The 108,294-nt window shown below is 39.4% G+C and overlaps 8 protein-coding genes across 9 annotated transcripts; 3 read left to right on the top strand and 5 right to left on the bottom strand.

Moving 5' to 3' along the window:
• Positions 1-11,338: 11,338 nt before the first annotated feature.
• On the top strand, positions 11,339-19,901 carry gfi1aa (growth factor independent 1A transcription repressor a). The gene is made up of 6 exons (XM_072440428.1): positions 11,339-11,556; positions 12,973-13,107; positions 15,365-15,642; positions 17,675-17,812; positions 18,714-18,879; positions 19,617-19,901. The coding sequence occupies exons 1-6, from the start codon at positions 11,445-11,447 to the stop codon at positions 19,793-19,795; spliced, it is 1,008 nt and encodes a 335-aa protein (XP_072296529.1). The 5' UTR covers positions 11,339-11,444; the 3' UTR covers positions 19,796-19,901.
• A 2,359-nt stretch (positions 19,902-22,260) lies between these two features.
• On the bottom strand, positions 22,261-35,997 carry rpap2 (RNA polymerase II associated protein 2). Its single transcript, XM_072441816.1, has 11 exons — positions 35,912-35,997; positions 33,542-33,587; positions 33,337-33,451; positions 33,085-33,249; positions 32,928-33,016; positions 31,889-31,924; positions 30,968-31,811; positions 29,855-29,958; positions 29,660-29,740; positions 28,538-28,606; positions 22,261-22,496 (listed from the first exon to the last, which is right to left on the bottom strand). Exons 1-11 carry the CDS (start codon positions 35,964-35,966, stop codon positions 22,346-22,348), a joined length of 1,755 nt encoding a protein of 584 aa, XP_072297917.1. The 5' UTR covers positions 35,967-35,997; the 3' UTR covers positions 22,261-22,345.
• A 176-nt stretch (positions 35,998-36,173) lies between these two features.
• Positions 36,174-45,999, top strand: glmna (glomulin, FKBP associated protein a). The gene is made up of 18 exons (XM_072441815.1): positions 36,174-36,421; positions 37,616-37,741; positions 37,815-37,928; positions 38,001-38,109; positions 39,097-39,388; positions 40,423-40,522; positions 41,371-41,552; positions 41,637-41,690; positions 42,662-42,692; positions 42,804-42,893; positions 42,975-43,016; positions 43,096-43,169; positions 43,241-43,325; positions 43,564-43,673; positions 44,184-44,247; positions 44,989-45,124; positions 45,225-45,292; positions 45,844-45,999. Exons 1-18 carry the CDS (start codon positions 36,383-36,385, stop codon positions 45,931-45,933), a joined length of 1,806 nt encoding a protein of 601 aa, XP_072297916.1. The 5' UTR covers positions 36,174-36,382; the 3' UTR covers positions 45,934-45,999.
• Positions 46,000-46,775: 776 nt separating this feature from the next.
• Positions 46,776-56,074, bottom strand: cdc7 (cell division cycle 7 homolog (S. cerevisiae)). 2 transcript variants are annotated; one of them, XM_072441813.1, is made up of 12 exons: positions 55,916-56,074; positions 55,682-55,772; positions 55,509-55,595; positions 54,917-55,052; positions 54,420-54,513; positions 54,200-54,342; positions 50,081-50,399; positions 48,754-48,861; positions 48,527-48,681; positions 48,176-48,258; positions 47,952-48,101; positions 46,776-47,270 (listed from the first exon to the last, which is right to left on the bottom strand). In XM_072441813.1, the coding sequence occupies exons 2-12, from the start codon at positions 55,770-55,772 to the stop codon at positions 46,885-46,887; spliced, it is 1,752 nt and encodes a 583-aa protein (XP_072297914.1). In that variant the 5' UTR covers positions 55,916-56,074; the 3' UTR covers positions 46,776-46,884. The 2 variants fall into 2 exon arrangements, with proteins under 2 accessions (XP_072297914.1, XP_072297915.1); XM_072441814.1 differs by having other exon boundaries at positions 46,778-47,270; positions 50,336-50,399.
• A 506-nt stretch (positions 56,075-56,580) lies between these two features.
• hfm1 (helicase for meiosis 1) lies at positions 56,581-70,318 on the bottom strand. The gene is made up of 36 exons (XM_072441812.1): positions 70,048-70,318; positions 69,179-69,214; positions 69,021-69,088; positions 68,812-68,944; positions 68,508-68,659; positions 67,539-67,616; positions 67,086-67,241; positions 66,451-66,651; positions 65,790-65,878; positions 65,674-65,717; positions 65,502-65,603; positions 65,125-65,270; positions 64,461-64,555; positions 64,248-64,381; positions 64,092-64,139; positions 63,739-63,819; positions 63,567-63,658; positions 63,320-63,426; positions 63,157-63,204; positions 62,973-63,070; positions 62,088-62,222; positions 61,622-61,707; positions 61,302-61,385; positions 61,065-61,222; positions 60,888-60,991; positions 59,910-60,062; positions 59,779-59,844; positions 59,520-59,638; positions 59,355-59,440; positions 59,189-59,280; positions 58,322-58,387; positions 57,741-57,950; positions 57,605-57,656; positions 57,074-57,176; positions 56,855-57,000; positions 56,581-56,771 (listed from the first exon to the last, which is right to left on the bottom strand). The coding sequence occupies exons 1-36, from the start codon at positions 70,304-70,306 to the stop codon at positions 56,717-56,719; spliced, it is 3,882 nt and encodes a 1,293-aa protein (XP_072297913.1). The 5' UTR covers positions 70,307-70,318; the 3' UTR covers positions 56,581-56,716.
• A 3,028-nt stretch (positions 70,319-73,346) lies between these two features.
• znf644a (zinc finger protein 644a) lies at positions 73,347-89,085 on the top strand. Its single transcript, XM_072441810.1, has 6 exons — positions 73,347-73,646; positions 79,236-81,528; positions 82,155-82,649; positions 84,051-84,176; positions 84,429-84,531; positions 88,335-89,085. The coding sequence occupies exons 2-6, from the start codon at positions 79,239-79,241 to the stop codon at positions 88,519-88,521; spliced, it is 3,201 nt and encodes a 1,066-aa protein (XP_072297911.1). The 5' UTR covers positions 73,347-73,646; positions 79,236-79,238; the 3' UTR covers positions 88,522-89,085.
• Positions 88,987-96,224, bottom strand: LOC140356669 (uncharacterized). Its single transcript, XM_072441811.1, has 9 exons — positions 96,082-96,224; positions 94,790-95,024; positions 92,706-92,799; positions 92,564-92,615; positions 91,816-91,963; positions 90,169-90,232; positions 89,910-90,040; positions 89,745-89,831; positions 88,987-89,536 (listed from the first exon to the last, which is right to left on the bottom strand). The coding sequence occupies exons 1-9, from the start codon at positions 96,144-96,146 to the stop codon at positions 89,492-89,494; spliced, it is 921 nt and encodes a 306-aa protein (XP_072297912.1). The 5' UTR covers positions 96,147-96,224; the 3' UTR covers positions 88,987-89,491.
• Positions 96,225-98,701: 2,477 nt separating this feature from the next.
• lrrc8da (leucine rich repeat containing 8 VRAC subunit Da) lies at positions 98,702-106,345 on the bottom strand. The gene is made up of 2 exons (XM_072441806.1): positions 106,078-106,345; positions 98,702-101,585 (listed from the first exon to the last, which is right to left on the bottom strand). Coding segments are annotated over exons 1-2 (2,538 nt in total). The 5' UTR covers positions 106,079-106,345; the 3' UTR covers positions 98,702-99,048.
• Between the last annotated feature and the right edge of the window lie 1,949 nt (positions 106,346-108,294).

Raw genomic sequence — 108,294 nt, 5'->3', positions numbered from 1 at the left:
GGTTGGATATGGGCAGCAGATGTGACAGCACAGCAAATATGTCATAAAAATGCCAAAATCCTTTACTCAATAATTATGAGTTGACAAACAATAATACTTCATAACTCCTTTATTTTGATAAATGACCATACAGACCGGAGTGTCCATACTGTTTACACTGAGGGCCGCATTCTGAAAGGTAGTCCTATACGGAGGGCCACAGACAACATGAAAATTAAGTGAATCATTCAACATTTTGTGTTTTATAGTTTTGATGAGCCAACACAACTTTAATAAGGCTTCGGACAAAAATTGGGTGATTTAGAAATCTTCACCCTTTTTAGTGAAAAGTACTAATTCTGGTTGGGCCAATTCAGCAATAAGCCAGAGAGCCAACACAAATTGGTCTAAGGGCCATAGTTTGGACCCCCGTGGTCTAAACCGCCACAGTAAATTGTTGTCTCTTTTGGATGGATTGATGCTTATTGATGACATGAACTGAGGTTAACTCAGGTCTACTTCCTGTAATTTTGTGATCCTGCATCTATTTTAGGACAATGCACGGAATCACATACACAATAGTAATCACATACAATTCAGAATATATATAACGGTGCTGTACAGGCAGTAAGATGTTATAATAGTAAATATGAAAAATACAAATTTAATAACGTCAAAAAAGATAGAACTCAATTACAAGACAAGAAGATCTGATCTACACAGGATTCAAATCAAAAGCACAAGGACATGTTGAGGTCAGTTTTTACTCGTCCACACACTGAGCAGAGCGGACATGAAGGAGCTGTTCCACAGTTTAGGGGCTGAAAAGGCTCAACCTCCTCTGGACATAAGCCTGGACTTAGGAACAGTCAGGAGGAGCAGCAGACTTGAGGGCTCTGGAAGGAGAGAACAGCTGCAGCAGTTCTAACACATACAGTGGCACTAATGAATTCAAACATTTCAAAACAATCTGTCGAATCTCAAATTAGATTCTGAAAGCAACTGTGAGCCAGTGCAAAGCAGAGAGAAGAGGAGTGATCCTGTTTCCCGCTGCAGCATTCTGGACACCCTGCAGTCTATGCAGAAGGTTTTGATCCAGGTCAACATATGAGTTGCCGCAATCCAACTGAGATGTTTTAAAAGAATGGATAGCGCTCTCAAATTCTTTTTGTGGGAGATAGGTTTAAATTCAGGCAAAGAGTCTAAGTTGGAAGTAGCTTGCCTTTACAACGGTGCTTATCAAATGTAAAACATGAGTCAAAATCACCCCAAGATCTGTACCATGGGGGCGGCAACACAATGCAAGAGCAACCAAGAGCAACCAAACAAAACCACTTAAAACTCAAACCTAGTGGCAGCATATGCATTGAGAAAAGGACAGGGCCCAAAATAGAACCCTGGGGGACCCACAGCTGAGAGGAGCCACAGTGGAAGAGCACTGTTCCAGGTGCACAGAGAAATGAACGGAACCACTGGAGCACTGTCCCTTTCACACCCACACGGGACTCCAGGCGTGACAAAAGGATTTCATGATAAATTGTGTCAAACGCTGCTCTGAGCTCCAAAAGCAAAGGGATTGCAGCTTCCCCAGTGTCAACAGCTAAAATCAAATCATTACAAACTTTTAAAAGAGCTGTTTCTGTGCTATGCTGTGTCTTAAAACCAGACTGACATTTCTCGCCAATGCCATTAAGATCAAAGTAGGATTAAAGTTGATTAAAACACCTTTCTCTTCAATCTTAGATAAATTGAGCTTTGAAATTGGATCAAGATTTTGCAGCTGGGACCAAACCAGAATATTGTCCATGGCACTTGAAGAAGGTCTCAATTGTTTTACTCTAAAAGTCAAGCGACAGCGACTTATAGGTCAGTGATTCCCAACTAGGGGTGCAGGGACTCTTGTGGTACACAGGAGCGCTAAAATTAATCAAATTACAGAAACTACCAGTTAAATCCAAACTTTTTGTGATTTGGTGAAAGTATGTAAACTCTCATGCTTTTCATACCGTTTTATGGCTCAGAAACACCTTGAAAAGCATCCTCACTGAGAGCAGGCTTGCCTCTTCACAGATGACATGTAACTTAGCCTGGTGGCAGGCGCCAGGGTAGAGATATTACTCATTTGGAATTTTCCGCAGTATGACATAAAACTTGTTTTTATCCATGGAGTCATGCAAGATGTCTAACTAGAAAGTTACATGGTGGAGCTTTAAACAACAAAATATCTATTGCCGCCACATGCCACATTCCACCTCAAGGGGAATTCATTAAAAACAGAACCTGTGAGACAAGCACTTGATCCACAATGAGGCGGGGCTGGGAAGTGCAGTTTAGGAGGGGCACCTTTGTCCAGAATGTGCTCTCTGTGAAGGGCTGCACAAGCTCGGACACTTACAACGTAAAGAAGGGCTTATCAATTCTCAAAGACCGTTAGAGAGACACCTTTTATACTCCACAAGTCTGTGTGTGTGTGTATGTGTGTGTGTATATGTGTGTGTCTGTGTGTGTCTGTGTGTGTGTGTGTGTGTATATGTGTGTGTCTGTGTGTGTCTGTGTGTGTGTGTGTGTGTATATGTGTGTGTCTGTGTGTGTCTGTGTGTGTGTGTGTGTGTGTATATGTGTGTGTCTGTGTGTGTCTGTGTGTGTGTGTGTGTGTGTGTATATGTGTGTGTCTGTGTGTGTCTGTGTGTGTGTGTGTGTATATGTGTGTGTCTGTGTGTGTCTGTGTGTGTGTGTGTGTATATGTGTGTGTCTGTGTGTGTCTGTGTGTGTGTGTGTGTGTGTGTATATGTGTGTGTCTGTGTGTGTCTGTGTGTGTGTGTGTGTATATGTGTGTGTCTGTGTGTGTCTGTGTGTGTGTGTGTGTATATGTGTGTGTCTGTGTGTGTCTGTGTGTGTGTGTGTGTGTATATGTGTGTGTCTGTGTGTGTCTGTGTGTGTGTGTGTGTGTATATGTGTGTGTCTGTGTGTGTGTGTGTGTGTGTGTGTGTGTGAGTGTGTGTCTGTGTATGTGTGTGTGTGTGTGTGTGAGTGTGTGTCTGTGTATGTGTGTATGTGTGTGTGTGTGTGTGTGTGTGTGTGTGAGTGTGTGTGTGTGTGTATGTGTGTGTGAGCACAATCATAGGCACTTATGCTATTTCTTGTGTATTTTATCATGTCTAATTATGTCTGCTGTATCTGTTTTACTACGTTGTCATGTCTTAACCTGTGTGTGCTTTATACTGTTTGTTTACACTGTTGTATCTGCTTTTACCCCCTGTCCCACGGGACGACAGATGGAAATTAGCCTTGAGCTGAATCCAGTGTATTTACAGCATTAACTGTTCATTAATACATGCTGCCCCATTCAAATAAATACAATAACTGCAATTAGCTAACCTCCATTGACTCACTACAATCGTGTGTGTAACTGTTTCGGGTGTTTGTTCAAAGTGCTGAGTCAAGTGCAGTGTTTGGTTGTGAAATCAGTTCTGCAGACGCTCAGGAGGAGTGGTGCACCAGTGACTTTAAATGTTCTCATCGGACCCCTGAACATCTGCTGGAGTGACTGAGAAGGATTTTATCTGATCTGAGAGAAAAGCAGAAGACATGGTTCCTCTTTTCACTCACTAAAGATCCACATGAAGTTCCACTAATACACGATTGTGAGTGTTTACTGATCAGCAGTATTCAGACTGGAGGTAGAATAAAACACATTGAATATAGAGATTTAAAGGTGCACTATATAGAAGAAGATAGACACCAAAAAAGACTCATCCAAGAGTTATTCTCAATCTGCAGATCTGGTCTGAGAACTTGGATAGTTATCCTACTCTGGGCTGCAGATTCCTAGACTAGCAGCAGAACGAGACCAAAGGAATAACTATAGATGACATGTTTTGTTTTGGGAATGCCTTAAAGGTGCAAGTAACTGTTCTGGTGGGTGTAATTGTGTTTCCTGGAATGTTCTGTATTAGATTACACTTGCTTTTATTCAATTACAGATATTTTTGTTGCTCAAAAATATATTTTGTCTGACTTGTAACTCTGCATAGAGCAAGAGGAAGTGTCTGGGGAGGGGGAAATTTGGTTGTATTGTTGGCATCTGCGGATGGAACAGATGAGAGCAGAACAGTTGGATTAATGTTTAAGGAGACATATACTTGATTTCACTTTAATTCCCTGATGTTTAGATATAACATGTAAAGTAGGACATTCTCCACTAATTTAATAGAAAAATACAAATTGGAGTAAGTAAGTTGCTAACGTGAAAAGAATACTTAAAAATAATATTACTCAAGCAGTAGAACACAATTAGAAAAATAAATACAAAATTAACAAAAGACATTAAATCATGACAAATGTCTCGTCTTAAGACCCATTTTTATTCTCTGGCTTTTATCACCACGAAAAATGTAATTTGTTATTTTATGGTTTGCTTTAATTTGATTTGACTGGTTTTGTTGTTTTGCAGATTTTGATCTTTTATTTGTTTCTTTGGAAACGGTTTCTGTTTATGAAATGTGCTGTTGAAATAAAGTCGATTTGGTTTGACACTAATGTGTGACCTTTAAACTAGAACTACAGAACTGAAGCAAGTGGCTGACCTTTTAAGCCACGTATTTTAATGTCTGTTTAGGATTTGAAGCAAGAACAGACCTTTGTTGAATCTGAATTCTGCTAATTGTTGTTACCTTGATGAGGAACACCGCTCTATCTGACAACTGGTTTTACACAACCAAGTCGAAAACACTTTATAATGATTACACTTTTAAAAGCATTAAAGACTGCATTTATAATAAACAATAGTGATTATGGCTTAATCAACTAGTCTTTGTCCACGCTTTATTAAGGATAATTAAATAGCCAACATTCTTGCATGTAAATCTGTTTTGCCCCAGTACAGATATATTCTAAAAAAAATGTTTTAAATTAAACGGGAAACAGTAAAAATCAGGTACACCTTTAATAGTTTACACATGTTTTTTTCTATTTTTCCCCAGTTTGACAATTTTTTGGAAGTTTATAATATTACTTCCTGGTTGGACATGAGCAGCAGATGTGACATAGGTAGAGGTAATTCCACAAGTTACCTAGCAACCATACTGTAAACAAGGGCCATAATCCATATAAATCACACAATAGTTATGATTTGACAAATAATAATGCTTGAAAACGCCTTTATTTTCATATGCGTGTAAATTGTCCCTGCATTCCGGATGAGCGTCGCTTATTGATGACATAGACAGCGGGAGTTTGTTTCAGAATTCAGCGCTACTTCCTGTCATTTTCAACTTTTACTTTTCAATTTTTTCCTGACAAACTGCCTCTTGACTGATATGATGAATATTTACCACAGGTTTTATCTCTCCAAATGAAGTAATAATTGGAAATATAATATGAAAACCTGTCATGTGCACTTTAAAGTTGAGGTTTGGACAATCCATCATGGTCTATCGCCAACAATAAACTGTCTCATCATGTCATCTGCTCACTTGACAATAGTGGACTTAGCGTGTTCATTCATAATCATTTCCCTTTTCCTCATTAAAGTATATGCACTGACTCACAATGATACTTGACCTTCGACCTGTACCGTTGCTGGATCAGGCTTGGTGCACACAATGAGCAGGAAGCAGAGTGGTTTTGTGCACCGTGGGTCTAGATGAGGCTGGAGGAGTTCGGGACAGATTTACAACCAGAAACAGGCCCCAGTGCGCACACAGCTCGTAATTTATGGAGTGTTTACGGCACAAATCCAAGCATTTGTTTAGCCTCTATTTAGACCTTTAGACGGCTCTCAGAAGTGACGGCGGCCATCAATATAGCAGATGATGTAGCTTTAGTTTGAACTGAGGGTGAAGCTACAGGTTCACGAAACCTTCAACAAAGAATTGTATTTGTGGTAGGAAGAATTTCTAATGAATCTGCATTTATTCTATTTATCGTATCTGCTTCAACTACAGGCCGAGATTTAGTTTTGGCTGATCTGCTGCCTAAAGACAAAAGCTTTATTCGAACACTTTAGTGCAAAGGGCCGCAGCTCAGTTTTCTGATCAGAAGGCCGGCAGTTTGAATCTCGCTCTCGACATGAAACATCCTTGGAAGAGCGGTCACATCCACTGACCCACAGGTTTTTCGGTGTGTTTCTGTTGCTGTTGTGTCCTTGGGCAAGACACTTAACCCCCCAGTGTGCGTACACTGGTGCATGGATGTGTGTGTGTGGATGGGTGAGTGGTTCTTTAATGTAAAGCACTTTGAGATCGCACAGCTCTTTTATAGGTTTGTGTAAAACAGAGCTGTGGGGGAGTTTGTAAAGTTGGTTAAAATGATCAAAATCAGCCCCAAGAGAAACCGCAATGAGAAAAAAACACATAGCGGTCAATCTAATACAGTCTAAAACAATTCTGAATGTCTCTACCTGTCTGAAAATCATGAATATTGATTTATTACACTTCATTCATAGAGCAAAATAGGTCTAAATGCCTAGCCTGTACACAATTACCTCAATAGAAGTGTTTACTTGACGGCCACAGAAGTTCACAATATGAATCACTTGCCGTTAGCTTAACTGTGGACACTAATTGTGCTCTCACACTCCTGAACAATGGCTGAGTGGTTTGGGGACCCTCTCAGCGAAAGCAGAAGCCCTCAGTAAATCATTGGAAAGCATTGTTTGCTGGTTGAGATTGAAGTCGGGCGTCTGTGGTCAAAAGGAGCTGTTCAGATTGGGACTGGAGGTGGCAGGAGGGGTCGGGCCGAGCCAGCAGAACCATGAGGGGAGCAGGGCTGTCAGGCTGTGGTCGGGCGTCTGAGGAGGAACCTGTGAGGAGATGAGATAGAGCCGTGTGGTTTGTGCTGAAACGCCACACGCAGGAAACGGACAGTGTGAAGGCGCGAGACGAGAAGAACAAGGCCGTCCGTTTAGCCACAAGCAACTTTATGACTACTGGACAGGATTCAGTCTGAGATTTTATCTAGGCCTGTATAGAATACATGTTTATCTGAGGCCAAACAGCTGGGATTAATGAAAAATTATTCAATGGTGTCAGAGTTGAAGACTCTCCTTGGTAGTTTATCTTCTTTCCCCTAAAGTCTCCTGTTGTGTTTCTGGTTTGCTGAAACAAATTGACTTGGCATTTAGTCAATCAAGAACCAGAGAGGTACTATTAAAATCCCAGGCTCCAGGTAGAACAAGGTCTTTCTGTTTGAATGCTTTAAGTTTATTAGTTTTAAGAATGGCCCATTGAGAGAGCACAATGAGAAAGAATGAAAACTCACTGGTTCTTGTCCATTGTTCAGCAAACTCCAAAGAGACATTACGGCGATGAGGGAAGAGTGTGTGTAATGTTATGGAATTGTCAGACGACTTTTAAAGGTGTCCAAAGTTAGTTGGTTCCATTCTTGGACCGTGCGTAGAAAAAAGGGCTGGATACAGGACTCATACCAGTGGCGAACAGTAATTGACCAATAAACTAAAATTAGTGTGTCACAACTATGTATAAATTGTTCTGAAATAAATCCAAATTAGACAATTTTCCCCTCACTTCTGAAGCTTGGCTGAAGTCACAGTGTCTTGTGGTGGCCACTACAGGTCACTGAGCAGTACTGCACGGAAAGCATGATTCTCATTTTGCCTCAGCTGCTCAGTCTGTGGCCGTGTTCAGAGGCCCGCTCATGCTCCGCTCTCTAACATGAGCTTTTAGAACCAGAGCGGACAGCAGCTTCTTTTAGAGCTCTGCACGTGCTCTGAGGACCACACAGCCTCAAACCACGCTGAATAAACCTGTGTGGGAATCTTAGATGTTTGCAGATTTTGCCCTAACTGAGCATGTGCATTGGAGAAGTGAAGCAACAGCAACACCAGGTTTCAACAAAAAGACTTAAAAACTATCTTTTAGAGACAAGGCTTTGTAGCTAAGCCTCTGTTCACTTTTCTCATGATTAAACGTGAGTTAGGAATACAGGCATTTAACAACAACAAGAGCGCTAATTTGTGTAATGAATTAGTTGCTTGACTCGGAACCCAAAAATATATGACTAGACTTCAATCCAGTCAAGATCGTTCCAAGTATAATGTACAATGTGCCATGTCTCAATTGATGATCAATCAATATGTTTTTAGCCTACAGAAATAGCAATAGTTAGTGACTGAATAATGGGCTAATTGTAAATAGGGCCAGAGCTGGGCCACTTGTTTCTTGTCCGTTACTTTTAAAGAAATGGAGCTTGATTTAAGCAAACACGAAGCTGCTCTGTCACTTCTCATACATGTGGTGGGCTGCGTGAAACAATTTTAACTCAGTGGTTTTTCTGATTACTGAAGCCTGAGGTTTAGAGAACTATCTGACTTGACCGAACAAGGCTACATTTTGACTCTGGTCACTTTATATAAAAGATAAAGAAGCTGTAGGCTGAGAATGAAGGCCTCCGCTGTAGCATGGTTGTGTTTGGGGTTAGCTTCAGCTCTGTGTCTGCATCAGTGTGCATACGTTGTTTCCTGTTTGGACCCAGAGTTAATACTATTTACCCCAGTTACGTCAGCTAACTTTGTGAGAATCGGACTGCAATCCAAAGAGATGTTAGTCTTCTGAAAATCTGCTGGCTGTTGCAACTTAAATAACTTCATCATAGCTGTGAGCTGTTAGTGGATATAATGAAGAAAAAAGGAAAACGTTGGTCATGAGCTTCATGGTAATACTTGTACCATGAGAATTTGAATATGTTACCTTCAGGCCCGCCCTACTCTGTAAGCGAATAGCTGATTATGGCCCCAAAGCCACCAGAGGGCCCCTAAGAGCACCTTAAATTGTATTGCAAATGTCGAAAGCTCAGGCCCGCACTGGTTACATCTCAAAGTATTTAACTGGTCCAAAACACCAAATAGTTTACCGGTACATATATATTTTACTTTACTTCCATTCATTTTTATTTTCTATTCCTCAACTGTCCTAGGTCAGACTTGAAACGTGCCGGCTAGAGGCTGAAATCTCTGTGCAGACCTACATCTTCACGTAGCATAGTTTAGTTATAGGTTTAAACATCAGCAATAAAAGCACATTTCTCTCCATCCATCTATGTGCTGTACAGTGACAAAAGAAACTAACCAGACGGAGGAATCAGTGTTTTTGTTGGTCACAGCGCAGGAGTGTAACATGAGCGAGCACCGGACAGACCAGGCTCAGAAGAGGAGCCCGTGTGGGGTGACCGCTCGCTCTCGCCGACGCTCAAACTATTTCCGTGCTATCTGTGCTGCTGTTGAACGTGTCCAGCTGACTCAAACTCACTGCTTTCCCATGTCCACCTCGATCAATACCAACCGGCTTTACTTTGGCCTTGAACACTCTTAAATCTTTGTCTTGATTTGCACATTGGGGCCGGTCAGATTTGAAAACAAGTCCAAAAGTTCAGTTATTTTTGTAGAGCAGTTCTTAATATTAGAGAGAAGTCTAAACAGTATGTATTTTTTATACGTTCAGAAATAAATATATATACACTGGCTTGGAAAACATAAGAGTCTTTGATAAATGCTAATCCTTTTCTCAATCATGAATACTTTCTACTTATCTAAGTGTTTATTCAGTGTGACCTGATATAAATGATCAAGTCCAACATTTGTACACTTTAAAATCTTCTAAAAAAAAAAGTGTGGTTATTCTATTTACTACTTAGTTACAGTTACTTTTTGAAGAAATTATACTTTTTCACTTTTAGTTTTATTAACTTACCACTTTTCAGTCTAAAGTGACAAATACTTTATTATCATTCAATATTCAATACATCTTACCTTCAGACAGGTTTTATATATGCATTTTGTTGTATGTTTCTTTTATTCTTTGGAAATACCAACATTTGCACATTCATGTTTCATCTGCTGGCACCATTTTAATTAATACTTGAGAAATATCATTTAAAAGTAAAACAGTATCATATTTTAACCCTAACCCTTTGTTCCCTAATCAGAAAACCGTTTCTTAGAACACACTTTGAGTGCGTTCGCGGTGTACTTGTCCGTGCGCGTGTGATTGTGTGTGTTTGATGACGTTGTAAGACGGTGTAAGAGAAGCTGCTGTCCATCCACAGGCTGTTGTGTCCAGGATCCTCTTACACCTGCAGCCGACTCGGACCAGATCGTAATCAGCTGCACGTCTACTCACAACGGGAAATGGAACGAGCTAATGCTATAGAACCAACAAAAGAAAACATGCTAAACTATTTACATTTTCATCCTCATTTCACTTTTGTGTTTTGATTCTTGGCTTACCAGTTTAAATCGTTGTAAAGTTATGGGTTGGCCTTGATTTTACACATTTGTTTCATAAGCCTCACAGTTTACAGTGATTCTTTAAAATTAATCTTTTATTTATATATATATATATATATATATATATATATATATATATATATATATATATATATATATATATCTGAAATGAAGTTAAATTAATATAAAAATTGCATTAGAACTTGTTGCCTAATGTCTCTTCTCTCTCGCTGAAGTTGTCCTGTCTAAAAAAGAGCCAGAAAATCTCAAATAATAATCAACAAAAGCATGTGTTCTTACTGTGGGCAGGGTCGCCTCGCCATAGATCTGATCTGTAACTTGGCCTGATGGTGTCACCTGTTTTTCTCTAGTTTAATGCAACAGTGTGGAACATTCCAGGCAAATAAAAAAATTATACAAAGTGCACTTTTAATGTTGTCGTATTCGCTTTTTTGGAGTTTATCATTGGCCTTTTGAAATGTCTTAATCCTCATTTTGGTGGCATGGATTTATTTATAGGCAGGGGTGAAAAGTAACTTATCACAAATACTCACGTAACGTTACTGCAACTGTGTAGTGTTTGGGGTTTTTGTACTTTTTTCAGTAGATTTATTGTACTTTTTATTGTACTTTGTTCAGTAGATTTTTAAACACATCTGTAAGTATAATTCTAGCCATATAGGCCAATTGTAATAACATCATCATGGCCAAATTGCCCCATGCACGACTGTGTTTAAATACACATTAAACACTGAATCACCTGTTCTGATTGAGCTCAGAGAATACAGATTGCAGTTTATTACTACTGTCATTATTAAATTTAACTTTAAACTGATTAATGAAGGGTTAGTATATAAAAGCCTGCTCTAATGTGCTAATGAGACAGACACTGGCCTGACTGACTTAAAGACCAAACCCTAAAACCACTGCAGACTTCCTCTTTCTACCCGGGCCTCTTTTAACCGCTCTGTTACGGGACAGTCCTCCAGTCTCTCCCCTCTCTCCCCCCCTCGTGCCTTTACGCAGCGTCACGTCACCTGAGAACCAGACCGCGCGACACCTGTTCGGCGGCACGGCCCTTCTGCGCACGCGTAATAGCCAGTAGTAGTATAGTTGTAGTTGAAGTAGTGATAGCGCGTGCCATAAACCTGCCTCTGCCTGTGCGGGGCTGCTCATTACGCAGAGGAACGCACTCTCCAGCGGACGTACTGAAGTGCTGACCATGCCGAGGTCGTTCCTGGTCAAGAGCAAGCGCGCGCACAGCTACCACCGGCCGCGCGCGCTGGACGAGCCGTGTAACGGGCTGGACGCGATCCTGGCGCACGTCAAGCAGGGTAAGCTCGTGCGTAGGGTGGTCACTTCTGTGTTCGCTCTCTTCAAAAGGTGTGTGTTTTCAGGCTTGTTTAGTGGATACAAATGACGAGGAAAAAGTTAGGTCTAATTAAGTTAAAGCCCTAGGACGTAACTTTTTAGACAAAAAATAAAAATAGACAAAAACAAAAATCTTATTTATTTATTTATTAATTTTGGAAGTTTTTCTTGCACTTAATAATGAAGAGGGGGGAAAAGCATCTTTATTGTGAGTGGGATTGTGGCTCCACAAACTTGCCTCGTGCTTGTTTCCATGGAAATGTTGTTCCTTTGGATATCACATTCCACAGTATGGCATAAAACATATCTGTCTCCACGGAGAATGTTCCAAAGTATGGTTTTATTTTCTATTTCCATGGAACTGACATTCCACTTCCAGAAAGTACTGTGTAAAATGCATTATTAGCCCATTCAATTAAGATAAACCGTTGTTCTCATGATCTGAGGGAAATACACAATGTAAAAAATATAGGATATAATAAAGTAAATTTAAACACCAGCAGAAATAAGTCTGAATCAGAAAAAAGACATTTGTTGTTGGCAGTGAACGAAAAACCAAATTCAATTCAAAACATATAACAATGAATAGTAATAGTATAATATTAAAAATAACATGTCACATTTTGATTTGTAATAACCTTGAAATCCAGACGTGTCAGTATTTCACTTGTAGAGAGAATAGAAAACTGTGTAGAGTTTTTTACGTTTCTGACATTCATAGACATTTTGTGTGTTTTATCTTCTCAAAGTTGTATTTATTTAGACTCATTAATGAACTGATGTGCAAATAGGCCTATGGTACATGTCTCTGGACAGTTGTGTGCTGAAATCCAAAGGTGATTTGACACTAAGTAAATAAAGGTTGTTTATACAGGATGCTTACTTTATGATCACAATTGAGAGTTAAATTGTGCACAGTGAGCTAAATTTACAAAAAATGCAATAGTCTGGACTTTTATGTACTGAATTATGTAGCTAGATAAAAAAACAACAACATACATAAAACAACAACAATGATTACTCAAAGCTGTCGTCCTGGGATTTAAAGAATAGTGCTTCTCAAACCTTTCACTCCAAGTACCACCAGATCTAAATAAGGTCTAAAACAGGCCTATTTACATTTTATTTTTAAATTTGGACTCAAATGTAACTATGACATTGCTACTATAGTTCTAACCAAAATATAACTAAAAGGAGAAGAAAATTGTGGATTCAACTGGCTGAATTAGGCAAATAATTGAAAGAGCACAGTTATTATAATTAAGTGAGAGTGTTTTTATTATTGCTGTTGGCCCTCCAGAAGGTCTATGTTGTCAAATGTGCCCCCCCACCCCTGCTATAGAGGACAAAACCCCAATGTCCTGTCCTGTATTGTCCAGAGTCCAGGTGTCCTATGGGTGCCCTGCTGCACCAGACGCCGCTCACCCCAGGCTCAGTGTCCTGCAGCCCCCAGAGCTTTGAGCCGTCCCCTGACTGTGACTTGTGGAGACCCCCCTCACCCTCCTCATCCCCAGGTACTGCACACGCACACACACACCTACACACACCCACACACGCGCACACGCACACGCTCACAAACACACACACACACACACACACACGTGCACACGCACACACACACACACGCACGCACACACACACGTGCACACGCACACACACGTGCACACGCACGCACACGCACACACACACACACACACACACACATACACACTTTACACCATCATCTGGACACCCACCTTGCCTAGATTTGATGGACTTAGTTATATATTGTTATATTTATATGTATTACAAAATTTAACAGAATTGGTGAATGTTCTTTCTTAGATGGATGAAATGATTATGTTAATTTGAGACGCATAAACATAAAACACAAAGACAACCAATTCAAATGTACAAATGTACCATTCAATTGATTTTAAATTTATAGATGACTTTGGTTTGAGCCGTTATACTATACAGTATATAGTATTTATTCATTTATTAAGTTCCCAAAGGACCATTTGAATGCAGCATATGTTCATATGACTGATCTTTGAAGTATTTACTGTATTGAAATCCAAAGAGATTTAATTGTACAGGAAGTAGTACGTTTAATCTAGTTTCTATAAATCATTAAACCATATTTATTGCCTTTATTTATTTTGTTAAACATTGAAAACAAATGTCGGTGTAATCCCTCATTTGTCCAGGCGTGTTCCATAGTAGAAAAAGCTTCAGTTGTAGTCATCTGGACTCAGTCAGAAAAAACAGACGTTTCGACTCTCATCCAAGAGTCATTGTCAATAAAAGAATTTAGGTCGAGAACTCCGATATTTATACTATTCAGTGGTAAGTCCAGCCCATTCCAACCCAACTCCAAATAGAAGTATATAGGAAACCTACACACACGGACCAGTATCTGCTCTTTGTTTCCAACCACCCACTACAGCACAAGCTGGGTGTGATCAGAACCTTACAACACAGAGCTCAAGGTGTGCCCACCAGCTCAGAGGGCAAGAAGAAAGAGGAAAAACATGTCCGAAATGCCCTCTCAGCCTGTGGTTACCCCGCTTGGGCCCTCAACAGAGTGAAGAGAACCAAGAAGCAGGACAAAAGGGAAACTGAACAGAGAAGGAAGGGTGTTTCTATCCCTTATGTCTCTGGCCTGTCGGAAAAACTGCAGAGAATTTTTAGACAACACGAAGTCCCTGTTTATTTTAAACCAGGAAACACTTTAAGACAAAAACTGGTTCATCCTAAGGACAAGTTGCCGACTCAAAAACAGAGCAATGTAGTTTATTCGATCCAATGCAGTGAAGAAAGCTGTAAAGAACGTTACATAGGTGAGACGAAACAGCCTCTACACAAGAGGCTTTATCAGCACAGAAGAAATACTAGTTCAGGACCTCAGAGTGCCGTGCATCTCCATCTTGAAGCCTCTAATCACTCGTTGAAGACGGTGAGGTGAAGGTTTTAAGCAGGGAGAAAAGATGGTTTGAAAGAGGAGTCAAGGAAGCTATTTTTGTTAAAAAAGAAAAACCTTCTTTAAACAGAAACGGAGGGCTAAGATTCAATCTTCCTGTAGTGTACAATGGGATCCTGAACCCCTGGAGAGGTAGAGGACCAGTACCAGGACATTTAGATGCTAATCAGGTACTCAGGGTGGGTGAGCCAGGGTCTCACAAAGACAAAGGGGAGACTAATAGCCCATTAAAGGGTTGAATAGGCTCGGTAGATACCAAGAGGGTAAGTTTCTGTTGTAACAAACAACTCTTTCCTCTTCAGGAAGGCTCCTCCCAATGGGCTGGACTTACCACTGAATAGTATAAATATCGGAGTTCTCGACCTAAATTCTTTTATTGACAATGACTCTTGGATGAGAGTCGAAACGTCTATTTTAGTCCAGACGACTACAACTGAAGCTTTTTCTACTATTAAAAACAAATGATTTAATATTTTGTCAATTCCACGTTTTGAAGCTTACTTTCCAAAAACAATGCAAAATTATTATTATTATTTTGCACCTGGATTATGGTGAATATATTTGGGCCACATAATCTGGGTCCCATATGAAACAAAACTGGCACTAATCTTAATGTCTTTTCTGTCAGCTTTCATGAAAATATCGGTAAAACACACCGATTATTATTATCTGAACACACAGGCACAATCGTTAACAGTTAAATCACTTAAAATGTGCACTATGTATATGTTTTTTGGTTAAGAGCATTCAAATTTGCACATATAAACCACAACATTAAGATGAGACTTCTTCATATCTGACATTTCCAGACTCTGAAACGTGCTCTCCGCTGGCTGTGGATGAAGGCCCGTTCCCCTCCTCTCTGTACCCCTGCTCCTGGACATTCTCTGGGTCAAACCTCAGTCACTTCATGCGCGGCTCGTACCACCCGCGGTTCACGCAGGGGGGCGGCGTGGTGGACTATACCATAGAGAGGGGCCCGTACCAGGACTACGCACCCAGGAAGTTCCCATCGGAGATCAAAACAGAGCAAGAGTTCGCCGGCCCAGAATCCAGTGGGACGTACAAATGCCTCAAGTGTAGTAAGGTCAGTGCCGCAGTGGAAGTTAATAATACGTTCACTATAGGGCTGATTATTTTAGTACTCGACTAGTCAGCAATTACATGTTCGTTGTACATTGAGACTTTTTATCAACCAAATAAAGGTTAAAATTGGAGACAGGAGGCCTCTAGATAGATAATATTTACAAATTAGGAGTATTATTTATGAAAATCAAATATGTTTTATCCTTTTTGACATTTTGATACAATAATCACCTATAAAGCCACTATTTTTGTTATTTGAAGGTCTTTTTCATGTGTTTTAGAGTTTGCATAGGGCAGATAACAATTGTCAAAATACAATTACGATTATTTTTTATAGTCGGCTAGCAGAAGTGTGTGGACTCAAGTCACTATTTTAATGACTTGAGACTTGACTTGGAGCCCTGTGACTTGAAACCACTTGATGCTTCTCCTGGGACTTTTTTAAAAGTAGAACAATTTATAAAAAAAAAAACACAGAAATTGCAAAAATACGAGCTGTAAATGATAATGTGGTATAATGACTTGAAAGAACTTGAAACTGAAAACAGATGACTCGGACTTGACTTGTAGACTTGGGGCTTGACTTAGACTTGAGAATTGCAAAACAAGGTCTTGGTCCAACCTCGACTAGTCACGATGAGTTTATTAATCGTTGCAGCCCTACTTCATTACGAAATCTGTGACAGCACATTATTCTGGACATGACACAATATGAAAAATAATAGTAACAAAAGAAAACTCTCAACATTTTCTACTTCAATCAACCACTTTGTGAAGAGAAAGGCCAGAGGCACTCTGATATAATAATATCATATCGAAGTAATCTAGATACTATTACAACTAAATACTTTTTAGGGGCTCATAGGTAAGACCAGAGAACCCAAGCTATAGCATCCTCATACTGGGCACCCAGGGTGTATAATGCAGGGTTTGCCAATGTGCATGTTGTTTAAAACTGGCCAGTTCAATTGTGTAGGGGCACATTCACATATTACATTGCCGTTGTGCAGAAAACCACCTGTGTCAATGAGCAAAAATGAACAAATTAAATCACTGTATTTGTCCCGGAGTTGCAAATACAGCACATTCAGCAGTTATACAATATAATAATAATAATAATAATAATAATAATAATAATAATAATAATAATAATAATAATAATAATAATAATAATAATAATAATAATAATAATAATAATAATAGAAAAGCACAGAAAAATGTTTAAGTGCAGCTCAACATGAGGACTGGTCAGGTAGAGTCTGTAGATCCAGTCAGGGAGGTTTGAGGGAATAACAGCCCTCAGGACAAAAGAGTCCCCCGGAACTCTGGCATCACAGAGTCCAGGGGGAGCAGATAAACTCTGGAGACACAACAGGAAACTTTCTTCTAAGTCTATTTCCTGCCACAATGGAAGAAAAAACAAACAATAACCTTAAAAGTGCACTAGGTAACTTTTCTGGTGGGTGTTGCACGTCCATGTATAGTATTAAACATACATGAACATTTCGCGTTTATTCAGTTGTAGTTCTTTTTATTGCAAAAAATACCTTGAAAAAGACACATTCTTACCGTAATAAGGCGCATTTCTCCACAGATCTGACCTGTAACTTGGCTTAGTGTTGTAAAATGTATTGAAAATCAGACACTAATCGATTCTAAAACCAATATCAAAACTACACCAATCAAAACAAAAAAATGTCCCATAAACAGGTCAAAACGTGGCCTTTCCTGACGAGTGAATGAATGATCTTGAGCTAGATAGTGTTTAATAAAGAAAGTACAATTGTTAAGTTGTTGAATTGTCGAAAACTTTGACCTAAAAAAGAGCGTTATCATTTTTGCATCAAATTTGGTTTCAAATATATTGCTCAGCATCGAAATCAAGTTTGAAATGTTAGTATTGTGACAACAACAACGTGGCCCCAAATATGTTTAATGCCATACTGAGAAACATTCGAGGCAAAGCAATGCCATCTCCATGGAGACAAGCAGGTGGCAGACAGACCTAAAATGTGACATCTTGTTGTTTCCAGGTTTTCTCGACTCCTCACGGTCTGGAGGTGCATGTGCGGCGCTCTCACAGTGGCTCGCGCCCGTTTGAGTGCACCGTGTGTGGGAAGACGTTCGGACACGCAGTCAGTCTGGACCAACACAGAGCCGTGCACTCACAGGTAACCCGCCACCGCAATGCAACTCTATATCTGTGCTTGTGTTACCAGCAGGGTTATAAAAGCTCTGGAACTCATCCAACCGACTATGCAAACATTGAAGTTTTTATTTTTAATTTAATCCAATATAGTTTAATTCATCAACAAAATGTTCAAAGTGTCAAATTCCATCACATTTTCTTTTTGTGTAATTATGATTTTCTTTACAAAAACAAAATACAGAGATTGAAAACAAAATAAATACGCACACCAAAAGTCAGACGAACATTTCATTGTTAAAGGGATTTTCAACATTTTTTGACATCAATATTCATCCGAGTCCAGCCCTTCACAATTGGTTCATCCTGTGTCATCCATTTCTTTGTGATAGTCTTTTTTTGCTGCCACCAAAAGTACATTCTAGATATATCCATTCATTGTTTGGACTCGATATGAAAATTTAAAAAAAATGTGACAAACCTTGGACTAAATGTGCCAAATTGGACAAAATTTATGTAGGACAATGTGTGCTGTGATTGATCTCTCTGTGTGTGTTTTCAGTGTTCTATTCTGTATATTCCAAAATTAAATCAAATAAAAAATAAAAGAGAAGAATGCAGATAAAAAAATATATATATACATCAATTATTCATAGCACTTCAATAATCACAGCCCAATATTTCTGAACTGTAAGACTTCAAATATTGTAATAAAATAATCATGTTGCCTTTTGTGTCCAATTTTTTCCTGTTAAATATTCAATATCAATAACAGAGCAGATACAAATTGACGGATTGACAAAAATGTGTTATGTCTTGAATGTGTGGTGCATTAAAAGACTGAATTTGTCCATAAAACGTTGTTAAGAAGCATTGATTGTGTCTTTCTGTTTTTTTCTGACTGTACTGTGCTTGTGCCTTTGCAGGAGCGCACGTTCAGCTGTAAGATCTGTGGGAAGAGCTTCAAGCGCTCGTCCACCCTGTCCACACACCTGCTGATCCACTCGGACACGCGGCCCTACCCCTGCCAGTTCTGCGGCAAGAGGTTCCACCAGAAGTCCGACATGAAGAAGCACACCTTCATCCACACTGGTAAGACACCGGTGCCAACAGTCAACCCCAAAAACGTGATCGTGGTCACATCGAAGAGACTTTAAGCCTTAAGATGATTATTTTAACTTTGTGGCGCCAATCCCAAACTAACAATGATGGTTTATCCCCAGGACCCAGACATTTCCAAAGATTCAGCTTAGATTTCATTTAATTTAACGGTCTTAACTATCGTATAATTTTAATTTGCTTTTGCCAGTTACCATTAATAATTATTTCACTCAAAGTTGTAATGTATTTGAATTGATTCATGCATGTTTGAGTAATCTTGTATTGCCCTTCATTTGAGGCATGAGTGTGCAGAAAATTCATGTTGACGCCCTCTACCCCCTATCCCCGCCCACTACTTAGTACTTACTTGCAAGTATTCAAACTAATTCAGTTTACGAGACATACACATGTAAGGTTAAAAAGTGACAAGTAAATAAAAATCCCCCGCTTGCTATGCTGAAATAGCCAACCACTTTAAAGAGGCGGGGCTTTGAACAGGAAGTCAATGGATCTGTTTCTATAAATGAGCTGTTTTAGATCAATTTTCAGTTTATAACACAAACAAAATGTAAAATAATGATCTATGTGGGTAACAGTTTAATACTAAATACCTGAAAAAAGCATAATATGTCCCCTTTAATTTGATAGCCAACCCTCTGATGACGCATACTGTGTAATATCTGTACTGACCTGTATTTTCTGAACTGTGTTTTTGCTTGTTGCTGCAGGGGAGAAGCCTCACAAGTGCCAGGTGTGTGGGAAGGCCTTCAGTCAGAGCTCAAACCTCATCACTCACAGCAGGAAGCACACGGGATTCAAACCCTTCGGCTGTGACCTGTGCGGTAAAGGCTTCCAGCGTAAAGTGGACCTGAGGAGGCACAAGGAGACCCAGCACGCCCCCAAGTGACCCGCCTCAGACACAGGACACATGTTCAATGACTATGACCCATTCAGCTTGGATTTATTCTGATAAATTAATATTTAAGGAGTGTTGACACTTTTTTTGCACTAAGATGTTTGTATTCTAATAAATTAAACTAATTTAAGTTGAATGTGTGAAGGCTATTGAAAGTGAACAGTAATGCATTTGCACAGTGCTAAGGGTTTTAATAGGATTTTTCTGGCCTGAGGGCTTTATTTGAAGGGCAGTTATTGAAATATAATTGAAATGGGGAGAGAGATGGGATGGACATTCGGCAAATGGACTCACCCTTAACCACTGCACCAAATATCTGTCAAATAAAGTCTTCAGGGCAGAAAAATGCTTTAAAAGAAAAGAAAGGAGAACTATTCTAAGAAGTATGATTTTGTCAATGGCTACACAGTCCTCCCTGCTTCTGGCCTTCGCCCATCTCTTGTGACCGACCCGTGTCCAACTGTTGTGCACATGGAATCCTTCTCCACTTCGGCCTTAAATGTTCTCCTTCCAACCCTGCTCCCCCGTCACTGTGGTCACCATGGTAGGCACAGAAAGTACCATCGAAAGTTGATAGGGCACACATTCAATTGGGACGTCGTCAAAGCAAGTGGGGAGCCCCAAGAGGCCACTCTGCAGGGGTCCGGGCATTTGAACCGGCAAATAATGAGTTGAGGATCAAGCAATAAACCCACTGTGCCACTGGCTAAATAATAAACCACCAGGTAAATCTATGAATGGTGTTCAGTATAGAACATGTCAGAAATAGCACCATTAAAGGGGCACTACGTAACTGTTCTGGTGGAGGGTCTTCTACCTGCTTGTTTCCAAGATGTTAATGGTATACTAAGCATGGTCCACAGTACATCTATTTCCATGGAGACAGGTCAGATCTGTGGAAAGGAGACCCAGTTCAGAGTCAGAACTTTAAGCTATTTTTCAGCACTAAAATCACTGTAATGAAATAAATGCAAAATAGATTTGTTAAATGCAGTATAGCTCGGGATTGTCATCACATGTTAAATCAGTGGAGATTTTAAGATGCTAAATGCTAAACTTAGTGTGATTGTGTTGTTCCATTTGTTTACTTTTTCACATTGTTTTTGCTAATGTAATGTTGTGTGTTTAATGTCTATGGACGTTTGGGAGGGTTGTTAACCTTTGATGTGCGTTCGATCCTTAGCTTTATAGTAGAACATCTCCATGGACACAAGCAGCTGGCAGACACGACACTAGAAAAGTTACGCAATGCACCTTTAATTTAAAACAAAATAATTGTCAGTGCATTCTTTGAACCAATCTGGACCCATACGTCTGGTTCAGTCTGGAAAACGCAGTGAAGTCATCAATCACATCCCTGGTTGGACCCAACACAAAATGGTCTGCTTCTCTACAGTGTTTGGAGCCGTCCACCATCTGTTCACCGGCACAATCATTATCAGACGTGCCTGGTTATAAACGGCCATATTTGGGAAGTACTCTGAAATACTTGTACACTTTTATGATACTGCATAAACTCTGGGTGTGATTTATTTGGGCTATGGCTTTAAAACAGGGTGGATCTGATTTGGATAAGGCCTCACAGATTGTGTACACATGCCGGGCTCCCACATGTCACCACTTTAGAGTAGGAACATAACCAGCTCAAAGAGTGGAAAAACAAACCGGTTAATTATTGTTAACTTCAGTTTTTTAATACATTGAGGTAGAATTCATTTGGGTTTTTTTTTCTTGTACATATCTCCTTAATATTGCTAAAAGGTTTTGATTGGGTTTTTCCAACGTGCTTATTATGTAGATATGTTCATTTCTGATTCACTCAAGTTGTACCATTTCCTAATTTGAGCATCAAAACCAACCAAACTTTAATATTTTGAATCAATTGGCCGGTGATTTCTATGCTTTTAAGTATTAGGCCAAAATCCCAATATTGACGCTAAATTCGCAATCAATCTCAATTTACATACAAACAATAAATAAAATGCTATTTATTACTATTATGTTCTAGAGTTTGACTATGTCATAATTTCAAATGGAGGGCTATGTAATTCTATGGGAGATTCACCGTTTTAAAAATAAATATCAAAAAAATGTTTATTTGTTTGAAAATTACCATATTAATCATTCTGGATTGAATAATGGCACCACTTTTTGAGGCTATTTGCTGAAAGAAAACATTTTGTTTCAAGTCAACAAATCTGTAATCTGACAGACAGCAAATTCTACCAGAGAGTTCTGACCGGTTTCCCGCTAAATTTTAAACTTAGTCCTGTTGTGACTCGAGCATTCATGTAGTGCTGCTGGAAACGGTCGTCTTGCATCCTGTTCTTTAACCTGAACTGTATCCACCTTACATAGAGCAGTGTAGACTAGGAATGGTGGCATATCCCTCGTTACCTATGCTTGTTTTCATTATTTGTGTGCAATTGAGAAAAAACTCCACACACAACACAAGGTAAAAGAATACATTTGAATTTATTGTGATCAAAATCTGTGATCATATTGTGTTGTATAGTGTTGAAAAGCAGACGGACGGCCTCACTACGTTCTGTTGCTTTGGGGTTTGAACAGGAGCACTAAGCTGAGCAGATCCTCCTCCTTCAGGCGCAGCTCCTCCATCAGAGTGTTGAGATACTGCACAGTGGAAGGCTGCTCCAACGTCGCACGGATTAACGGGGAGACCTCAGACAACCTGCAACATGTACAACGGTGTTAAGGCGGTTTGGAGCTCAGCCTGAGCAAACAGAAGTCACAAAGTCAAGATGCAGTGAGCCCCTCGGCCCACACGGCCCTCTCCCCTCTGGACCTGGCCCTGGCCCTGTGTCCAGTGTCTGGTTCACCTGGGCTAGAGTTGCACAAGGGCCATGCATTATTGAGAGTCCACACAAAAGGAGGCCAGCGCTGCTCCAGCTGCCACCCGCCGACAGATAAGACGCCATGCTAATTATTAATGAGGAGGAGCTACAGAGCTAATGAATCAGAGGGAGAGGTTCAGACCGTCTAAAGTCAAATCTGACGCCAAATGGATTCTAAGGTAAATCTATATAACTATCTATATCTTTATCTATATACACAGTACACACTAAAGAAACATTTTCTATATCTGCCATTAGGTTCTTCAGTTTATGCTCGCTGCCATCACATGTTTACAAAGGCTTAAACGGTCAGTTCCAAATGAGTTTAGGTGCACATACACATCTACAGCGAAATGGTCAAGTAGGACTGCCATAATTAAACAATAATTGTCATATTATCTATTTGAACATTGTAAAGTATTATAAATACACATTCAAATACTTGCTTCCATTGCTCTGGTAAGATTCTGCATTTTACTCTTTACACTACTTGTACATGTGTGTGTTGAATCCAACCTCATCTAATTGAATGAACATGAACATTTATATTTATAAAATATTTATACATTTATAGATACTGTGAATGGGTCCACATCCTCTAGATTCTGTCAAGGTCCTGCTTCATTTGACAACAGATCAAGTAAGAATATATATAATAACCATACTTTCCAAAATAGTTTTTAAAAATGTGGTTATTATATATATTATATATTCTATATATAAAATATTGATTTTAATAGATTTTTTAAATAAAAAATAAAAACTCTACTATAAAAACTTGACTCTGTTTGCAGAGAAACATTCACTTCTAGACCAGACGACCACAGACGCTACAGGCCCCACAGACACTATAGACGCTACAGGCCCCACAGACACTATAGACGCTACAGGCCCCACAGACACTATAGACGCTACAGGCCCCACAGACACTATAGACGCTACAGGCCCCACAGACACTATAGACGCTACAGGCCCCACAGACACTATAGACGCTACAGGCCCCACAGACACTATAGACGCTACAGGCCCCACAGACACTATAGACGCTACAGGCCCCACAGACACTATAGACGCTACAGGCCCCACAGACACTATAGACGCTACAGGCCCCACAGACACTATAGACGCTACAGGCCCCACAGACACTATAGACGCTACAGGCCCCACAGACACTATAGACGCTACAGGCCCCACAGACACTATAGACGCTACAGGCCCCACAGACACTATAGATGCTACAGGCCCCACAGATACTACAGTCCCCCAAGACACTACAGGCCCCACAGATACTACAGTCCCCCCAAGACACTACAGTCCCCACAGACACTACAGGCCCCACAGACACTACAGGCCCCACAGACACTACAGGCCCCACACCCACAGAAGCTACAGGCCCCACAGACACAAAAATAGACACCAGAGCTACTTGTCCTCAAACAGAAGTACGTCATTCCAGAGCATGGTGCAGCTGTGGAAGAAAGATCTCTGTCCAAAGATGATCAGAACCCAGGTAAATCATAAGTTGGACTTTGCTTAGCTCGGGTGTGGATTTCCCACTGGACTGTGTGAAGTGTTGTGTGTGTGTGTGTGCACAGAGAGGCCTTTATAACAGGAACACGGATCTAGTCCTGCAGCAATCAGGACCCAGATAAGAGCCACGCTGACCTGAGCTCCAGTCCATATGGCAGCGCTCAGACAAAAGCGCCTCACTCCACTGTCGCGCTGAGAAAAAGGAAACCTACTTTATTTTTGGAGAAACAAAGCCAGTTCAGACTGAAAGCCAACTGTGATTGAGCCAGCGTGGTTTGTAACACGAGACCCACTGATGCTCATTTAAATTCTATTGAAGACATTGTGATTTGGGCTCAAACTAAACTTGATGCAGACGAAAGAGGTTAATATTTTATACTCAGGAAACAGAAGGGCATGATTTTGGCATATGTCAAATGTATAGTGCAAGTTACTTTTTGGTGAGGTCAAACCTGGAGACATGTTCAAAATAAGACCTGCCCAGGGATTGCAGATAGAAAGTAACAGCTTAATCTGGTACAAATCATCTTTTCTTTTGTAAAATGAATGAATTGGGAACGTGGTTCTTGTCAAATAATGATTAAACAAAATAAAAAAATCTAAATACTATTATTAATCACATACTTCTGCATCCTATCAATTTATTGAACCATGATAAACAAACACAGCACAAGGCAAAACTATTACTAGATATTAAGTGATTTTTAAGAGCCAAACCGGACATCTGTCTTGCTGTTGTGGCCGATAACTGATATTTGCTGATATCAACGTTCATATTTTGAAATCCATTGAAACAGGGGCGTGTCCAGACTTTTTCACTGGGGTGGCCAACGGGTGGCACCAGAGCCAGCCCAAGGGCCCAAGCCGGCCCAATATTTCATATATTTACGAATAACCAAGTTTGATGAATAGAAATTATGAATATGTTTAATTTATTTACTCTTTTTGTTCTTAATGCTGCATTAAAGATAAACAAAAAAATGTCATTTACCCTTATTATGTATTAGGGCGCTTATTGTCATGATACAGTCCAAAGTACATAGGGCCCGATACAATACTGAAATTTCAATATAATGCAATCCATGATATATTGTGATTCAATAAAAAGTATTTCAATATTATTAGGAAGTGCAATACTGAATTTAAATAGAATACATAGAAACTAACTTAAATCAAACTCTGGCATTTGTAAAAGTGCAAATGCACAGATCTCGATCTCGATCTCCAGACAGACAGACAGACAGATATCTATATTATATATATATATATATATATATATATATATATATATATATATATATATATATATATATATATATATATATATATATATATATATATATATATATATATATATATATATATATATATATATATATATATATATATATCTCTATATCTATATCTATATCTATATCTATATCTATATCTATATCTATATATATATATATATATATAGATAGATATCTATATATCTATATATATATATATATATAGATATATAGATATATAGATATATAGATATCTATATATATATAGATATCTATATATCTATATATCTATATCTATATCTATATATCTATATATCTATATATATATATATATATACAGATATATCTGTGCAAATGCAGATATATATTTGTCTATATATAGATATAGATGTCTATAGATGTCTATAGATATCTAGATCTAGAGAGATCTAGATCTATAGATCTATATCTATATCTATATAATATATATATATGATTTTATCCCAATTTGTATTGTGTGTTTTAAGGTATTTGTTAAATTCATTGATTGTTTTATTGGGTGTTTTATTTGAATTTTATCAGGATGTCATGTGTTCTTTCTTTGTTTTATTTTGTATTTGACAGGGGACCATCTCTCATTTGGATTTTCCCTGTATAAGGAGGAATAAAAAGTTTGTCCAGTTGCCACACGATTCCATCAGTGCCCCACGCTGTCTTCACATTCTAATCTTATTATCGGTGGCTTCAAAGTGACTCAAAGTGACGCACCGTGCCTAATTAAACTTTTATTTGGACACGTCTACCACCACTGTCATCAAAATGCATTGACATATACCTTTACCCAAACACTTGCTTTATAAGCAGCATGGAGCAAGCAGTCGTTCTCAGGGGTATTTTAAATGGCATTTAAGGGGAAACTGGTTTGGAGTATACAAACTCCTTATGTTAATTATAGGCTTACTTATATTTGTTCTTGCAGATTAGACTTGCAAAAAGCTGAGTAAAACTGAAAAACAGACTACAATACACTGAAATGATTGCTAATAATACAATTGCAAAATTTAAAATAATTTGGAACAACTGGGAGTGGCAGGTTGGGCAACAAAAATCTGAGAACACGTTCCTGCACTTAAGTGATCTTTGTGATACATGGTTTCACAAAGATACAAAAATTGTGTAATATATTGCAAAATCATATATTGTCCCAGCCTTACTATGGTAAGTATATTGGGCCACTTTGAAGGGTGGCCCGGTCAGATTTAAAATTTCTGTTTAAGTTTTTATGCCATAGCACAGGGGTGGCCAACCAGTCAAGAGATGAAGAGCCACATTTTTTACTGTGTTACCGCAAAGAGCCAAATCATACACAAGGGCACACATGAACATCACCCCATCCCTTCCTCTTACACACACACACCTCTGCTCAGCCAAATTATTATTATTATTAACAATATTGTGTCACACACAACCATGATAATGACAGAAATTGACTCCTACGACCACAAGCCAGTCATTTTCAACAACGAACATTGTGTCTCACACACACAAACTCTCAGTTCAACAAAGTCCAAAACCAAAAATAATTTACATACCATGTTGAAGTTCAATATTGCTGGTTTTCTTTTAGATGAGGGCCGTCTTCCCGTATTTTGGACGGGGTATTTTGAAACGTGGACAGGCATTTGAGTGCAAGGACGGAGTCATTTTTATTAATAAATCTCAGAAAAAGGGAATATTATCATTAAATCGGGCCGGGAAGCGTTTGTTTAAAGTCCGCCTCGGCCATGGCCTTGGCCCGCGCCATGACAGTTTACAAGTGAAAATTTGCATGCTGCTCGCTGATTGGCCGACAAAGTTTGTGTGCTTGGCTCTGATTGGCTGCCGAGCCGTGGTCCGGAGAATGCCGAAGCTCCATTTCCGTGCGGTTGAGCAGCGCACATACTCACCAAGTATTCTTCCTGTTCTAGTGGATATCATCGTGCGTGTTGGCCCAGTGGTTAGCGACACGGCTTTGCGTGCAGAGGTTCGAGATAGAAACCCAACATGAACTTTTAATCTTACATTTTTTTCCTCGTCTCCCAACTCATTTATTTCAATATCAAATTAGTTCAGGGGTTTTGGCAGAATTCCTCTCTAGTCCTCTTTTACTATGTAGTTAGGAGACGAGGTGAAAAAAATGCAAGATTAAGAGTTTATGTCGGGTATCGATCTTACGGACCTCCGCACACAAAGCCGTGTCGCTAACCACTAACACGCAGGCCGATTTCAGCACAGTGCCCGTGAGCAACAGCAACCTGCGGGCGCCTCCGCAAACGCAGAGCGCCGTCTGGTACAACACAAACACAAATGTTGATATGAACGTAAAAGAGCCGCATGAAACCAGGCAAAGAGCCGCATGCGGCTCGCGAGCCGCGGGTTCGCTACCCCTGCCATAGCAGATTTAAATTGTTTCTCTTTTTGACTTATTCATGGTTCATTGTTTTATGTTGCACCGAATCACCAAGACAAGTTCCTATGTTTGTGAATTATGTTCATTGACAATGTCAATAAACCCTTTCTGAAGTCATAAGTAATACAGGTCCCGCTCTAGTGTCATTGCCCTTCTATTTCCATGAGGATAAACATTTTAATAAATCACAAAAAAAAGAAAATAGCCAGTTTTACCATTATATGAAAACCTTCCCCATTATCTCCAATATACCAATATTAATAGATTACTCACCCATTAGCACAGATTATTCACCCATCCCTAACTAATACTAACATTTTTTTTTTTTTTTTGCAGCAGAAGCAGTAGAAGTGCAATTCAAACATCCTTAGCCCATGCCCAATGCTCAGTGAAACAACCAGTATAGTGTGCCCAATGCTCAGTGAAACAACCAGTATAGTGTCAGAATACAGGCTAACTGGAAATTCTATGGTGTGCGGTGACACAAATCCCTAGATCTAGCTATTTTAAGATTTATCTTTTTGTTGTTTATACCTAAACATGCTCTACAAATGCAAGGGAGTCTAATATTAGATCTGTTAATATTTAAAGTGTCACCATTAGGTCCACCATGAACAGAACGGACTCTTGTACATTATGTGCGACTTACAGATGGAGCAGCACCACGCCAATGAGGGTCCACTCTGGGGTCTTGTGGATGATGTTTTTGTTGGTGAACCTAACAACAAAACAACACAACAAAATGCTTAAGTCACTCGTAGCCGAAACAGTAGCTCAGAAACCACAACAATGGATCCTCGTTGCACAGGACGCTCGTAGGCCTGTTACATTATCTGTCCTGCGGCCTGTTGTTTATAGCACCTCAAAGACAATCCCAGGAAACACCGTGCCTCTCGAGTCCATCAGTGATTTAAGAACAGCCCCAAGGAAAATAGTCTCTACCAGTAAATAAGGGCACAAGCTAAAAAGGTACATAAAGTAGAAATGTGTGATACTGACAAAAAAGGATCTCAATATTTCTTTAGAGCGTCCTGATAAGGATAGTCAGACAGAAATGTGTTAAAACGTGTCTTTTGGGGTTTAATTATCAGTCAAAAGTGCAGAAATATCTCCTTATACTCTTATTTGAAAGTTTGCCACATAACTTTTCATTTTCATTTTAATAGTCATCTCTTTTTGTAGCATTTTTCACTCACAGTTTGCACATCTTCAAAATGATCTTCGGTATAATTTAAATTATACTGAGGATTGTTACCAAAATATATTGCCCAGCTCAAATTAAAAGTAGAAATATTTTTTATCAGAAATGATAATAATTGGGGGAAAAAAGGCTGTGTAGAACCTTGGCCTCTAGATGGCAGCATTCCACAGCAGTCATTTATCAGCTATAAGTGGAAATTACTGGATGCTAGTTTATTAAAAAAGGAGTCGTTGGGTACATTTACATGGCCAATAAAAATCAGATAACCCAGTAATTAGATTAGATTTTGGTGTGTGTGTTAATATGCACAAAAGAAATCTGATCATCAAAAACACATAAACGTTTTATTTGGAAGAGAAAATACAATGAATCTGAAGATAAATATTCAAACTAAATTCTCTCTTTCATTTTTGTCTTTGTCACATTAGTTTAAATAGTATTCCTGCACAGGTGTGTGTTCAGAAATAAATCAGATTACTCTCATTAGATGGAACTGTTTACATGACATTTCAATAATCTGATAACTCGAGAAATCCAATATTGATCAGATGAAGTGCAGTAGGGTCTCACCTGAACGTGCGGACCAGGTTGTTGAGGTCAGTGGAGATGTCGCTCATAGTGAGACCAAGAGGACAAACCACGTTCTTAAGGCTGAGGGAACAAATAACTGCAATTACTAAACATATTTAACAGAAAGAATACTTTTCATTCATATTTATAATGTTGTATGCACTCTGTGGCGTAACACAAATTAAATAATTTTACCAGCCGCTGAGTTTGTCCACAGTGATCTTTTTTTGGATCACGTGCTGCGCTTTAGAGTCCACCAGAGGAAGGATGGGCTCTTTATCCGACTCCTCAGTGGACACCTTTTACACACAGACAATTACAAGTTAGGAATACACAGACTGAGGATGGGGATTGCATAACAGGAATATAGAAGTAATTGTGTAATCAGAATTTGTCTTTTATCCCCGTTTACTTTTTGTTAAAGGAGATGCAGTGGGTACGGAAAGTATTCAGACCCCTTTAAATGTTTCCCTCTTTGTTTCATTGCAGCTAGGTAAGATCTTTTTCAAGTTCTTAGTATTGAACTATAAACATCAGTAGATCTAAAATGTATTAGAAATAGAATCAGGCTAATTAACTTCCTGTTCAAAACTGCAGATCTGAAAAGCCTCTTCACAGTGGCATTTGACTGTAACGAGCAGCAGATTGTCATTTACATGTTTTTATTGTTGAAAAGTGGCTATGTGAAATTTTAGAACTATAGATCTATACATGTCACTCTGAGTCTCATTTTTCAAATAATCACAGCCAAGTACAGGGATGTGGGCGGGGTTAGGGGGTAGGGGAAAACAGAAATTTTCTAAGCACTCGAGCTTCAGTTGTAGGACAATACAGGATAAACTCAAACATGCATGAATCAGACAAATTACGTTACCTAATGATGAGGAAACACTGTTGTAACAAGGTTAAAAGATAATTTATGCTAAAATAGCATAATATTTATTTCCCCTTTAATGTTTTGATATATATGATGTACATATGTAGATATGTACAAAACCAAAAGTCTCATCCATTTATTTATTTTTCTAATTCTACATTAGAGTAGTTTAGATTATTTTACTCAAAGTCGGTCCAAAATAAAAAAGGGCATATAATCCTGCTGTGGTCTTGGTTTAGTCCTGTTCTATCTAGATGTAGTACAGGTTTAGTCCCAGTTTTGATGCGCTGATTGTCTAAGTGTGAACGCACCAAAGACTGTATATTACACTCTTAAAGTCTGAACTTTTGAGTCTGTCAGAAAGATTGCCGATGATTTAAAGCTTTTTTCCATATTTCTTACCCCAAAATCCAGTGTAATTTAACCATTACCTGTGTTCCCTCCTCGTCTTCTTCAACTTCCAAGGTTCCTTTATAAAACTCCTTCACTCTCCGTTCCATCAGTTCCGCCTCCCTCTTCAGCGCCTCGTAGTCTGGAGGTGCGGCGGTCGCTTTGGCCTCCTCCTCCTCTTCTTCGAGATCATCCTCATCCAGCTCCTCTTCCTCCTGCCCTCCCTCCATTGCCCGTCCGATTGTCTCTCCCATTGACAACTCGGATCCGTACAAAAACAGCAACGTCTCGTCCGTGCCCCATTCCCCGAGAGTTTTCTTCAAACTTTCCAAAAGCCTTTGTCGAATAGAATCGGGCTTTGCTTCGTGTCGTTTTAGTAAGTTTTGTAATGCGTACGCTCCTTTTTTACTCATTCCAACTTGAGTTATATTATCAACGTCTGTATTGTCTGTCTTGTCTGTCTTTGGGGGCTGAACATCTTCTTTCTTGCCTTCGTTATTACTATTTTCTAGCTTGGAATGGCGTATTGATTCAGAAATATTCCCCGACAAGCTACACAAATTGAACTGCGCTGTAGCTTCATCTAGTGCCGCCTCATTGCTGTTTATTTCCTGTTTACAATTTGTTATTTTATCCTTGCGTGCCACGGTATTCGGGGCATTGTCTTCATTGCGTTTTGGCAGTTCACCCCAGTGCACTTTCGGACCCGTTTCCTTGGAGACAACACTTGAGACAAACTCCTGTTCATTGTCACTTTGGTCACAATCTTCATGTTTAAAACCAGATTTGTGAGGGTCTTCTTCTGTTTGGGTGGACGAAGGGTTCTCGATGTCCTGTTCTTGGAGACGTCTTTCCGTGAGCTTGATTTCTTCACCAGAACTTCCACTGGAGGCAAAATGGTTAAATTGTAAGATCTAACAAAAAATGCACATGTAAAAGAAGATGGAAAGAATAGTCCTTACCCATCTTCTTTCTTCAATAAAGTTATTTTTGGAGGGCTGTGGAAAAATTATATTTAATAGTTTCTCATTACATTCACCAATTGAATGTTTCTTGGCATTTCAAAGTACATATTAAATATATGAACCTACTCCAGTGCATTTTATGCAAACACCTTTTAAATTTAAGTGCACTACTAGCAGAGCCTTTGAAACTTTTTAAACAATTCATTCTGAACCCCAGAATTGAGGCAACTAGACCTGTACTGAGTCTGTCTATCTGCAAATGAATGTGCGTCAGCAACATAGAGGAAATGTAGTGTCCTTAGGCAAGAGACTTCATCCACATTGCCTAAATACAATGTAACAACAGTAATCCCCTGAGGTAGCTACGATCAAGCTACCATCCGGTGGGTCATTGGATCAAAAAGTGTCACACTGAAAAGTGCTCTGACAGTCACAACTGTCCTCTCTGCTGCATGGGCAGTGTGTGGGTCAGTATGTGTCCACAGCGGTGGGCTTTGTGCGGGTCATGTCCACAGAGTGGGTCAGCCTGTGCGCTCTGTGTCCAGATGCTGCAAAAGCGCAAACGTTCATGTTTTATGAGAAAGGCGTGTTTTACTTCATTCATTCTGCTATTAACTTCTTGTGTCAATATAGATCTTATTTGCCATTGAGCTCAACAGCCCTCTGTAAAATAATACATCCGGAAGGAGGATTACAAGGGATGGCAGCGTCCAGGGCACCCTCTGAAATAAGGGGAATACGATCGTGATTATGATTAACATTTCCCTATGTTTGAAGTCTGTTGCACTTTCCATCTCCATTGTTCTGATTGGTCACAGCTGGTGCTAACCCCGCCCCTGCTTTGTGAACCTTCATGGCTTCATTCAGAAAGTTATGGGTTGACACTGCTCTGTAGTACGGTTTATCTCAGACTGTCTGGGTCAGCCCATCCAGGTAAGAGAAACTTAATTCAAACGTCAACCATCTTCGTAGTACAAGCCCCTGAGCTTGGCAGGCAACACTTTTGAGTGAGTGTGTGTAAATCTTTTGGACTCACCTCTCATGTTGTCGCAGCCAAAGAGGCGTCTTTGATATTTGCACCTCAAACTGCTTGGACGCTTTATAGCAGAAATTACTGCAATACAACTGTGAAAAAAGATTGTATTTTCATACATGAAACAAAATAAATATTTATTTACAAAAGCAACCCTTACTTTGCGTTCTGTGATGTCATACACCTTATTTGTCTTGGTGGAGATCTTGAACTTTTGAGTGGGGATTTTTCCAAGTTGATTCGGACAAATAGGATAGCCACACAGTTTGGCAATTGACCGCTCCTCTATTGTGTCTTTATAATTTTCAATAGTAATGAAGCGTGCCTGAAAAATAAATAAAACAAAGTGAATTGATAAAATAGATAACCAAAAATGCTGGAGAATTCTATCAAATTGTTGTGATAAACATACACAATCTATAAGGAAGTCCTCCGCCACACTGTCCTCCAGGAGGCGCTCTACAATCTGCAGTGCCCTTTTATCAAGTTCAAACTTTGCATGCAGGGCTTCCTTTACCACCTCCCTCCTGGGACAAGCAGACACAAAACATTTCATTCACAAATATACAAACAGTATTACATGTTGGCACGTCATAATTATATTACTGAGTCATTACCTTCTTGCTTCCTCCTCGGCGCTCAATGCTTTGGACTTTTTTGCACCTGTGAAAAGAAATGCATTACAATACACCCATTATGCAATTACTACACAGTTACTCGATTTTGGTAAGCAGTAACAAGTAATCAGGGCACTCAAAATATGGATGTATGTGTTGTTTACACAATCAGCAATAAGCCATATCCCAGATAAATGTGTTATTATTTACTATAACTTAACATTTTTGGGCCTTGCTTTAGATTTTTAAATCTCAACACTAATATTGGCAAATATCCATTATCGGCCACAACAGCCAGACAGATTTTTATAATATTACTCAATTTTTTTGTTTTGGCTTATTTTCATGGACATTGTACCCTGTGGTAGGGGTACACACTAGTTAGAGCTGGGATCGAACCACCAACCTTTGGATTTCTCTACTACCTGAACCACTACTATAATGCATATTGTGTTATATAAAGACTTTTCAGGAGACAAAATTAATGAAATAGTGATTGTTTGCGTCCATCCATCCATCCATTTTCTACCGCTTGTTCCCTTTTGGGGTCGCGGGTGACTGGAGCCTATCCCAGTGACTTCGGGCCTTAGGCGGGGTACACCCTGGACAGTGGCCAACTTGTCGCAGGGTTAACACAGAGACATAGACATTACAGACAGTTCACTCTCACATTCATTCACTAGGGCCAATTTAGAGTCACCAATTTTGCCTAACACATGCATGTCTTTGGACGGTGGGAGGAAGCCGGAGAACCCGGAGAGAACCCACGGTAACACGGGGGAAACATGCAGACTCCACCCAGAGAGATCATGTGATGTTGGTCTGGTCCGGGAATCGAACCCATGATCTCCTTCTTGGGAGATCATGGGTTCGATTCCCGGACCAGACCAACAACTTAAATTTCTAATAGTCAAAGCTCATTCAGCTTGTTATTTTTAATGGAGAGGTCCACGGCCAATTCTCTTGTCAGTAAAAGCATGTGGTTAATTTATTAATTGTGAACAAAAATGTGTTGTGTCTTTTGCCACATTCACCAGCCATAATTGTATCCACTACATAGTCATAAAACAACCTAAAACTAATGTTTGTACACATTTAGCTGGTATACAACCCACAAACGTGTTAATTTAAATGTTAATGTTCTTTTATATCCAGCAGCTGCATCGTCATAGCATTAGCTGTCTGCGTAGACCCTCGGACGGTAGGTAGATTCCATAGCAAAAGAAAATGTAATTCTGTCGACTGGACAAAGGTTTTGAGTGAAGACGTTTCACCACTCATCTTAGTAGCGTCTTCAGTTCCTCTGACAGACAACTGGTAACTACGCTGACCTTGTTGTTTACAGTCAGGAGTAACTGTTGTTACTTAAGTTTTTTTAACGCCCCAAGATAAAACAGTCCCCCAAGTCATATTCAACATAATAATTCATGCCCCTAATGGGTCAACTAACTCTATTAGCATATTCTGATTAGCCTTATTATTTTGGTTTAGGCCTGAGGATGGAGTAGTAAATGGGTGATAAATTGTACCTTTGACCCCCCCATGCCTGTTTTTTTATTCAGAGATGGATTGTCGTTCCTGACAAATGTAGCCTCTTTGACTCCTGTCTCAAACCAAATATCTTCTTCTTTGCCAGGATCTGAACTTCACTGTCGTCAAGGGAGTAGATAGTTGTTTTGAGATGAAGATGCCATTTCCACTTAGGGTCGTTCAATAAACTTAACTAGTAACGACAGATACTCCTGATTGTAGGGTGTGTTAGTTTTATTGTAATTAGCTCCTCCTTTCAGACAGATATACGTCTGGCAGTGAGTCACCAGCTATCTGTAAGAACTGAAAAAGCTGGTTGGATAAGCAGTGAAACGTCTTCACTCTTTAAACGTTTGTCCAGTTGACAGAAATCTATTCTATTTTGCTACACATTTAGCTGACATATAATCCATAAACTCTGCTGAACAATATTGGAATTATCAATACTTTTGTGATATTTGAATCGTTTTTTATATTACTATATTAAAACAATAAATGTTCATGTCAAAATAAAAAACTAAACAAAGACATAACCAAGACAATCCAAGCCACTTCAGACTGAATACGTAAAATTAGAAGTAATATCCTTTAACGATAGTATAATATAATATTTATATATAATAGCCTTTTCAAGAATATTCCTTTTGAATATGTACAGATCTGTCAGATGTTATTATGATTTAGTTTGTTGCACATTGTTGTTGATTACTGTTTGCAATGGTTGTACAACCGTAACATGACGAAACGACCATGTGCAATTTTGAAACAAGATGTAACTTACACGTTAGATGATTAGACAAATACACAAATACAAGAAAAACTTTGTAAAGCCCATCGCACCCTTTTTAGAGGTTTTCAGGATGCCCGTGGCGCTGCTCTTCTCTGTTTCCGCCATGCTGTTTCTGTTTGGGAAGCGCTTCAACTTTGACCCGTGACGTTTTAACTACGGCAAACCAAAATGGACAATATTTTATACACCAGTAGAAACAGCGTGCTTATTTTCTCCGAAGGAAACTGTACAAGTATTTAGACTATTACACACATCTGATTTACGTTTCATTTTACATTTATTAATCCCCCAAAAACAATTGATGTATTCAGGAAAAAAGTTTTGGTTTGTGTTAAATGGAAAAGGCATATTTAGCTTAACTGCTAAGCTAATTTTAAACGCGAAGCTTTCGTTCGTTGTTTACGTTGCGTTTTTGTGTCAATGCATTAAATTTGCGAGTCTAATGTACACTTTATGACGCTATATATAAGTGTAGATCTGTTAGCAATAGGAGGGATTTGATTGTGTCAACAGTAGAAAAGATGGCTTTGGAGCAGCTCAGTGAAGTGGTCCTAAGATGTGTAAGTTATGACGTTTACCCTTACTTGTTCCATGGCTAGATCATTGATGTTGTTAATGTAGTGTTTAAAAACAATTACTAAAATGTATGATTTGGTATGCTATAAATATTATTTTAAGACAATGGATGTGATAAAAAATAAAATAACAAACCTGTCGTGCGCATGAAAACCACAACATTGACAAGAAGAGCTATCACATTAGCATGACAGTACAAAATAAATAAATACATTCGGATTAATTTGATAGCTAATAAATTATTCTTATAATCTAGTGTTTTGTCCTCACTAAACTTATTGAGCAAAAATAGGAGTTACACTGAATTGTTTTGACTTGGTTTATTATCACTTCTTTACACTGTAACTTTTCTTGTGGGTGGTCTGCCACCCGTTTGTCTCCAAGGAGATGTTATTGCTTTCCCTAGAATGTTCCACAGTACAACATTAAACATCTGTCTTATGCTTTTCTGTCTTACTGGGAGTGGGGTTGTTTCTCCACCTTTCACTTGTCCTGGTGGGGTCACCTGCTTGTCTCCATGGAGTTTAGCTGTGACACTGTGGAACATTTCAGGCAAAGAAATCAAATCTCCATTAGCACTGCAAGATATATTGAACCAAAATCACCGTATGATGTGTTGTAATTGGCCAATTGCAGAGACTGCAATTATTTAAATCTATTTAGAATGAGATAAGATCACTTTTATTTGTCCCAATGGGGAAATTTCAGTGTTGCAACGCAGATTAGGCACAGAAGTATAATTAAAACAAATAGACTTTCTAATTTAGAACATCTTTTTATATTATGTATAAAACTTACTAACCCAGTAGTTTAGACCTATGTAAAGATGTTCTAAAATGCACGAGATTCTTGAATTAGTTTAGCAGTTCATATTCCTCTCAAATGTTAATATTCCCGGACATGTTTAAAATATGCACTTTGAACAGAATCCAACGATTATAACATAATTTGAAAGTCTAATTGCAATTTAAATTTTTGTCAGAAATAGCTATTAGATATTTTGCCAAAAGTGTACTTTTAAAACAAAATTGTCAGTAGTTAGTTTTGTATTACCGTACATTTCTTATATCAGAGCTACTGTAACTAAATAAGCATTCAAATGTAGCTGCATCAACAAATAAGATATTATAAAAATGACTTTGCTACATTTAAAACTTTGTCTATTTTCTCAATTCCAGCAAACCGTCCCTGAAAACGCCTACACCACAGAGGACTACGATGTGTTCACTGTCGCAGGACGAACCTGTATCGAGGAGGGCAACAGCCTGCAGCTGCTCAGCATTGTGCTTGATGAAAAGAATCAGGTATGACTTCATATATTTAAATAAAGCTACTGTAATAGAATTTGTTCAACCATTTATTTTTGTTCTCTTTCAGGAAATGGTGCGTTGTATGGGCTGGAACCTGCTGCCGCCTCTGATTCAAGTTTTATTGAAGAAGGAAGACAAACATTTAGCTCACTGTCTGGCTATTTTCAACCACCTAATAGAGGTTTATCAAGCAAATGACAAAGTATGCATATGTTATCATGATTTTAGACTTACTTTTGTCATGTCTTTTCAGGTGTGCCAGCCTAAAGAGCTGTTGATCGGTTTGTTGGAACAGTTGGAACATGATGACCCGGACACCATCGCAAAGAGCCTCCTTCTGCTGCTTAACCCTCTGCAGAAATGTGATGCTTAACTTAAATAACCACTTTTATATGATAATGATATGGTTATTTCAGTCTTTTCTGATTAACGCTGCATTCTCACTTGTAAACATCAAATTTGGAATTAAACCCGACACTAAACCGGGACTAGAACAGGACCAAATCAAGTTAGGACTTTGTGTTATGATTATTGTGAGAAGAAACATCATAAACAACATAAAACAATATAATCATTTATTCAGTAAATTCAGCAATTGTGAAAAGCTTAATTTTCTCTCATTGTGCTGTCAAAATTTGTGTTCCCATTCCTGAAGTACATGATCAGCTTTCTGAAATATGACGTTCTAAAGGGAATATAAAAGTTAATCTGACTAAAACAGTCACATAAAAAGCTCTTTACATGTACGATTACGTTTTTGGAGAGTTGTTTTGCTTCTAAAATAATAATTATTTTTTAGTGTTTATGATTATATTGTGACTTGAACAAGTACTAATATAAATTATTGATTAACCAAATAATCCCGACAACAGGACTAAACCAGTATCAAACCTGGAAAACCAATCAGCCTTTTTTTAGATTGTTAATATTGAACTATAACACACAAGTAGATCATTTAAAACGTTGTTAATTCTAAAGGGTAATATTGATGTAAAATGGCTTAGTAAGTTAAACCGTTGCATTGACTTTCTGCTTAAAACTAAAGTGACATTTCATTGTGAGAAGCAGCGAAGGGACATTGACATGTTTTTATTTTTTAAAAGATCCTACCTGACATTAAAAAAACCTACATATATCACTCAAGATTCCCAAAGTACATGCGTGTGGGTGGAGATAGGGGGTAGGTGAAAACAGGAATTTTCTGAAACACTGTTATACCAAGGAAAAACTCACTCAAGTTGATTTTGCTTAACATTTCCCCTTTAAAAAAATGTTCAACTTAACTGTTTGCACTCTTCTATTTCATTTTGTATCTCGTCTCCTAAACACACATTTCTTCCACCCCACAGTGTTGCTGTGCCTGGGCGTGCGTAAGGCCTCCTCTCTGGGCATGGCTCTGTCCACGGTGTTGGAGCAGCTGTGTAAACTGCCCGTGCCGGCCACCAAAGAGCAGGAAGAGGACGACGTGTTCTCCCTGTGCCGCTGCTGCTCCGAGCTCTCCTCATTCATCCGGCCCTTTGTGGAGGAGGCCCGGCAGAACCGCAGCCGAGGGGAAAGCGGCGCGGGCGGACAGATGATGGGAGACATGGAGAGGGCGCTGCCGGAGAGCGAGGACGAGCTGAGGACTGAACTGCTCAAATTGTAAGTGTTCAAAAAAATGTCAGTGTTCGTATTGGACCTCTAGTTGAATTTACAAAGAGCAAAGCAAGGCAAAAATAGGACTAAGAAAAGAAGTTGCGGCTATAATCTTTCTCTTTTTTAAACGCATTTTTAAATAGTTGTTAACCAGTGTCAGATGTAGGAAATTCTCTTTGATATGAGCACCAATCTAAGTATCCATGGGTTTCAGAGTGATGAAAATCTAGCACCGTTGCCAAAATTACAAGTGAAAACCAAATATTATATCTTTTGATTAGGTAAAAGTCTATTAACAGGAAACTTAAACACTGTATTGCTAATATCACCTTAGCAATCATTTCACAGTACGGTGGGCCGCTCTAATTCATTGTCAGTAGTCGGGTCCCGTAATATCAATCAGTCAAACTTTATTTGTATAGCACTTTTCATATGTTTCAAACTATTCGCAGCAGACAAACCCTCATTGTTCTTTGGTTAGCATCTGGATGCAAGTAAAGGAATACATTTTTAAAAGATATGTAAAACTCTAAAGGATTATAGTAGGAATTAAATTTAGAATGTTAAAATAGACATAAAATAAGGTTGAAATGCATCAAGCAGTTTTTCAATTAAAAGATAAGCTAAAAACATACTTACTTTTAACTATATGAACACTTGCAGCTGAGCAATGTACTGTATCTGCTTTACACATGCAGAGCAACCACGTTTGGGAGTAATAGTTCTGTGACTGTTTTTCTGCATCAGCTGTACTGTTAATTGATGGTCTAATGTGATAGTAGCACAGTCCGTCAAGAACCTGCCTGTTGCCAGTTCAAACCCCACTAAGGGGCAAACTGGCATCTTTGGGGAAGATTTTTAACGCACATTGGCGAATCCAGTCCGAGTGTCCCAGCCTTTACCTACTTTACCGTTTCCATTGTTTACCTGTATGCGCCTGGTTGTGACAGAAAGCATCGAAACTACGCCAAAACGCTGTGCAACTGGTTGACTATATGGGAATGTGGCTTGTGTGTGAACATTGATGTCTCTGTGTGCAGTTGTATGCAGGTTCTGAGCCGGGTGCTGTTGGCGGTCCAGCTCAGGGATCAGGACACTTTACCAGAGTCTCCCCTCAGGGACTTTGCCTGCAGCATTCTGGTAAAAAAAAAAAAGCACCATCAATCCTTGTCATTATTTGGTCTTAACTTGAACCCATTTTGTTTAGTCTTGATCTATTACAGATTTAGTTTCAGGTTTAGTCCCAATTTTCATGAATGTGCAAGTATGAATGTTGTTTGTAGCAATAAATAAAATAGCTAGTTATTTTATCATTTTAAATTGGTAAATAAGATCACATACATAAGTCTATATAGCCTTCAATTCATGAGCTTGTTCTTATAAGACCTAGTCACATGTAACGTGTATGTATTAACCCCTTTTAGATCTACTTTTAGAGGAGAGTGGATGTTTGTCTGAAACGCATCAAAGACAATTTTCAGTTTTTTTAAACAGAAAATAAGCTTTTTTAATCCTTGACTCTTTTCTCCTATGACTTTCTGAAAAACTCAAACATGAGTTAATTTGTTCATGAACTTATTTCTTCATAATTGTTCATAAGTTTTGTTTTATTCTAAGGAAAAGGCTCAGTATACAATACTGATTATGATAAAACAATGATGATAAAATACAGTGTCATTTTCAACATAAAATAATAGTTGTTAATGTAATTTTACCAACATCAATTCGACTTTTTGCATCAATGAGTATCTGGTAGATTATCAAGAGTATCAAAAATCTAATACCAATTGATTCTAAAACTTCTCATTAAAACAAGTATCACATAAACAGGACTTAGAATGATCTTGAGCTTAATCAGAGCTAGTGTAAGACCACGTGGTAAAATATTATACTATTATACTATTATATTGTTTATGCAGTTTATGCATTTATGAGAACTCGCTTTTGCCCAAAATGCCACACACTTTAAATCCTCCCGTATATTTCAGCTGAGCCTGCGTTCCATCGGCGAGTCGCTCCCAGCTCTGGTCCACCGGCCACTGCTCCGGCACAGACAAATCCCAGGCTTCTTGGAGGAGGAGGTGCGCTATCCCAAAGAGTCTCTGGCCTGTGCGTCTCACCTGCTGTTCGTCCACCATCTGCTGGCGGACATGTTTCCCACCGTGTACAGGTACAACACCACCCAGAACGCTCAGCAAATCAACGCGTTTATATATTATACATGTAGAAATTGAATACATGTTTTGTGTGGCAGCCCTGTGTACTGTGTGCGGGCCAATATGGAGCACATCTGCCTCCTTCTGTCCAGGTAATCAAACTGCAGCACATTATCACTGATGCAGAGGAGAGTAAGGGAAAAAGGGTGGTATTGTTTATGAGGAGCAGATCAAATAAACATTAGTATTGTCCATATGCAAAATAAACCCCTAAAAGGATTAAGGTACTTGTATGTGACCAAGTAAAATAGTAGATAAGTGCATGAAATAAGTACATAGTACAGTCAGGTAAAATTCAACAAAAAAATTTAAATGACAACCTGTATCTTGAGTAAACCTTAAAACTGGAACTAATTCACTCTGGCAGTAGAGTTCCCCCTTCAGCTCCCATTTGAGAATACATAGTCATGTCTCACGTTTCTTTCTTTCTTTCTTTCTTTCTTTCTTTCATCATAATAATATAACAGTATAATCTCATACAACAACATTTTACATTGCCAATATAAAAAGAGCCAGAGTTTCTCAGGAGAGTTGGCAAATGTTGCAAGGCTGAGACGACGCTGGACGCATTAAACTCCCTGAAAATACATATTTAACCATAATTGAAATACTGCAATTTATTATTACAATATTTCCTCATACAATAAGTATAGATTTGAATGACATCCTGTAATTTACTAGTCAAACTGTGTTTCAACAAAACTTTAACACACAAAATCAAGTCTAGGCTTAGTTAAAAGTGCACTGCGTGACTTTTCTGGTGTAGAGCTCACCACTTGCTTGTCTCCATGGAGATTTATTGTTTTGCCTGCCAGGAATGTTCCACAGTGTAAACTCTTAAGACCAACAGATCACAGTAAGAATGTGTGTTTTCACTGTATTTTTGAGTAATAATCACACCAGTAATAAAAGTATTGCTTGCTATTATGCATACTGTATGTTTAATGTCACACCCTGGAACATTCCAGGCAAACATTATAAATAAAAACATTTGATATGGTAATTTTGCATTATTGAAATACATGTAAACTTCTTTCATATTATTTTGTATCTCTTCATTTAGACCTGAGGAGTCCAGAATACAAAAAGGACTGGTGAGTGGGACATAATTAATTTGACAAAGCGTGACGTGTGAATATTGAAGTTCCTCTTTTGTGCTCGTACGTGTGCTGGTGGTGAATACGCTGTTGTTGATCTGTCGTCAGGAGCTGTATGAGAAGACCCTGGTGCGAGTGGAAGACTGTGGTCTCTCTGTGGACCTGCTGGAGCTCAGGAGCTTCCTTTCTGTGCCTCAGGTCAGCAGCACTTCACCATGTCCTGACATCCACATTTATCCCGTTAAGCATGGTGTTCTCTGCCCTCTCATCTCGTTTCAGAACTTGGTAAAAGTCATGACGATATGCCCACATCAACATTTGGTGAGTCCTACTTCACACTAAAAACCTATTCTTGTTGTAACATGATATACTATTGATAATGATTGAATCCATGTCACAGAGAGGTAAAGGTCTAAAGGCTTTTCAACTGAGCATCAACAAGTTTAACACTGAAGCCAAATACAAGTTCTTCCAGTATGTGTTATATTTTATGTTATAATAGAAATGTTTTGTAAATGTCTAAAAAATATGACTTGAAATCATAGGTTGATGCTGAAGACCAGTAATCACTCTGGGGTGGAAGGATACGTCATCAAGAACATCAAGAATCAGATCGACTCTGCTCTGAAGGTAGTTTAATATAAAGTGAGATTATAAACCTCGTAGTTCTGGTCATTACACGTACGGCACACTATAAATGGTTAAAGAGTTTTAATTCACATTAAAGTGGACATATCCTACGTCAAATGGACTTTATAAGCTTTTAGTCTTGTAATAACAGTGTTTCCTCAGCATTTGTTGGCCTACAGTCCAACAAATCCTAACCAAACAAAACAGGACCACCCAAACTAAGTGTGTGCTTGTCCAGGTGGGGGGCAGTAACCCGTGGTTCGGGGGGCTGCACCTGCTCCCTCTGCTGCGCTCTGTGCTCAAGCTGCCGGACGGGCCAGAGACGGACCTGCTCCAGCACATGGACAGGTCAGGACACTTTTAAGCTCTTAAAATAAAAAAAAACTGTACTACCATTTTTCATTAAGATGCACCTTTTCTCCCTTACCTTTTTGGTGATATTCTGTTTGGCGAGGAATATTCTTGTGGTGTTTTAACAGAATAAAGTACAGAGCCCCCCGATGACACGGGTTACATGTGTCCTGAAATTACTATTGTAGTGGAATTCTTACCCACAAATTAGTGAAATTGTCCACACAAGTTAAGAGACTGAAAAACAACATGGCGCTTAACTAGGTTAGAATTTATTCAGCACTATGCAAATCAAGTTTCAACAATGTTATGTACTTTACAAGAGTCACTGATAATTGTTATTTGAGTCCACAACGTAGATGTGTTTCTTATGAACGTCGTCACGGAGGCTCGGTAACTAAGAACATGAGCTTTTACTAACATCTCTGCAAAAGTTCCCTTGCACCTCCCATAATAAATATTACATTAAACAATATTGCCTCTTGTTTTTCATATTATTTTTCCCAGAATAATGGAGGCACTTAATTTGCTGCGATACCTGGTCATCAGGGACAAAGTCACAGAGAACCAGGTGAGAACTCTTGCTCTGTCCACCAGGGGAAGTTTGTCATGATAAACGTGCAACCATTTTCTTCTTGGACGTCATCAAATATTGGATGGGAGTTTGCTTGTTCTTCCTGTGTCTCTGAATGAGTTCCCCCATCATCTTAAAACATGCAGAATAGAGCTGCTGCACCCACGTGATAAAAGTGACTGAGGACGAGAGAGAAAGTGGTCATGAATGGCAACGAGCTTGAAGTTTTGCTTTTGGAATATATCTTTGTCATTAATAAAGCTATAAATACAAAGACATTTTAAACTAATTGGATTAAACATTAGCATCCCTCACTGGCCACAGGTGGGCTTTTAAAGAGGATAGATCAGCCCTCAGAGGCAACTGTTGTTGTGATTTTGGGCCTTACAAAAATAAATTGATTTGATTTGATTTGATCGTGTATATATAATATCTTCAAACATGTCCCTGGAGATGTTTGTGAGACATACACTTAAAACCCTGTAATATAACATCTACTGTTCATTGACAATTAAAATGTGATCTTGCAGATGAATCCGCATCAAACAATGTAAATGTGCCCGAGTTAGCTGATATGAGCTCATTAGCATCGGCAGTCACTTTGTCAGAGGTCAAAAGGGCATTTGCTGCCAGTCAACATTTATAAGCTCTCAGTTATGCAACAGTGTTTTGTGAAAAGCTTACATTTGGGATTGTTTCTCTGCGAACTCTTATCTTCCTCTCTCTCTCCTTCCTCAGACGGGGATCTGGGCAGAGCTGTATAAGATTGAGGACACGTTCTTGAAGCCCCTGAGGGTGGGCATCAACATGTCCCGGGCGCACTACGAGAGAGAGCTGCTCATCACTAAAGAGGACAAGAAGAGCAAGGCCAAAGGTACAAGCAGCAGTTTAGATCCAAAGCTACTATTAATATCTGCGATGATATTTGCGTCTCTGGTTTTCTTACGTTTGAGTTCACGCGTTGTTTCCCACAGAGCCGTCCGTCTCCGTGTCAGTGGGAGATGAGAAGCTGCCCAGTATGACAACGGACACACACATCCAGGTTAGCAAGTTCAATGAGATGGACATGCTATAAAAACGATTTTTACCTGTACTTTTGAAGTAGATTTTTAACCAAATGAAAGTGGAAATATGGTGACAGAAGGCTTCTAGATAAAGTCTATTATTGATGAAAATCTGAAATTGTTTATTCCTTTTTTTGTAAATTCCAGTTAACGATGATCAAAACACAATTCTTTCTAACAGTTGGCTCACAGCTCCAGTGATGGAAAGTAATTTTTAGGAATCTATATAAGTTTAAGTACATTTTTACAGTGGTTACTTTTACTTGACTACATCTGAGAGCAGGTGTTTGTACTTTCTACTCGGTTTTATTTTATTCATTAATAAAAGGTGTTCAAATATTAGCTTTGAACAAAAGTAAATAAATAAGTCTAGAAATAGAGAAATTGATTAACAAAATAAAAATCAGGTCAGTTCTTTATCAAAATCACATTTCACTCTTTATTGAATTTTAATCTGCACAAATACTTCATGTACTTTTAAACATGTACTTCACCGTAGTAACGATGCCGTGTCCCTGGCTGATTTCAGGCTCTGCACTCGGCCCTTCACACGTTTGACATGATCGAGAGCGTCCTGGTCCGGATTGAAGAACTCATCGAAGTAAAAGAGAGTTCTTAAGTAAACGACAAGAGCATTTAAGTTCAACCAACTGTAAACCAATATTTTCTTTAGTCCTCTTTCTTTGTAAACTCTTTTCTATTAATATCAATCTGTTTTGAAAAAAAATGAATAAAAATTCAGTTCCAGCTTTGGCTTTTTATTATAAAACTCACATTTACAGAAATACAAAACAGAGGCTATGTTTATTTAAATGTGGCTAAAGGTTTTTCCAATTTGGCAGTTCATGAAGTTTCAGAAGTATTATAAATTAAGTGTGATGGTTAGAGACCACATTAGCTGCTTCAATGGAGCTTTCAAACATCTGAAGGAGCAGAGAGCACTTTTATTCAGAAAATGGAAGATGAATCCATTACATGACTGTAGTGGCAGAAGGTCTCAGGTTTCAGGCACTGGACAACAACAAACTGCAGAGGAATTTCACCTCGGTGGTAATTCATCCATTTCAGAGTCTCGCCGTGTCGTTTCTCCTTTAGCCAGCTGCTGGGTCAGTCAGGTCCCCCACCCCAAGGACACGGATTGTGAAGCCTAAAGTCTGCATATCAATTCAACAGAAAATAGCTGCATTTGGATGGTTAAATAAATTAAATTCAAGTATTAAGCCAAAAAAGTCAGCGATCTTTGAACCTGAAACACAAAATGTGAAACTAACTTACAGTCAAGTTTTTAGAACGTGTGTCGTGTCTGTTGCCGTGGGAGGCATAGGACTTTAGGGCCCAAGTCTGGATTTCCATGACAACAGACTAAAAATGACCAAACTTGAAAAGACGATCCAAAAGGTGAAGAAAGAAATCTGAAGGTGAAATAAACTTGAATTTCTTCAGATTGCCAATTCTCCACTTTCCACTTCTCTCAGTTAGAAATATATAAGTATCTATATTTTGACTGTCAACTTTAGGAAATGGACTTATTACTTTTCACAGTTCAACACTAAAACTTGCTTCCGCAGTTTCACATGTGTTTTTCAGCGATTGCAGACGCTCTCAGGTCTGTAAACAGCTCGTGTGTGAGCGCGTCGGCCGCTGTGATCCTCGTGGTAGGATTCAGGTCCAGCAGTTGGTCTAGGAGCTGATAGGCCTCATCAGGAACCCCGCCCCAGCCCCTGTCGTCCTCTGTCTCCATGGTAACAGTCAGTGGCGTGTCGTCCGGTCTGACGTGCTCCTGAGTGGGTCGGTGAGTGGGCGTTTCATCTGGGACATGGGCTTTTTGTGACACGGGGCCGTTGTTTTGAGGTAGAGGAGTGACATCATCAGGGGACGGTCTGCGCCCTCTCAGCGTCTCACACAGCACCCTAAGGTCCTGGCGAGGGAGCTCCCGGCTACATACCACGGATTTACCTGAAACAAATCGAATACATGTAAATACTTGTTAAAGAAGGCACATGTTAAAGAAGGCACATGTTACAAGATTACAGTAGAAATAGTGTAAATGAGCAAATGTGATGTGATCGGATTTTTTTTTTTTTTACTATAGGGGGCGCCATAAACACTCAATGTTAATGTCGACAATGATGACAAGGACTAGTCATGACCACAGTTTAATTAAGAATCACTGTCAAATGTAGAGTGACCCATATGAGTTTATCATAAATATGAGACTTGAAACTTAATTATTGTCTATACCTTTCACTGCTCTTCAAAATAAAAATTATAACAAGGAAAGAAGTCTATAGACATTTAAGTGCAATGCAAATAATGTGTCTTTCCTTTAAGCAACTGGTCAAACCAAACTAAATATTGGCTGTTGTTGGTGATTTAAGGCTGAAGAAGCGCAAAAGTCATCACAATTTATCTGTCCATCTCCAGTCAAGGTAATACTTTTTTATTGTCCAGTCCATTTACAAGAGACAAACATGTTTGTTTATTAAAACAAAATGGCACAAGAATTCCTAATATAAAGACATCAATGAAAAATTCTCTACTTGCACTCTTTTTCTCAGTCTGCAAGGGAATCGGGAATGTTTTTGTGCGTGCGACCTTATGGACTGACTCTACAGAGTGGAGGTGTAAAATACAAACCGAATGTCTTGGCTGCCTGGATGGTCTCTCTGGAGCCGCGGATGGTCATGATCTGACTGAGAGCGATGAGGTCGTCACTGGCTTTAAAGAAAGGATACCTCCCACTGAGCAGAGAGAGCAGGATGACCCCGGCTGACCACACGTCAATGGCTGAACAACAGAGAGACATATGCTTTTTACACTGCCCCTTCAAACACAAACACTGCCCGTGGTCTAAAGCTGACCTGTTCCCTGGTTTGGACACTTGGTGAGGACTTCTGGAGCCCTGAAGCCTGGAGTCCCAGCCCGAGGTGCGATTTGCTGCTTCCTGTGGGCAACAGCAATGCAAAAAGTAATGTAGAAAAACATCAGTTGTAATCATCTGGACACTGACTCTCATCCAAGAGTCATCAAATAAAGTCTGGGAACTCAAGTTTTAAATCCTACTTTGTGTAAGCCCTGCTCACCTAATCTCTTTACATTATAAGGTTATATCTAATCACTGCCCGACTGAGATGGCTACAAAGTAGTTACCCACACCGGGTTGTGTCGTGTCGTGTTGCTTCTTACACAGTTCTAAGCCTGTGTGCATTTACCTGGACAAACAAATGTTACAGACGCGGTCTGTGTGGTAACAGCTACACGTGGCACCGAGCGGCACAGCTCTCTGAGGCTTCCGATTGGCTCCCTGACTCTTTAGAAGGGCGAAGCCACGACTGGCTGGGTCCTCCGCTTTAGTCACCTTTACGAGCTGGACAAAGAAGAGTAAGAGCTCAGGACAGGGACATGTGTTGATTGTATAAAGGTAGAATATGTGGCTTACTTCAGTTCGTGAGGACGTGAGTTTGGTGGTGGAAGCAATCTGAGAACAGCTGTTCATGTTCCGCTCTCCAAACACAGGGCGCTGCACTTTACGCAGACCAGGCAAGTCCTTTACAAAAGAGTCAGGAGGATTTAGCTTAAACTGTGTTGATGACAAGTTTTGGATGAGAAGCAAAAACATGAAATAAAAGAAGCAAAAATACTATTGTCTGTACGATTTGCCATCATTGATATCTATGTTGAATATTCAATGAAAGTCAATAAAACAAAATGTAGCTACAATCTGTGTAAACGGAATCAACTCAAAGCTAAAGTGACACATCAAAAAGAGATTATGACTTAAAGATAGTTTATATATTAATTTAATATTTTCATTTTTTTCCAAAAGACATTTCTAAATCTCTAGTAGATGTATGTAATTGCAGTTGTTTGCTCTTGTGTGCATTACTTGGTTTAGTTATATTCATGTAGCAACATTTTGTTCTGCTCTACAAGGTTCCCACTCTTCATACACATTATTTGTATATAGATATCTGCCTTTAAACTTGCTCTTTAGTACATCGACAGTCTGGCGATGATTTTTAGGCTTAAAAACAGCACGAATCTGGGAACCTTGAAACAGGTTCCCAGATGTGGGAACCTTGAAACAGGTTCCCAGATGTGGGAACCTGTTTCAAGGTGTTTTTATGAGGCCCAGAGAAGGAGCAGAGAAGACGCGCTCATAAACAGGATTAATGAACACACGCGACAGAAGCTAAATACATCTCCAGGTATGTTTTTGACCAGGGAACACTCACGTTTGAATGCAGGCCAAGAAAACCGGATAACTGGCCTAGTCAAATTAAAACAGTTTTTTTTAAATGCATGTAAACCTGGGAGATGACGAACTACGCTCCTCAGGCTGCAGGCTAGCATGTTTCAGTCTGTTTAGGGCCGCTTCGTTAAATTTAAAGTAAAAACTACCAGATATTTTAATGTGTTTATTTCAGCTTATTTGCCAAAAGTGTGGTTATATGCACGAGAGCCGTTTTTATTTGCATTTATAGCTGCCAAGTTTTCGTGCCAATGTTCAATTACTAGACGTGCCTGAACGTCTAATCTTCGATCGCACCACTCCTTTGACCTGCTGTAGACTGGGATATGAGTGGACCGACAGGTTTTGTTTTTCAGTTGTTTACCGCACTCCGAGTTCTCTGTGCATGTAACTGTAGTGAGTGTTAGAACAAGGTTAAAAGCTATAAACATATGACATAATGTGTACTTTAAGTGAGAATCTTGCATTCTTAAAGCCAGAGCCCCACACCAGTGCTTTCAGAAGAACACACCACCTTGAACTGCTTGGAGCGTGCAGTGGAGAGTGCAGCGACAGTGCGACGTTTTGGGGCCACCTTCCTGGAGATGGTGGTGGTGGAGGAGGTGGAGGAGGAGACAGGGAGAGGAGGGGGGGCAGAGGTGGAGGCAGTGGGGTGGGTGCAGGGGGAGAGGGCTTTGGTCTTCTGATTGTGGGCCGCAGTGCTGAAAGAAGGTTTGCTCCTCTGGGTTTTAGCAGGAGACCCACCACCTCTGTGTGAAGACCTGCCAACCTTCAGGAGGTCAATCTGAGTGTCCGCGGTGCCCTGGGCCAGGCCGAAGTCTACCAGAGCGTACCTGAAGGAGGTAGAAAGAGTAAAAGTGTGAACAAGAAACTCAAAAATGCACTTTGCGTTTAAATAGGGATTATGCTTGGAACATTGAAATATGTGAAATATGTGTACCGGCAGCCATTTTTCTGTTAACAAACATCAACCGAAATGCAAAAACAACATTAAAAAGTCAACTGAAGTGCAGGAAACAACTTGATAAGCTGCTGGGTACCTTGAATACCGGTACTTTGATTACTATTTGTTGTTATGTCTATAATGACAAAACAGAGACAGTGGTATACAGGCGGTGACTTTTATGGATAGACAAGCAGACTTGTGGTGGTCAATATTTAGTTGATAACAATTGCCATTAAAAACACTAAACTTCAAATCAGAAGTTTGTCCGAACCCACAAAAGTGAAAATGCAGATGGAGGTGTTTCCCAGGCAAAAGACCTGCTGAGCTGAATGGTACACAAGAGTAGGCTGTGTACCACGGGGGAGAGGAGTGAGCTAAACCACAATAGGTCACAAATATGTACAGAAAACCCCATCACTGTAAGAGGGTGTACTTCACAGCTTTAATTTAATCTAATGAGCAGAAGCACTGGGACTGATGTCACATTTTCTCCAAACGCCAGGTTCTCCCAGTTATCCCAGCACACTCACAGTGCCAACAAATGAAGATGCAATAAGACTATGTTTAACATGATTAAAAATAGATCTGTAGTTTTCATCATTCCTTTGTCTTCAAGAACTTCAAGAAAAATTAAAGCCGTGGTAGCGGCGATGATGGTTCCCGCGCGACCGCCTTCCTGCGCGACCGTGTTTTAATGGCGATTGCCCTGACACTTTATTCTCTAGACTTTATTCTTTAGACCCCCTCCTCCCTGTACCTCTGTCACCTAGCAACAGAGACCTGCCGCTAATGCTAAGACCACGGTATGAGAGGAAATGTTCCATCAAAATAAAAGAGGAAGAGGAAGTGAAGGCATTCATTGCGCCCCTGCTGGCTCGGACCTGCAGTGTGGGGGCGCCCCAGGGCACTGTCCTCGCGTCCTTTCTCTTCCCCCTTTACACTGCAGACCTCAGACACGACACGGACAGTTGTGTCCTGCAGAAGTTCTCTGATGACTCTGCCATCGTCGGACTCATCACGGACGACGATGATGCGGAGGACAGAGGACTGGCGCAGGACTTTGTGGACTGGTGTCAGCGGAACCACCTCCTCATCAACGCGGGGAAGACCAAGGAGATGGTGGTGGACTTCCGCAGACGCCACCCCACTGCCCCCTCACCAGTGAACATCCAGGGACGGGACATTGAGAGAGTGGACTCATACAAGTACCTGGGTGTTCATCTGAACCACAAACTGGACTGGACTCATAACACAGACGCACTGTACAGGAAGAGCCAGAGTCGGCGCTACCTCCTGAGGAGACTCAGGTCTTTTGGAGTGACAGGGCCACTCCTGAAGACCTTCTATGACTCTGTGGTGGCATCAGCCCTCCTGTACGGTGTGGCCTGCTGGAGCAGCAGCATCACAGAGAGAGAGAGGAGGAGACTGGACAAAGTCATCAAGAAGTCCAGCTCCGTCCTGGGCTGTGCTCTGGACTCGGTGCAGGAGGTGGGGGACAGAAGGGTCCTGGCTAGATTCACATCTATGCTTGACCATGAGTGTCACCCCCTGCAGGACACTCTGTCCGCACTGGAGAGCAGCTTCAGTGACAGACTGATCCACCCTCGCTGTGTGAGGGAAAGGTTTCAGGTCTTTCCTTCCTGCTGCTGTCAGACTTTATAACAAACACTGTTAGTCCTGAACACTCGCAATACTGACCTAACCATGTGCAATTCTGTCATATGTGCAATTACTGTGAAATTCATGTCCAATCCATGGGAGGTTTTGTCTATGGGAGTTTTTGTTTATAGGAGATCTTCTACTGAGAGTGTTTTTCAGACTTCCTATAAGTGATCGGTTCTTTTCTTCTGCATCAACCTCTGTATCTACCGGCGTTGCATTAATGAAATTTCCCCATGTGGGACAATAAAGGAATATCTTATCTTATCACTGTCCCAAGTTTCATGTGCCTAGGCCAAGGATTAAGAGTTTCATGTTTTTTTTTTCTTTTTTGAACTAGTCGGCACTGTTGCAACGGGCGTTCTCGCAACCTCCATTTTATTCGAGTTGGGGCCGAGTCGATCGCGTCTATGTCCCCATGTGTGACATTCATCAACGTTCAGGGGGTCAAAAATGCCCAAGCTGTGGCAAAATGACCATGAAAGAAGAAGAATAAGAAACCTGGCAAGAACTCGTCGCATTCCATTCCATGGAATGGCTCGATCCAATGAAGGATTTGTTTACCATAAGTAGATAGATTCATCACACTTGAACACAAATTTATTATGGAGCATTTTAAAATCTACATTGGTTCAACATAAGGCTAACTGAAAATTGTGTGACACAATCCCAACAGGAAAGAAGTTAACTTTTGAGTTTACAGTGTCAGTTTCTTAATATAGCTAGTAATGCTATGAGCCATCCATCCATCCATCTTCTTCCGCTTTATCCGGGGCCGGGACAGCAGTCTGAGCAGGGAGTCCCAGACTTCCTTCTCCCCAGACACTTCCTCTAACTCCTCCGGGGGGATCCCGAGGCGTTCCCAGGCCAGCCGAGAGACATAGTCTCTCCAGCGTGTCCTGGGTCTTCCCCGGGGCCTCTTCCCAGTGGGACATGCCTGAAACACCTCCCGAGGAAGGCGCCCAGGAGGCATCCGGAACAGATGCCCGAGCCACCTCAGCTGGCTCCTCTCCACGTGGAGGAGCAGCGACTCTACTCCGAGCTCCTCACCTTATCTCTAAGGGAGCGCCCAGCCACACGGTGGAGGAAATTCTTTTCGACCGCTTGTATCCGCGATCTCGGTCTTTCGGTCATTACTCAAAGCTCATGACCATAGGTGAGGGTAGGAGCGTAGACCGACCGGTAAATAGAGAGCTTTGCCTTTCGGCTCAGCTCCCTCTTTACCACAACGGTCCGATGCAGCGACTGCATCACTGCAGCCGCTGCACCGATCCGCCTGTCGATCTCACTCTCCATCCTTCCCGCACTCGTGAACAAGACCCTGAAATACTGGAACTCCTCCACTTGGGGCAAGGACACCCCACCCACCTGGAGAGGGCAAGCCACCTTTTCCGGTCGAGAACCATGGCCTCGGATTTGGAGGTGCTGATTCTCATCCCAGCCGCTTCACACTCGGCTGCAAACCGTCCCAGTGCATGTTGCAGGTCCGGGTTTGATGGAGCCATCAGGACAACATCGTCTGCAAACAGCAGAGATGAGATCCTGTGGTCCCCAAACCGGACACCCTCCAACCCCCGACTGCGCCTAGAAATTCTGTCCATAAAAATTATGAACAGAACCGGTGACAAAGGGCAGCCCTGGCGGAGTCCAACATGCACTGGGAACAGGTCTGACTTACTGCCGGCAATGAACACAGCTCCTGCTCCGGTCATAGAGGGGCCGGACAGCCCTGAGCAAAGGGCCCCGGACCCCGTACTCCCAGAGCACCCCCCAAAGGACACCCCGAGGGACACGGTCGAAAGCCTTCTCCAGATCCACAAAGCACATGTGGACTGGTTGGGCAAACTCCCATGAACCCTCGAGCACCCGATGGAGAGTATAGAGCTGGTCCAGTGTTCCACGACCGGGACGAAAACCACTCTGCTCCTCCTCCTATGAGCTAGTTACGTCACAAATGCTACAAACTGCAGAGATTCATGTATGATGTGATGTATCAATATGAAAACCAAAAGGACAAACTGGACTCACTCTTTGGTCTTCCTGTTGTAGAGGAAGTTGTTGGGTTTTATGTCTCTGTGAATGATTCCAAACTGATGGATGTGCTTCAGAGCTTTCAGCAGGTTGTAGATGTACAGACGCACCTCTTCAAAGCTGAGCGAGCTGATGATGTCCTACAGAAATAAACAAAACAACATGTATGCTACTAATGTGACAGCAAGAGAATAGTAGCAATAGAATGTGCATGTACCACGATGGGTCTATGCTCCAGGTAAGGCATGACGATCACCACGTGGTCCTCTTTTCTGAAACAGTACGTCACTCCAATCACATTTTCTCCCCCTCTGAAGAAAACACAAGTGCTTTAGAGCTTCGGAAAACATGGTTGATTTTTAAACCCTGAAGTGTTGTCAGCTTTCATTAGTGGGGTAAAGGGATGGGAGATATATCAGTGCTAATATTGGTACTGATAAACTTAAATTGATTTCCTCTACAGATTATTTGTTTTCTTCTAAAGGCTAAAGAGGTGGGGGTAAGTTTACACGATCAAAAAAAATTCTAATTTAAAAAAAAATATATTATATCTGAGAAAATAGACTTACAACAGTTACAACAGAGAATGTTCATTTGTGAACTTAACTACATATTTACTTCAATGTATGGGGCTTGCCGTAGATTTTAATGATAAAGATATCTAGAAATATAGGCTATCAGAAATAATACTCTAAAATATATCTTCTATCTAACCCAGTCACGGTGAGGCACTGGAGCTCAGCAGCGATCCGCGTCGGGTGACTTGTGGGAATCAGGTGTTTGAGGGCAAATTTCTGTCGACTCCCATCATGCATCTGGGCTTCTCCCAAGTAAACAGAGCTGAAAGTACCTGCAAACAAAAGTTACATTTCATCTGTTGTCCTAAGGCAGGTAAATGACATGAAACTTTCAATTAGACAAAAACAGACACATAACTTGACATTTCAAGACTTTAAACAATAAACAGACAACAAATCTGATACATTACAAAGAAAACAGACTATTTTCAGTAAAACAACAATCAGAAGTAAAAAGATTTCAAGACAAATAAAGATAAGATCATCTTTGGGTGCAGGATTGGTTAATGTTCTATCAATTTAAAGAAAGAAAAAAAAGTAACTGTGGTACAAACCTTTGTAAAACCACCAGACCAAGTGTATAGTGAATGAATAATGGAATAATTCAAAGTGTTTAGATGCCTGATTGTTTTGTTCTAAGCTTTAGTGTAATCCCATGTTACAATTTTCAAATAAAATAAAGGGAAAAGTCCTAAAAACCTGTTATAAAGTTACATTAAGACTCGTACCTTCTCCAATTTTATCAATGACGCGGAACACTTTCGATATCTGAGGTATAGCTTTGTAAAGGAGCTCGATGTCAGTCTCTACATCTGCTGAAAGAAATATGGTAAATACATATACTTTAACACACAGTTCAATGCGTAATTTACTTATAAATCTCGCGTTTATTTTTCCTCACTAGAAACTTTACTCCTCCTGTGTGCTCTGTCAGGCTTAGGACAGTCCTCTGTGCTGATCATGGCTTCGTTGTGAATAGGAACCACTTCCATCTGAAATAAAGGATTTAGAGCATAAAATATAGTCTTACCGACACCGATGTAGATCTTTTGTCAACACTAAATCGATACAAAACACTTAAATACTCAAATACCGTTCAGAAATGTATTAAGACATCCGGACAGTGCATACTTACCGATTTTGCCAGTTTGAAAGAGCAAATATCCCGAAATAAACGTTTTACAATCCCGTCCGCAAGTTACGACACATTTGCCTTAGTGTTTGAATCCTAAAAGATGTGAATAATGTGAAATAAAAGCGATAAAACGGTCCAAAAGAGTTTTAGGCGAGAGAAGTTCCGCCAACAACAAACCCCGCGCCCAAAGTAAGTGACGTCAGGGATTTATCGCGAGATTTGCGTTGAAGTCACGGGACAGACGTTTGTAAGAGGATTTTTTATGAATGAAAGTTTGGTGAGGTCATTTCTTCTCGAATTTTTTAATCTGATATATATTCTTTACCCGTTTTGAATAAGCAAAACATATGAGAGACGAATTACAAGTTTCCACTAAAACAAACTAGCAAATAAAATGAACAATTATATAGTATTGATAAACTGTTCTTGTTTTGTGTAAATATTTTTTTCTAATGATTGTGTGCTGCAATTCCACTCTTCCCCAGCTCACAGTTGAAAAAGACATTTCGATTTCAATGGGTTTTTCGTGGTAAAATAAACAAAATAAAAAAATGAAACTGAGACTCTTAAACTGTCAATTATAGCTAGATTGAAACTAAATTACATTAAATGTATTTATTTACTCAATGCAGACAAACATTTTTGGGAAAATAATAAATATTGACAACAAACACCAGGAATGTATATGAACAATATGAACAGTGAACTTCAATATAACTAATAAATAACAATTCAAACAGATTGATAATAAATAAATATGTAAATTCAACCATTAGAACCAAAACAAACACTAGGTTCTCACTAAAATATTCCATCAAAGATTCCAACAAAGGCATCCTCTTCTTTGATCACAACGCTGCAACAACAAGAACGACATATCACAGGTTAATCTAGCACTAAATTAGTTTAATTCATTTATTTGGTTTCCATTACTTTTACCTGTTGTTCTGAGTGAAATGTTCTGATATATTGTCCATTTGTGAGAAGAAATCAAAGCTGTTAGTCAGTGGAATCTGCACTGAGCTCATTTGTTGAAGATTTACAGACATCTCTTCTCCAAATATTGTAGGCTTTTGTCCAAGAACCTAGACAGAAAAATGAGATTTGTGAGTAATTCAATAAGTGTTAGTATTTTGTACATAACATCTGTAACTGTACCTTTTTACTTAAATCTAGAGTAAGTCTGTTTTGAGGTTGAGCCACAGCCGATGGGGAAGGCTGCGGGCTGAGCATTTCAGGCTTAATCTTAGATGAAGTCCACCTAAACATAATCCCATTCATTAATATTTGCAATTTACACAGATGTTTAGCCTGGATTCAGTGTCAAATTCATGGATAACATTTCTGTCAAAAAGGCTTTGAGATATAAATAAATGTAGAAAGTACCAGTTTTTGAACCTCTCTTTGAAATTAATACATCCCAGAGATTTGGCTCTGATTGATTTAAAACTGCATTTCTAAAAGCACATTTTATGTATTGTGATTTTAATACATTTGATATTTTTAATTGTTTTGTAAAGCACTTTAAACTGCTTTTAGTATAAATTGTGCTTTACAAACGATTGATTGATTGATTGATTGATTGATTGATATGATTTGTGGGTTAAATAACCCAGGAAAGGAAATCCTGTTGACACTAAGGTAAGATTCAGATTCATAAATATTGTATAATATAATATTGATTTTTACCTCTTTTCTGTAGCATAAGATGGCACACAGTGAACCGATGGAGCAACAAAGCCTTGACAAAAACATAAATAATATGTAATATGTAATTTACATATATAATATGTAAAAAAATAGTGTGTTCAAACATGGAAATGACCTGTTTTATTGTATTGCACAGTCGATGTTGCTGATGTTTCGCAGGCATTGACCAAGTTCTCCTCATCAAAGTCGTCCCACTCGTTTCCAAGGTCAAAGTTGATGTTTGGGACTTGAAAACTTTGTTTATTGAATGCTTCCTGGCTCGGACTCGGCCATCTTGGGGTACTGGGTGTAGGGATGTGTGACTGACCCATGGCGACTCCTGGTTCTGAACACAAATATGGAGATCAAAGTTAAAACAAGACCTACATTGTAGAAAAAGCTTCAGTTGTAGTCATCTGGACTACCTACATTACCTACATTATTTGTGGGTAACCCTATGCAAATATATTATTTTGCACATGCAGGGATCAGCAAGCAAGACTCACTTACAATTTCAAATAACTTTAGCTACTGATTTAGAAAACATGATACATTTTTCATATTTCTTTATAGCCAGAACATATCCAGATAAGTATATTTAGCTTTCAGGGAAATCTGGTGGTGAAAGAAAGAAGGTGTTTTTTTAAAGTGCCTTATTTTCTGTCCTGTAGTATTGACAAGTGTTTACATTTTTATTTGAGTGTGTTTTTGGTGTACCTTGGTGGTAAGTTTCATAAATGGGGGGCTTCTGGTCCCAGACTTCAACACAGTGTTCTTCATAATCTTCATTAAAAGAAAGTGATAATGTAATACAACTTTCTTAACGGATATGTAGCTTTTCCATTTAGGCAGACAATGAAAAGAACATTTAAGGAGACATAATATGTTTTTTCAGGCACTTAGTATTGAACTATAGCATAAGTCAGGGGTGTCCAAACTTTTTTCACCAAGGGCCGCATTTTGAAACTTAAACGGGGAAGAGGGCCACGAGCAACTTGAAAATGTCGAATCTGTTGAATGACAAAGTGAATCATTCGAAATTTTGCATTTGACGTAATTTGCAATGAGCCTCCACACCTTTAATTATACCTAGAACATTAATATTAGGTTGGTATAACATCAATATGCCTGATTTTTCCCAATTTCACAATAAAAAGTACTAGTTTTTGTTGTTTGGGCCAACATAGCAGGAAGCTGGAGGGCCAACAAAAATTGGTCTGAGGGCCGCATTTGGCCCCCGGGCCCTAGTTTGGACATGCCTGGCATAAGTAGATCATCATTTTATATTTTGTTCAGCTGCAATATTGATCTAAAATGGCTTTGTAATAGAAAAAGGTCCATTGTGATATTTTAGAACTTTACATGTATCACTTAGAGTCATCCTTTTTCAAATACTCCAAGTACAGGGAAGTGGGTGGGGATAGGTGCACTCGAGCCTCGGTTCCAGGACAATAGGAGGAATCAATCTAAATACATTTTTGAGTAAACAAATGATGAGGAAACGCTGCTGATTAAAGTTGATTTGCCCATAATATGTCTCCTTTAATACAGAAGACAAGAGGAACACTCATACTCTTCCTTTACCGTCATAGAGGTTGTCTGAGTCCTGTTCTTGTGTCAAATCTACTGTCTCGATGTAAGGCCTGGCTGGGACCTTTTCATAACTTCCTTGATATCTTCAAATTAAATTAGTAAACAGTACATTAGTGAAATTGTTTACAGATGAAGACGTATGATGTTTGTAGTTTACCTTGGCACAATCTGCATTTTCTCTCTGGGTTGATAAGCGTATTCCTGCATTTTGCTGCGGGCCATCTCCTGCGTCTCCTTTTTCATCTAAGACAGGCACAAATTATATGGTAAAAATGTGTTTTGTCGCAGTTTGTTTGCTAGAGTTTTCGTTTGACTGTGTCACCTTGAGCCGTTTGGATGGTGTTTGGATCATTGTGTCACATCTGGTCTTCAGGTCATTCAAATATGAAGAGAACTCCAGGTTTGCAAATCCTTTCTTTGGAATGGTTACACCTATTTTACCTAAACAACAAAAATGTTTTCAGTGTTATATGAGAGTTTCATAACTCTCATAAGAAACACAGTTTAATTAGTGAGCTGCATTAAGAATTTTATACAGTTCTTTTTAACATTTTGAATATGACTTAATCCATCTTACTTACAGCAGTCGTGGGCACACAGGTTCTTGTTCTTGCAAAGATGGTTGCATTCTCTTTTATTCCCCAAATCTTTGAAAACAATATTTATTTAAGCACAAATTTAAATATCACCTGACAAATCTAATAAACCAGACCTTGGGGAACAGCACCATATTCTTTCTGCTCCCGACACTCCTTTTTGACATTTGTCATTTGTTGAGAATTCTGTGTGTAGCTTGGATAAGAAACATTTCCACTGGCTCCTGCTGAGTAATACACACTGAACTTGTGCTGAACATCCAGTCCCACTGAAAAAGCAGAACATTCAGGGGTGAACAAACAGATGACACAGGGAAGTAGATCAAGCCTCACCAGTTTTGCACCAAAACAAATATTTTGCATCAATTACAGGATAAATGAAGTTCCTCCTTTTGGATTTGTACAATTTGAATCAAATTGTGAACTCTTAACTCGTCATTACTCTCAGTGCCAAATTCAAGGATAACATTTATTGTCAAAGAGGACAAAGAAAGTCTTTGAAACAGCTCTTTGAAATGAACAGATCCCCTTTGACTTCTGTCCATTTAAAAAATATATGTTTTTATTGTATTTGAAATCATTTTTTTGGTATTGTGATTTTAATTGTATTGTGATTTTAAAATGGGGTGCACTGTGGCAGAGTGGTTCGAGCTCCTAATAAGGAGCTCAAGTGTTCGAGTCTGCATGTCCTCCCTGTGTTATAGTGGCTTCCAAAATGCATGTGTTTGGACGGTGGGAGGTAAATTGGCAACTCTAAATTGGCCCTAGTGAATGAATGTGAGAGTGAATGTTTGTCTGTGTGTCTATGTCTCTGTGTTAACCCCTTTTAATTGTTTTGCACAAAGCCCTTTCAACTGCTTTTAGTGTAAATTGAGGACCGAAAAAGTCAGAAAATGAAATCCTGGCGTCACTAGCATGAGATTCAGAGCGAAGCTGTGGAAACCTACACTGGTGTGGCAGTCTTAAAATGAACCAAGCCCTGAATAAAGTTGAATTGAAAGAACCAATCGTCCCATCACTTTATAATATAAAGTATATCTATTGCTACTATATATATATTATTATTATTATCATTATAATAAAACAGATCTTACCATAATCAGAGCTGATGAGGTGCACAATAATCTCTTGTCCTTTTGAAGCTCTGCTCAGTTCAACACGCTTCGACCATAACCCGCTCTTCAGCAGCACAGAATCTCTGAAACACATAACAGTCAATATTGTTATTTATTACAACGACGGGTTGATATGTTTTATAACAATAATCTTACGCGACTTTCTGTAGGTAGACCACGCTGTTGTCCGCGTCGCCGATGATGAGAGACGTGTAGTGCAGGTCGGAGGCAGTTCTTTTAGTTTGCAGCTGGGAGAGATTTTTTAGGTTGACTTTCACCACTATCTCAGCCGTGGTGGGGCTGTACCTCGGGAGCTGTAAACTAGAGCTAGTTAACATGATGTAATATGTGATGAATACACGACTGATTAAATGAAAGAAAATGATATTGTGCCTGCTCAATGGTAAGATCGTATTTAGGGAGGTGAATGACAGCTTCTCGGATCTGGTTTCCAAATGGAGGGTGTCGGTTTAAGATCTGGAAAAAGTACATTTTAAACAGAGAAATTAGACATTGTTTTTATAATGAGTGACATATTACGCACATTAGACACAGGTTTTTTAGTATGATGAAAATAATAATAATAATTTAACCAATAACCAATAACTTGAACCAAATTCTATTATTTTAAAATCACATATTTAGCCAAATCGCACATTTGTTATATCTAAAGATCTGTACCTGATCTGGGGCTAAAAATAGACAGAACTCACCAGTTCTATCTCTCTTGCATTTGTGTCCTCTATTTTAGTGAAAGTGGTGAGCCCAGCGTTGACCATGGTAGTGGACAAACTCGGCCCTAAAACATAAGTGTGCAAACTTTAGATCTCATATTCTGTATTAATGACATTTTAAACGGAAATATGAAACACACATGGAATAAACTGATTATATAAAAAATACATATTATGATTTTGGGGGTATTTAGTATTAAACTATAACATATGTACCATGTATCTACCTCTGTATCTACCTGCGTTGCACCAATGAAATTTCCCCATGTGGGACAATAAAGGAATATCTTATCTTATCTTATTATTTTACATTTATTTATTGTAAATATTGTTCTTAAACAGCTTAATAGTAGTAAAAGATGAATTGACTTCCTGTTCAAAATGGCAGAACTGATAAGCTTTCTTGTACCAAGACGCAGATTTCATTCACGCATCTAGTAACTACCTATTTTCTCCAGTTGTCTGGACACATAGGGCGAGTTCTCCCACAGTTTGGCTTTGAAACACTTGGACAGGATGGTGGCGCTGAGCACGGCAGAGAAGCCCGTCTTCAGTTTCAGGCTTAGAAATTCACACAAACCTTTGGAGACAAAACAGATTCAGAACAAAAATGTTATCACATTTAAATAATTAGTCAGTTGATGTAATTAGTTACAAAATTCATGTATTTTCACAAACTAAAAATCGAATTTAAATATTAATAGGAATGTACTGGTTGTAAATGCCTTTGAGTTGTCAGAGGTCAGAGAAACCTTCTTCAGTTTCAGGCTAAAAGTCAGTAAAAGTTGTCAGAAAGTTAGAATTTCAATTGTAACAGGTCTTTCTCTCATCAGGAATTGAGTTAGACTCTATCGACCTGCAGCAGAGGGAATTGCAATAAGAAGATAAACAAAGCTAGCTTGTCTACGATATGATAATGTAGGTATGCAGTTGTTATCAATTCTGTTTCCTTTTTTCTTAAATGTTTCTTAATTGCGTGAATGTTTTTATGATTTGTGAGCTGTCATATTTTCCCCTTGCCCCAGGTCACCCTTGAAAAGGAGGACTCGATCTCAATGGGTTCTTACCTGGTTAAATAAAGGTCAATAAATAAAAACAAGTAAATGAACATAATTTGACAGTAAAAATGCTCAGAACAAGTCTGGAGATGATTTATTGAATTAAAACAGTGCAGAAGAACTTGAAGCTCTACCTATGACATCACAAGTGTAGATGCAGCTGTTTACAACTCCAGGCATGTTTTTGTTGAGGGAACAATGCTGTTGTAACATGGTTAAAGGTTCCAAAAATTAACATTTGGCATAATATGCGTCCTTTAAATTAGACTTACATCTACCAATGCGAAGGCCATTTTTGAAGATCCTGGCAGTGTCCTGGATCAGTCCAAACTCCTGGATGGTGATGGAGCACAGCTGAGCCTGGATCAAGCTAGAAAACAAAAAACGCAAATGTAAATGTGTGGAAAAACAACTAAACAGCGAGCGTACAACAGTGTCAAATGCTGCAGGACCGACCAATTCACTTTCATGTCATTGGTTCGGATCTTTCCTTCCATTGGGAACCTGCAGGAAATCACATTACAGTTTTGCAAAATAGTATATAGCAGCAGTTTTGCTTATATATTTGGAGCCAGGTGGGTTTGCAGTGCCAGCTAAGGCCTGTTTGTGACTTTCTGACCTGATGGTGGTGCGGTTCTTGTCCCTGTTCAAAGTGTTCAACAGCCTCTTCTCATTCATACGCAGCTGGATGTCACTGAACTCTTTGTTTTTTGACACCAGCTCAATCTAAGAACAGCACAACAGCTTTCAGGAGATCTTCTGAATTTTGATTGTCCATAATTTAAGTGTTCTCTTTATACAGTACAGATACGACACAAATACAGTGTAGTGTAAAGATGTGTCTAACTGTAAAAAGTAAAACGCACCAGGTCTGATAGGCTTTCTGTGCCTGAAATTTGGCGGAACTGTTTCATTGTCTCGAAGGCGACGTAGTAACGAGCCATCAGCCGCCCGGGCTCTGGGGGAATAGAATTTAATAGTTAGAATTATAAATATGTAGTGCAAATGATAAAAAGACAAAGAAGAGCCATTTGTGACCTGTTGGCTTAATGTTGATATCTTCATCCATGTGGATCAGATCGATGGATGAAAGAGCATTCAGGTTCTTGAGACAAAGTTCTGTACAAAGTGATTGACCGTAATCAAAAAGCTTGGTATATTGTACACATATATATAATATATGGTGAACAATATAATACAAATATTGATATAATAAGAATAGAGTAGCAAAACAAAAGCATGTATATTTTCAAAACAGAGTTGTCTGTTTTTGAAATTAACTCAAATAACATCTAATTCTAATCCTATTTGTGTTGAACTAAAACTAAATCTAACATGTTTTTCAGAAATCTCTTTTGTGTAGTGAGTAGAGTCAGTTTTTACATGCCGACCTTGTAACTTGGACTCAATCCCATGTCTGTCTAAATCAGCAGAGAAACCTGAATAAAGAGAGTGACACTTTAAATCTACAGTAGAACCATCATTATTAGATTGACACATTGAGAGCGCACCCTTAGTGTTTTATGATAAAGAGAGTGAGTACTAACCGTAGTGTTTGGGGTTCCTGAGGGCCCTAATATAAAGAAATGTAGAGCGGATCCAGTCTAGAGCCATGTTGACATCACTTATGGTGTGGAGGACTATTTCAGCGTTCAAGTGCTCCACCAAGTTCCCATGTAAACTGGGGGAAAACACAACGGTTAGGTTTTAAAGTGCAGTAAGTTCCTATAAGAGTCAAGAAGAGCTGTGATAGTCAGTACCTGCTTTCAATAATCTCCATCCCATTCATTAAAGACAAATACTTGTCTTTGGTGTGCATCTTCGTCAGGATCACAGCAGTCGCTGAAGTGTCAAACTCAGGGGGGAAAGCAATGAGTATGCTAATTAATTGATGAAATAGAATGCTTTTTCAACTTGTAGCTTATTTTCCATTACTCTATTGTTATAGATTTTTTTTAACTTAAGCTGTTTTGTTGTTAGTTTGTCAGATATGTGTCTGTGCTGTAAACAAATCCATTCACTTCTTGTTCAAAACTGTAGAATTGATAATTGACATTTCACTGTAACGAGCAGCGGATGTCTTCATTTTTCAAATAATGACAACAACGTTCAGGGAGGTGGGCGGGGATAAGGGATAGGTGAAAACAGAAAAGTTCGGAGCACCCAAGCCTCAGTTGCAGGAAAATACAGGATTACTCAAACAAAAATAAAAGTTTGTTAAAGTTGATTTAGCAAAATACGTCCTCATGAAGTTAAACCAAAACATGTTCTTGAAATAATAAACATGTTTACAGTGCCTAAACACTAACATTTACACAAATATAGATAGTTATACACTGTCACTACAAATGCTTTATTGAACACATATAATAATATTAGAAGCAGCAGAGTATATATACAAATAGAGTGGTTATTTGGACTTACCTGTGGGCGTCCAGCTCGGCCAATCATCTGCAGCAGGTCGGCCTCGCTGTACTCCTCACAGGCTCCTGCCACATACTGCGTCGTGGACTTGATGACCACCAAGTGAGCGGGAAGATTCACCCCCATCGCTAAAGTCCTGGTCGTAACTACAAACAAATACATATATTTCAAGGCTGCACAATACACCGCAAAAGAATCGATATTGCAATATTGGCTGACACAATAATCAATACTGCAACAAACTAAAAGGCAGACTTTCTTTATTATTCTATATTTATAGTTCTAAATAAACCTTTTTTTAATCTTGGCTTTGTCAATCTATTCTGCCCTAATATATTTGCACATCTTTTATTACAATTATAACTTTGATTACTTACAAAGTACAGGAAGATCTCCATCAATGAAGGCCGATTCAATCAACTTCCTGTCTGACAAATCTACTCCAGCGTGATGATAGCCCACTCCAAAAACCAACATGTCTGCGTCGGAGTGAGAATGATGAATTTTGTACACACGCTTTATCCTGCCTGAAAATGTGACTCTTTCTACCTCTAAGTTTGGAATCCAGAATAGAGTTGGCATATTTCATCAACCTAAAAACAAGAACAGATATGCAGCTGTCACCAGAGCGATCACCGAGAAGATATGAGCGTCTTGAGACAAACCTTTGCTTGTGCTCTATAGTCATCAGAAACCGAGCATCTTTTGCCAGAACTGCAGCTGCCTGTTGGGCCCCTTTCCGAGTCGTGCAAAACTGACAAAACGTGAAATCATTTAAGAGCTGCCTGAATCATGACTAGTTTGCAAAACCGATCTAAAATTTTACTTTAAAAGTGTTCAGAGTAACCTTTCTACCTGCTTGTCTCCAAGGAGATGTTATTGCTTGTCTGCAATGTTTTACTGTATGACATCAAACCTATCTCTCTTACACTTCTTCAACTGCAGGTGTTTTATTGCTTAAAAACAACCATTCTTACAATGAGTATGGGGGCCTCTCCACAGATGTGACCTGTAAATTGGCTAAGTGGTGTCGCCTGCTTGTTTCCATGGAGAGATAAGTTAAAGTACATGTTGTACTGGGAAACTTTCCAGGCAATACTAAATAAAGCCAGTTAGTCTGTGTAATTGCACTACTGAAGGCTCATTGTTTTTTAATCAATATGGTTTATTTTTGGGATTAAGTCAATGATTTAATCAAATATCACCAAATATCACATAACATTGCAGTTTATAGATTAATTTTCTGATCCAAAAAACAGAAACATCCAAATCTGACTAAGAATCAATACATGAAATGTGCTTGTCTGTTACAGAAAGAGCACATACCACTAAAGAGGGCTTTTGTTCAGAGTAGGTCTGGATGATGTTGGCCATCTTGTAGTTCAGAGTTAGGTCAAACTTGAACTCCGTCTGGGTGGGGTTACAGGGAAAGCCCAGCACCACCTTTCTCAGCTTCACCGGGCGATGGCTCTCATCCATGTTCAGGTAAGTGGCTGGGCCGTTGCTGTCACACAACCAGTCAGCGATCTGAGCACATAATGAGAACAACGTAATCCACATGACTAAACAGTAATCATATCTATGGTACGTGTATGTGTAAAAACAACTATACATATCTCCTCAAACAAACACAAAGAGGCAAAGGCGACAAGATCTATGTCACAGGCAGTTGTAGTTTAGCCTGAAGAAGCGTATTAGGGTGTTCGAAAAAGTCGATTCACCTAAATATTGCAATACTCATGTCATGATACTGGTATCGATACTCGGGTATCGTATTGAAATATTTTGCTGATGCATATTAATGAGCTTTCTTTGTTGCCTGGATTTCAGTTGATTTCCATGTCAATACTGGCCAAAATGGACACTGAGCCACCGCCACCCAGTAAAATCCCACTTACATAAACACCTAGACTGTGAATTTAACCCTCTTTTTTCCAAGTGTCATAGCAGGGTCTTCTTACATCAGTGATGTTTGGAATTGTGGCTGAGACAGCCACAAACCTCATGGATGCAGCTCCCTCTGGGTTCTGAATGGTTCTGTAGGTGTTCACGGTTTTCATGCGACTCACTACCACCTCCAGAGTGGCTCCACGGGTCACATCTTTGACCACATGAACCTAGGGCAGGACAACTCAGAAGATTAGAATTAAATGTTTTGTGCCACACGTTTGGTAACAATTGAAACTAGACACAACTGCATGGAAGATATTTTGCTCCATCAAATTTTTTATTTGGCATCTTGAATCTTTGCTGTACATTTTTGACAGAAACTTTTAAACACAGAAAATGTATACTGCAAAATGCAGCGAAATTTAAAATAAAACTGTTCAAATGTTTTTTTCAGGGTTAAAAATTCTGTGTTAGACATTTAGACATACAAGTGCGTAGTATATTCAACAAGTTCATCAACTCGCCTCATCAATAAGGAAAAGCCTGACCAGCTGCAGTAGGCAGTTATCTTTCCATTTCCTCGTCATGCTGTCCCACTTTTCCTGAGACAAAAAAAACAGAAAAAATATTTTTAACTTAGAGAAAATACAGTAACCTCTTCATCATTCAATAAACATAGGCCTTCACAGAAATACGCCCAAGCAGTGTCGTAATCCAGATATGAAATGAGCTAGCTGTTATGTTGAATTGTTTATTATTGACCAGTATAAGTTCATGTTTTCTGCGCCTGAATCAGAAATAACCAGAGGTGGAAGAAGTCCTCAAATTTCTTACTTAAGTAAAAATACAGATAAAGTAGCAAAATACTACTCAAGTAAAAGTATGACATGAAATAGATAAATTCTAAATCGACTGAACTGAGTTCCTGTTTTTTTAGCTGTTTTTATTTGTAATTTTCATTTGGTCAAAGTTGGAACGTTAAATCAAACTATGAACCAGGCATCGAACAATATAGAAATTTTGTTTTGCGATTATCATGGACAAAATAATAATAACTATCACAACTTATTTAAATGACTAAAGGTTTACAAATTAAACATAGTCAAACGACTATACACTTCGTCAAGTGCTTAAGTTAAAAACACACTTTGTTTTGTGTTATAGAATTACCTAGGCGAAAATCGTGGAAAAGTAGTTTTTTGGGCACTATCTGGTGGATTATGGAGCTTATCTTTGTTGGCGATTATCACGTTGATAAAAATTTTACCACAAATACATTAGCTGGTCTCAAAAATGTATTTTGTAGTTATTAGTCCAGTTAAAAAACATAGTAGAAAGTACAGATACCTGCTCTGAAAAGTAGTGAATTAGTGCAATACTTTTAGTTCTGTACTTTGTTACTTTCCAACATGGTCTGGAAATAACATCTAGTAATACATTCCATTCAAAGGTATATGTAAGTGAAATGTATTTTCCTGTTGAGTGGTCCCTACAGGAGTGGTCAGGATGATGTGCGAGTCCTGAATCTCGAAGAAGTCGTCGATTTCTGTGTCGCCCGTCAGCTCCTTGCACTTGAGTCCCAGTGGGCTGAATTTTCTTTTCCAGTTCTCAAAGCACTGACTGCACAGGGCCTTGATAGGTGCCACTGAAACGACAGCACATCTTGTAACATCTAAAACATGCCCTTGAAGCGATCACTGCAGAATGTCACAAAAGATGCATAAGGAAATCATTTCAGTTTGCGGAAAGAAAAAATGCATAATGTGTTTTGTCCTGTTTTAGACCAGGATTATTTACTGTATACAGCCTTGAAGTCAGCCCATGGTTCTGAGGTCTCCATCAACTGGCGGATGATGGCCAGCTCAAACAACACCGTTTTCCCAGATCCAGTCGGGGCAGACGCCACAAAATTCCTCCCAGTGTAAAAAATCTGAATATGTGGTATAAATGAAAGAGTTGGTAAAAGAAACTGTGATGTGACGTTTTTTATTTGTGTTAGATCTTACATCATCTAAAGCTTTGGACTGTACGTAGTTGAAGAAGGGGAACTCAAAGACAGATCTGAATTTGGATGCTGGTAAAAGTTAAGAAAGATGATGCAGAGGAAATGTTATTGTATTAAGAAGAAATATTGTAGATAGAAGGAACTGTAATGTGAGGATACGTATTTCAGACACTGGTCTCAAAACACGAGATGACCCTAGAAACAAACGGAAAGACCATTTTACATCAACCATTAGACTACAATTAGATATTACTTGAACAGTTTCATTTTAATACAAGATTGCTTCATTTCACACACAAAAAAAATGTCTGCCTTGGGGTTAAGGGTTAATATTATGATATTAGTCCTTGTTTTGTCCCTGGTTTAATCCTGTTTTAGTTTTGCTTTGGTCCTGTTTTAATTCTTCTTATAGAAATAGTTTAGTCTTGCTTGTCAATTCAACAGAAACGTGTTAAACCGTCTGTAAAATTACCCACAAAAGTGAAGAATGTCACTTTATACTAACTTCCATGGGTTAAATCTTACAAAAGATATGCACAATTTTGAACTTTTGCATATCTTAAAAAAATTCCCGATAATATAAATTTTTTGATACATTGCCCACTTCTACATGGGATTCGAACAATAAGGTTTTCTTCAAGATTTTACAATATTCAAGATCTTTTTACTATTATTATATTATAAAGTATAAGTGACTTCAAATGTACTTGGTCTAAAATATTATATAATTAGAAACATTTTAATTCCACATCAGTTAACATGTACATCAGTAACAATGTACATTTTCACTTTCCTCCCGACATCTTATTGCCTGGTTCGCCATGATTCATTACGTCAACAGTCAATGGGAGAGCTTACCTTATTTAACCCCACCCCATCCCAGTAATCTCCCTCAAACACATCGTGGCAGCAGTGGCTCCACAGTTAAATCCCCATCACCACGAGCTACAGAGGCTGCGTGTTCAGTTTAATGAGAGCGAGCAGCCAGCGAGCCGCGTGTTAGCCCTCTATAATGCGCTGTGGGGCACCTTGTATGCAGAGCGGCTGAGGTGTCATGGGCGGGACGAGCGCTCTCTTTGTGTCCCCGAGCTCTGCCGCTGCCGGTTGGAGGGGAGAGTCGGTGGGGGACATGGGGTGGACTGCCTGGCGAATTGTTGATCGTGGTGGCTGGAGCAGAGGAGGTGGCGGGGCTGTAGCCATGGCAACCTGACTGGAAAAACTTTGAGGTCTATATGCTGTCTGACTGCTGCCACAGGTGTTTGACAAATCTCCGCCATTACCCGGCATCTGAACCTTGAACAGGCTGTAGCAGAACAGAGGAAAAAAGTCATTATTACGGTTCTAGTAATTATGTGTCATGTTTAAGGCTATTCTTTATTAGAAATACCACTTTAATTTTCAATAATACTGGTTTGTCACATCTCCAGTCAATGGGTTGGGTTCACTTGCAGGGGTGTCACAATATAACATTTTAGTGATACAATTATTGTGAGAAGAAACATCATAATTTAACGATCATTAACAATAATTTACATTAAGAACAAACAACAATAAAATACAAAATGTTCTCTTCAATTTCTCTAGCCTGTGACCAGCTTTATGAAATCAAACGTTCTGAATGATCATGTCAAATTTATACATTTTTAATCCACTAATAATATGTAACAAACAGCCAAATATTTGATTTATTTTATTTTGATTTACCAGGAAAGTCCCACTGAGATGTAGCACCTTTTTTGGTACATAAATGCTTTTGCTTTCAGGTTTACTTATTTAGAATTTAAACTGAACTGATATAAGTATTTTTGCTTAAATGGTCACAATTACTATTTTTATAGTTTGTACAATTATATTGTGACCTGAATAATTGTGATCATCGATTAACCTATTATTCTTGGCATACCAATTCACATTGCAAAATTGTATTTTAAAATGGTGGGGGAAGGCATGTCAGTTAAATTCATGCAGAAATGTTATTGTGTTATTATATAATTTTATTTAAGATTAATATTTCTGTCATTACTGGGCCTAAACACATGAAACTGGTGCAAAGTTCAACAACTCTGTCAATAGAAATATAAGTAAGTATAAATAATGTACTGATGCAAAAAGTGGTGAAATTATTCAATTTAAAAGGCTTGATTGTGATTTTCAGTTAAAAATTATGTTAAGCTACGTCATTAAAAGTCATCTAATATAAGCATGTGAGTTTTTGTTTGGGATATTTTATTCAAAAACCTTGCAGCTCCTACAAAGTTATGTAGGCCCTGCTCCTAAAAAATTATGCCATAAAGTTTTGTCCAACATTGGACATTTTTGTCCAACATTGGACATTTTAAAAACATTTTCAGACCCAGTATAGTCCCCTAATAGTTCTGTTTTCGACTAAGCATATGGTGCCCATAATATATGTGGCGCAAAAATCACTAAACTACTGGCGTCCCTCTGAAGTTTTTATATTAGGAAAACATTTCTCAAACAACCAGGTAGGGACTTTATCACACAACTATAATGAAAGACAGAAGAGTAACTCGAAAGCTTAGGAAACATTAAATAGTAATAAACAGTTTAACATTTAGTGACTCGCCTTCTTCGTGGATGAGGGATTTCGGTGCAGTCCATGGACAGAATCTTCCCATTACCAGCTATATAACCAGATGCCTGAGGGGCTTCATCGCTGGTTCTGCTGGCTCCAAAGAAATCCCCGAAGCCCTCACTTACCCACAGATCGACAGGTAAGGCTGAGCTATGGCCTTGGGTGACACTACTATGACTGACTTTAGTCTCACCGTCACCAATGTTAAAATTATAGGACAGTCTGTTGATTGATGGCAAGATTTTCAAGTCAGAAGATCTTTTAAAAGGGGGTACAAATTTCTTCTGAGTTGCCTGTGAAAGACCTGGAAGAAATATTAAAAGTGTAGTGTATGTTGTATTAAAGCAGTCAAACTCTGAAACACTGAGCATCTCCCACAAGTAAAGGGAAAATTAATTGTCTTTATCAAGTCCAAACTTACCATGTAGAAAAGAGAAAGACTGTGCCTCCTTTTGCATGTCCTGAGTACCAGGGATCTGAGACAAAGATGGGGGCATTTCTATCTGCCATTGACTTGTCTCTTGGCGTAAAGGCTTTCTGTGGAAAAATCAGGTCAAATGTTTTCAATAATTAGTGCAAATAAGAAGAAATGTGGTATCATTATATTTAGATTTATTATTATTGTTTGTATATTTGTTTTATTTTACTCACACTTTATGGACAATAGGTTTCTCAAAAAATGGATTGTCCAAGGAAAACTTGCAGTCGTCTGAATCCAACATTCTACCACAGAATGAAGGCTTCCTCACATTTGGAATAAAGTAACACGGCAACTAGATTGTTTAAAACAGCAAAACAAGAATATAACCAATGAATAGATGTATGAAATTGCTACAATTTACTTAAGATAATCCATAATCAATTCGATTTTTGCCTATATTTAAATTTGAATAAACTTGTACAAACAAATTAGTCAAATTATGTAAGAAATAGTAACTATCACATGAGTTCTTTTTTTATTATTGTACTAGTGCATTTCACATAATAATTATGCTACAAAAACGGGCTAATCAGATTTGTGCTAACAATGACACTTAAGTAGCTAACGTTAGCTAATTAGCAATTAGCAAAATACAAATGAGCTATTTGTTGTTTAGCTACTACACCTGTGTGAACGTTGATGACACAAAAGGTTAACATGAAGTGTAACTACAACGCGTTTATTACCTGTCAGCAAACTGTTAGGTCATTTGAGGTCACATAATCACATTTGTGGATACCGTGTTGTAGGAGCAGTTGACTGTAGGAAACAGGTTTTACTCTGATTTTAGCTAACGGCGAAATGCTATAAGGGGAGAACATAAAAAACACTTGTGAGAGGCAGGGAAGAGAACTCCTTGTACCAAACTAAAAATAACCTCATTTATAGACATAACGTTACATAAATAAACCAATTCTCATTTACCACCACCTTATTAACATATGAATGGGAAATCACGTCTGTGGGCTTTGAAACAACAAAGACCATGAACCATAGGAGAGAGTGGCCACATCACCTATTTGGAGGGCCAAAAAGCCCAATACTTTTATACAATTAAGTTTACTGTGTGAACATAAATGTGGTCTGTACAAATATAATCCAGTCAAGTACCAAACCAAATTCAGTATGCTTGATCAATTAATGCGGTGAAGTCGCTGAGAATGTGCTAACCTACACCTAAGGCACAACAAGAGATGGTCATTAACTGCCTTTTATGCCTCCTTTTTGGGACGTACCATTGTCTAGTCTGTGGGGGGAGCCCGGCGCAAACACATTACAATACATGTGGATGCATAGCGATATTTTGAGCATTATGATGAGCTTTTTAAAATGTGTACCATACCATATTATGTGTACGGTCATTATATCAGTATGTTTTAGTATTGTATCCAAACCGGGTCTTCTTTGTGCTGGTGCCTGTACAAAAATGACTTGGCCCACACCAGACCACCTCGGAAAATGGCGACTGTGAAATAGATGGAAGACGAAAGTAAGAAATTATTCAATGCTGCATTTAAATTGTTCCTCGTCTGCATCCACACCGTTTGGAGGTAAGGTTGAATGGTTTTTTGTTGCTTCGTTGGGGTGTACGTGGGTTATGGATTGAGGTAATGGTTATTAGCTGTTTTTTAGCCTGAGGAATAGGTTTTGGTGTGGAATGGTCTGCAGCTCCTGTAAGCAGCATCCAAACACACGGCGTGGTATAAACGCTAATAATGTGTAATAAAGCTGGTACAGACATGCTAAGGCTGTCTAGTTTAATCTGGAAATTGTGATCTTTGTGGACACCGTGCAACTTTGATTTGTATTAGCTTGTCCCTAAACTACTGGGCTGAAAGTTGTAGAAGCACAATTATTTTCAATTCACAGGCTTTTTCATTATAACGCGTTTAAAATATCTACCTCTGTGTGTATGTGGTTACACCGCGAAATATTATAGAATGCACATGTTTTCTATTGCGATTTAAGCATCCTCAAGATGTGACACTTTTATTGCCCTTCAAAGCCTTCTCATTCCTGCGACCTTGTTCTTTTAAAATTGCTGCAATTAATCCTGAAATGAGGTGACGTTCGCTATGTATGAAAAAACCTGAATTATTCACATGAACTTGGGGGTTGCAGTAAACCAAATGTATCATCCATTACAACCTTTCAGCATTATCTTCAAATGCATGATCAAACTGATTAATTGGCAGAATAATTTTTAGCATTTTGGAGATTTAATTTTTTTGTTTAAAGTGCCACTGTTGTAATACTACTCCAAACCTATAATGGCAGTGTTGACATGTAGCCATCATTGCCCACTCAAAATCTATCATTCACTTTATTCCATAAAGTGTCCTGGGCACCACCATCCATTTCAATCCTGCTACTTCTAGTATTATTTTACATAGAGATGCCGCTCTCAATGACAAATAAGTGCTACACAGATAAAGCCATTTTCAAACCATGAGGGAATCGGTGCATTGTTGACTTGTCGGTTACATGAATATTGCACACATGCATTTCACACAAATCAATCTACTTTAGAGCATATTTTAGTGCAGAGATTTTTCCCTCATTCTCCACCTAAGTGATCGGAGTTCCCGCTCGGCCGGAAATGTCATTACAACAGAAGTGCCGATCCATAGCAAAAGACCCAAAAGTGAGCGGGGAAATAATATCAATACATGGTTGAAAACTGGATGAAAGTTAATTAGCTAAAGCTGCACTATGTAACCTTTCTGGTGTGTGTGTATGTGTATGTGTGTGTGTGCTACCTCCTTGTGTGATGTGATTGCGATGCCTGAAATGTTCGCCCTGGTGATTAAAACAAGCCCTGGTCCTTAAAGATAGCTGCCACGTTGAATCCATCTTCATTGCGGCGCTCATTGGCACTTGCCTTTAGCGGCTATATACATCGGGTGGCTGTCCGGCCCCTGAACATGCGCAGTAGTGCTATTCTCCCAAGCGGGCGTGCCCAAGGACCTCGGACTGAGTTGCCAAGCTTTTGGCAAGAGCATCTGAAAAACCACGCACAAAATATGTATTGTACAGCTGTATTTTCAACAGTATTTATGAAAGTAGCATTTTTCTGTGACATACCTGTCTCACACTCAATTAGAAGTTCCACAGAATTTGTCACAGAAATTCTGTAAAAACTAGATTTTTTTACTACTGTTCCAATAGATGTGAAACCAGTCCAACTAGCGAATATTTAGATCTTTGGTTTAAACAAGGCAGCCAGTTTGAGTTTGTGGACTGAGCTCAGTGGCGTGTGTGGCTAGTTTAGCTTTTAGCGGCTCCTCTGTGCCCAAAAACCATGCGCAGTACATGGATCTATAGAATATCTAGATAGGAGATTGCATGTTCTCCTCGTGTTACCGTGGGTTCTCTCCGGGTTCTCCGGCTTCCTCCCACCGTCCAAACACATGCATGTGTTAGGTAAAATTGGTGACTCTAAATTGGCCCTAGTGAATGAATGTGAGCGTGAACTGTCTGTAATGTCTGTGTCTCTGTGTTGGCCCTGCGACAAGTTGGCCACTGTCCAGGGTGTACCCCGCCTAAGGCCCGAAGTCACTGGGATAGGCTCCAGTCACCCGCGACCCCGAAAGGGAACAAGCGGTAGAAAATGGATGGATGGATGGTATTGCTAGCATAAACCTGCGAGTTGGACTAGTGGCCAGTCTTTTAGTACTGCAGCAAAAAAAATCCTCTGCAGCCCAGAAAACAAGAGACAAGGGACCTACAGCTTTCAAAAAGGTAGGTATGTGCCTATTTTCAGAACATGGACCGTCTGTTCTCAATTCTTTCTCATGGGCACTCAGCATCCTTAGATTTTAAAAAAACTACTTTTTCATCTTAAGCTTCGGCTCACTCCCCTCTAGCAAATCCTAAATCTAATCGGTCAGTGCGGTGATATCCCCTGGTTTGCATGTTCTCGCGGGAGAACAGCACTATTGCGCATGATCGGAAGATTGAACAGGACGCACCAGTGAATTTAGCCCTTGCCTCAAACTGGGGACCATGTTTTAATCCTGGGGCTTGGTGCAGTAGCTCTGTCTCTCCACATGAGGAATGCGGGCTTGCGTACCACGTGACTGCTCTAACGAGAGCAGACCGGAGAGCCAAATATGAAAAAGTTGTTTTTAAGAAAACCAAAGGATTTTGAACTGAGAAAAGTTTACAAAATTCTACCTGTTGGTGCTATATCAGCCAAACACAACCAGTTTGTTTTTACATTGCGCAAGGGAAAAAGGTTTTCCGACATGAACAGTATTTTTGCTGCAGAACCAATGGACTGGCTTAAGGTGGCAATGCCCTATCATGAGGGCATGCATTAAACTCTTCGCTCAACAGTTCCACCCACTTCTAAACCTGCAGAGGTTATGGAAGTTTTTTACATAGACATTGCGTTAAATTAAAATGTTAAGAGTTCAAAGGCTCAACGTAAGCTGACTAGCTACGTGGTAAGTAATGTTCATGACGCAATTATTATTAGTCTAAATAATATTAAAGACCTAAAAATATATACTGTGTTCTTCGGACTTTAAGCCGCTACTTTTTCCCTACTCTTTGAACCCTGTGGTCCATACAACCGTGCGTCTAATTTATAGATATAAACTGGATAACGACCACCGGGGAGCACTCTAGCAGGAAGCGCAAGCATTTGACACACTGTAGATGAAGATATCAGTGGAAGCATTGTCATGATGACACACCATGTTCTCTGTATTTTAAGCTTCAAAATGCTGTGTGTTTTATTACTCATATTCAGAGATAAATGAGTCTAATGTCGAAGTGAATCTAGATGCAAAGACACACATGGAGTGCAGACATGCAATATACGACGGTCTGCAGTTTAGAACCTGCCGCATTGAAATTAGACTTTCTTGGGCAGACCTGACCCACGGGTCAGTAGACCGGTGCATCATTGCCGTGGAACATATTTCTGTGTAAATATCTCACGTCACAACATAACACTCACTCGAAAGCACAAGCTCAGAAGCAGATCGAACCACATGTGAAGACATAGACACAGGTAAATCAGCTCACACAGAGTAATCAAGGACAGAGGGGACAGTAGGGATAGCGCAGACGTGTTCTCTGTTTGTTAAGCTGTTTTATTAGTGTTCTCGCTGGGCTGAGATTGAAGGATGGCGGTGGGACAAACCGTGCCGCAGGCGGCACAAGCGAAAAGCACCTTTGAGAAATGAAACTTAACACAAATGGAGAACGTCTCATTGACTGTTGAAGCCTGACCCCTGGCGGTCACTGCGGGTCACTGGCAGAATAAGAAAATTACACGTGTGTTCAGTGCGGTTCAGTGTGTCAGATCGGTCGAAGCGGGGTTAATTATCATTAAATGGGTGGATTTTATATACAAATTTGGAATTATTTATGCCTTCAAAGTAAAAAAAAATATAATAATTTATCTACCGACCCACTTGAAAAATGTTGGGTCGGGTTACAGCAAACATACAATTTATTTGGAGCAGCCTAAGATCACCGTGCAAGCGCCACGGTGCCTTTCGCTTGTGGCGCTCACACATTTATCTTAAGGCGTGGACGATTTTTCGGCGATTCAAGAACTCAGGCGGAAGTGCGCTTGCGCACTCTCCCGTGCGGACTGATACAACACACACGTGCGTTTGTTTATTAGCCCGACAGATCGTATCGCATCTCGTCTCCTGTAGATTTTCGTCTCTTCAGAGACACCTCGAACAGTCCCATACACTGAGGGAACTATATTATGATAGATCCATGCGCTTAGACACGCAAAAACGTGCTGCTCTCATGGGGACGAGCCAGACGCGGCTGCAGGTGAGCGGTAGGTGAGTTCTATGATTGATATGTGGCAGGACTAATCCACGCCACAAGGAAATAAGACTCAGATTTGGGCCAAAAATAGTCCATTACGCCTTTAATATCTGGCGGTATCTTTTGAGCATGGCGGTGACCAGCCGCAGCATGGCGGCCCGCCATGCCAAAACCCCTCAGCAAGAAAACTGCAATCCAACTTATATTCTCTGAGAAAATAGTCTAATTAAATCTGCGGTGCAGCAGACCCTGGGTGCACTGCGAGACCCCCGCTTCAAAAGACATCCGGCGCATCACTACCATGGACCATCTTTATAAAATCTCATGTTACAATGTGGGCACCTGCGGCTCATTGACAAGTACAACTGTATATGTACAAATAGTTTTTTCTCTTTAAATTTCGTTGCTGCGGCTTTTATTCAGGAGCGCTGTATAGCCATAGTAATTGGGAAAAAACTGAGAATGTACTTTTGGATACTTGCCCTCTTACTGCAGGTGGGATCTCCTAACTTCCAAACTTCTTGGAAGATAAGTTTAGTGCCATAATTTCTAACATGCCAATCAAAGCAATAACATCTCAAACTTGGCAAAACATGGCAAACTTCTGGAACACAAATTGCCACAGTGGGTCAGCTAGACAATTCATCCACATTGCCTTGTAAAGAACTTTGAGTGCCTTGAAGGTCGACAAAGCGCTGTATAAAATACAGTGTAATAATAATAATCTCCATGGAACATCACATTATCTCTCTGGATGGAGTCCATATGTCCTTCCCTTGTTACAGAGGCTTCTTCCCACTCTCCAAAGACATGCATGTGTTTGGTAAAATTGGCAACTCTAAATTGGCCCTAGTGAATGTGTGAGTGAATGGTTGTCTGTGTGACTCTGTCTCTGTGTTAACCCTGCGACGAGCTGGCCCCTGTCCATGGTGTATCTCGTCTAAGGCCCAAAGTCACTAGAAGAGGCTCCAGTCACCCGCGACCCCTAATGGTAACAAGCAGTAGAAAAGGCATGAATGAATCTCCATGGAGACGGGTAGGGCGCGGACCGTCTATCCAAAAAGTTACATAATGCGCCTTTAGGTTGTCTTTAAGTCTTGTAAGTAACTGTGCACATATATATGAGTTGAGTGTAACATTATAATCACTTATAAATGCAGTTTAAAACTTCCTCCAGATAACTTCAGGAAAGTCCATGCAGCACTGTTAAAAGCAGCTAAAGCAGCTGTGGTGACTGAGAAAGTGTCTCAGTACCAACAACTTAGTCTAACTCTCAGATTATTTTTAGTGTGCCTTCTATGAAAGCAATTTCTTTGATACCGTACTTGATTTTCTTGCAGGTCATGGCAGCAGAAATGTCATGTCTGACAGGTGTTGATGCAGAGGACAAGGATGCTGACCCTGAGATCAATGCTCTCATGCTCATGCAAGAGCCACTGAGAATGACCTCCTGCACAGATGCCTTCAGCAAGTCTTTGGGCCAGCCAAACAGTGTCCTAGATGTTCTCTCCAGTGAAGATATGTTATCCCCTGTTGGTTTGGGGAATGGACCTTCTGTACATCAGCCAACTGAGGCCCATGAACTTAACAACTTCTCCAATGATAAAGAGGAGGAAAAGAACATCACACCACTTAAAACAGTGCAAGAAATTGGTGGGATATGGGACTTTGACATAGACTCCCCTGAAGATTCTTCTGATAACTTTAATAGTCCTAGTAATATTCCTTGGGATTCCCAAAAAGAGCTTATGCAGTTTTTGTGGGACAGTCATGGTGACTCGCCGGGGGAGGAACCTAAAGAAGAGGCTCCTCCAGCTGATATCCCAAAGAGACGGAAACGGAAAATGGACATGGTTGTAATGGTAGACCCATCTGAAGAGCTGTTTCCACCAGAAGACCAACAAGATGATATTCCAGTCATAAGAGTGCGCAAACCAAGGATCTCACCATCAAGGACATCACCCTCCAGAACTGTTACCAAGTATACCAATGGCACAACAAAGCCCATCAAGCATTTTCTTTATAGTTCTCCAGCAAGTAACTCAAAGCAGAATAATATAAATCATGAGTTTTCGCCATTAAAAAGTCAACTAACAATAAACTCATATTCAGAGGAGCCTCAAGAATATCCTTGCACCAAATGCAAAATTGTTTTTAAGAAAAAACACCTGTTGGATTATCACATGAGGTCCCACACAGAGCAGCTGAAGCCTTATGTTTGTAAAGAATGTGGGAAGTCTTTTAAAAAGAGTGGTTTTCTCATTGAGCACATGGCAGTACACAAACCCAAACTGACTGTAGAGAAAAAAAGTAGCACCCCTCAATGGCTTTATTGCCCCCAGTGTTCATTTGGAACCACATGCGCCAATAAATTTGTAGATCATGCAAAAACACACCAGAAATTTAAAAGAAAAATAATGTTTAGTTGTGAAAAGTGTCACTTCAAAACTGAAGATGAGGCTTACCTTAGGAAACACATTGTTACACAACACAGTGTTCCTACTCCAAAAAAGCATGACGAGAAACCATCATTTACTTGTAACATTTGTTGTTCATATAAAACATTTAGCAAACTTGTTTTTACTAAGCATTTACTGCGACGCCACGATCAATCTTTAGTAGTCTATGAAGCTAAATATGGTACTCTTACATACACACAAAAACCCCTGACTGTATCCACTTCTAAATCTCCCTTGAAAAATGCAGACTTTCCAGCTAAAATATCCATTGAAAGTCAAAAGCCAACTAAAGTGTTGTCACACAATTCCAGCAACATTTCAGATTTATTTAAAAATGACAAAATAAGGAGAGGTCCAGGATTGTATCAAATAGAATCAAAGCTTGACAAATCTATCAATGAACTTTTATCTCGGCAAAAGAAAGGCCCAACACCCACAAATCAAAGGAAGGAAACCAATGGCAACACCAGCGAGAAAGACCCTTATGAGTTGCCTGAGTCACCTTTGTCTGAAAATGACCAAGTGCAATCAGAAAGTGATCTTGATCCAAGCTATTCTCCAAGGACAAGAATAGTAACAATTATTCAAAACAAAACCTACTCCAAACGTAAACTGGCCACTTCACTTCACAACACGTCAGAAGAAGACTCAATCCTACCGAATCCTTCAAGTCCCAAAGGTATGGAAGACGATGAGGACGATTTCGAGAAAAGGGACTTGTCACCGTTTAGGGATATTGACAACAACCACGTAGACAGCATCTTCAAACGACAAAAGCAAATCATTTACACATACAGCAGGAGAATGTCCATGAGGGGAGCTTTGCAGGCATCTAAAAAGTTATATGAGAAAATCAAAAGTGAGGAAAATGACCAGAGTGATGTTGAAATCAAAGACGAGGACACAGACGAAGAATTAGTGATTGAAAATGAATCTGTCCAACCTCAAAACCCCATTGAAGAGTTGCAAGCAATTGATCCGAGCTGCAAGAATTGTCCATACTGTTCTGCTGTTTTCGAGTCAGGCGTGGGACTGTCCAATCACATTCGAGGACATCTTCATAGAATCGGATTGAACTACAAGGCTCGTCACAAAGTGTCAGCTGAAGCGGTAGCTACCACTGAAGAGAAGCCATCCATTGGTCAACGAATATCAACGCTAATGAAGAAAAGAGGTACTAAATATTGCTGTACAAATATTTGTATATATGTTATGGTACAGAACATGTTCCTGAGTATTACCATTGTTTTAATATGTCACAGTTGTGACACAGTGTGACACGGAAGTCCATTGACCATCGCTGAGTTTAGTTTGAGCGGTGTCACACACTGTAGATTTCAACGAATCACACACAACACATGCCTGGTCTAGTCCAGGTCTACTTCTAAATCAAGTGTGAACAGATCCTTAGATCATTGACATGAGGTGTACTGCTGAATACTCACTCCATCCGTAGTCCATACACCATGACAGATTAGAGATATTTTATTGGAACACTTTCCCCAAATCATGAAAATTATGAAACCGTTATACAGTAAACATTTCTGTATAAATAGTGCACCGCTCCACATTAGTTAAGTACACGACTTAACTCTAGTACCGAAATGGCTTTAGGCAGCGACTACTGCTGTTTCCTTACGAACCTGTAACACAGCACTGAACCACATTTAGTGCAGTGCATGTTAATGCCCATGAATATGTCTCTACTGATCATCAAGTGTACAGTGTCCACACAAATTTTTTTAAACATGGGCCATAATGTATTTTGAATTAAAAGCTTTTGTTTCCGTCTTTCACCAGAACTGCAGCAGAACACGGACTCTGAAACTGAGAAGGAAGTCCACTCCTGTCCATTGTGTGGGTATTCCTTTGAGAGCCGGACCGGGCAGGCCAACCACATCCGAGGCCATCTCAAAAAGCTTGGTAAAAGCTTGATATCCAAACACAAATCTCCAATACTTCTACTCCAGGAGTTGATGCGCGACAAGAATGAATACCAGAGGGCACTTGACATCATTGGAAAAAACAACCACATCCAGTACAACAAGGCATCGTCCAAGCTGTCTGACTTTCAGACTGTTACTCCACGCTTCATAGACTCTGTGAAAGATGACAACACTGACACCAAACCACCCAAGCTCTCGTTTGATGATATCATTTCGGAAAAAGGACAACTAGAGACCAATTCGGACATCAAAACCAACTCTGCTTTGATAGGAATTCTGAAGAAAAGGAAGTGCCAGGAAGACGGCGAGCAAATTTCAGGAACATCATCACTGCCACATTCAATACCAGGTGAGTCATACCTTCTTTCCCAGTGAACGTACTATTATGCAGCTAAACAACATGTGTTTAGTGGTGTGTTGTAGACAGCAGCTTTGTGGACTGCTGAAATGTTTGCCCTTTAAACCAAAACTTGGCGGCTTCATGCCATCTACTAGAAGTGCATCGTGTTGTGTTCTGGGTACGACACCACAGCGTTGACTGCATGAGCACGTCAATGTGAAGGTGCGATTAAAGGGCTATAGTAAAGATTTCGTTTGCTATTTAATTTAATGTCAGTGACAATCATGGTACATTTTTGCACCATGCACTAATTAATTATTATGAATTATTAATGCACTAGAATAATTTATATTGAATAAAATGTCCCGCACCATGGAATGGCATGTGAGTGGCAGAATTATGTGTATGAGCAGCTGATAAAATGTGTTTCTTTGTTGTTATTTTTTTCTTAAAGTTTGTCTGTGGAGGTGTTTGTAGTGAAATGGACACTTAAAAGTCGTTTTTCCTTTGTTGTTTCGACTTTTGACTTTTGTTTTTTTGCTAAGGATAGGGGGAGATAAAGAACACTTCAACTCGCCCTACAGCAATTAATTTCCTCAACATAATCAGTTCAACTGTGTGTGATCTTAATATCTGTATCAGTGATAAATGTGAGCGTAGCTGCAGGGTTTCAACTACTGTTTACTTTTTTAGGTGTTAGGTAGACTTTTAATTGTTATTTATTACATAGTAGAAAAAGCTTCAGTTGTAGTCATCTGGACTCATATATTCACATTTGGCTGTCTTACAAGAGAAAATGTCCTTACTCACCATTTTGCTAACTTTTTATAAGATACAATCTTCAGTTTGCTCGTTAATCACGCTGAACCTAGAAAAATATCTAAACTCAAGTTATCCTTAGGTAAGGGTGGAGGAGGCAGGTCTTTATTGGGCTTTAGCAGACCAATGGCTTCTAAGTACCAACACTTTTGTTGTAGATGGTGTCTTACATTTGAATTGCTGAACTGTGGTTGAATAAAGATTTGAAATAATCTCTCTCATGTTAAATCCTATTATGAAATAAATTGTATACTTTCAATATCAGACTAAATCATACAACATTTAAAGCTATCCTCACCTTAGTTGGACAAATCAGCATTATGCTGAAGTCAAAGCATTTTAGCTGGCACTCTTTAAAAAAAATCCTCCTCTCACAAACTAAAGACACATGTGATTCCACAATTTCAGTCATTTACTGCATTTCCAAAAGCATCTGGGCATGTTCAGATTGAATTTTGACGCAAATTGGGGAATTAGTATGCCAATTAAAAACTTCATTATTGGGTATTTAACCACCTCAGATTTTCCGAGACAAAAAAACATAACAAACATCTTGATTGTTCAACTGTTTCTGCTTTGTCCTGATCGCAGAGAAAGATGGATTCAAAAGAAAGAGTTGCATCCATTGTAGTGCATCGTTCCACAGTGGAGTCAGCCTCTCGAACCACCTTCGAGCATGTGCCAGGCGCAAGAGGAATGGCCTTCCTGATGGAAGTGGTAAGTACTTCAGGATATCTAGTGTTGAATACAAATACTTAGCACAAAAATATTTAGTTTTTTGCAGTTGTTGCTCTTGTGTTCCCTTACCATCTGAAGTTGGACCGTTTTTTGTGGCTAGTACAGCTTGTTTGTTGATTGTCGCTATGCTTTATTGTGCACATTATCTCTGTGAAGCAGGGGTCAGATCAAAATCTTCTGTGGGTAAAAATGTTTTTGTCGATACCTAATAAATATTGTTTGGTCTTTTAGTCCTTGATGGTAAAACAAGAAGACAACAAATGAGGCCCGGCACAAAGAAGAAAGTATTGCCCCAGCCTCAAACCCCAGAGGAGATGTACTGCCTCACCTGCAGGTATGTACTTCAATTATGCATGAAGCTAAAACGAGTACGCCTTCTCACACCCATCTTTGAGAGACCCTGCATCAGTGCTGTCACATTACTAACAAAAACTCGATATCGACATAAAAATATTTTTTTAGTATTAAAAAGAGCTTATGGTCACCATTAAGTGCTCGGTGCAGCTCCTGCTCCTCGTGTGTCAGGTGAAGGGGGCGGGGTCTCCTGCTCCTTGTGTGATGCTGCATTCACACTGCGGCATCACACTCCTAACTGGACGCTTGTGCATCTTGAAGATGGTTGCTTTAGAGTAGCATCCAATGCACATTTGCGGCCGAGGAGTTTTTGTTGTATTACCCGCTGTGGTTGTTCTCTTGGTCTCGATGGTAGACCAGGCTGAAAGAGTGGCTTTGGTGTATTTGCCCATAAAAAGCCCAGCAACAGCCACAATTAATTAATTGTCAATATTTGTTGGTATTTGATCTGTTTAGTTCCTTCTTCCGGATAATTGAATACGTAGGTTTGTCTAGGATTGATTGCCACGTCGGCTGCCAAAAGCTCGGCTTTGTTCAACTTTGTTCTATTTGGCAAAGTATGAAATTTGCACCGCCTCTGATGCTCAAGACGTGCCACAAAAAAGCTGGCCGCATGCCTACAAAGACTTTGAATATAAACGTCTTAATGCTGTGGCCTAAACGCACCATGAGAGATGAAGGGGGCGGAACACAGCTCTCATCTGCCTCTCGGCTCCTTCTCTGCTTTTTGAAGCTGAAACTTCTGACTTTGGACCAATACAATTAATTGATATTGACTAAAAGTACAATTTGTGTTTTGGGAAAGAGACATGAAGTTTGTAGTTGGATTATTTACTGCAGGTGTCCACACAAGGCTCGTAAGTGCCTTTAATATAAAAAAATATATAAATTTCTTTACCTCAAGTTTCTCCGCAATTATTGGGGCCAGAGACACGAAATAAAGACAAAGAGCCCACACTTTGAGTTACAGGTGTGTTGAAGAGCAGTCGATAGGAAAATTTGTTTTAGTATTGATCTAAATATTGATATTTTTGACCACCCAAGTGACCCACGTTAAAACCATCTCAGTATCACCTGCTACATTAGTACTACATCACTCCCCATTTTTGCCAGAAGAGGGGAACAAATATCTAATTCTAGATCACATTTTCCTTGCATACATTTAAATGTATTAACATTGTGGAGTAGTGTTAAATTATCTTGTTTGAATACATTATTATACCAGTAACACATTTGAGTACTCATGCGCAAATATTGATATTTATTTACAGATTTCATTGTAGTTATTTCAGACAACATTTTGCAACATGTTTTTAATGAGCCAAACACAAGGAGGGCTAATCAAAGAGGCAGCGGTCACTTGAGTGTGTGTCCATCCACTCTCTCACTCATCAGGGCCTGTCGCGGGAGCAACAGTCTTAACGCCTCAGACTGCACACAAAGTAACTGCGTTTTAGAGCTGTATTCTTGTAGAGTGCAACTCAAGTTAGAGCTCTGTGATCACAGGTTATGAAAGCTGTAATCGCAAGACCTCAAGTTCACACAATAACTAACCAGATAGGAAAAGCCACAGTGCCCTGAGGGGAGTCTGAGCTGCACTGCACTCATTATTACTCTTTTATGGTTTGGGATCCGGCCTCTGCTCTGCAGACTTAGCCAGACGTAAGCAGGGAGGCCCTCACCTCCCCATTTCATGCACACTTCCTCCAGTTCCACCGGGGGGACCCCAAGGCAATCCTAGGTAAGCTGAGATACAAAGTCCCTCCAGTGTGTCTTAGATCTTCCCAGGGTGTCTTCCTGAGAGGACATGTCTGGAACACGGGAGGCATCGAGTGAGGCATCATTGGGCTAAAATCAAAACCCTATTACGATCAATCAAAGAGGCTCTCGTTATCTCCACACAATGGTAAATTCATGCCTTTGGCCTGTAGCATGTGCTGTGGAGAGGAGGTTCTGTGTGGGCAGTGGTGAGCAGGTCAGAGAAAAGAATGTGCGGGTGAGAAGAGGTGGTGTTGTGGCACTGGATCCTGACACTGTCTGCACTGCAAGTTCAAGTTTACTCATGGTGATGCACAATTCATGGTTCAATCTGAGCCTGATACTGATTTTTAAAAAGGAACCTGCATTAGTATTTTAAAACTTTTACTACTTTTTTTACTGTTATGTTATTCCATTGATCTATTTAATTAAACGTTAGCCTTGTTAGGTGGTTTGCAATACGGACCGTAATTTGTTCAAAAGGATTGTTTAACCTGGTCTCAAACACCTTCCTTACCAGTTTAAATGTAGACAGACTTGTTTATATTTTATTGGCATGTCTCCCAAAGATCAATGCCTTCCATTTACATACAACCTTTTTGAAAGAGGATGCAGAGGATAGAGACGATGGAGCTAGTGATGACCCCTGAAAAGGGACCAGCAGAAAAGAAAAGAAGATTAACCATCGAGGGTCCTTTTTTTTCTTTTCTTTTTTCTGATACAACAATATTTCTGGCTGTGTTGAGGTCAGTCAAATGAAATTTCCCACAGTATCACTAATCGAGTCACATTTGAGAATACTAATATGTTTGATCGCACATGCTCAGTTCTAAAGCCATAATACAATAAACAAAATGGAATGTTGTTTATTGTTTTATTTATCCTCATTTTTAAATGGTCATAAATCTCCTCCGATTAACATTTATTTCAACATAAATAAGCAGTACTCTTCATCTACTTCTAAGGTATTTATACAAGAAGTATCTATATGATGCTTATTTTTAACATTACAAGCTTTTTGGCCATACAAATAATGGTCTGCAATTGTCTAAATGTATGAGGGATGCCTCACTTTTGTTTTTGTTAGCTTTTTTATGTCACATTTGTCACCTTTCTAAACCAAAATGGCAGCTTATAAAATGACCACGGCAGCTTGCTCTCTTTAGTTACACTTTAACACATTAAAAAAAATGTCATAAGAGGGGAGATGTTTATTGACTCGACTGCAGTCAAAGGGTGAGTTTGTGCTGGACTCACCACAAAGCTTTCCTTCAGACTGATAACCAGGCCATTTTTGTTCTTTTTCTTTTGAATTCAATTCAATTTATTTTTGTAACGCCCAAAATCAACAGTTGCCTCTGAGGGCGACAGTGAAAAATGATTGATGGCGAGGGACGATGTCCCAGAGTCCTCTGTCCTTGGAACCTCCTTCTCGGAATTGAAGTGAATTCCATCATATTATAATGTTTTAGGCTAAACTACGTTAATAATAGGGTCATTGATCAATAATGTCCCATTGAACACACTTGGAAACACAGCAAGGCACCAGTTGTTCTTCAACATGACTCTCTCTCTTACCACATTTAATTTAGAAAATATATTTTTTTTCTACTTTTTATTGTTGATTCTGGGTGTACTTTTAGGGCTATATAGCACTACAATGTAAAAATTTAAAAAAGTACAAAACATTTTAGAAATAAGAAGAGGCATTAAGAAATTCAGCTCAAGTTTTCCACTTCACTTTTTTAAGGTTTACTCTGTATCCATTTTATCCATTTTATAATGTAAATAAATGATGTATCATATATTGTTTTTCCATTTAAGTGGATGAAGAGTTTTGAAAAATATTAATCTATGTGTATTTTATGGCTGTTTTAAAGTGGGGACCATCAAAACTGTCAAATGTGACCTTAAATTCTAAGGTTACCAGAGGGTTAATGACATTGACTGTATGACAGAACATTCAGTGACATTGACTTAAATGTGGTGATGTTAAAAGTCACATTTTGCTTGTGGTCTTTGTAGGTTCTGTGATCTGGTGTTCCAGGGCCCTCTGTCGGTGCAGGAGGACTGGGTCAAACACTTACAGAGACACATCATGAACACTAGTGTGCCCCACACCGGCCTGGCCATGGTAGAGGTCAGCTCTGTGCCCATAGAGCCCTTCACCAGGAAGTATGAGCAAGATGGCTGCACCAGCGCCCCCTGCTGAGGCCATTGGACCTTTACACTTAGACTGTATGTGTATGTACATTGGATGGTCTTCACTTTTAATAGAGTATGAATTCTGGCCAAAACAAGGACTTGAACTGCGGCGTCGACTGGACATATGGGACACTTTTTTGATAATGCCAATCTGTTACCAATTCATTTTACGTTTTTGAGGAGGGGAGGAGTCATCTCCAACTGAACAACTGTTTTGTTTTATGCAGTAACAAATGTAGTGTGGATCCATTTTTAACAAGACAACTTTTACCTCAGCTCTTCATGGACTGAAAACATTTGTCCAAGACTTTCCTGTCTCATATTTAGAAAGATGTTAAGTGATTAAAAGCCAAGTCGTGCTCTGTTCTAGAAAGTAATCTGAAAGAAACCCCGCACAATGAGAACAAAAACTGGTTACATTGACTTTAGTAACATCATTTTAATATCAAATCAATTCCTAATACGCACAGACTGCTCTTCATGTCACATATTTAATGTTTTAAATATACCTTTTGGAAATAAATTTTCAAATGTACTATATCACAAAACATTCGTGTTGTTCTAAATAAAAAAACAAAGAACATTTTGGATGTCTTCCATTCTTCTGTAAACAGAATGTAGACCACTAAGAAGTCATTATACTGATCACCATGACGGTCATTGCTTCTATCACACTGTTCATTTAAAGAGGAACGACGCTGGAGGGGAAGATGTGATTGAAATGAGATCAGTTGTGTCCTACAGGTCTCACATGTATACAGTTGTTTAAATGAGCTTAGGAAATAAGTGATACACAATAGTAGAATTTTAATGCAAAGCCTTGAATTACATAAATTCGGCACACAATTTTACAATATTTAGTGCAGACTGTAATCTGGAGGAACGTTCAAAATGCTGTGAGACGCTGAATAACAGCTGCTGAAGATGAGACCGTGACATGATTCCTCAGGTTTTACACAAAGTGTCACAAAGTAAAGTTAATCATGGTTCATCTCCTCTTGTTGTTTCTTCTCAAATAAACCCTGTAGGACAGAAGAGCAATAGTGATTACATACATTATCAAATCATTATTATTATTAAATGAATTCTGCTCCAGCCACCACTATCACTTTTATGACTTTGTTCCCATCATGGTCACACACAAATCAACTTTAATCCCACTTTATGCTGCATCTTCAAAATAAACGCCAAAACATACCATGAATATAAATATCTCCAATGTCCAAATACCTTAAAGTCCTGATACTGAATAGGGAAATCCAGCAGCATACGGGCGGCTTTGTGCAGGCTGTACTGCTTCTGTGTAGTTTCAAAATCCTGACAAAAGAATGTGGGCATAATCTCTTTGTAAACACACCACAGTCTTAAAAGGTTTGCAGTAATTTTTGGTGCTACCTTCGACTTAGTGATGTGTTCTGGCGATTTGATGTGGGCCTGCACAGCAGACAAAGACGTGGGGACATAGACGTTACAGGGCGCACACCGGAACAGTTCTATCTTGATCATGTGGTTTTGCTCCGGCAGAGCTGAAAATACAAACATTTGATCACTTCACAATGCTAACAGTAAAAAGAAAAACATCTAAATGGATATGACAAGCATGGGATGTCTGCGGTAAGTGAAAGCTTATTAAAAACATGATACATTGACTCACATTGAGGTTTGGAGTCTTCAATTATGTGGTTATACTTGTCCCAAGATGTGCGCTGCAACTCATCCTGAAAAATCACATCAGATATGGTTTGTTTGTTTTTCTAATGGATTATGGTGGTACTGAATTGTAAAGGCATATTTTTCATGCCATTCTTATTTATTTTGTATTTTGACTTTTTTCTTTTTACAGATTATGAACAAAGGTAATGGAACAAAATATTGCTGTGAAAGAAGTTAATTTATTGAATAATCTTGACAAAGAAATCAATGAGTCACGAACAATAATAGCATCACTAAGTAAGTACCAAAAACTATTACATTACAAGTAAGAATGAATAAGAAAATAAGTTTGTTGCGGATAAAAGTTTCCAGGTGCCTAGTATATATAATATATATGAACAATACATAGATCCTCATTTTAAATCTCAATATTGATCTAAAACAGGTTAGTGATAGAATGGTCAGCACTAGATCATACACTCATAACTCCCGGAAGTGACGAATTCGGTCCCGCTGATACAGCTCAGGCAATAATTTTCTATCTAAAAAGCTTTTTCTCATTGCATTACAGTCTGTTCCACTTCACACGTAGTATAGGGTTAACCCCTAACCCTTAACCCCTAACCCTAAGTTTTTGGAGTAGTTAGGAGACGAGAGGGGAAAATGTAACAAACTAGACTGTGCAATCTATAAGTTAAAACATTTAAACACGAAAAAAATTAAGGGTCGGAGCGGGAGTCGAACCCAAAATCTACAGCATGGCACGCCGTCAGGGCACATTTGGTGCCCTAGGCGAGCTACTCTCCTTACTGCTGCAAGACAGAAAATATACCTCACATGCGATCTGCCCGCCACGAGGGCCGCCATATTGGATTCTGTAACTTCCAAATTTGTCACTTCCGGGACCGTATGTGTCACTTCCGTGAGTTATGAGTGTATGATCTAGTGCTGACCGTAATAGAATCAGAGCCATTGACTTCCTGTTCAAACTGCAGAACGGATAAGCCCCGCCTCTTCATAATCAGTCAAAAGTGTCTACATGTGCTGCCAGGTGGTCGAGTGGTTAAAGCACTCCAAGTGCAGACGGCCGCTGTGTCATGAGTTCGATTCCCGACCCCTCCAATTACTGCATGTCTTCCCTTCTCTCTCATCCCCATTTCACACTGTACTTTCCTGTCAATAAACCCTATGGGCCACAAAATTGTAAAAACAAAAACAAAGAATAGTGTCTACATGGTATTTTAGATGTATGACCCCGGAGCCTGAAATGTTCCCGAATAATCCCAAGTAAGTAAAGTGAAGTAAGTAAGTAAGGGAATTAATATTTTTAGAGCACTGAAGCCTTTGATGCAATAATCAATCAAAATATAGGTCAGCGTAAATAATGATGAGCGAACACATCTAACTAACATGGCTAAAAACTGATTTGACATAATGTCTTTTTCTATATCTTTTATGTTTAATGAATGAAATAATTGGAAAGTCTAATAAATACAAATAATAATTGAGTTATTCAATGCGTTGTTATCATGTTTAAATACCTGTTGTTTTTTTGGACCTCTGTTATAAAAAAATAGAATGACAGCAGACTTACACATTCATAGGTCATACTAGTGGTAGTTGCAGTACAGAGTGGTCTTACAGTTACCTGGATAAAGGCCATGGTCACGTCATCATATCTGCTCTTTTTCTGAATGTACTCCAGCGTGTCCCAGTGGGTTTTGGACTCATTGTGCTCCTGCAGCTCCGACCAATTCGACAACTCCAACTGACACAGATCACAGTTGTAGCGGTTCCTACCAATTCAAAAGGTAAAATACAAACCCAGAACTGTTCTCAAATTGTACGGACTGATTATAGACACTTTAGAATCAATAGAATGTTCAAATTTCAAGAATGGAGTTGACTGTAGCCAAAATTAAATAGGGAAATTAGTTCCTCAAACTGTGCTGTGTACCACCCGTGTCACAGAACACTAATGTGTTCTTCGTTTAGAGTACATTTCATTCAGATTTAAATTTACTGTGACATTGATATATTCCTATAAAAGCTGGTTTATAACATAACTGATTTAGACCTGAAATAGTCCTGATATAGAACCGATTTAGGTCTGGTGGTACTTGGTGTGAAGGGCTAGTTTCTAGTCACGAAATTGTATTAAAGTACAAAAAGTATGATTTGTGGTAATGCATTTAAAACATGCGACATTTCTTTAGAATGTTTTTGTTTGCCAACTTTTTTTACTCCTCTTATCACAAGTCATACGCGCTTACTGCGAGTCATACGCGCTGTGACATTATTGCCAAAATTGGCACACAAACGCATCTAGCCAAGTGAAAATGAGTCTTGCAACTACCAGCGACACTATTGGTGTAAAAATATAAACTGACACGTACCTGGGGCTGTGGTACTGAACCACTGGTGTAAAAGCCTGATCTGGCTCCAGGTCTGAAAACAACAACAAAGCATTCGTTCACTTTGAGCAAAATACATTTCAACATTATGTAACGGACAAGGACTCATTTCATGCAGATTCACCTGAAAACTGAGACGACCGTTTGCGTTGTGACAGTCGTGGTGGACTTTGTTTGTTGTAGTTTGTTGACTGTGTTTGTCGACCCGTAGTGGCAATCTTAGAAAAGTAAAAACCATTATAACGTATTAATAGCTAGTGGTGGGTAACATTATGACATATCAAGACTAAAGTATTAGCCATGGGTGATATTAGTTCCAGTATTGGTCTCGGCTGAAAGATTTTCTGCTGTTGCTAAAGGCCAAAGCGTACCAAAGCACGGCATAACTTCAAACTGGATTTTTATCTGCAGATTACTGACAAAAAGAGAGACAGTGTTCTTGTTACTATTTTATTTAAAAGCAAAAACACATTTGTGATCTTTACTTCAACTTAAAATAGATTTGAGGGCCTTGCTATGGATCTAAAATCAACGGCCTCTGCAAAGATTTTGTTATTGGCAACAGCAGCAGGTTAATTATCAGATATCGGTATCGGCCCCTCAAAAAAAAAAAAAAAAAATTCGGAATCGGACCACCCCTAAAAAGTATATGTACAACTGTTGTTGCTTATTCTGAGAGTTCACACTTCATTACAAGATGATCTCAAAATATGATTGCATTTTTTTTTTATTACGACACTGTTATTTATCTGCTTTGAGCATGATGCAGTTTGATGAGGATTGTTTTAACGTAATCGAATCATAAAAAATGGACTTAGTTGAAACGACAATAAGTGAGCCGAGTTGTGAATAACATTGCAGTCACCAGCTAAACATAGACAAACACCTAAACAGAACCATAAACTTGAACCACAGGCTCCTGAAAACATGTTTAAATGTATTCTCCCTGATATGGCCATAATTCAATTCTCCCTCCTTCGCAGTGGAATTCCTCCAGGTTTTGTAGTTTTTCCTGGCCGAGAAGGAAGGTCTAAGGACAGGGCACCCTGGGACATTGCCAAGTCCCTATGAACATTGTTTAATCTGTTTTTCACTGTCGCCCTCTGAGACAACCGCTGCTGTGATTTTGGGCGTTACAAAAATAAATTGAATTGAATCAAAATGCATTTTTTTCAGAGACGTTTATAAACAGTTTAAAATGTAGTTATTAGCAAGGGCCACACAACCACAAGATATGCCAGAACAATGATTTAATTATGCGAGGTTGAAGCTGGTGATCCTCAAACTGAAGACCAATGGCTCAGAGTCAGGGATCCGTCTCAGCAATCTGCTCAGCCGGTTTGGGACCCCCAAAGGAATGAGCTAAGAAAGAATGAGAACTACGGACACCGCTGAGGTCGTGACACAAGTAGTGCAATATGATCGGTAACGGAGGGCTAAGTGGAATGTCCATCTTGGCTGCGGATGAAGCCGCACGAATGCAAAAGAGTGAATTGAATCGTGTCCTGATGACATGCCCAAGGGTCTTGCAAAAGTATATGTTAAACGACTCTGGACGCCATAGCCCGTCGCAATCAGGAAAATGGAACCGTTGGCCTTGAATTGAAGGCCCTGCGTGAGACACTAGTGTTCAAACAGCCGAGGAAGGACTCCAAGCAGGATTAATTAGGAAAGGCAACTCCTACAGCTATCGGCGCGCCGAGAGGCGGCAGAGGCCGGAGAAGAACAGGTCAGTGTCAGATTCTGACAGGTTGAAGTTTAGCTCTGGTCCATGACGCTAATGGATGAATGAGACTGATTCGCTGGCATAATGCACGCTGCATGGTCTGTTTGAGAGAACAAAGTCAAAGGGTGACTGAGGCGTTAGGCTGCTTTAACAATCTATCCAGGTAATAGAGGCGTGGTCCAAAGATGAAGGTGGAAGCGTGGTCCTGCTCATGAACCTCACTTAACTTATTAACTCTATTTTGAACAAGAGCCTGTGATCAATATGAGTGTCCATGACCCAGTTTAGGAGTTTTCATTTCAACAAAAAAGATGAGGATGACTAACTGGAAAAACAGTGGGCTAATGTTAGCTTGTGACTTATAACTTATGACGCCATTTGAAACCTAACTTGAGTAACAAAGCTTCAGTGCCTCCAGTTAGCTCCAAGTTTGCTTCAAACCCTAGCTAATGTTGATGACATCACGTGAAAGGTATCATTACCTCTGGTCTGTAATCTGCTGCCCAGCGGTCACTTTCCCTGTGGCGTGTTCTCGAGCCGTAGACGTCTCTTTCTGCAGGTTTGTTGTCTCGTACGGGGCTTCGTGGAGATCTTGGACTCCGCGTGCTTTCATCGGTATCCAAGTGGCCGCGGGACCTCTGGCTGTCCTCAGATCGTACTGGGGATGGCTGCTCATCGGAGTCGGATTTGGGCTCATAAGGGTTGTATAAATGAACCCTGGAAGATTGTAGATGGGAAAAACGTTTCAATAAAGTGCACACAGTGTAACTTTTTCTAGACAATGTTATTGTTTTACCCAAAACCTTCCACAATAAAACATTCATTGGATAAATGTAAAATAGGTTTAATGTCATAGTGTCGAGTGTTCCAAGAAAAGCATGATCATCTCCATGGAGACAAACAGGAGGCGAAGTTGCAGAGTGTACAATTATTCTGATTAATTGTTACAGCCCTATTGTCAATAATTCACAATTCCATTAGAAAAGCAAAATTATCAAAACAATTTGTAGGGAAAAAATAAATTAAAGTTAGTCAAGCGCTTTAACCTCTTTCTACTTCTGTCTAGAGAGCTTCTTTTGTCACCACAGCCTTTCATGTCCTTCTCATTGAACGACAATTTCCATTTTGACTTCTCTGGACAAACTGTAAAGCAAACTAGTCATTGCTATAATGAAATCCTGTCCGTTGATTTGTTGTTATATTTGTTAAACTAATTGAAAATGTAATTATTTATAAAAGGTAACTTTTTTTTTATGAGCTGAAGGTGTTTTAGGTTTGGATTTGCCTCTATCTTTACTCTGAAGGTGTGGCAGTGCATTCTTTCTTAAATCTGGTGTCCCTGTTTGATATTTGGATTTTCTTTTCAGAATTCAGTATTGGAAAAACAAATGATGAATTGAGTAGAGATTTTTTCTAGTCTCTCTCTCTCTCTCTCTCTCTCTCTCACACACATATGTACCGGGGAACATGGGACTTAAGAGTTCTGTTCTGTAAAGTGAAGGAGCTAAAAGGCTAACGTTGATAGCCTAGCCCTAGCCATTTTTGCTATTAACGTAGCTTGCAACTTTTGCCCAATTTATTTCACAACCCAATACAATTCATCTCAGTAATTTGTATAGTAAGTCAACGCACAGTATATATATATCCATATTTGATAAACCTCCAAGCATAGCGCTAATGTTTTATGTGCACTAAAGTTTCCAAAGATAAGATTTGCTAGCAACCCTAGCAAACATTAGCTTGCTACACATTCTTATTCGTTTTTAAGCATTACCTCCTGCTATGACTGCTCTTGGAATGCTGTCCTCCGTCAACGCGTGGGTTTTTAGGCCGTTGCATTATCAAAAATATACGAAATCTTGTTGCAATTGTACAGTTTCTTTCACTAAGTCTAAGAAGAGCAAGTGTGTTCGTAGGTTTTTGTATCAATAAGTCCAGTAGATGGCAGCATTGGCCTTAACGGTGCAGTTCAGCAGAGCTCCACTATATCATTTATGACAACGTCTTTATTTCCTAAAATTTATGTTAATAATGTCATGAAAAATATGCTCCTTGCGCAAACATGTTCCTGCATCTTGTGTAATGAATTAAGGCTTTAAAACTATTATTGTCGACTCAGTAATCAGCAACTATTTCTTCGATTAGTCGACTAGTCAAACGGTTATTTCAATTGATCATAGGGATTCTTTAAATACATTTTTTGACCAGATAAACGTTGACATATGGTGAATGGATTAAGGTTTACGCTTCTAGATAGAGAATTCATAAAGTTGTTCATTAAGGAGAGCAGAAATAGTGTATTTTTTTTCTTCATTTTGATTTATTAATGACACTGTACTAATGTTATAAAAGGTCTTTTGGTTTGTATTGCTCAGATAACGATAATGATTATCAAAATAATTGTTTGAATAGAGGAAAATAGAGGACCCTTTACCAAAAAAAAAAAAAAAAACTTCTCAAACTGTCTCTTGGCTTACAAAACTATGGTGAAAGATTTAGGCTTCCACAGGTTTTATACCACCAAATTACAAACAAATGAATACAAAAAACTCGGTACAGGTTTCAAATATTCATTCAGTTAGCAATGAGCTGTCCTATCGAATTCAAGTTATGAATATTTGAGAAACATGTATCTATTTGTAATGTCAGCAACCTTTTACTGCTTGGCTGAATCTATCTCCAGACAAACATCATCCAGAATAGAAACATTTTTGTTAAGTATATCAAACTATATAGATCAAAGGATGAGCAAGCGTTCACACATTTATAGCATCTTTATTATTCCCTGTGTTTTCCCTGTCATTGACTCATTCAAGGGGTTACCCAGTGCATTAATAATATAGTTAGGTGTTTATCTTTTTATCAGATACCATAAAATTTGAACTTTGAGCGTAACACGAGCAGTGGAACCATTTTTATAAATCAGCTTCTATAAATGTCCCAGTATACATAGTTATTATACATGTTATGTTGCGTTATGTTGTCTACAAGTTTAACACCTTTTAAATGCTCACTGTAAGTGACAGTAAAATTAAAAACAACACATAAGAACTATATTTGGAGATAGTTTATTACACTTTTTTTTTCTTTTTTTTACATGATAAGAAAATCAATCCTATTCTTTTCTAGTCTATGACACATTCAAACAAAATTCAAAACATTCTAAAGAGGTTTTCCCTTTTGTTGCCATCTTTGGACAGGCCTCGTCATGACAGTCATTTATCAGATTGTGCGTCTTGATTATAATTACAGCCTTTAGTTTACAATCTCTATTCAAAAAAGTGGTGCTTACACTCCACCTGAGTTTGACAGTCTGATAAAAATTAAATGGAATTAGATTCTCTTCCGCAGTGTGGTAAGAGGAAGTTCATTCTGGTATTGAAGCATGGCATTTGTGTAGTAGTAATTTTTTCATCAAAGCAAAGGTAGTAGCAGTTAAGGCAAAATATTGTTACCATGGTGTGCATTGAATACCTGAGTATAAACAGTGACAACATTGGAGCAAATGGTTTTGGTCAGAAAAGCAGTGCAAAGCTAGAATTCTATTATTAAATACTGTGAAAGTCACATATAAAAATATAAACACAAAGCAATTATTAGTGATCAAAATAATGATGTAGGATTTAAAATAATTCGAAATACAAGGTAACAAGAAAAATACAATACATTTCTGCAGTTTCTTTTTTTTAATGGATTGTACATCCTCCTCTGCAGGCTTGACCACATAAACACTAACATAAAACGTGGATTGCTGCATTTATGACACAGAGGACATATTTACCCTACTTAATATATGCCATTAATTAACAATTAAGACTTAAGGAGATTGGCACTCTTTTAAAGAGTGCTTTCCCTTGATCAGTGAAATCTGATGCTCCTAGGTTCACTTCAATGTAAAGGGTGGGCTGAGGATTTTTTTTAAAGAGCTTAAAAACAAGGCATTTTATTATTGGCTGTTTTAAGATTCTACAATGTGAATATGTCACTTATGGGGGTTCATCATTGTCACAGATAATGAATCAGATCAGCTATATTACATTCATGAACTATAAACCACAAATCTGCATGTCATAACAATGTTCTTTTTTCCTACCCTCCTCTTATTTAAACAAATGTATGCAAATGGTCTTACCGCAAACTACCATGGATGACCATGTTCAGCATCTGAAGTTTGGTTTTCCTTTTGGTATTCAGACCACAATTGAGCCAGAACTAGAATACTTGATCCTTTCCTTCTGACTATCTGAGTGTGACACCATCACAATCTAGAATCTAAAGCTTGCCAATAACATGAGGGTACCAGCAGAATACAAACACCCATATCTACAAGATTGTGTCTTTATAAAACATAATTAAATACAATTTTCCAAAGCAAACAAATGATTAAAATTATATTTTTTTTATCATGTTGTTTTGACTGCTTTAAAAAAAAAAAAAAAAAAGTATGAGACATTCACCCTTATTGTGAGCGAGCTTGCCACTCCACAGACTCGGCCTGGTGTCCGGCACGCCACCTGTTTGTCTCCATGGAGATGATATTGCTTTGCCAGGATTGTTCCACTCTGTATGGCATAAAACTTATAAATCTCATAATTATTCTTCATGGAGAATGTTCTAAAGTATTGCTTTAATTTTCAACCTCCATGGTGTCATGTAGGCAGTGTGTTACACTGTGCTGCTTGAATAATCACTATATAATTCGCTCATATTACAGCTGTCAGCCAAAGTGTTAACATTTTTACTATAAGCCACTGGTAAAAGACACATTGGTCTCTCTGCTAATGCTCTCTTTCACCTCCTGGGGCAGCGTGTCAAAGAGATGGTCCTCCACCACCAGCCCACTTTTCCGGAGCAGTCGACAGTTTCCGAGTGTAGCCGGAAGCCTGTCCAGACAGTTCCCTCGGAGCTCCAGCTGACTTAGCTGAACCAACTGTCCCATGGTTTCCGGGAGTGTGGTCAGCGCGTTATGAGCTAAGCATAAAACTTTTAGCTTAGTGCATCTGAACAATTGCTTGGGTAGCACTTCAAGCTTATTCATATTGATGGCAAAGTATTGGAGGTTGTGAAGGAGGCCAATGTCCGGGGGGATAACCGTGATGGAGTTGTGACCTAGATCTAAGTGGCGAAGCTTGGGTAGAGTGAACAGTGCGGGTGGTAAAGACTCCAGTTTGTTGTGGTTAAGATGGAGCGCTTCCAACGACTTGACTTGTCCAATCGATGAGGGAATATTGGTGATTTTGTTGTGCCAGAGTTTCAGACAAGCTAGTCTCTTTAGATGCTGGAAACTAATGATCTCCTCAATAGTTCGGATGCTGTTTGATTTCAGATCTAGCTCTTGCAAGTTGGTCAGGCTAAAAATAGAGTGTGGAATCCGTTCAAGTTCACAATTGTAAAGCTCTAATTCAATAAGGCTCGTCATTTTCTTTAGACTATTCAATACCATCAGTTTTGTGCCATCATTGTGGACAACAAGTTTGATCAAATGCGGTGAAAGTTCTGTGATGTTCGTAGGCATTTTTGTGAGGTTGCTTTTCAAACATAACGTCTTGAGGTGCCTTAAATCGCGCATCGATTCTAGTCCAATCATTTTGTTATTTTCTGCGTTCAAGTTGCCCACAAGATTTAACTCCCTCAAACTTCTTAATAAGTAAACCCACGCTGGGATCTCTGCAACATCTATGAATTTGACATGAAGGCACCTCAAGTGTTCTCGAAGAAATGCAAAACCTGTCTGTTCCACTTTGGCAGGACAGTGGCAGAGATGCAGCTCTAGAAGACTCGTCATTTGTGACACTTTAGCTGTGAACCTTGCGTCAGGAATAAGCTCCAGTTTGAGTACCTCCAGATCTGTGAGGTCAAAAACGGCATTTGGTAGACCAGAAAGCATGAAAAGATGCAGTTCTTGTTGGTCTTGCGCATTGCGGGTCACAAGTTGTCTTAATTTTTCAAACGTCCATTCATGGTTCAAGCTAATCTCTCTCAACTTATTCTCACTAACTTCAGATAAGAAAACACCAAACCTTTTAGAGTACAGTTGGTCGTATTGGTCGACCATGTGTAATAGGAATGCAAAGTCGTTCTTGACGTCTGGAATGTCACTGAAGCTACTCTCTTCACGTACTTTCTCGAACGAGTACTCTTTCAACGGTCTACGAAACACCCAAAAAAGCGAATACAGGCACGTCATCCCATAGATCAATATCAATGCCATATAGCTAATTAGCAGCTTGTTTAGCATAAAAGCCATGTTGTGTGTGCAGAAAAATGTATTGTAGCCTGTCAGATGTTGGATATCTGGTTTACATTCATGCTTGAAGTTGATTTTAACCAAAAACGTTGATGTATAGGACAATATCAAAATGAACTTTGCGGTTTTGACGATAGTTTGAGCTACATAAAGCTTGTAAATAAAGTCACTATCCTCCACATGGGCTCGGAATTTTCGAACTTTCTCAAAGAGAGCTTTGGCTTGCTCTCCGTCTTTTTTGTCTAGGATTGTCATGGTACTCGGAACCTCCGTGATAGGCTTGTCTGCAGAAACTTTCACACCCAGCATTGGTGTAGTGGGGCTTGGAAGAGCGCTGTCCTCTTTTTCTTGTACTGATACTTGCTTCAGACCAGTTGTTACGTTGTTCAACCTCTGCTTGTTCTCTTCAGAGTCCTCACAAGCGGTTTCGGATAGTGCTTTTGTCGTCCAAGGAGATTCAAAGCAACGTCCCAGAATGGAAACAAAATGTTCAATTTTCGAGCTAGTTTTTGGATACTTGAACCAAAAGTTGCTGCTAACCATAAGTACGATTGTGTGGATTAGGGTCAGATATGGGAAATACTTGGAGTACCATGGCAAGGCAACGTGGTAACAGATTTGGTTAATAAACACATACTGCTGAAAGTCTAGGTTGGTTTTCTTGCCCGTTGGTTGAGGTTGAGCGGCGTATTGGAGCGATTCTACGTGGGTGTGGATTTGGTGAACAGCCGAATCCGGTAAGTCTTTACTCTCCATGGAAACAGGGGTGACATTGGGGAGAGCGGGGGCCGGGGATGTTCCCTGGGGGGTGGCCAGTGTGTGTGGGCTGCTATGAGGCATGTTCTCTGGGTCGTCCAGATAAGGCAGACAGGCCACCTGGTCCTTGGTGATCTGCATGGTCATAGCAAAGATGGCCAGCATGAGCATGACCAGTCCCAGATAGTCCATGAACACGTCCCACCATGGCTTCAGGATGCGGTACGTGGGCTGGATGTCGTTCAGCGAGGCTACCTCTGTCAAGGTAAACATCACTGCAACAAAACAAACGAGCAATTTAGTGATTCTTTACATAAAATGCATGAATTGAAGTTACTCAGTTTTGTGTCTGGATATCATCCAGAGTGTACCCCATTTCAGGTAAAATGCATAAAAGTGTGCTGCCTGGTGGGCGAGTGGTTAAGGCGGCAGCAGACATGCCAGGCTCCATGTACAGCTGTCTGCAGTGTTCAAATACCAGCTCTGACAATTTACTGCATGTCCTCCTTTCTCTCTTGACCCCATTTCACACTAAGCTAATAAAGCCAACGGGCAAAAATATCCTTTAAAAACATGAAAATAAATAAAAACAAAGAATATTTTGAGCAGAATTAAGAGAATGTGAAAGCAAAACAAGGAAACAACTGGACCAAAGATAAGGTTCCTTCCCACTACTAGAATAGTACAGTATTTTAACACTTGCATTTAGCAATTTTTATGAAGTACTTGCAAAGTACGGCCCAGAATAACACACTGCCACAGAATCAAAGGGCAAGTTAAAGAGCAAAGTGCACTTGGCAATAAGACCGCTACATTGCACCGACAATCCCAGCCAGAAACGTCTAGACACTGCTTTTTAGTGATGAATGACACTATATTAGCCCCTACTTTATTACCAGGGACCAAAATTAGAGCTGGTTATAGATCTTACCCCTTCTGCTGTAGGACTGTGACAAATGTTCCAAACTGGCAGAGAGTGGAGAAGTGAATGTGTAAGGCGCAGATAGGCCATAGAAGAGTCATTGTTGTCCTTATATATCATTGGAACATGTCTACATACTAATAGAGAGGTCATACGCAGTACAATGGCATGCAGGATTAAAAGTGTGTGAACCAAATCCACATGACTCCACTCATTCTGAACATATTAGTGTCAAAATTATGTAATTCATGAGTTGGAAGCAAAAGTTTGTTCTGAGGCTTGAGTCAAATATTAAATGATTTGAAAAGGTGCATTTATGTCTGTGTGTAAGTGAAATGGTTAGTTAAAACAAGTCAGATTTCCACATGGTACTATGTACTTTTTCTGATGAGGGGGTGGAGAGATTTTAATGCTTTACCCAGAATGTTCCACAGAATAATATTAAATATACGCATGCAAAACATAAAATCTTGTGCTGCTCAGTGGTCGAGTGGATAGCACACATGAAACCTAGATTATTTGGCTCATAATTGAAATTACTTCAAACGATGACTTCTAAACTGTAAACATTTTCTGGTAGATAAAGTATAGACCTAAATTATTTGATTAGGAATGATTTTGCAACACTGTTGTTGAAAAGTCAATCTAGAATTTACTCGAAAGTTTGAACTAGAATTATTCAATCATTTTTTTTATTTTTTGCCTGTAGGCTTTATTAGACAAGAGTAGACAGGGTGAAATGTGGAATGAGAGAGAGGGGAAGATATGCAGTATATCGTCAGAGTCAAGATTTGAACTCACGACAATGCCTGGCAAATGCGCACTGTGACCTAACCACTCTACCACCGGGCAGCACAAATTCATCTATTCTCTTAAGACCATAACTTTGAACAGAATTAAAGTTGTATTTTCAATTACAGTTGCACAGTTCCACAGATTTAGATCTTGGGCCCCTGCTTGTCTCCACAAAGATAGATATTTTTTAAAGCTACAGTGAATCTTTCCAAGGACACAAGTGGAGGGCGGACCTTCCACCAGAAAAGTTACAGAGTGAACCTTTAAATATGATCAAGTCCCACGCGGTGTATACAAATACTTTGGATTAGGTAGGGCATCTGACACAAAAAACCCACAAGTCCTCTCCTGTGAAATGAAGGGTGAGTCATTCAGTGTTTAAAAGTGTAAAAATGAACACAGATTTAATAATGTTCAGGCCTACGTTTTCAGTCAGTTAAAATGTGCCACCTTCTGCCTTTGTTTGAGAGAAACAGCTGCATTTGACTGGTACGATTGATGAGCAGAATAAGGACAGAAAAAGGAAGAAAAAAAATCACTTGCTGCACGGAAACCTACACCACACGAGTCACGAGAGGTTAGCGTGTGGCTTTTCTACCCTGCTTTTGGTTTTCTATTGTTCACTGTACCGCACTGTTATTTTGTACTTATCACAAGATCAAATTACTATTTTGTTAAATCTAGAATTGCAGTTCGAGGGGCCTGGTGCGAGGTTTCTGTAAATATTTGGATGTGAACACGGTTAGGAATTGCCAAGACAATTTCAAACAGGAAGTAGTCATTTTGAAGCGTAGAAAATACTGATTTGTCTAGTTTAAGTGGTGATGGTTCACTTCCTGTCTCCCTCTGTCGTGTTATAGTCGGTTCAACACTTGCTTCAGTCTAGTCATTACCACATGTTACATAAATAGTGAGCACTGAGCAGGCTTTGACCAACTGTTGAAGCTGATTTGTGATGCTAACGTGGTTTAATTACATGCACAGTTAGACGCCTGCATCTTGTGCGTCATGAAGTGATTACTTTCTGACTTTGATATGATTGTAATTATGATTTTTTTAAGGCAAACACACCATGAATGTTTGTGCGTGCAACTCATTGTACCAGGCTATCAATCTAAAATTGGTAACATTTTTCAAAGTCAGGTTAAGTTGTTGTCACGTTCAAAAACTGACTTTCGGAAACAAAACTTTATAGAATCGTGAATGTTGTTTTGAAGCTATGCTAATTAGAATATTGAGTACATCTTTCATAGTAAAACATAAATAAATAAAAAATGCTCAAAAAATGCTGATTTTTTTTTTAAATGAAAAATGTTATGTCGTAAACTGTGTATCTTGTGATATTTCTGCACTTTTGTGATTAAATTCACAGACATTTCACATTTAAACCTGAACTAATATATTTAAAGACATGTTTAACACATTTCGGTTCGCTTGAGACAATGTTGTCTGACCATATTTATCGGGATACTCCAAAATATTGAGATATTATTTAATTTTTTCAATCAATTAATTGTGGGCAATGAGTCGTGTGTAAAAACACTTCTTGTCACAGTGAAAATGAATGCCAAGAATAATGGGTGTAATTTGTCTTTATACCGTGCTTATGCAGGAAAACTGATGAAATGTTTATCCTCCTTAGCACATTTGGAAAAGGTTCACTTTCTTCCACAGTAGATCTCTGTACTGTTATTTATTAGAAGTAACAGAAAACTCAACTAAAACACAAGGGCAAAAATATTCAAATCTATTAACAGAATGTGAATTAGAAGTGAGCGATACTGACACAAATCTAATCGCTCAATATTTTTCAAAAGACAATGTTATGTAAATTCAACAGAAATGCGTTCAAACAGACACTGCTGCTGCTTCTCCAGTGACGACTGCACTTTAGACGTCCTGCCCCATCTCACAACCTTTACCTGTCGACGCAGACCTCGACTGCCTGGAGGAACTCTACACTAGATGAACTGGTCCAAAAATAAACTGAATTGAATTAAAACATGTCTTTAAACATTTAAGTTCAGGTTTAATTCTCAGACAAACATGAAATGTCTGTAATTTTTTTCACAATTGTGCAGAAGTATCACCTTATTTTTGTTTCATTTTTTACTATAAACAATATATTCGATATGCCCACTCCAATTATTATTTTTTGTCAATTTCATCCATGATCCTGCTTTGCTCTGATTCTGGTATTGACCTGAACTGGTCTCTGTTTTGTTCACGGTATAGCCAAAGCCCAGTTTAAAAGTGACAGTTTAAGAGGTGAATTATTGCAAACACGTGATTCAAGCCACAGTCTCAACAACTTGGCCGGTATTATAACAGGTTTATAGCACTATTATGTCCATGATGAGCCTATACTCTAACCCTACACATTACTTTACAGACATACTCAACATAGTCTAGGTTGAATGTGTTTGCACTTTCCTTTGTCTTTTTACGTGCGTGTGTGTGTCAATATATGCCACATCTGAACAGCTGCAGGTTTCTCCCCCCCACCCACCCATCGTGCCCTCAGGCCGCGCACCTTTCCCTTCTCCAAACCCTTTGTCCCGGGCGCGTGGTAATGACTGCTTGCGGTTTAGGGTGGCCCCCGGATAAAGGCGGGGCCGAAAGTCAGAGGCGCGCGGGTCCTATAAGTCGTTATTACCAAGTTAAGACCGCTTTACATATTTCACGCACGCACAAACACGCCAGTGGACACGTAATGCGCAGGAGCAAACACTTATCTCGGTTCATAAAAGATGTACGGTGCATTTTTCTCCATCTTATTTGTTTTTTCCTCCCCCAGAAAGATGCCATGTTCCCTCACGTGAACGCTCCTGCGCACTGCCGTTTGACGCGCAGCGGAGTCAGGTGACTTGTTGAAACATGTGAAACTGGCACGAACTGCTTTGTCTGGCGTTAAACATTGACACTGGGTATTTCTGTTCCGTAAGCGCTATTACCTGTTGGTTAACTACACAGACGCATGCGCAACAACAACAAAAAACAAGGAACACGAGCCCTACAGCAAGACATTTGGAAAGAGATGTTCCACTTACTGCCTCTGTGGTGGCGTTATCTCAATCCAATTACTCTTTCTTCCGCCCGCATGCCACTTTGTACCCTCTCCTCAGGTGCGTCGGACCCAATTCGCCACCCTCTTCGGATACGCAGACGTGGTGGTAGGTGTCGGGGAGCTTTTCGCGCTCATAACGGCATCAGTCGCTCTTCTTCGCCGCAGGGCAGAGCCGGTGCGTCGGCCCTGGCTGAGCTACCGCTATCTGCGCACCAAGAATGTAAGGTGCTTCCAAGAAAAGTCAGCCAACATGGAGCCAAGTGGCAGACAGTGCGCGCGCGGGGTGGGGCCACGGGGCGGGGCTCGCGGCACGGCGGCGCCTCGTGATTGGAGGGAGAGGCGGCTGGGAGATTAGACCGTGCTGCGTTTAGGTCATCCGGGAGAAATGGGACACCAAAAGTTAAATGAATTAGTAAAAATGATGTGATTTTGTGGATTATTTTAGGATTACTCTAGTACTAAGGAGGACTAATGTTACACTGCAGGTTTCTAGACACAATATAACAGAATAAGAATTAGTTTTATTCATCGCCGAGGGGAAATTATTTTTGTTACAGATATGCAGCCGACTAGAAGAAGGGAAAAAAGAAACTAAAGTAATATATTGGTATCACAAGTACATTTGAACCTAAACCTTTAAAAATTTGCATAGTAGCCTCACAACATAACTGTTTTTTTCTTTACAAATGCCTTTTATATCTGTTGAAAGTGTAGAAAAGCCCAACCAGGGACAGTTGAAAAGAGTTGAAAATGAACACTGGCTATAAACTTTTAATGCATTGCATCGGCTACAAGCTTTGTTTTGTAACTATGTATGATTGCATTGTCCCTGTTGAATAAATAAATAAATACATAAAAAATGCTGAACGAGCGCTTGCAGCTGACCAGCACAATGTGGAGTGAGTGTGAGGGAAAGTCCACAATAGTCCTGAGTCCTCCTCTCAGACACTACATTCAGACAGATTTCTGGAGGCACATGTTCTTGTCATGCATTGTGGCTTTTGAACATCAAACACTCCAGAAATCGTTACCTGTTACCTCACTACTTCACAACGTCATCTCTGTATGCCTTGTCAATATGACACACCTTAAAGCCAAAGTTGCCCGCAAATTAAACAAAGCTAAATGTATTATAATTACCCTATTATCCAAGAATTCTGTTTAGACCCTAACCCTAATGCCACCTGTGACCCTGGCGTGTCATCACTTTCTTGCACATGGCAGCAGCTCAATGTCAGGCATTAAACCAATACCACTGGAAGTAGGCCATATAGTTCCAGGAACTTCTGCTGGTTCTTTTACTATTAGGCCTACTACTACTGATTCTGTCTAAAATGTCTAAAATGATATAGAATTGTTGAATCTTATATGGCAATTACAGCAATTTGTTGCATTCCACTCTCCACTATTTACCACTATGTAAATATATTCCTCTGAGTTCTTAATTTTCCACCTAAAAACAAGTTCAAGTTTCATGTGGCGTCTTGACTCGCTACATCTAAAACATGAGGAGGTCTAATACATCAAGCACAGCCAAAAATGTATGCCTCTTTTATTTGCCTCGTTTATTTCATTTCTCCCTGTGGCCCTCAGAGGCAACTGTTGTTGTGATTTTGGGCCTTACAAAAATAAATTGATTTGATTTGATTTGTGATTGTTGGATTTTTGAAAAGCTAAAAAGTTTGCATCACTTTCTATATCCATTCTTGAGAGTTATTCAGGGAATGCCTTTTAACACAACCGTAAAGAGACAAAGTAGCCTTGCCCAAGAACACAACAGCACTACAAAGTCTTCTTCTACCCTTTACATTTGTGAATGTCTCTCCAAACGCAGCTATTAGTGCCTCAAAATGACATACTTATATATATATATATATATATATATCAGTATTAATCTTTGGTATTGGCATCATTGGCTTAACATCAGGGAGTCAAACCTTTGACCTGCCCCATGCACCAAAGGCACAAGGTTTCAAAGTCAACCATAATAGAGCCCTGTCTACCTCCACAACCATTTTCAGCATAACAACAACATAACAAAGGTGTTCTGGACCAGTGATTCTCACCTTTTTCAATCGCAACCCCAAACACACCAAAAATAAGCTCCAAGCGAAGTGATAAATTAGCCTTCTGTCCAATGTTTGATTTGATTTAATGACTAGATAAATTCATTCTGTCGGATAACAAAGGATAATCTACA

Source organism: Eucyclogobius newberryi, unplaced genomic scaffold (genome assembly GCF_026437365.1).
Source record: "Eucyclogobius newberryi isolate DKJ021-1_F unplaced genomic scaffold, fEucNew1.0.hap1 SCAF_12, whole genome shotgun sequence".
NCBI lineage: Eukaryota > Metazoa > Chordata > Actinopteri > Gobiiformes > Gobiidae > Eucyclogobius > Eucyclogobius newberryi.
The sequence above is the reverse complement of the archived record's forward strand: the minus strand, read 5'-3'. Positions and strand labels throughout refer to the sequence as shown.

Excerpts from the sequence above, each read along its gene's own strand:
- gfi1aa (XM_072440428.1), top strand. The coding sequence starts at position 11,445 with ATGCCGAGGTCGTTCCTGGTCAAGAGCAAGCGCGCGCACAGCTACCAC. Across the intron at positions 11,557-12,972 it reads CCTGGCGCACGTCAAGCAGG|AGTCCAGGTGTCCTATGGGT; the intron begins GTAAGCTCGTGC and ends TGTATTGTCCAG. Across the intron at positions 15,643-17,674 it reads AATGCCTCAAGTGTAGTAAG|GTTTTCTCGACTCCTCACGG; the intron begins GTCAGTGCCGCA and ends TGTTGTTTCCAG.
- rpap2 (XM_072441816.1), bottom strand. The coding sequence starts at position 35,966 with ATGGCGGAAACAGAGAAGAGCAGCGCCACGGGCATCCTGAAAACCTCT. Across the intron at positions 33,452-33,541 it reads GCCGAGGAGGAAGCAAGAAG|GAGGGAGGTGGTAAAGGAAG; the intron begins GTAATGACTCAG and ends TGCTTGTCCCAG. Across the intron at positions 33,017-33,084 it reads ATGACATCACAGAACGCAAA|TTGTATTGCAGTAATTTCTG; the intron begins GTAAGGGTTGCT and ends CTTTTTTCACAG.
- znf644a (XM_072441810.1), top strand. The coding sequence starts at position 79,239 with ATGGCAGCAGAAATGTCATGTCTGACAGGTGTTGATGCAGAGGACAAG. Across the intron at positions 81,529-82,154 it reads AACGCTAATGAAGAAAAGAG|AACTGCAGCAGAACACGGAC; the intron begins GTACTAAATATT and ends GTCTTTCACCAG. Across the intron at positions 84,532-88,334 it reads ATGTACTGCCTCACCTGCAG|GTTCTGTGATCTGGTGTTCC; the intron begins GTATGTACTTCA and ends TGGTCTTTGTAG.
- LOC140356669 (XM_072441811.1), bottom strand. The coding sequence starts at position 96,146 with ATGCAACGGCCTAAAAACCCACGCGTTGACGGAGGACAGCATTCCAAG. Across the intron at positions 95,025-96,081 it reads AAGAGCAGTCATAGCAGGAG|GGTTCATTTATACAACCCTT; the intron begins GTAATGCTTAAA and ends ACAATCTTCCAG. Across the intron at positions 89,537-89,744 it reads TTCAGTATCAGGACTTTAAG|GGTTTATTTGAGAAGAAACA; the intron begins GTATTTGGACAT and ends TCTGTCCTACAG.
- hfm1 (XM_072441812.1), bottom strand. The coding sequence starts at position 70,306 with ATGCCGGGTAATGGCGGAGATTTGTCAAACACCTGTGGCAGCAGTCAG. Across the intron at positions 61,386-61,621 it reads ATGCAAGAGAGATAGAACTG|ATCTTAAACCGACACCCTCC; the intron begins GTGAGTTCTGTC and ends TACTTTTTCCAG. Across the intron at positions 58,388-59,188 it reads CTCAGACAACCTCTATGACG|ATTATGAAGAACACTGTGTT; the intron begins GTAAAGGAAGAG and ends CTTTTAATGAAG.
- glmna (XM_072441815.1), top strand. The coding sequence starts at position 36,383 with ATGGCTTTGGAGCAGCTCAGTGAAGTGGTCCTAAGATGT. Across the intron at positions 37,742-37,814 it reads TGCTTGATGAAAAGAATCAG|GAAATGGTGCGTTGTATGGG; the intron begins GTATGACTTCAT and ends GTTCTCTTTCAG. Across the intron at positions 43,326-43,563 it reads AGATCGACTCTGCTCTGAAG|GTGGGGGGCAGTAACCCGTG; the intron begins GTAGTTTAATAT and ends GTGCTTGTCCAG.
- cdc7 (XM_072441813.1), bottom strand. The coding sequence starts at position 55,772 with ATGGAAGTGGTTCCTATTCACAACGAAGCCATGATCAGCACAGAGGAC. Across the intron at positions 55,053-55,508 it reads CATTGATAAAATTGGAGAAG|GTACTTTCAGCTCTGTTTAC; the intron begins GTACGAGTCTTA and ends TTTTGTTTGCAG. Across the intron at positions 54,514-54,916 it reads CAGTGCCTCACCGTGACTGG|AGGGGGAGAAAATGTGATTG; the intron begins GTTAGATAGAAG and ends TGTTTTCTTCAG.